Source organism: Brassica napus, chromosome C4 (assembly GCF_020379485.1).
Source record: "Brassica napus cultivar Da-Ae chromosome C4, Da-Ae, whole genome shotgun sequence".
In the NCBI taxonomy this organism is placed as follows: Eukaryota; Viridiplantae; Streptophyta; class Magnoliopsida; order Brassicales; family Brassicaceae; genus Brassica; species Brassica napus.
The window spans coordinates 28949152-29058477 of NC_063447.1; the positions used below are offsets into that span (position 1 = coordinate 28949152).

At 37.5% G+C, this 109326-nt stretch overlaps 8 protein-coding genes, 1 long non-coding RNA gene, 1 other non-coding gene and 1 pseudogene across 10 annotated transcripts; 7 read left to right on the top strand and 4 right to left on the bottom strand.

Annotated features, from left to right (window-relative positions):
- The first annotated feature begins 1759 nt into the window (after positions 1-1759).
- LOC125585208 lies at positions 1760-3025 on the top strand. Its single transcript, XR_007322141.1, has 2 exons — positions 1760-1918; positions 2057-3025. It is a non-coding gene; the product is annotated as an uncharacterized LOC125585208 (long non-coding RNA).
- An 8897-nt stretch (positions 3026-11922) lies between these two features.
- Positions 11923-20365, bottom strand: LOC106373381 (annotated as a pseudogene).
- A 502-nt stretch (positions 20366-20867) lies between these two features.
- Positions 20868-20997, top strand: LOC125586787. The gene has a single exon (XR_007323316.1). It is a non-coding gene; the product is annotated as a small nucleolar RNA snoR83 (small nucleolar RNA).
- A 15946-nt stretch (positions 20998-36943) lies between these two features.
- Positions 36944-38101, bottom strand: LOC125585970 (G-type lectin S-receptor-like serine/threonine-protein kinase SRK). The gene is made up of 5 exons (XM_048755714.1): positions 37970-38101; positions 37646-37856; positions 37328-37556; positions 37099-37243; positions 36944-37000 (listed from the first exon to the last, which is right to left on the bottom strand). The coding sequence occupies exons 1-5, from the start codon at positions 38099-38101 to the stop codon at positions 36944-36946; spliced, it is 774 nt and encodes a 257-aa protein (XP_048611671.1).
- A 1599-nt stretch (positions 38102-39700) lies between these two features.
- LOC125585971 lies at positions 39701-40912 on the top strand. Its single transcript, XM_048755715.1, has one exon. The coding sequence runs from the start codon at positions 39701-39703 to the stop codon at positions 40910-40912; it is 1212 nt and encodes a 403-aa protein (XP_048611672.1).
- Positions 40913-41411: 499 nt separating this feature from the next.
- LOC125585972 (S-locus-specific glycoprotein S6-like) lies at positions 41412-41870 on the bottom strand. The gene has a single exon (XM_048755716.1). It carries the CDS (start codon positions 41868-41870, stop codon positions 41412-41414), a length of 459 nt encoding a protein of 152 aa, XP_048611673.1.
- A 13701-nt stretch (positions 41871-55571) lies between these two features.
- On the top strand, positions 55572-57942 carry LOC106444974 (dnaJ protein ERDJ3B). The gene is made up of 10 exons (XM_048753854.1): positions 55572-55782; positions 55864-56012; positions 56092-56227; positions 56546-56660; positions 56858-56974; positions 57055-57141; positions 57219-57278; positions 57357-57434; positions 57510-57581; positions 57679-57942. The coding sequence occupies exons 1-10, from the start codon at positions 55712-55714 to the stop codon at positions 57835-57837; spliced, it is 1044 nt and encodes a 347-aa protein (XP_048609811.1). The 5' UTR covers positions 55572-55711; the 3' UTR covers positions 57838-57942.
- Positions 57943-74978: 17036 nt separating this feature from the next.
- On the top strand, positions 74979-76088 carry LOC106444976 (dnaJ protein ERDJ3B-like). The gene is made up of 4 exons (XM_048755718.1): positions 74979-75465; positions 75590-75666; positions 75743-75814; positions 75900-76088. Exons 1-4 carry the CDS (start codon positions 75384-75386, stop codon positions 76086-76088), a joined length of 420 nt encoding a protein of 139 aa, XP_048611675.1. The 5' UTR covers positions 74979-75383.
- Positions 76089-84396: 8308 nt separating this feature from the next.
- LOC106444975 (universal stress protein A-like protein) lies at positions 84397-85661 on the bottom strand. Its single transcript, XM_013886430.3, has 5 exons — positions 85645-85661; positions 85235-85413; positions 85032-85141; positions 84692-84810; positions 84397-84611 (listed from the first exon to the last, which is right to left on the bottom strand). Exons 2-5 carry the CDS (start codon positions 85404-85406, stop codon positions 84521-84523), a joined length of 492 nt encoding a protein of 163 aa, XP_013741884.2. The 5' UTR covers positions 85407-85413; positions 85645-85661; the 3' UTR covers positions 84397-84520.
- Positions 85662-94590: 8929 nt separating this feature from the next.
- On the top strand, positions 94591-95754 carry LOC106447737 (putative F-box protein At1g71320). The gene is made up of 2 exons (XM_048753856.1): positions 94591-94921; positions 95088-95754. Exons 1-2 carry the CDS (start codon positions 94591-94593, stop codon positions 95720-95722), a joined length of 966 nt encoding a protein of 321 aa, XP_048609813.1. The 3' UTR covers positions 95723-95754.
- A 1477-nt stretch (positions 95755-97231) lies between these two features.
- On the top strand, positions 97232-99194 carry LOC125585973. The gene is made up of 2 exons (XM_048755719.1): positions 97232-98036; positions 98296-99194. Exons 1-2 carry the CDS (start codon positions 97232-97234, stop codon positions 99192-99194), a joined length of 1704 nt encoding a protein of 567 aa, XP_048611676.1.
- The last annotated feature ends 10132 nt before the right edge of the window (positions 99195-109326 follow it).

Consider the following 109326-nt stretch of genomic DNA (forward strand, 5'->3'; position numbering starts at 1 on the left):
ATCAAAGCTCTTGCCGAGACGAATCAGTCAGTGCTAACCGTTTGTCAATCTGACCACTGACGCGCCCTCACGCACCGATACAGTGCGCGCCGATATGCTTTGGAACCCTAATCCGAACCCTAATCTGTTCTTGCAAGCGTTCCAGCTCGTGTTCATCCGATCAGCCCCAGCCCTAAGGCGTTCCTGATACTAGACAAACTCAGCCTCAGCTCCATCTGTTCTCAGCTTGCATCCCGGACAGCTACAACTCGCGTTCCCGATCAGACACGTTCTGTTCCAGCTCGCGTCTCAGCACGCGTCCATTCTAGCTCGTTCCAGCTCGCGTTCCAGCTTGTTCCAACTCGCGTCCGATCGTCCATCTCGAGGTTCTCTTGGTGGTCCGGTTCTACAATCTTCAAAACCCTAAAGGTAATTCGAAATCTGAAAACATGAATCGAATCTGGTTGTTTTGTAAAGATTGAAACCCTAAAATATAATCTCTAAAAAGATGAAAGTCATAGGATAATAGATCAATACCCTATGAGTAAATCGAAGCTCTATAAGTTCGATCCAAACCCTAAAATCGAGATTTGATCCATTGATCAATTAAAATCAGAAGATTGAAGGTTTTTGAATCTCAAAATTAAACTCCCTTGATCTAAGATCAAATCGAATTCCCAAAACCCTAATTTGAAAAATCGATTTTAATTGTTTGGAATTTGAAACTTTGTTTGATTGATTGATCACCTAGAACTATGATTATGATTGTTTAAACTTGAATCTTGAAATCTGAATTGATTGGCTTGTTTAAACTAAAACCCTAATGATCTAGTTTAGATTGTTTAAAATTGAAATCTGAAACTATAGGATTAGATTAAACTGTTCTAGACATAATCATACTTGTGGCCGTGTGGCCTTGTTGCATTCATACCTAAACCTAATCACATTGATTGATTGCAATTGCACTTAGAATCTCATGTTAGGATGGTATTGAAATTGAAATTGAAATCAAGTATGATTGTTCTTTGCTCGGCCGATTAGCTTGCTTGTGTTGAGTACATTGTATAAACTGATAGAATGCATCTATGCTAGGATTGCAATTACACAACAAACTATATGCATTGATCTTGAATTGAATCATTAGCCGTGCGGCTTGTTTTCCTGTTTTGGTCGTGTGGCTTCCTCATGGCCGTGTGGCTTCTTCTTGGCCGTGAGGCATAAACCTTAGCCATAAGGCTTGCTTGCTTGATTGATTCTATTGATTGTGAGTTAAGTCAGCTAGATTGATTGCATATTGAATCTGAAACCTTAAATCTCGAATTTGAATCCCTAAGGGTCTTGAAACCCTAAATCGCATGATATTGATCCAAATTGAGTTTAGGTTTGATTCTTGTTATTTTAACTGATCTAATTGATGTCTTGAAAGCTAAGGTGATAGATTATTTTGATTCTCATAAAATCTGAAACCCTAGCCACATTTTGTATTGCTAAGATGATAAAACTCTAATTGGATCAACATAGATTGTATGCATCATTGCTTGGCTGTGTGGCCTTTATTGCACCTTATTATCATAGCCGTGTGGCTTGCATACATGATGTGTTGTGATTTTGCATAGTTTTAGCTTTGTTATTTCATATATATTCATGCATTAACCTTAAATTTATTTGCATTTAGAGTCTATTGCATGTACATTTGCATCTTGTAGGTGTTGGATGAATTGTTTGGAGTTTTGGAGGTGATTAGAGCACAAAAGGAGCTTTCGAGGAATCTTGTACCGAACGTGTGAAAGACAAGCATGGATGAAGGTCTTAAAGATATCTTTTGAAACTTGTCTTTTGGGAAGACATGGTAAATTGAGTTAGCTTTACAATGGAGGTGGTTTCAAGTCGTTTGGAGCTGTATTGAGGGATTTATGATCAAAATACTACACACATATCAGTATGACATTCCTAGCGGCCACCCTAGCAACATCAACAATAGCCTTCGAATTTTAAGCCTTTAGACTCATTTTTATTCACTTAAAACCTATAAAACTCATTACTATTCATTATTCTTCTTATTTTTGGTATTCTAAAGGTGTGTGCAACATGGAGAAAGTGGAGAAAACTTTAATGAGTGAGTTTTATCTCTTTAAAGCTTGCAACATGGGGGATGGGTTGTCTATCATGAGTTTGGTGGCTCTTTTGGCCTAACTTTCTCTACCTTTTCTGAAGAGGCAAGACTACTTTGGCCATATGAAGGGGCAAAAGGTGTTCTATAATGGAAGAAAGTGGAGAATAACTTTTATGAGTGTGTTTTATGCTTTATGCTTTCACATGATGGATGTGTTGTCATCCTCCTTTACTTAGGCTATAAAAGAGACTGCAAGGGGAAGGAGGAAGACACAATACACAGAGTACAATACAACAAAGAGTAGAGAGTGAAAGTTTTATAGTTTCATATTTTGTATTTTGAGAGTTTGAGAGAAAACATTTGTTCTTGGAGTGTTCTTGAAGTTTATGTTATAAAGTCTTGTTTTCCTTTAGCCATTCTCTTCATCTAATTTCTGTTTCTTGTTTTCATATATCATATCATCTTGGTTATGCTTCTATCCATCATGGGATTAAGTGTAAACAAGATGATTAGTGAGTAATCACCCTTAGGATCAATGGGTTAGGTAGATTAATGGGTGATTAGGGAAGAGTTAAGGTGTTCTAATGGTTAAATGCTTAGATTTCTATGCTTACTAAGTATTCTTAATGCTAGATTAATTTTGGCCATTTTAATCTAGATTCTAAGTGTTTGTAGGGCATCGAAAGTGTTTGCATAATGCTTGAATGGACCTAGTAAAGCTCTAGCTTGAATAACCAAGGAATTGTTGTTAGGATTGCTAGATGGTTAGTAGACTAGAACTTAATGTATGTTTGAGTGAACAAAACGAACGGAAGTTGATGTTTAGTTCATAATTGCATAAGGGTTTCTACCACGGGAGTGGATTAATCTAAATTGAATGAAATCTAGACCTATAGAAAGTTAAGATTATTTGAAGTTAGACGCCTTGATTTAGAACTATCACCTTGAAATCAATTGCCTAAATACCCATTGGTTATTCTTTGTTATATTTGAATTAAAACTCAAGTTATTTCGCACTATTACTTGTTACAAACAAACATCATTTGATTGCACTTAGATTGAGATAAATGGCTTGCATTCTTAGTGCTTAGAATCACTAGAGATGGGATTGACATCTTAAGTACTACAACACTTAAGGATTAAACTTATCCTTTATCAATACATCATATCACCTTGATCACATATAGAATCCGAAAGCTAAGATCATATGCATCATATATCTATCTAGCCGTGTGCCCTCTTTGCTTGCATCATGACTGATGACCGTGTGGCCTTGATTGTATTGCATTAAACCCTCATATCCGTGTGACTTACTTACTGATGCATTGATCATTACTTGATTGCTTGCTTGGCCGCATCATACATCACCTAGGCCGTGTGGCCTCATTGCACATCACCCCTATAGCCGTGTGGCTTGTTTATTAGGAATGCATTAACTCGATTGTTTACTTGGTCACACGATTTATTTTCTTATAAAGATTGAGTGATATATGATTACAGATGTCGAAAATCAGCAATCTAGATTATGCTGCCCTAAATCTCTTTGGAGATAATTATTTACAATGGGCATTAGACACAGAGATTGTCCTGAAATCAAAGGGCGTCGATGAATGTATCATCGAGGACAATAATGCAAGTGAAAGTAATAGATACATGGCAATAATGATTACTCGCCAACCCTAAGCCAATGAGGCTACAAAAAAAAATCTAAAGAAAGCAACCACGTCCATCATGATAAACCATACGGTTGTAACCGTGATGGATGGAAAGGACATGGGCATAGCCAAACCACCTTATACGACCATGGACATAGGAATCACTATAACCGTGGTTGTGGACCCAGTTTTGGCCATGGTTAAGGGAGAGGAGGCTGTGGCAATTCTAAGCCACCACACTCGATCAAGTCAGTGTGCCATAAGATATGTAATGGGGAATCATTAGGCTAAAACATCTGATTGTCTAAAAAGAATAATGTTGATTTCGACTTCTGTGTTTGCTTTGCTTTATGTCTGTAATTTTCTTGAATTAAGAACTTATATTATAAGATGAATGAATGATTTTAGATATGACTAAGAAAACGCCAATATATAAGGCAATGTTGTGGGTATAGTCAGTCAGATAAGGGCCTGCAACCAGTAAAGAATGTCCTAAAGGGCTACGGCTAGGCTAAGTACATTGGCGCCTAAAGAGGCTAAGTACATTGGTGCCTAAAAAGAGCACGCAGGCTTGAAAGATCTAATGCTCTATATCCACCCAAAGAAGCCCATTGAGTTTATAAGATATAAGATAATGGTTTCCATATAGAAACAATGGGCAAACGAAACAAAGAGCGATCGAAACTATACATGCATTCTCTACTGATCTAGACTATGCAAAGATCAGTATGATAGAGGCAAAAGCCATGGTAACCAGATTGGTATACCCCACGAAATTATACACTATATGACATGACCGGATTAGCCATCCTAGTCTAAACTTGATGCAAAGATTGATATTGAGAAGGCACAAAGAGTTATCCCATAAGATCTCACGTTGTGAAACATGTACACAAAGGGAAACTCATTAGGCTTTATTGTCCTAAGCATCACGAAATTATAGTATATTCATGAGGGGGAGAGAGGATAAACCCGTGATACATGATCAATACTACAAATTCGTGAACCATGGTCTATGACCATAATATAAACGGCTTGGCCGTGCAGTCCATTACCTATAAGGATCAGACATCCATCCTAAAGCTTAGGGACATCATGGATTTACATGTATATAAAGTAAAAAATATATCAGGCCATATAAGTGAGCATAGATATTCCCATCTCAGCTTGAATACGGGTCATAAACCAGACATACACCATCTTAAGAGACTTTGAATAAACCACCACAGACATATGTGCCATCTAAGATGGAACCTCAGAAGAGGATTGGGAATATATGTTGGATAAGAGTATGACTTTCTCCCACGACTTCTAAGAGACCTTGAGGCAAATATGGGTGATCAGAAAGTGGCCAGGTACACGGATTGCATGATCAATCAATCCGACTATCCAACATTAAAAGGAGAAAGCTATAAGCTGGTAAAGAGTAAAGAATGATAAGAAACATAATGGTATCAACCATCATTGTCTTGGCAAAGATCCTCGGATTAGAATTATAGATGTCCAAAGAAAGAAAAGATTATACATAGCTAGCTAATCGAGATGCCAGACACTGACCCGAAAAAAAAAGGAAAAGAATGACTAAGTCATGACCAGCTTAGCACCAAACGAAATTTAATGTCCTAGAAAGAGACATAGTCAAGTTGCTACAGGGTCTATACAAGATAGACCAATGTGTTCCATAAGATAAGGAACCTCGGAAAGAAAATAAAAGGGTGCATAGAATACAAATCCGAGGTCATAAGGAAACCATACCAGACATTGAGATAAGGCTGCGCAACTGAACATCTAAGGTACCAAACCATGTAGCTTGGGACGCCAAGCTGCTAGGTAATAAAGGTCCTGGATAATAAGATCTTAAATAGATTAGATCATGTCTGGAACACAATGGAACCACACATATATATAAGTGTCGACACATGAGAGTTATATTTGTATAAAGATACATAAAGTAGTAGCACTTGAGTTTAAGGATATCAACGAGGATCATGAACCCACGAAAGAGTACTCATAAAGATTAAAGATTAGATTGAAAGATAAACGTGGGGTTCAAGCTATCTAAAGAAGAGATAGGCGTATTGGCCATACATATATTCAGAAACGCCATCTGATATAAACCAGTGAAATAAATGGGTCTTGTGAGGGAAAAGAAACCGTGAGAGATGGTACATGATCACAAGGTGTAAAGGTGTTCATGTTTTCCTACTAACAGCATTCGATTATAGCTTGTTACACAAGGATACTCATAGAGACCAAAGGAACACATTATAAGGAGATAAACTCCTATGTGGTGGATGCTGCTACATATTTTCGAAATTGATAAAGGTCTGGTCGCAAGAAAGAAATTAGATTGACATATAATGATGTAGTAAGCAGCATATGGATCACTGGATAAAGAACATCATTGTTCCTAAGCTGTTCATGGACTGAAACAAAGCAGCTGCATATATTATGTAAATGAGTTGTATAAGAACAATCCAATTCAGTCCATATACTTATAAAAGAAATTTGAATTCCTTGTGTTTACTTTATACTAAACCAGCCTAAAGAAATGTTAGTTGATTGATACAAATTATCTATCAAATCTATAACACTAGCATGGACCGACTAGATTGTAGTACGGGCTAGTGAAAAAGAAAGATCAGCCATCATGATCGCAGTCCATAAGCTCGTGTAGTCGAGGTCCATGACCTAATATGCGTGGTATGACCCACAGCAACAGAGGTCATGGGACGCCATCAATATAAGGATAGGACTACAATGAATAACGAATATGGCATTTCCTAAGGCAAGATAGATCGATGACCACATGTGAGATCAATGAGTGTATTTGGCCGAAGAGCCATAGCTTGATAGAGATTATAAAACTCATTACAGCAATGATTTTGGACACTCATGAGACAAATTATGAACATGTATAGAAGAAGTCCATGACTCAACATGAATCGATCAAATTAGAATATGGCTCATGATGATAATCAAAAAAGATCTATGGACAAAGACATTGGTACACATCTGTGTAGAAGATACACCAGAACATAGGTTTATGACCTGAGATTATAAGTTCATGGTACCATGCTCAGTATATATTGTCCATGAGTATGTTTAGCCTGTCCGACCAAATTAAGGGTAGTCGACAGCAAAGGTATATTTCTTGACCATGCACACACGATGTCAGAAGACATGAGAAAAGACCTGAGAGGTCACAGTGGTCAAATTACGGTTCAGTAATAACTTGACCGATTTGTTTACTTCCTACCTGCATGTTCAGGAAAGATCACGCATCAGATGCGTAGACAGGACCTCCACTGAGGTTCACATCAGGGGGAGTAATACGTGTTGTACTCTTTTTCCTTCATCATGATTTTGTCCCACTGGGTTTTCCTGATAAGGTTTTAATGAGGCAACATGAAGACTATTACAATCCTTGAATGGTTATGGCATCCAAGGGGGAGTGTTATAAATCAATCGGTGGATGTCCATAACCGGCCCGGTCCATAACCGGCCCAAACCTAGAGAGAGAGAGACGGCCCAAACCCTAGAGAGAGGCGGCCAGGACTTGGAGAGAGAGAGAGAGATTGACGGCCAAGGAGTTTCCATTAGTTTTCCTATTCCTTGTTGGTTTATGATTTGTAATCTTTCCATTTATGTATTTCCATTTATCTCTCATGTAACCCTTATATAAATGGATCTCTTATTCATTAATAAAACGTAGAAACATTTAGTTCTCAAACCTTCTATTTACAACAAATTCACATTATTTTTTATAATCAACCAAAATACCATGTAGGATTAGTTAAAAAAGTAATATTTTTTAAAAAAATATCAGAAAAAACAACATCGACGTTAACTCCGTCTATAAAACCCTAAACTCTAAAATTTTAAAATCTAAACCATAAACCCTAAACCCAAAGCTCTAAATCCTAAAATCTAAACCCAAAATCCTAAACCCTAAACTATAAATCATAAACCCTAAATTAAAACTCTAACCCTAAATCCTAAACCCTAAAAGAGCCCTAAACACTAATTTCTAAACCATATATCCTAAATCCTAAACTCTAAACTCTAAATCCTAAACCCAAAACTCTAAACCATAAACTCGAACCCTAATCAAGTGATGGGTTTAAGGTTTAGGATTTAAGGTTTATGATTTAGTGTTTAGGGTTTAGCATTGATGGTTTAGGATATATGGTTTAGAATTTAGGGTTTATGGTTTAACATTTAGGGTTTAAAGTTTAGGATTTCAGGTTTATGGTTTAGAGTTTTGGTTTTGGGTTTAGGATTTAGAGTTTTAAGTTTAGAGTTTAGGATTTGGGGTTTAAAATTTAGGGTTTAGGATTTAGACTTTAGATTTTTACAGTTTAGAGTTTTGCAGACGGCGTTAATGTTAGTATTGTTTTTTCAGATATATTTTATTAAATTTTATTACTTTTTTTAACTAATTTTATGTGGCACTTTAATTAGTTATAAATTGAAAAATGATGTGAATTTAACCATTCACTATAGGGGGTGAACCCAAGTATTGTTCTTTTCAAAATATACATGTAACATAATTCCTAATAAGGATGTAAACATAATATTTAAAGAGAACAAACTAAAAAGGAACAAGAGTAGCCATTTTTCTGTTCGCCCTAGGGAGAAACTCTCTCAAGCCTGCATCCCAAATCGCCTATGATGGATCTCCTCAGCTACAGCCACGCCGATCTTTCCTCTCCCTCTGAAGCAGCTCTGCTCCTTTCCATGACCATGATGGTGGCTAATCCCCCATCATGTCTCCGCCCCCCTCCAGATCCTCCACCATCGTCTAGTTTGAATGCCCTGCTTAATGCTCACTCTTTCCCGTCATCCCTCCGGAACCACCAGACCTGCCAAACGTTGCTCTCTTCCACGTCGCTGCTGTATACCTTCTCGCCTGCTCCTCTTCACGATCTGCTGCTCTGACGAGGATGAACTCAGATCTGTGAGTTCTGATGTCTTTGATTTTCATCTCCAAACACTCTCGACAAAGAACACTCAGTTTGAACACCAAGCTTCATCTTTAAACCTAGCCTAAATGGTCTTTTTTTATAGCTGTGCAGAATATGGATGTAGAAGTGAGTTATTTGGTCGAAGAAAGTATTGATTCCAAGCTAGTCTCTTTCCAGTACACAACAATTCAACGTCTTGAGGACTGGCTTCTGATTTCCAAAGTATCGGAAGTGACTGGTGTTGTCGATGTTCGATTCTTACACATGCACCTTCTCTATTATGATCGACCAGATCTGGTTATCGAGGACTTCCAAGAAATTGTTTCCTTCTCCTCTGCTCACTGGCTCCTCTACCTTGGCAACATATGCGTTACTGGCGCATCCCTTCCAAACGACCACTAAAGCTTTCTCACCGTCGACATCCTCCTTCTGTGGTCAATAACCCAATGCCGCCATCTCTATACAGCACCAACAGAGCCCATTAGCAGGTTGGCATCGATTTCTGTTATTGGCGTGTCTGGCCAGTTTATGATTCTCAAAGACAAGAAGGTACTATACCTCCAAATTCATCTAGTACTTTTCCGTTTGTGTTTTCATACCTCCGGTTCACCTAGCCGTCCCCCTAATGGGGTGTTCCTTGTGATATCTCCTCCATTGCTGCATTTCATGTTTACTGAGCTTCGAATAGTCAAGACGAGTATCTTTGTCTTTGGGGAAATGGCATTTTATGTCATGCCCGACGAGTTCTCTAGAATTGGAGTTCTTGACTCAACCGCTACACCGAACAGTTTGCTCCTCTTTGCTTTAGATATTCACCTAGTCTTTCCGGGAAGCCTCATCGGTGTTAGAGCTGATCTTACCCGTCTAACGGGCTGTTTAGCCAAATCCAGATCCTCTTCGGACAACTTTGCACTTTTCTAAACCTCATTTCGAGTTCTTCGGAGCTTCCGCTGCATGGATACAAGTGACGGCAATATTTGGATTTATTTACTTTGAGCAAGTCTCTCTGTTAACACCTCCATCTTTGAATTTATCGTTTCTTCTTTGTTCATTGTACCGTTGAGTATTCTCGTTGTAGTCGTCTTATCATTGAGCATGACTCAGGTTGTAGCCTCGTAGCCTTTGGGCCTCTTTTGTAATATAGTCCGTGTTACAAAAAAAAAGAACAAACTCAAAATGTTGACTAAGTAAACTTTGGAATATTTATTAGAGTTATTCTTGGGTTCACCAACCAATAGAATTTCATTATTTCAAATTCGATATCTTTTAGAAAAGGAAACAAAATATTGTCAAGTTATATTATGATGTTAAAATAAAAAGGTAAAAAAAAAATAGTAGTTACAGAAAAAAGAATTAAAAAACATATTTTTAACGTCTTCAGCAAAATACTAAACCCTAAATCCTAATCCCTAAACCCTAAATCCTAATCCCTAAACCCTAAATCCTAAACCCTAAACCCTTGGGTAAACCCTAAACCCTTGGACAAATCATAAACTCTAAATCAAAAACACTAAACACTAAAACCCTAAACCCTAAATCCTAAATCCTAAACCCTAAACCCTAAACCCTAAATCCTTGAGTGTTTTAGTGTTTAGTGTTTTTGATTTAGAGTTTAAGATTTATCCAAAGTTTTAGGGTTTACCCAAGGGTTTAGGGTTTAGTATTTAGGGTTTAAGGTTTAAGGATTAGGATTTAGGGTTTTGTATTTTGCTGGTTAAAAGATATTTTTTTTTGCAATTACTACTATTTTTTTTTCCTTTTTATTTTAAAAACATAATATAATTTGATAATATTTTGTTTCCTTTTATAAAAGTTCTCGAATTTGAAATAACACTATTTTATTGGTTGGCGAAGAGATTCACCCTAGGAGGTAAACACAAGAATTAGTCTATTTATTATTATACGTTAACTAACTAATTAGTCGTCCAGCTAGCACTGAACTTGTCTGATTCTATGATGGTGTATACAAGGGCTAGACTTGGTTCCTCGACTAAATTAGTGCTGATTCATAGTATTCTTGTGATCTTCGTATCTACAATAGATACCAGATATTTATATCCTGCAATCAATCTATGGTTAATGATTGAATAGCATTAGACTCGTATACTATGGTTTATTTGGTCTATAAAGAGACAAATCATTGTTTATTAATTTACTACGCACAAGTCCACACAATATCCACAAAACTACAAATAATCTATAGGAAAGTAACTTTTATAAAATTTTAATATAAAATTTCTTATATATATTATATATAAGAAGTTGCATAGATCAAAAGGATGTCCCTCTCAGGGGCGAAGCCAAAAAATTCTTATAACGGGTGCACAAACATTAAATAAAATATTTTAGATATATATTAAAAAATATTTTTAGAAATAAATGAAATAATCATATAAAAATAATATTTCATTTGATTTTGTAGAATTGTCTTCACTATTTTCATTGCAGAGGAATATATTTTAATACTTATCGTTGCAAGTGGTAAAGTTAAAATCAACTTAAAAAAACCTATAAACCAAAAATAAAGATTATTAAGTAATAAAAAAATTCATCATCGAAATAAATCTAACTAAAACTGAAAACAAAACATAATTCAAACGTGCAATCTACCAAAAACATGATTAATGAAACATAAATAAATTACAAACATGTAAAACCTGCAAACCATCAACTGTAGTCAAGAGTAAAGCCACTTCTGGGACTTTTACTACTGAATCAAAAACTTAGATGCTATCTAAATAATTACTAATCGTAAACATTGTTTAGAACAACTCAAAGCATTAACATAAAGATTATTAAATTAGTTATCAGTTTTGTATGGTAGACAAGAGAATAAAACTTTGTCAATTTGATTTGATGGTCTGCACTTGCATGTTTAAGAATAAAAGCTTAAGCAATTAAAATTTTTAAGTGAATTGTTAGAATTTTAACAAAAAAATTAGAGAATACAACTGGGCTTTAATGCTAATTTTAATTTTTGATGGGGTAAATTATTTTTAAAATTTTCATTTGGGTTAATGTAAATTTTAGTGGGTGCACTATCATGAATTACAGTGGGTGCACATTTAAAAATTCTTAACAATTACATTAATTTTTCAAAAAAATTATGGGTGCATGTGCACCCCTTCCCTACTGAGTGGCTTCGCCCCTGGTCCCCCTTACAATTTTATTAAATAAAATGGCAAAAAATAAACAATATAACCGAAAAGAAAGACTGCATCGGTAATGCAATGAATCAAATGAAATTGGTACAAAGAAACATAATGCATGCAAGGTCATCACCATATTAATGTGATCATCAGTATTTGGGAGTGGTGGGAGCAGACTTGTGACCAGTAAAGTAGAAAGGTCCGACGCTAAAGATCTTCAAGTTCTTGTCGGCATGGTAACGTTATCCGTACATAGACAATGGAACTCCGGTGAGACCCTTGTTGACATTGGTTGGGTTCTTGCAAGTCTCAACTGGAGATGTGTAGAGCTTGACACGACAGTGAAGTAGGTTCTTGATGATGTCGGTCAACGCCACGTGGAAGTATCCCTTAGAGTCAGTTGGATCGCTGTAGATCACAACATCCTTCTTCCCGTATGATCCTGGCTCAGAGCACACGATCTTTTCCTTGGCTCCTACATGAATTTAATTAACCGAGTTTTCAGATTATAAATATTTTTTGTAACTTTTTCCTAGATATTTAATTATGGAAGATTAGTATATATTTATACCTTGAATTGGGTAGGTTTCATAACCGTTTTTGCAAAGAATGATGCCATCAACAACTTTAAGAAATCTCTGGAACATATGGCTTGGTGGGTGGGGTGTAGGTTGGCTTTGGGACATATGGCTTGGTGGGTGGAGTGTAGGTTGGCTTCGGGACATATGGCTTGGTGGGTGGAGTGTATGTTGGCTTTGGGAAATATGGCTTGGTGGGTGGGGTGTAGGTTGGCTTTGGGACATATGGCTTGGTGGGTGGGGTGTAGGTTGGCTTCGGGACATATGGCTTGGTGGGTAGAGTGTAGACGGGAGGTGGGAGTCACTACAAGAAAACAGGGGGATTCTGATGGCCGAAATCGTCGGAAATTCGTCGGAATAGACCGATTCCGACGAATTTCCGACGAACCCGTCCGTCGGTATCGTTTCGTCGGAAAAAAAAAATTCGTCGGAATTTCGTCAGAACTTCCGACGACTTTCTGACGTATACCGAGAAACGTCATTCTGACGAACTTCCGACGATATTACGATGCGGATACACGAGACCAGAGTTCATCAGAAAAACTACGTACCGACGGAGAACGTTCCTCGGTTCATTCCGACGAACCCCGTTCGTCGGAATTTACCGATGGACAGTGGTCGTCGGAATCTACCGACGGCCGTTGTTCGTCGGTAAATTCCGACGAACGAGGTTCGTCGGTAAATTCCGACGGATATATGTCCGTCGGTATATTCCGACGACCACTGTCCGTCGGTATATACCCATTTTTTTTTCAAATTAATTTTGCATTTTTATATATTTTTTGATATTAATAAATTTAAAAAATCAGAAATTTAAAACTAATAATATTATAAAATTTAAATTCATAAACCGAAATAGGAAAAAAACATTCATAAAGTTTAAAATTCATACAAACCCAAATAAAAAAAAACATTCCGAAAGTTTTAAAAAGCCGAAATAAACTAAGATGAACTCCAAGACATCAAACGATCTAGCTTCTGCATAATCTCGGTGTTGAACTTCTTCTGGGATGCCAACTCAGCAAGGATAGTGGCATTCTCCGAACGGATAGTGGCATTCTCCGAAAGGATAGTGGTGTTCTGCTCCTCCAATGCCCCAATCCGTTCATCTTTGTCATGTAGCTCCTCGAGAATCATGGGATCGGCATACGGAGCTTGTGAAGAAGATGCCGGATACGAAGAAGCACGACGGGCCAACCCAACTAAACGGCCTCCTTTCCTTTTAGGAACCGCCTACAAAAATATTTAAAGTAAGTAAATAGGAACAAGTAAGTAATCGACATTATAAAAAATATATTAATAAAAAAAATTACCTTTTCAACCATCTCATTTATTTGCAATAGAGACAGGTTGGTTGAAGCTCCCGTGGAGTCGCCGTCATCAGAGAGAGGCTGAGATTGGGAAACTATTTCAGCTTCCACCAAATCAACTACACCTTTGATCACGGGGTCCTGAATTTGACCTGTCGTCTTGTTAGTGTGAGCCACCTTAATGAGTTGTAGACGATCAACGGGATTACCGTCATTTGCTTCGATCTAAAAAACCGCCATTATTAGCCAAGAAATATATAAAATATTTATTTAAAAAATATAAAGATAAATAATAATAAAAAACTTACAAGTTCATCCTCCTTAGTAGACATAGAGCAAGCGCCGAGGTTGTGCACATACATACCTTTCCCGCCACGATCGCTCTTCCGGTTCCTGGAGTTCCTAGAAGACGTCTCTGCAGTTTCTTCCTTCTCCCAATGAGCTATCAACTGCTCCCACACCGACCCGTTGATGAACCGTGGCTTCTTGTTCTTCTGCCAAACTGTCTTCCACGAGTTTATCTGCTTTGTGTAAGAGTCCATGGCCTTTTCGTTGAATTTCTTACGGACTGTTTCCGTAAGATCGGAGTGCCAGTTGAACTCTTGCTACAAAACAAACACAATTTAATAAGTAAATATATTTAAAAAAATGTTCAAACTTTAAAAAAATGAAGAGTTACTATACCGCGAACTGACGAAACCACAACTCTCGTTCGTCGGAAGGGATCACACTCCACTTTGGATATCCAAAACGGAGCATGGAGTACATCATCTGGTTGATGCTCCGGCTAATGCCATTTTTCGACTTGGTGAACCTTTAAAAAAAATACAAGTTAGCAAGTTAATTAAAGGAAAAAATATAACGGTACAAATAAAAAAAATACTAACCAAGTGCTATGGCCTCGTCGTGGGTTGGGTTGGAGAAACGGGAGATGCTTTCGACCTGGTTGTTGAACCAATAGATGAACCGGCATGACCCCCGGATCCTGTTGAGCAGCAGCGTGAGGGGCAGCGTGAGGGGCTGAGGGAGCTGGAGCGGAATATATGCGGGAACCGAGTCATGAGACGATCCCGATGCACGGGAACTGCTCACCGAACTACGTCGAAGACGGGCTGCGGGGCGGGCTTCATCCTCAGCCCTAAAAAAAAAAATTAACCCATCAAACATATTTTCAAATCATTTCTATTTTTAATGTTTTCATTTATATATTTACAAAAGGTTTTATAAACGTTTTAAAAAAAACTATTAAACCTTTTATATATATATATATATATATATATATGTATACAAAATTATAAAAAATTTATAAATATAGAAAAATGTTGTTAAAATTTATAAATGAAGAAAAATGTTGTTAAATATTTATATTTTAAAAAAAAAACGTTTTATTATACATAGTTTATTAGTGAAAACTTATATATATGTATACAAAATTATAAAAAATTTATAAATATAGAAAAATGTTGTTAAATATTTTTAAAAAATTGTAAAAACGTTTTATTATATATATTTCATTACTGGAAACTTGAAAAACGTTTTTAAAAATAAAAAAAACGTTTTTAAAAATCAAAAAACGTTTTTAAAAATCAAAAATCGTTTTTAAAAATCAAAAAATGTTCCAAAAAAAACTAAAACAACAATCCAAACAACAATCTTAACTTATATATCCTAAACTATCAATCAAACAACCTAAACTCCGAGATCTAACATCCAAAACCCTAAACAATTTAGATTAAAGAAGGTTTGGGATGATTCTTACATGATTTAGGGTTTGGGGGAGGAATCGCCGGTGTAGAGGGAGGAATCGACGGTGTAGAGAGAGGAATCGCCGGTGAATCGCCGGTGGAGAGAGGAATTTAGAGAGAGATGCGGAGATAACGAAGAAAGAAGAAGGAGGAGGGTTATTATATCAGACGATTCCGACGGACACGGGTTCGTCGGTATTCCGTCGGTATAATTAAAATATACCAAATGCCAATTCGCGAAAATTTTCAAGCGGTTTGGTTCTCCCGGGCAAATTGAAATTCCGACGGAATGTGTCCGTCAGTATTTTCCGACGGATACATTCCGTCGGTATATTCCGACGGATTTCCGACGACCTAGTGTTTAGGGTGTTGATTTCAAGTTTCTAAATGCAAAATCCAAATCTTTGATAATATATATAGTATTTGCATAAAGATTTAACAATAAAAATGTTTTATAACACGATTTTACACAACAACATTTTTTGTAGTGTAAGCTTATATAAATATGACTGTATAAGTATATAATGTTAAGATGAGATGTTATGAAAACAATGATATGCATACATAAATATTTTAATGAGTTGTTATATTTGAACGGTTGCGATCTAATACTATACTAAACACTTATTATGTGTTATTTTCATAGTTTTGGCATCTAAATTTATAGATTTTTCATACCTGATCAGCTTGCGAACCAAGAATGAAGGGATCATAATATTGAAGTTTCCGCCGCGAATGAACTGATGTAACACCAAACGCATCAATCTTCACTCCTCTATCTGGGGTGGTGTCATACCAATCACAATAGAATACTACACAACGCAATCCAACCATTCCAGGAAATTGGATTTCCAATATTTCTTTTATGTTGCCGTAGTAGACATCGTCACCAGAAGAAGATGAAACACCAGCATCATATGTTGTCTTAGAATGACCTTTCCTTGTGAATGCATATCCTCGCGTACAAAATTTAGGATATGATTTGACCACATAGTTTGGTCCCTGCACAAATTCGCGTATCCAATCATCGAACACAAGACCTCTGGCCAAACCATCATTCACCTATAAATTAAAAACATATATGATTGCAAAATTAATTAGTTTATATATATTAAATTTAAACTAATCATTTGCATAGGGTAATATGATATATGACTCACATAACTACGAAGCCACGCAGCAAATCCGTTATCTCTAAGTTGTCGAAGCTCATCTTCTGTTGCATGCCTGTGAGTCATACGCAACTCCGCCATATATACACTATATACAAAAATATTATCAATATGAAATAAAATTATTGAATATTAATCTAACAATAAATGAATAAATATTTTTACCTCTCATATTGTAGAACATCTTCACAGTTGGTGAGCAAATATGTTTGCAAATGAGCGTGCTCAGTGTCCGTAAGTCTCCGCTTCGTGAATTTTCCACTAAGTCGTCCTATTTCCTTGAACATGCTTGGGACAGTAACATGATATGTTGCTCTCTCCCCTCTATCATCATGCCGAGCAGGTCTTCGGTGTTTTGTATGCACTTCTGGTGGAAAATAATTTTCAGCAAAGATTGCAGTTTCTTCATTGATCACCTGTGCCACTATAGATCCTTCCACCCTGCTTTGATTTTTGACCATCTTCTTCAGATGATGCATATAACGCTCAAAAATATACATCCATCTGTACTGCACAGGACAACCAAGTTCCAATTCTCTTGCGAGATGAATAGCAAGATGTTCCATTACATCAAAGAATGATGGAGGAAATATCTTCTCAAGGTTGCACATGCTGACTGGTGCGTTTGTCTTCAAATTATTAATACCCTCTTCAGTCACTACTCTGCTGCATAAGTCGCGGAAGAAAACACTAATCCCTACATAGATAAAAGACATAATTTTCGTAAGTATTAAGTTTTTATAAGCATAATTGTTAAATATAAAAATAAATTAAATTGTAAAAATATAATATACCTGCAATTGCTTCATGAACATTACGTGGCAATAATGCTGAAAAAGCAAACGGAAGGAGGCGCTGCATAATTACATGACAATCATGACTCTTCAAGCCAGTAAACTTTCCTTCGCTTCTATCAACGCAGTTCCCCAAATTTGATGCATATCCGTCAGGAAATTTCACTTTATCTGTAATCCAATCAAAGAACTCTTCTTTTCTAGCACCATCTAGCCGATAAATGGGAAAAGGGGCCGTACCGTTCTCATCAACATGAAGTTCAGAACGATCACAAATATCGACTAAATCCAACCTTGACTTCAAATTATCCTTCGTTTTACCTTGGATGTTAAGGACTGTGTTCATCAGATTATCGAAGAAGTTCTTCTCAATATGCATGACATCTAAATTATGTCGCAATAGATGACTCTCCCAATATGGCAGATCCCAGAAAATACTCTTTTTGTGCCAGTTATGTAGCTCTCCAACCGCATTGACTCGAATGTTTTCATGTCCACCTACATCTGGCGTCCTTTCTGCATCAAAATACCTAAACTGCTTCAACAAATCTTTCCCACTAACTTCCTCAGGTGGACCATCAAACACCTGCTTGTTCTTCGTAAACGAAGTCTTACTCCTGCGGTATGGATGATCAGGTGGTAGAAATCTTCTGTGACAGTCAAACCAACACGTTTTCCTTCCGTTCTTTAGTTGGAAAGCATCTGTGTCATCTTGACAATATGGACATGATAGCTTCCCATGTGTTGTCCATCCAGATAACATACCATATGCTGGAAAGTCACTTATTGTCCACATAAGTACTGCCCGCATCTGAAAGTTTTCTTTGCGCGAAACATCGTATGTCTCAAAACCATGCGCCCATAGTTGTTGCAACTCATATATTAGTGGTTGAAGAAACACATCTAGTGATCTTTTAGGATGATCTGGCCCGGGGACGAGAATTGAGAGAAACAAAAACTCTCGTCGCATGCACAAGCTCGGCCGTAAGTTGTACGGTGTCACAATAACTGGCCATAGAGAATACTGCCTTCCATGCTTTCCAAATGGGCTGAAACCATCAGTAGATAATCCAAGATAAACATTTCTTCTCTCTTCCGCAAATTCTGGATATGTTGACTGGAAATGTTTCCAAGCCTTTGCATCTGAAGGATGTCTAATCTCACCATTTGTGGAATGCTCTGCATGCCATCTCATTGCTTTTGCTGTGCGCTCACACTGATACAACCTCTTCAATCTTTCCGTCAAAGGCAAATACCACATTCTTTTGAATGGGATCGGAACTCTTCCCCTCGTCTCCTGATAACGAGGTTTCCCACAAAATTTGCATACATTCCGTGTCTCATCCGCTCTCCAGTAGATCATGCAGTTGTCAATACATACATCTATCACTTCATACGGTAGTTGAAGACCTGCAACAAGTTTCTGAACCTCGTAGTATGAACCCGGTGCAAGGTTATCCTCAGGTAGAATACCTTTGACAAAATCAGTAATCGCATCCATACATTCTTCAGCCAAATTATAGTCTGTCTTAATACCCATTAATCTAGTTGCAGATGATAAGACTGAATGACCATCTCTACAATTTTGATACAAAGGTTGTTTTCCTGCATCCAACATGTCAAAAAATCTCCTAGACTCGGGGTTTGGTTCTTCCCCTCTATAATGATCATGTACCATCTGCTCAGTACCTACACCATAATCTATATCCGTTCTAGATTCTTCTAACCTAATATCAGGCTGAGGTTCACTAACAGGCTGAGGTTCGCTAGTACTACCATATTCATAACCAGTTTCCCCATGAAGGTACCAAACTTTATAATTACGTGAAAACCCTTTCATATACAAATGAGTCCAAACATCAAATTCTTTTATAACCTTATTATTATTGCAAGAAGAGCAGGGACATCTTAACATACCACTTTTTGCATCCGGTTGCTGTTGAACAAGCCTCATGAATTCTCCAATCCCTTGAACGTATTCTTCCGTAAGCAAATTGGTGTTCGGATCCAAATGAGGTTTATCCATCCACGAACGATAATAAACTTCTGAAGACATGATTTTCACGGAATTGTTATGACTAAAGAGAATGAAGAGAGAATGAAGTGTGAATGAGTTGAATGAGGAGGGGTTGTATTTATAGGAAATTGCTTACGGACCTCCGACGACTTTCCGACGGAATTCCGACGGATGTAAAGCAGTCCGTCGGAATTCCGTCGGTATTGTCCAATCTCAAACGGCTATACAACGGTCATATATATTTGTCGGCAACGGTCACATGGTTCGTCGGAATTCCGTCGGAAAATACCGACGGAATTCCGACGACTTTGCTGTTAATCGGAATGTCGTCGGAAATTCGTCGGAATATACCGACGAACTTCCGACGACTACAACGGTTACATTTTTTATCGGAATGTCGTCGAAAAGTCGTCGGAAAATTCCGACGAACCATATTTCGTCGGAATTCCGTCGGAAATGGCCGACGGAATTCCGACGACTTAATTTTTTTGGATTTGGTCGGAAATTTGTCAGTATTCCGTCACAAATGTCCGACGACCTTCTTGTCCGTCGGAACCTCCGTCGGAATTCGGTGTGTTTTCTTGTAGTGAGTGTAGGCTTTGGGATGTAAACCGGAGGGGGAAGCGTGGGTTTGTATCCCGGTGATTGGTGAACCGGAGGAGATGAGGGAGAGTAGTAAGCAGTGGCTATGGTGGCCAAAGAAAAGAGGAGGCAAATGGCCAAGGAGGTGCTTTTTATCGTCATTTCTGAGAGCGTGGCCTTTCTTTTACCTTACGCTAGTTCTTTTGTTTGTTTCTAGGTGGGATGAGGAAAATGATAACATCAAATGGGGGGTTTTATAAGAAAATGTTAACGAGTAATGAAGAATTTAAAATTGTTATCATTACAAGTGAAAAATAGAAAATCATGTTTTGGTATTCATATAAGTGTGATGCACGATCATAAACATGCTCCCCATACACACGGTCGCCCACCAAAGAGGTATACCAGCACTGAAAAGGACGTTAATTAAAACAAAAGGGGTAACCGGACGTTAATTTACTAAATACGAAGTTATTTATCCAAAGAATATGGGCCCATTCGATTTGAGGCCCAACTATGTCAACCCAAATATTGAAAACCTGAAACCCTAATGGTAAAGAGAATATATTTATATATTTGTCGTTGCCTCAGTTTCAATCTTAAGCAGTCAAGCTATATCGGCGACTCACTCGTTCATCGTGATTTGATAGTGATTAGATTTTTCCTAATTGAGTTAGATATTAGTCCCGGTGTTCTTCTTCTTTGCTTTCTCATATGATTTAGGAGCATCCTTACGGCTCATAGTTTGGTTTATGGTTTTTTATTGTTAGTTTTTGAAAATGATTAGAGATTGATGAGCCTTCATAATCCCAGCTAAGTTGATGATGTACTTATCTGATTCATGGGAGGCCTAAACCAATGTTGCAAGTTTCGCTGATAATACCTTCTTTTTCTTTAATTCCAGAAGGTGTTTTATTAGTAACTTCGCTTACATTTCTTTCTTCCCTTCCATCAATCTCAATTGTTTTAAATTCTGACTGTATGAAACTGTTTTGTACTCAGTATTTGATTTGGTTAAACTATTTAGTGTGATTTGTTTGTTTGTAACCTGATTACATGTCAATTTATATTTGTACAATAAACCATAGAGGAAGTTATTACGTTATGATTAGTAGTAGCCTTTGTTCTTGTAGTAATACAATGTAATACTGTCTCTAATTCTACTTGGAGGAGTTCTTGTATTTTATCAACCAATCTTCATCATGCGATTTTTCATTTGCATACTTCAGTTGTAGACTTGTGTAGTTGATGGCCATACATGATACATTTGTTCTAAATTAAGGGAATCCTTGATCGAAATGGATAAGGGGAACTATATCTAAAGTCTATGATATATATTTACTGGAACATGGGCCTGACGACACTAAATTTTGGTAATTAAGAACAAACTAGATTCATATTTTTTGTTTTACAATTTGTTAGAAATTTAATTTTTATAGTCGTGTTTTTAGTCATATTTATATATATTTTTATAATATTTTATTAAATGAATAATAATTTTTTTAAATAATTGTATTAAAATAGTTGGACCACACCTATATCAGTACATTATGTTCTTTTTTAATAAAATAGATATTTGTGTGTTTTAGTTATATTTATATTTTTATAATATTTTTTTTAAATGATTGATAAGAAATTTTAATAATTGTACTAAAATAGTTGACCACTCATATATCAATGTCATGTTGCTGTTTTAATAAAATACTAGATCTCGACTAGCCAGTGTTCAAAAACGCGTCCGCCTGGCCGATTCCGCGGCCGAGTAAACGTGATACGGTGGGTGAGCGTGGCGATTTGCAACGATTCGGTTGTATTATACGGAAAAATGATTTTCTTAGGTTTTAAGTTTGAAATCTGTTGTTTTAAGTTTGAAATCTGTTGTTTTAAGTACATCTAGTAACTTTACCGCATAAAACGAAGGAAAATGGTGAAAAACGATAGAAAAAAGCTTGAAAACGCCATGGAAGTGTTGCAGAAACTCGACCTACAGATTGAAGAAGAAGAGGGTAAAATCGTAATTTAATACTTATTAAAGAAAAACGAAAAAATATAGCAAAATACCAACACCTACTGTTCGAACCCAGGTTCCTTGGCCAAAGGTAGACGACCCAACCCATTAGGCCACGTTCTACAGTCTTTATTACACAACATATTTAATATATATACGCATCTATGGCTAAAATATCAGAAAAAAAATCCCCGAGTACTCCCCGATTTATTTCTGATTTTTGGATAACTCGCTAGGCTCTGGTTCGCCGCACGCGTAGCGCCTAGCGAGTTTCCGAACAAGTGATACGGTGAGTTTTTGTTTTCATTTATTTTTATATAAATATTTTGTTTTTAATTCTAAATTGATATATATTATAATATATATGTGTCTATCAATTTTTAATTTTTTCATGGAATAAATTGTTTAAATTTTCACATTTATTTGTATCTTCTTAGATTAGTAAAATATTGTTTTATTATCATATTCAAAGATATTGTAAGATTTCACAAATTTAGAAAGTTTTAAAAAAATTAAACTTTTCGCTTCATAGATTTATATTATCGAGTAAATAATTAAACATTTAGTTTTTGTCTAATTTTTAAAATAAACTATATAGTTTAAAATTTGTTTTTATTGGTTAAACGTTGTTAGAAAATATGATTTTTGTTAGTTAAAAAACAATCTTTATAATTTTAAAAGTGAACATCGACAAATATTTAACATATGGAAGTATACTATTACAACATTAAATTATATCTATTTAATTTATACTATCTATAAATCTAATGGGATCATCTATTGTTTAAAGGGAGAATTGCCAAGTGTGACTCAAAACTTGGAGTCAAACCCAAAGCAATACCCCAACTTGGGTCAAAGGCAAAAGTAACCTAAAAGGCTATTGAAATTACAACTATCCCCTTGTGACCAAACAAAAAAACGGAATTTTTTTTACGTTTCTACCCCTCGCAAGTCGTCTGTTTAGACGACTTGAAAATAAGTCATCCAGACGACTTAACTGAAAGTCGTCTGGACAGTTAGTCTTAAACATAATTTAAAAATTTTGTAAAAAATATTTTGATAAGTGAAAAATGGGAATTATTTAATTAACATATGTCTTAGGAGGTATAAATTAAGATATAACAAATTTCAATTGTTTTCAGCATAGATGAGTGAAAGTAGTGAGTCATGATATTCTTTAGTTTATGTTTCATCAACATATGTTGTAGTATTGTATGTGTTCTTAGGGTTAGATTTTGGAAAGCATTAAAACCGTTTTTGAAATTTTTTAAAATTACTTATGCGTGTTCATTTCTGTGTATAGTAAACACTATTTAAGTATAATTTGATTTTATAACGTGGTTAGTTAGTTAATCTAGTCATTTTAGTTTAGGGGTTCATTTTAGGGTCTAGGACGACTTAATATTTTGTCGTCTGAAAACAGACGACTAAATATTAAGTCGCCTGTTGTACATTATCAGCCAGAATAAGTCGTCTAAACCGGACCAAACCTTAAAGTTTACCAATGTACTTTTAAAGCTAACCGGATTATTTACCCAATATATAAGGTGATTTTTTTTTTTGTTTCATTTTTCGCGAAATTCAGAAACCCTAACAGTTCTCTCTCAAAACCCTAACAGTTCTCTCTCAAAGGCGATTTCGAATTCCCACGATTTCCGAACAAACCATCGTTCTCAACGTCGGCTATCTATCTCACTTCATTCTCACCGTTGTCGCCGCAGCTTCTTCTAACCCTAGCGCCGCCGATTCCTCTAAACCCTAGAGCCGCCGATTCCTCTAAACCCTAGCGCCGCCGCTTCCACTATTTCCGAACAAACCGTCGCCCTCGCCACCGTGGTCACCAACGTTCTCACCGCCGCTTCCTCTAAACACTAGCGCCGCCGCTTCTTCTGAACCCTAGCGCCGCCGCTTCTTCTCTGTAAACCTTAGCGCCGTTTCTCTGTAAACCCTAACGCCGGTAAGTCATCAATCTCGAGGAAAAGATGAACATAAAACGTTGTCTCTATCAATTTACTCATTCTCACCGTTTCACGTTTATTTTTTCAGATCTATAACCGCAATGACGAGTACTCCAACTCCTTCTGCGACTAATCAGGTCCGCTTTGTACTGGAAGACTTGTAAGTAATTTAAGTCGTCTGGAAAGTCTTCCAACTGGACGACTTAGTAGATGACTTAAATATAAGTCGTCCATTTGGAAGACTTTCCAGACGACTTAAATTTAAGTCGTCTGGAAAGTCGTCCAGTTGGACGACTTTCCAGACGACTTAATTATAAGTCGTCTACTTATATTGTTGTCTTTGATTATTTTGCAGACAAAAAGGATGGATATTCCAGAACTCCCCCGTAGGTTATACACATCAGGGGAAGAGCCAGAAGCCCACAATAGCATTTCGTATCATACGGATAACAGCAAGTTGCATACTGCTCTTAGGGAAGCTCTTACTGATGACGAATTTGAAGAGCTGAAGGAGTCGAGTTTGGGAGTTTTCATCAAGTTCAAGGAGCAGGGATTTGGTTGGGCTTCAAGGCTGGTTCACTACATGCTCAGTTTCAAGCTGGACATTAAGAAGAAGTATGAGATGTGGTCTCTCGTTGGTCCAGAACCTTTGAGGTTTTCACTGTTAGAGTTTGAAAACCTCACTGGTCTAAACTGTGAGTACATCGAGGACCTTGAGACACCAAAATGTGACGTTACCCAAGAGATGGTTTCTTTCTGGGGGATGCTGGGAGTTCATCTGGAAGCTGGGCCAACTACTGATCAGATAATAGCAGCACTGAAGAGATGCGGGGATTGGTCCAGGGAAGATCGCAAGCGGCTCGCGTACCTCTCCATCTTCACTGGATTCATTGAAGGGAGAAAGTTTTCAACCGCTACACGATCTACTCTGGCAAGGCTAGTGATGGATTTAGAACGGTTTGAGAATTATCCATGGGGGAGAGCCGCGTTTAAGGTGCTGATGGACTCTTTGTGGAACAAAGCAATTACTGGCTGTTACACCGTGGATGGGTTTATACAAGTTCTTCAGGTCTGGGCGTACACAGCTATGCCGGAATTGGGTGCTAGTATTGGTGGTCCCAGAGCAGACAGTCTGTCTCCACCGATACTGGCTTACGAGGGCAGCAGAGGCCGCAGATCAATGAAAGCTGCTATCTTGAGTCAGGTATTTACTTCAATCCAAAAGACTGCGCAGACGACTTATAATAAGTCGTCTGGAAGGTCGTCCAGCTGGACGACTTATCGGACGACTTAATTAAGTCGTCTGGAAAGTCTTCCAGCTGGACGACTTATTAGACGACTTATTATAAGTCGTCTGGAAGGTCTTCCAGCTGGACGACTTAGTAGACGACTTATAATTAAGTCGTCTATTTAGTATTTTTTTTCAAATATCTAACTCGATTCTTCTATTTACTGCAGACCCGCGTGATCAACTTTGTTGAGAAGGACATTAGTGAAATGTGGCCAAAATGGGACTCTGATGTTGAGGACCTGCCCGCGGAGAACATCATTAAAGTCATGTATGAGCGGAGACCGTGGAAGTGGACCATGGATTGCTGGGAAGTCACTGGTACTAAGGTCTATACAAAACCTAAGGTTGTGACTCCCTCGAAGAAAGCCAAAGAGATGGTTGTGTTGGAGGAGGAGGAAGACAATCCAAGACCTCGGAAGAAAGCTCGTAAAGAGGCTCCTAAAGTGGCTAGTGAAGAGGCTAGAGAAGAGGCTAGAGGGGTGACCAGAGAGGATTTGGAAATTATGTTCAAGGGCGTAACTGACTGCATGAAACAAGGGTTTAAGAAGTGCATCAGGGAGTTTAGGAAGTTGTCCGATAGATTGGAAGCTGTGGAGAAGAAGGTTGGTGTCACCAATCAGGCTACCCCTCCACCTCTAACCAATCAGGCTACCCCTCAAGATAAACAGCCTACCCCTCTTGACAAAGAAACCGGGGGTAGTAACAAACAGGCTACCCCTCATGCCAATGAAACCGTGGTTAGTAACCAGCCTCCTCCTCATCAAACCAAACAGCAGCCTCCTCCTCCTCAAAAGAAACAGCCTCCTCCTCCTCCTCAAAAGAAACAGCCTCCTCAAATCAAAGAGGTTAATATCAAATCCAGGGTTAACTAGTTGTCCAGACGACTGTAAAAGTTGTCTGGACGACTAGTTGACCCTGGACGACATAAAATTAAGTCTTCCGTGGTCAACTAGTCGTCCAGGGTCAACTAGTCGTCCAGACAACTTTTACAGTCGTCTGGACAACTAGTTAACCCTGGATTTGATACTAACCTCTTTGATACTAGTCGTCCAGACGATTTATATTTAAGTCGTCCAGGGTCAACTAGTCGTCCAGGGTTAACTTGTGTGCAACTTTTATTGCAGAGATGGTTGCCGGAGGATACAGCAACCGAGGCGAACTCGGTATATAAGATCTTGCCGGAGGATAAAGCAGATGGTGTCACCTCCAAAGATCAACAACTGAGCCTCGCTTCCACCGAGCCAAGCGATCCAGTTTCAGAACCGAGCCTGGTTGTATTGGACAAGCGTGCAAAGAGTAAACGAGCGAAGAAACCTGCTCCCACTGTGAGATCTCCTTTTACGGCAGAGAAAAAAAAAGATAAAGTGGCAGCCTATAATCCATTTCCGCCAGTAAACAAAGATAAGTTGAAGGAACTCGCTGATTGGTTGAAAACTGATCCGTAAGTGATTGCTTTACCCATAATAGCTTGATATAGTCGTCCAAAACTGATTGCTTTTTTTGTTTGCAGTCATTATTCAACTAAGACCGAGGACAAACCACGTACATCACCAACAAGGTGGTACCACAGCCTCCGGACAGCCAGAGGATGGCTGGAAGACTGCGTAAGTCTTCTGCACACGATTTAAGTCGTCTACAAAGTCGTCCAAGTAGACTACTTTCCAGACGACTTAAAGATAAATCGTCTGGAAAGTCGTCTACTTGGACGACCACGTAGACGAGTTATATTTAAGTCGTCTGGTAACTTCTAACTTGTTATATTTAATATGCAGCATATAGATGCTTGGATTAATGTGCTAAGGCAGAGGTATCAGGAGAACCCACAAGCTTTCAGGAGCGAGCGAATGTGCTTCCTTGATCACAACTTTTCCCAGTCTTGGAGAGAGCAGTATCAGCTCTTCAAAACATCGGAACCTGATCACAAAGGTTTAGGAAGAGTTCTACCTGGTGGGGCGTCGGATTTTTATGACGGATCAATACCTTCATTTTGCCAATCAAACAAGAAGTGGGGGGAGGACATTGATGATATCTATGCGCCAGTGAACTTGAACGACAAGCATTGGGTTGCTATTTGGATATCGATCCCTAAGAGGCACATAGTCGTCTGGGACAGCATACCTTCATCTAGTGTACCAGACGCATGAGATGCGATAATGGAGCCTTTTCTCCAGATGGTCCCTTATCTGCTTGTTGAGTGCGCAGCCACCGACGAAATACGGGTCAAATACGGGTTGGAGCCATACAAATATGACAGACCGCTGAAAGGTGTACCCACGGCCAACAATGGTGATTGTGGCGTGTACGCTGTAAAGTACATTGAATGTCATGCTCTTGGGGTCTCCTTTGACCCTAAAGACTTTGCTAGGTGCAACGCGAAGAAAATGAGGGATAATATGGCGGTGGATATATGGAAGGAGCTTGTTGATCAGCATTTGAAAGAAAATGTGGATGGTGATAAGTTCGTGGGCATGTATGATTAGATTTGTGTTTGTATTTGAACTTGTCTTTGTATTTGAACATGATTTTTTAACGAGCGAAGTATTTGTATTTCAACTTGTCTTTGTATAGATTTGTAAAAATATAAGTTGTCTGGAAGAAATAAGTCGTCTGGAAGGTTTTCCAACTGGACGACTTACAAATAAGTCGTCTTGAAGGTTTGGACGACTTATTATAAGTCGTCTGGAAGGTTTTCCAACTGGACGACTTACAAATAAGTCGTCTAGAAGGTTTGGACGACTTATTATAAGTAGGTAGTCTAAAAATAAAATACACTTGAAGGGATAGTAGAAGGTCGTCTAAAAATAAAATACACTGGACGACTTAGTAGAAGGTCGTCTAAAAATAAAATACACTGGACGACTAAAACTTTAGTCGTCTGGACGGGTAATCAAGACTGGACGACTTAAATTTAGGTCGTCTGGACAACTAGTCAACTGGTTGTGTACATTCTGGTTTCGTATGGCCAGTTTCCTTGCAGTTTGAGCATCTCCGTGCCCTGTGTTTCTTCCTGGGTTTGTGTCCTCTCATCCTAGATAGCTCCAACCAAGATTGCCATCTTGATTTCTTCGGTCTCCCCCGACCACGCTTTAGTTCTGGAGGAAAGCATTCTCGTTCCTCAATATGTTGTGACACGATAGGATATATATTCTCTGAGTATCCTGCATACAGATAATTCTTTGAGTACAGTGGACATACAAGTGTGGAGATATGCAAACCAGCATGTGTTCCAGCATCTATAGCATGAGAGCAAGGTATTTTCTCCACTCCATAGACACCACAATCACACTTTGCATGTTCCAAATCAACCACACAGTCCATTTTGCCACCTTTGACAAAGAAATGCCATCCATCAATTGGTTCGACCGTCATCGTATCCGCTATCTCTTCTCGAACAGCAAGCAAGTATTCAACACCCCGGCTATGTTCAGTTGTGAGACTCAAAGCATCTTGTCTCCTTTTCCAATACCATTTTCCTAACTCCTGCCTTATGAACTCCAGCAGGAACGTAATCGGAAATCCTCTTGCTCGCTTCAGTGCGGAATTAATAGATTCAGCAATGTTGCTTGTTTTTATGTTGAACCTGTTCCCCTTACAATAAACCCTTGACCATAGCCTGACGTCGGCTTTCTCCAAAAACGTTGCAAGTTCCGGGTTTGCACTCCGTATCTCAGCCATGTACCGGTCAAAATCGTAAACCGTGTGAGCATAAGCAGCCCCTTTCACCAAGTACATGAGATGTTTCCCTTTAAACTTTTTGACAATGTTATCTTGAAGGTGATAATAACATATTCCTCGGGTTGCCCAAGGAAACACCTTATCACACGCACTTTTAATGGCCTTGTGCCGGTCGGAGACTATCACCAGAGGCTTGTCATGAGATATACAACTAGCCAATTTTGTGAAAAACCATTCCCAAGAAGGTACATCTTCCTCATCCACGATCCCAAAAGCCAATGGGAATATCTGAAAATTGCCATCTTGTGCGGCTGCAACTAACATAGTTCCTCCATACTTTCCACTTAGGTGAGTTCCATCCACCACAATGACCCTTCTCTGATACTTAAAACCTTTGATAGAAGCTCCAAAAGAGAGAAATAGATACTTAAATCTTTTCATAGAATCAAGTTCTATCGCCGTGATAGAATCAGGATTTGCAATGGAGATTTGCTCGAGATATGATGCCAGACGCGAATACCCTTCTTCTGCTGATCCTCTCACCAATCTTTGTGCATATAACAGTGCTCTGTATGAAGTGGTGTAATCAAGCGCCATGCCAAACATGTTCCTCATTGCATCAGTGATATGCTGCGGAGTTATCCCATCAATGATTCCAACACGATCAATGAAAAGACTACCTACATACTTCGGAGGTAAGTCGTCTAAAGAGGTCACTTTTGCAATTGAAAATTAAAAGGGACGACTTAATTCTAAGTCGTCCGGCTTTGTTTGTTAAAAAAAAAACTTCAGACGACTTATATATAAGTCGTCTACGAGAAACGGGCTAGTTTTGCATTTGACCGAATCGTGTCAGATCTTTGACTATTTCTGGACGACTTATAATTCAGTCGTCTCTGGGAAAGTTAAAATTTCAATATTTTATGAAAACTGGACGACTTACGTGTAAGTCGTCCTAGGTTAGTTTTGTAATTGAAAAATAAAACTTCATAATTTAACTTTAACCAGACGACTTAATATAAAGTCGTCCCTCCAGAAGACTTAATTTAAAGTCGTCCGGGGAAAGCAAAGTCGTCCAGAATTTTTCCCAATTTTCTGGTCAAACCTTGCTTATCCCGGATGACCTTAAATTAAGTCGTTTAGCTGGACGACTTTCAGCTAAGTCGTCTGGAGAAAGTTAAATTTCAAGTTTTATTTTTCAATTACAAAACTAACCTAGGACGACTTACACGTAAGTCGTCCAGTTTTCATAAAATATTGAAATTTTAACTTTCCCAGAGACGACTGAATTATAAGTCGTCCAGAAATAGTCAAAGATCTGACACGATTCGGTCAAATGCAAAACTAGCCCGTTTCTCGTATACGACTTATATATAAGTCGTCTGGAGTGTTTTTTTTAACAAACAAAGCTGGACGACTTAATTTAAGTCGTCCGTTTGACCAGAAGACTCATCAGTAAGTCTTCTACATACAGATGACTTCTACGCGAACAGATCTTGAAAAAAAATTCAAATTCGTACCTTAAACTAGGTGAGATGACTTCGTTTGCACACAGGGTCTTCTCCAACCACCCAGAACCTCAAACGAAAGCAACCGTAAGTCAAAACGAAAGAAATATGGCTCTGTCAACCATAACCCATATTTTGAATCAAAAGCTTGAGTTTTTTGGATGAATATAGAGAGAAAGTGAAAAAAATGTTGTTTTTAGTTCATAACAATTGAAACAGAGAGAGTGTAAAGAGATTTACGTGCATTAAAGGGCATTAAAAGCTCCAAACAGTTCGTACAAGGTTGTTGCCACTATTCATTGCAGTGGCAATATTGTAAATACTTGAAGAAGATGAGGCTGAGACAGTAAAGAAGCCATTTTCGAAAAAAAAAAAAAATGTTAATGGCATTTTCGTAGATAAATTGCAGGTGTGGGGTTAAAATCTCAAAAAAAAAGAGTCAAAAGAAAAGGTTAGTTTTCTGTTTGACTCCAATTTTGAGTCACTTTTGCAAAAAGCCCTTGTTTAAATTCAATTATTGATAGCGTAATAAAAATTTCTGGTATGCCTAAAATCCCCTAGACTATATTTGCGAAGTGATTTTGCCATATGTCCTATCTACAATCATTTTTACAAAAAAATGATGACATGACTAACAAGTTTGATGACGTGGCTTACAGTTAATATAACATGGACAATCACATTTATTACTGACATATATTTTTGGTACACTTTATAGAATATAGCAATAACTAATACATTACATTTAATGTTGATTTATATTTTTGTTAAACTTCTTAAAATACGATAATAATTCATAAATCATCACTAAAATAAATATATTGACATATGCATTATAAATTTCGAAATACATTATTTAATTGTATTTTTTATAATTATACAATTTTTATTACTAATATTTTCAAAATTTTCTACATCTTTTTTAAAAATTAATAAATTGTTAATCGTAATTTCATTAGTTTCTTTTAGATATCTACAAATTTTATAAATATTGCTTAGTTATAATTTTTAATAACTATACAATTTTTATATGATTTTTAGTAATTTATACAATTTGATTTAATACATTTAACCAAAATAAATAGATAAAAAATTTATCTAAGATTCGAATTTTAAATATATTACATATATATTATTAAATGTAATTTAAAATAAAAAAAATTCTTAATTTTATGCTTAAATAATCAACTTTATATTAAATATTAGTCAAAAATAATAAAATATATAATATTAATAAATTGCATTTTAAATATAATTTAACTTTTAAAAAATTTATCACTGCACATGGTGCAGGAAAACACCTAGTTTAAATGATAAGATTATAGATTAAATGTAACATGACTAAGAATAGGTCCATTAGGTCCATTTTTAAAAAAATCACACATGAATCAAAGTTGTGACTTCTGTTTTAATATATAAGATACTAGATTTTGAACCGCGCTTGAAAACTGCAGATTTGTTTTTGAAATTAAATAATTTTTTTAAATAATTTTTTTATATAAAATATTGTGTAGATTTTTACATATCCAGAACCACAAACCAAATTATTCCAAACTGAAAAAACTGAAAACAAAATTTAACTGAATATTATAAATAACCGAGCAGATCATATATCTCTGAAACCGAAAAGTTGAAATCGAATAGAGAACTAAATGGGTACATGAATTTTTAAAATACAAATTATGTACTTACAAATATTAATTATATTTACTTTCTAAATAACCAAATATCTTAAAATACTATTTATAGACCAAATTATTCGAAAACCAAATTATTCGAATATTTTTTATTCAAAATATTAAAAGTTTTCGAATTATTCAATATTTTTTTATCCGAAAAACTTGAATTACCTGATATTTAAACTGAAAACTCCAAATTATCTAATATTTTTTTAATCTATAAATCCGTAATTACACACACAACCAGAATCCAATCGAAACTGAATTGGACCCAATTTTTCACATATTAGTTGGTTCCTAATTTTTGCTACTGAACCGAACCAAGAGCCAAAATAACCAACCTGAAACCAAACTAAACTTTGTAAATACATGAATGATTCCTAAATTCTAAAACCAAAACACCAAAACCAAAATACTCAACCCAAAACCGAATGATTAGGACTAATAGTGCATCTACTTTTAAATGGTGCAAAGATAGCATTATCATTTTACAAATTGTGTAACTTTTTAGTAGATAAATATTTGGTTTACATACGAATTACGATATAAGCAGTGTTTTTATATCCATTCCGGACCGGCAGTCGAAACCAATAAACTCCGTGACTGTATATAATCAAGATTGGTTTGTGTTCTTCATGTAGTACTCTATTCGAAGTTATACGAACTGATATGTTTCTACAAAATTCGGATTTAATAAAAACCTATTAATTCAAAATATGGTAAACCATAAAACCCACCATTAACATGTGAACTGACACCGATTGATCCATAAAAAACCCAGAAAAATCTTATGATATTTTTTTTAATTGATTAAACCTCTACTATACTTTATAATAGTACATAAAAATGAATAAATTATTTAATTTGTCATATTAAGTAAACTAATTGTATTAATGTTATGCATTTTAATTTATAGGTATTTAAACCATTAATAAGAATTAGAAAATAAAATATTGTATGCGGTATTTAAAACATTAATTTTTTGACATACAATATTTAAAATATTGATGAGCTAGATAATGTAATTATGTATGACATTCGAAAGTATATCCTTTTTGCCTTGTATCGTGTTTAATTTTCTTTTTTTTTTTCTTTAACCTGTTTTGTAAAGGTAATCTGAGAAAAAAGAAATGGGAAGTAATTAGTATTAAAAAAAAATCAATGTTGTTGTATGACTTTTTCACGTTGATTAGTAATAACTTATTACTTACGAGCAGTGATCGATTAAAAAGTAAAACCAAATGAATAGTGATCGATTTAATTTAGGTAAGGGTCCCACAATTATGTTGCTATAATAAAGGTTGATTATGATATTTAGTTTTATATACGAAAAGTTGGGTCAAACGAAAGGGTGCAGCAAAATTTGCATAAGTAGATTTTTTAAGAATTTTTCCTTTTTAGTAGTATAGATACTTAAAGGCCCGAATGATGCATTTTATTTACGATTATGATATAAATCATCCAACTTAGTGAAATCAACAAGTTTTCCTACTACATCCGCACGTAATGAAATAGACAGGAACTTGCCACCTTTGCAAATCAAAGTTGTTTGTAAACATGTACATTCTTCAGAAAAAGACCAAAATTATTATTTAAACCAAAATCAAACAACAATGTCGTGTAAAACATATTTATGTATATATGTAAAAGTACGATAGGGATTTGTTCATAGTATGTGACACCAAAGAAACACGTTAAACATATTTATGTATATATGTATCAGTAATAACATATATTACTAGATTTTGACCCGCGCTTTCAAAGCGCGGGTTTAGTTTCCATAAACCGAATTTTCTATAAACGGAATTTTTTTAGTAAATATCATATTTTCATATATTTGTGTTTTATTTTATATAACTTTTTTTATCTTTTTCTTTATCATGTTTCATTTTAAATGAAACATTTATGTTCACAAAATTAAACTTTATTTTTTTACGCATCAAAATTTGTATAACTTTAATAAATAAATTTTATTATCTTGTTTATTTATTTTTGTAAAGAGATTTTGTATAATTTAAACTGTTCACAAATTAGTATATTATTTTTAATAAATATATATATTTTCAATAAAAAATGCAACTATTTTATAAATGCTTAAATTATATTCAGAAAAGAATATACTAAAATAATTTTCTGCTTATTTTTTTTGGTTATTATACAGCTATATTAACAATAGTTGAATAATTAATTATTTTTGAACTTGGTATTAGTGCCCAAATAAAATATTTCACCGACCAAATAGGTGGTCAGGGACGGACACATCTATGTTTAAAGGAAAAAAAAACAGAAAAGGAAAAAAGACCAAATCTGTCGACGCTTCTTTTCCCATCCATGGCGATTGAAGGAAAAAAGAATAGAAAGGAACAAATCGACGCTTCATCCCCATCCATGGCGATTGAAGGTTCAGAAATCAATATCAATACCGGTAAAGACTGTAACGATGGCTTGAAGATCTTCAACGATGAGGGTAACAAATCTGATTTGGAAACAAAATCAAACCGTTGGTTGGAAACTCGTAAGATCCACCAAGGACTTCTCGTATTCCTGTCTCTTAAGGTTATTTTTTCAATCTTTTGTTCTTCAGATTATATAGATCGTTTTCGATGAAGATCTAAAGAAATATTTGGTAACTGTTTTGCATGTCAGATCCGAAGGCTTCATTTCTATTTCCGTTGTTTGATATTTGGGTTTCAATTTCGCCGAGTGATAATCAGATTTGTAGGAATGTCAAATAGTTGATATATTCCATCCCGTCCCGTACCGCAGCGGACTCGTCTTCGAGCGGATCATGGCGGGTCAGGTCCGCGCGGGCTGCGATCCTTAAAATGGCTGACCAAACCCGTAACGCAGAACATGTAGGCCTTTGCGGATCGGTCCGCGGGACATAGAATTACAAACGAAGATATGGCTCCTAAACGCTTCAATACATGATCCAGGACGCTTTATCAGTTACATGACGCATCAGTAAGTGAGTTTAGTCAAGGATTGAACCGGATAAGGCAATACACTTGTTAGTTGAAGATTTTAGTTGGATCAAAACACTAGTTTATTTACTTTTGTTAGACTCTAAACATTTTAAAAATAAATCATACTTTAGTTGCTGAATCCAAATATTATAACTCATAAGTTCATAACAAATTTTTTAGTTTTATGAATCCAAAATTAAATAAAACCAACACCATATCAAAGATGCTAATCCCAAAAATAAATAAAAAGAAAACACCAATCACACTTCTTGTTCCTCATCTTTATCACCAACGAGCGACAAAAAGATGGAGATTTCTCTTCTTCACCATCAACTTCATCTTCTGCGAATAAGAACAATAGAAGTGAGTTAAAGATATATTGAAACCTAAAACTCCAAAATGTATGATAATGTGAATAAATACATATAGGCAAAACTATAAAGAACCCATTACGGGAACTAGATCTTCTTCTTCGATGGAAAGTGAGTTTTCAAATTTCTTATGATGACTCGAACTCCACCGGTACAGATCGAAGGCACTTGGGACCCCGGAAGCATCATCGACCCTGAAACCACTATCACTGGAGCTACATAACGTCGAATCGCCTTCTCTCTCTCTCTCTCTCTCTCTCTCTCTCTCTCTCTCTCTCTCTCTCTCTCTCTCTCTCTCTCTCTCTCTCTCTCTCTCTCTGTTTTAGATGAAAGCATAAATGGGGACTTAGGTTTGCGGGTCTTCAAAATCCCGCATGTTAACATGTAGCCCATCCCGCTTTCGATCGTCCCGCTTTCGACCCGTCCCGTTTTGAACCCGTCCCGCTTTGAACCCGTCCCACGAGGTCCGCAATTTTGCGGGCTTACCAAATGGAGGCTCAATCCCGCTCCGCAGCAAGTTTTTACGGGCCAGGCCCGCGGTCCAGCTCCTTAATTGCCATCCCTAGGTATATGCTTAATTTTTGTTTACTTATGTATATGTGCTCCAATTTAAGACAGACATTGACAAAAAAAATACAGAAAGAAATTATTAGAGATATATTGGGCCGGAAGATATGTATCTTACGGACCAAGTCTGTGAAGTCCGTGAAACCCACGAAGACCCTCAAGACTAAAAGGAAAAACTTGAAGAACAAGTTAATCTCAAGATATTCTTAGCATATTTACATTAAGTGTTTAGGAAAGTTAGCATTATATATTTGCATATTGTATTCTCTTATCAAACAGAACACAATAATATATCTATTATATTCTACTTTACAGAAATAGACAACGCTGATCTACAAAATATAGAAATAAACTATTTTTTTTGGTAAAATGTTTTTAAACCAAATTAAAAACTTGTGGAAAAGAACAATGTGGAAAAATACAGAAATAAGAACAACACAATAGTCGTAAGCTAAGCAGGTTATTAAATGAAAGATGAAAAATAAATATAAAAGGATATACACCAAGTTCCAGCTACAATCAGCAGCAAAGATTTGTTATTTTCTTGGAGGTCCTCCAAATACAATCGTAAGTAATTGAGAATTCACCGAGCATCTATGTCTGAAACCGTGTAGGCGGCAACTGTATAGGAAGTAATGTGGAAGATTCTCCCTGCAAGTTTGAAGAGGAAGGAATCCCACTTTTGCCTTCATCAATTGGGTAAAAGTCAGGGCGTTTTGGCTTTTGAATCTCAATTGTTTCTTCTTGGAGTTGAGCCACGACCAGGGAGATTTTTGGTCTGTCCCTTGCAAAATATTGAGAACATAGGAGTCCCACTTCAATGCATCTCAACACTTGCCAAGACTCTACACAGTCTTGTCTAAATCTTCTCATCAATGATTTCACTCCAGTTTCCTTCATTATATTTGTTCCACGCCTTTTCAACAAAACAAAGAAAACACAATGGGTTGTTTCTGTTTCTTCCATTCTTCTATATCTCAAAGAAACAAAACACATCAATCCTAAAAATCTTACGTAGCCGAGAAGATAGCCAATGGAAGAGGAGAATGATCTGTTCCTTTTCCCGTTAACAATTTCAAGAACAATAACTCCAAAGCTAAAGACGTCAGACGCAGATGAGAATATGCCATCTAACAGGGATTCTGGCGATATGTAGCCACTGAATCATAAAGAATCAAAACCTATACTAAAAATATATATATACTATTTCAGAGATGAAAAATATAAAGTTTTGATTACATACTGCGTTCCAGCCGTATGCTGTGTGAAAACTTCCTTCTCGCTCCTTGCACACATTCTAGCCAACCCGAAATCGGATATCTTCGGAGTCATATCTCTGTGAAGTAAGATATTATCAGGTTTCAAGTCCCGGTGTAGAATCAGATTGTATCCCCCTTCTTCGATATATGCTAGGCCTTTAGCTACACCCTTGATAATATGAAATCTAGTTTGCCAATTTAGCTCACCACCACCTACCAAACCGGCCAGAATATATCATCAATCTTGTTTTGACATATATATATATGCATATGATTCCCAATCATATATTAAAACTGCTAACCAAATAAATGACGCTCCAAGCTGCCGTTCACTAGATACTCGTATATCAATAGCTTCTCTTCCTTGTAAACGCTCCAACCATACAGGCGGGCAATGTTAATGTGTCTAAGGCGTGAAATAGACCTCACCTCGGTACAGAACTCATCCAACCCTTGTTTCGAGATTTCTGAAAGTTTCTTGACAGCGATTTCTTCCCCGCTGGCTAACACTCCCTGGTCATACATACCATAAATTAAGCACTATGAAGACCCAAAGACGCAAAAGAACCCTACATGGTACACACCACTATAATGCAGGCATGCAGCAAAATGTGAAATGCTAGGACAATTTTATACACATACCCAAATCCACCGTGTCCGATCTCTTGAGAGAAGTTGTGTGTGGCATTCAGTATCATCGCAAAATCCATTGGGACAGATAGTTGATCCTCTATTGCGTCTTCTCTTTCCCTTGGCATCATTATTTCTTCAACAAAATTTAGAGAAGAAAACAAAAACAGTTATAAAGATGTACGTATGCAATTAAAACATATATGCATGCATGATCTTAATTTCTTTTGCTTAAATATATATATTTTTTTTAAGAAGGGAGTTATGCCGTCAGATTGGAATCATACGCAGCTCTGTTTGATACCCAAGGTACCTAATGCGACTCACATGAAGGATCTGCGACCAATAAGCCTATGTTCTGTGGCTTATAAGATCATTTCAAAGGTGTTGAGTAATAAACTTAAGGTGATTTTGCCGCGCATTGTCTCACCCACCCAGGGAGCATTTGTAGCTGGTCGCCTAATTTCAGATAATCTCCTCATTGCTCATGAAATGATCCATGGTCTCAAAACAAATCCAAACTGTAGAGAGGATTATATTGCTATAAAGACAGACATGTCTAAAGCTTATGACAGAGTGGAGTGGATATTTCTGGAGACTCTGTTTATGAAGATGGGGTTTGCCAGACTTTGGATAGACTGGGTGATGAGTTGTATCCGCTCAGTGTCATACACGGTGTTGATGAATGGAGAAGAATTTGGTCATATAACGCCGGAGAGGGGTATTAGACAAGGTGATCCTCTCTCCCCCTTTCTGTTCATCCTTTGCGCCGAAGCTTTGGTACATGTGATGAATCGAGCAGAGCAGCAAGGGCTTATAACGGGTATGAAATTGACAAGGAATTGCCCATCGGTTCAGCATCTTTTGTTTGCCGACGATAGCCTGTTCCTGTGCAGAGCTAGGCTGAGTGAGTGCACTGAGTTTCTACGGTGCTTGAAGTTGTATGAAGATTCATCTGGTCAGGTCATTAATTTTCAAAAATCAGCTGTTACCTTTGATGCTGCAGTAGACCCAGTTATGAAGAGGCTGATAGCTGAGCTACTTCACATTGATAATGAGGGCGGTGATGGGAAGTACTTAGGCCTTCCGGAGTGCTTCAGTGGCTCAAAGCAGAAGCTACTTGCGTTTATTGGTGAGAAACTAAACAAGAGATTACGAGGATGGTTTGCGAAAAAGCTTTCCCATGGCGGAAAGGAGGTTCTCCTCAAATCTATTGCTATGGCTCTTCCGGTTTATGCGATGTCATGCTTCAGGTTAACTACACACCATTGTCAAAAAATTATGAGTGCTATGGCTAGCTTTTGGTGGGATGAAGATGGAGAGAAGAGAAAGATTCATTGGATTGCGTGGAAGAAAATCTGTGTGCCAAAAGACAAAGGAGGACTGGGGTTTCGGGACATAGAGGACTTCAATCAGGCGCTGCTTGCTAAGCAAGCATGGAAATTGTATAATGAACCGAACAGCTTATTGGCGCGAGTCTATAAGGGCCGGTACTATGCATCCTCGACCATTCTTGAGTGCGGTAAAGGATATAGACCTCCTTATGCCTGGAGAAGTATAATTTTTGGCAGGGAATTACTGAGGAAGGGATTGATCAGATCCATAGGTGATGAAAGAGATACACGTGTGGACTGATAAGTGGATTTTGGATGAAGTTCCTCGAAGACCGGTGAACAAACAACCATGTTTTGATGTCAACCTGAGAGTTTCTGAGCTCATAGGTGAAGATGGGAAATGGAAAATGGAAAATGGAATTACTGCAGCAGCTCTTCCCACCAAATGAGGTGGATCGAATCAAACAGATTGGTGTTGGCAGAGTGAAAGACAGAGAGATATGGGCTTTCAACAAGTCAGGTGACTACACAGTTAAAAGTGGGTGCTGGCTCCTTACAAGCGTAACGTCAAACCGTGGAGACGATCACAGGGTAGAAGATCAGGCGGTAATTGAAATAAAGAAGCTTATTTGGAAGCTACCGACGATACCAAAGATTCGTATGTTTTGGTGGCGGGCGGTGTCTGGGGCTCTAGCTGTTGCAGAACGCCTTACAGCTCATGGTATGCATGTGGAACAAACATGTAAGTTGTGTAATCAAGATGTGGAGACAATACAACACGTTCTCTTCCACTGCAGTAAGGCACAAGAACTTTGGAGAGAGTTCCGTTTACCTCTGGATTATGTCTTTCAAGACGTTTCTTTGATTGAACTCTTTGGTAGCTGCTTGAAGTTCATGGAAGCGAGTACTTTTAATCAGGAACGGCGACAAGCAATCCCCTGGATCCTCTGGACGATATGGAAGAACAGAAACAGCTTGTTATATGCGGAGACACAAGAATCGCCATCCCTGTTTGTTCAGAGAACGCTAGAGGAAGCAGCTTTATGGAATATACTGAACAAGGCGGAGAGTAATGGAGGGCAGGTGCAGGCTGATATGGGCATGCCAAAGTACTGGTTTCCGCCAACACAAGGTATGATAAAATGCAACCTTCATGCTAGCTGGAGAAGTGATAAACAGTTCATAGGAGTAGCTTGGATCACACGAAATCATCGAGGAGATGTGTGTATGCATGCAAGAGACGCACTCGTACCTACCTCGGACAAACTGGCGGCTGAAATGGAGTGTCTATTGTGGGTACTTCGAAGCCTATGGGATCTGCGAATAGAAGAGGCCAGTATTGGAACTGAATCTCAAAAGCTGATAGATGCAATAAAAGCTCCTGCTCGCTGGCCAAGATATAGGTGCTTACTTCGACAGATAGAGACAATTTGCTTGGAGTTTACTGTTATCGAGTTTGAAGTAGAGTCACGGGAGTCTAATAAGGTGGCAAGAAAGATATCTACAAGTGTTCTCCGAGATGGACGGCTACGTTCGTACCTTGCCTTGGGAGGACCGGCGTGGCTTCATGATCTCATCCAGACTGAGGTTATTGGTGAACTTTGAAATCCTTCCCTTAGGATGAGTTAACCTTGGCCTTCATTGTCAGTGATGCTTATGTTTTTGATTTGTTTTCTTTAACCAGTTCTACTGGTCTGCCATGTTTGCAAACTTGAGCTAAGTTCTCATGTTCTTTGAGTTAAAAAAAAGAAGGGATATTTCTTTACTTACCAATTGATGCAGCGGTGGTAGCTCTTTCTCTTTCTCTCCCTCACTTCTTTTTCCTCTTGCAGTAGCAAAATAATGCTAACAAAAGAGCCAAAACCGAGATGCAAACACAAGTACCTACGATCAATCCTGTTTTGCTTTTCTTCTTCCCTGGAAAAAAAAAAAGAGTTATAAAAGCAATTGAAGTAAATAGATTCCAAAGAGTTGAGAAGTTAATTACCATGACCAGCCGCCGTTCGCACATAAAGGTCTTGACCCTCATCGGAATAACTGCGGATATCAACCAAGTCTCCGCTCCAGGTTATACAGTTCCGGTTACCAGTTTCTAGGCTTCTGCTTATAGAATACGCAGTACAACTGCAATCCCCAAGGCAAATGCCACCGCATTGTTCCTTTTGTTGATGGCCGGGTAAGATCTAGCATTGTAGGCGTCGGGAAAATTCATTTTCGGAAGAAGTGAGAAATGATCTCCATTGCAGGCCCCATGCTTTTTCCTCACACACTCTTCACTTATCACGTTTATGGCACTGTACTCAAAACCTGGGATACATTCACACACTGATGATGAAACGCCAGGGTGACAATAAGCGTTCGGAGTACATCGGCGATACAGATCGCACTCTTCAAGGAATGAGCTCCATTGCTGGTCCCATTTTTTTCTGCTCTGGTTCCAGGCGTAGTGTCTCAGTGATCCATCATGGTATAATTGTACTCTTGTGTAGGATATGTTTTCTGTAGTAGCAATTGAAAAATACGAGACCTGCTGCGCCTTCCATTGTAGGACCGCGAAAATCATGATTGAAAATTACGAAACTTAAGGTATATAAACGATAATATAAAGACTAAAAAAACGTTTAAAAAATCATAAGGAAATAGACGAAATTCACGGAGCCGAGATATGATCTCTTTCCTTAACTCAATAAATCTTCCGTAATGTGTGCGGTTTTTTATGCGATTTTTGAATCCCAGGATACAACCGTGATGAGACCGTTTCGCAACACTCGAAACAGAATCTACGAACTAACTACTACGATATACTCTCGAGACACTTACTTGAAAAAAAATCTAAAAAGTATTTTTTTTTTCTTTTCTAGTGAGAGAAAGCTTGGTTTATGTGTGTAGTGAGAGAGATGAATATAAGATGTGAGATCCAGAAATTAGATTCTTCCTCATGTCTGGAACATGCTTGACGTTGGTGAGAGTGACCTCCATGCCTGAAGTCATCTTCAGCACAACTTTTCCAATACCTTCGATCTTGGACTGGGAGACGTTTCCCATCTTCACTTGATTATCAGATTTACACTTCTGATAGGTACTGAACATCTCTTTGTCAATGCAGATGTGTGTAGTGGCACCTGTGTCGTACCACCATTCTTTTGGGTTCGCTTCAACTATGTTAGCTTCTGTGACCACAACACACAGATCAGCTTCAGTCAGGTTGGCTTGATTTTTCCCCATAGCCTTCCTGCGACACTCCGCGGATCTATGTCCTATCTTGCCACAGTAGTTATACTTCCCAGTGAATTTGTTGTTCGTGGAAGGTTGAACTTGTTTCTTGAAGCTCGTGGAGGCTTGTTGGACAAGCTTATTCGGCCCAGACTTTTGAAATGGCCTGGTAATCAGAATTGCCAGCGTCAAGGCCTTTTGCTTGTAAGCAAGATAGTTTTTGGAGTCTGCCCAACTAGGCGGAAGCTTCTCAATGAAGCAATTCACCGTGAAAGTTTCACATAGCTTCATTCCTTCTTCAGCGATCTCTTGAAAGATCAGTTGTAGCTCATGCACTTGATCCATGATAGGTCGAGAATCGACCATCACGAATTTGAGAAATTTTGACGTAGCAAATTTCCTAGAACTTACATTGAAGGATTTATATTTCTTTTCCAAAGCATCCCACAGATCTTTGGAACTTTTGACCTCACTGTAAACACTGAACAGTTGGTCTACCAAACGGTTTTGAATGTAGCCTTTGCATAAGAAGTCACCATGCCTCCATGCTTCAAGGCTAGCAAGCACCCTTGGATCAGTATTGTCCGCAGGTAGCACCGGTTTGACCTCAGTAAGATACTTGGCCAGATTCAGAGTGGTCAGAAAGAAGTGCATCCTCTGCTGCCACTGCTTGAAGTTTGTTCCATCAAACTTATCGGGCTGAAGTCCGTTAATGTTGCTAGGCACAGACGGAACTTGTGTAAGCAGTGCTCCAAGTGGTTGACCATTCCCGGGTTGGGTTGTCATCTCATTGGTTGGACTGCTGTTTGCCCCAATGACATTAGTGTTGTTATCATCACTAGTCATCGTAGAATCTGTTTACAAAACACAAACCGCAGTAAGTATTGAGAACTCAATTCAAATGAGCGACTAAAACTATTAAATCTTAATAAACGTTCTCAGAAATCGCGTAAAGCGTTCTTAAACGTTAATAGCCATTCTCAGAAATCACCTATAAGGCGTTTTTAAACGCTATTTTTTTTTTCAAAGGATCGTTTTTTTTATCAAGAAAAACGAGATCGCGAACCTGTCAAAGACTGTCGCGTAAATCGTTTCTTAATACGAGTCGTCTTATAAGATCAAAATGTTCTGAAGAATAGCTAAATAGCGTTCTTAGAACTGTTTCAGATCAATTTAAAACGTTTTGTAAAATCGTTTTATAATTTAAAAAAAAAAAAAAAATCTAAAGCCCAAAATCATCAATTTGCTCAGCCATTGGGCTTGCAAAATATGCCCAAAAATCTCCATAAACTTTCACATTAATTCAAAAATTTTACCCAGCCCATAGGGCTTATAAAATTCTATTCACACTATAAAATTAATTATCCAGTCCATTGGGCTTGTAACTAATTGGTCCAACATTCCATGTTAATCTAAACAAGGGAGGGGCTCCTATGAACTTGGTTCCGTTCCAAGGACCGCTGCTGTAGATAGGCAAGGCTTTAAGCCAAGTAGAAAGAACCGGATATTGTGCATTTTTGAATCTTACTCATAATCTCCTGGTTGTGGATCATCAACCGCTCTCCAGGAAGCCAGATACTTGTTTCGGAAATGCCATACTAGTTTCATCTCAGGAAGTATGGTATCAGTCGGTTCCTCGAAACTCTACCTAAAAAAATCTTCAGGATTGTCGTTGTTGGGATCTTTGAGAACGAACTTCCCGTTGTCCAAGAGTTGAGCAACTGTTGTTGAAGAACTCTTTCTTCTTTCATTTCTAGTCAAGGACCACACAGCATTAGACTTGTCCCGGATAACCAACTTCCCATCATAGACTTCTAAGTTCCCGTCAGAACTGAGTAAAGGTTCTTCTCTATTACCTACCCAAACATAAGTTCTTTCGGGTACATTTTTGTACCAAATTCCTAAAAACCAGCCTTCAGTTGCTGCAAATCTAAAGAACCCAGCCTCAAATGTTTCTCTAGCAGATACAAGTGTGCCGCCGCCCTTAACTGAAACCCATCTGTCTCTACTCCTTAATATGTCCCCGGAATTACCGAATTGAAACAAGAAGATTGAAAGTAGAGATACTGACAGAATGTGGCTGAATGACATCTTCTTCTCGATCCAGTTTCAATGGGATTAAAAGAGAACCAAGGTTTCTGACTGCATGCAAAAGATAGACCGGAGAAAAGATCTTACTAAAACATTAATTAATTGATATTTGTACCACTTCTCCCTTCGCACCAAAGCTACTACCATCCATGACATGTAGATTTGATGAGATCTTTATGAAAAAACAGAGTCAAGTAGTTTGATCTTCATTGCTTTGTTTTGTATTAACCTTGTGAGTGAAAGAGTTTTTTTTTTCAGAAGCTTAACACATCATTTTTCATTACCTTACAAACACACACTACTACAAACTTATATGAGACATCTACTTTCTTCTCTGACTATTTCAACTGCTCCCACTAACACATTTTAGTTCTAGCTTAAGGCCATGCTTATAATGGCTAAGTACAACAACTTCTTAGACACTCAACAACTTTTCTAAACCAAACTACAAGCCATTATAGTTACCTTGGTTCTTCTAGTTTGGTTTGATTACAAAAATGACATTAATCAACACTCCCACTTGTCATTTTGTTAATCAAACCAAGTTGATGACAAAACTTTTCGAACATCTTTCCTCCTAGAGCTTTTGTGAATATGTCCTGCCATTTGTTCCTCGCCTTTGCAGTACTGAAGTTAAATATCTCCATTCTTCTCATACTCTCTCACCACATGATATTTTATCTGAATATGCTTGGTTCTTCTATGTTGGACAGGGTTTATTCCAATGGCTATGGCTGATTGACTGTCGCAATAGATAGGAACTCCCACTTGATCATTGAACATTAAGTATTCAAGCAATCTCTTCAGCCATACCGATTGATTTGCTGCAGCACACAGAGCCATGTACTCAGCCTCAGCTGTTGATTGAGCAATAGTATCTTGTTTGCTAGTTTGCCCAGAGAAGATTGCAGAACCGAGACTGAAACAATAACCTGTAGTTGATTTAATTCTTCTTTGCATCCTCCCCAATCACTGTCTGAGTATCCAATCAGTCTTGGTTCTTTAATTGCAGTAAAATGCAAACCCATATCACTTGTCCCTTTGATATATCTGAGAACTCTTTTTGCTTCCTTGAGATGTTTGCTTCTAGGTTCCTTCAAGTATCTTGACAACTAAGATGCAGAGAACATGAGGTCTGGTCGAGTGGCCGTTAGATACAACAGGCCTCCCACTAGACTTCTATAGATCTTAGGATCAGTGAACTCCTCTCCATCTTCTTGACTGTCGCTGTGGGGTACCAGTGGTGTTTCCATGGTCTTGCAGTCCTTCATGTTGAATTTTTCAAGCAGTTTTTTTGCATAGCACTCTTGAGAGAGTGATATTCCCTCTTCATCTTGTACAACCTCCATACCAAGAAAGTAGTTTAGCAAACCCAAATCAGACATCTCAAACTCATTCTTCATCGCTGTCTTGAATTCTTCAATCATGCGATCATCATCACCAGTGACAATGAGATCATCAACATAGATGCACACTATCAGAATCTTTCCATTGACCTTCTTAGTATACAGCGCATGGTCGTTTTCACTCCTCCTGAAGTTTTCTTTCAAGAAGAACTCATCTATTCTGCTGTACCAAGCTCTAGGGGCCTGTTTAAGACCATAGAGAGCTTTATACAAGCGCAAAACATGATCTTCTTTCCCTTCTTCTTCAAAGCCAAGTGGTTGCTCAGCATATATTTCTTCTTCTAGATGACCATTTAAGAAAGCTGATTTAACATCAAGTTGAAACAATTTCCATCTCTTTTGAGCTGCAACAGCAAGAAGCAATCTGATGGTTTCATGTCTTGAAACAGGAGCAAACGTCTCCAAGTAGTCAACACCGTATTGTTGTAAAAATCCCTTGGCCGCCAACCTTGCTTTGTGTTTTATCACCTCTCCTTTTGCATCAGTTTTCAACCTGTATATCCACTTCACTCCAACAATGTTTTTGTTCAGAGGACTTTTGACGAGTTCCCAAGTTTGATTCTTTTCAATCATCTGTATCTCTTCCTTCATTGCTTCTCTCCATTCTTTGTGATTCACAGCTTCATCAAACAGCGGGGTTCTTCAAAACTTGAGTAACAACCTTCACTCACTGCAGAATACTCAGTGTCAGCATATGAAGCAGATAGTAGAAGATCATCCATTGCCCTAGCCTTTCTGTTTGGTGGACTTGAGCTTGGACTGTCTAGTACTCTGTTTAGTCGATTTGATCTTTCCTCTTAGTTGACAGATACTTGATTTGGTGAAGAAGGCTGAGTGTTTCTTCTTTCTCCAGGTTCATAATCACTTGGTTCTGGTTCATCGGTTCTTGTACCTTCTTTGATGACTTCGAGTTCAGAAGAAACACTGAGATGTTTAATAACTTCCTTCTTCTCCCAGTCCCATCTGCTTCTTTCTTGAAAAATAACATCTCTGGAAATGTCAACTTTGTTTTCTTCTAGCAAGTACACTCTGTATCCTTTTGTTTGAGAACTGTAACCGACAAATATCGCCTTCTTTGACTTGTCATCCCATTTTCTTCGTTTCTCATCTGGGATGTATACATAACAGACACTTCCGAAAACTCTCATGTGGTTTACTGAAGGCTTTATTCCATTCCAGGCTTCTAGAGGAGTTATACTTCTGATAGCTCTTGTTGTAGTTCGATTCTGAACATATGCCGCAGTGTGGACAGCTTCGGCCCAAAACTTCAGTGGCAAGTTTTAGAATTTTATCATTGCTCTCGCCATCTCCACCAAGGTTCTATTTCTTCTTTCTGAAACTCCATTTTGTTGCGGAGAATATGTTGCAGTCAATTGCCTTTCTATCCCATTCTCTTCCAAAAAGTTTGTAAACTCTCTAGATAGATACTCTGTTCCACGATCAGTTCTAAGCTTCTTGATTCTGCAACTAGCTTGATTTTCTACCAGATTTTTAAACTTCTTGAAGGTTTGAAACACCTCTGACTTTGCTTTCAAGAATTAAACCCATACCATTATTGTAGCATCATCAATGAAAGTGAGAATGTACCTGCTGCCGCTTAGAGATGCATTCTGCATTGGACCGCAAACGTCACTATGGATTAGTTCAAGTCTTTCCTTTGATCTTGTTTCTGAAACCTTTGGAAAGGAGTCACGACAGTGCTTGCTCAGAATGCAACTCTCACACCCTTCTTGACTAGTGTTGAACTTTGGTAAGCCTCTCACCATCTCTTTTGTTTGCATGATCTTCAGGTTTGTAAAGCATGTATGCCCAAGTCTATTATGCCATAACTCAGCAATATCTTCATTTGCAACCATTGCTGTCTCTTCTTTGGTAGACCATTTGATGTGGAAGCTTTTGTTCACCATTGGAATTTCTCCTATCTTTCTTCCAACTTGATCATGAATAATGCACTTACTTCCTTTAAAGGTAACTTGATACCCATTTGTAATCATTTGAGGGATACTAAGGAGACTTTTTCCGAGATTGGGAACAAGAAGCACATCTCTTATGATTATCTTGCCTTTCTTGGTCATCACCTTAATATCTCCTTTTCTTTTTGATATCATCACAGCTCCATTTCCAACTCGTATTGGAACATTTATGTTTGTGTTGAGCCTGACAAAAATCTTCTCATTTGGTGTCATGTGATTTGTACACCCACTGTCAATAAGCCATCTCTTTTCTTCTGTTGTTTCTTGTTCTTCTTGTCTTGCTGTAAACAAGTGATTCTCAATTTCTTCTTCATTGTGGTTGTCTTTGTGACACCACTTCTTCTCTTCTTCAATTTCTTTCTTGTTCTTCTTGGTTCCTTGAACCATTGCCTTGGCTTCTTTGTCCTTAGTGTTTCTTCCTGCTGCACCCTCTTGGCCTACAACTTCCACTTTGTTCAGAGTGGCTCCATAGATCGCAAGGAGCTCTGATACCATGATGAGATCTTTATGAAAAAACAGAGTCAAGTAGTTTGATCTTCATTGCTCTGTTTTGCATTAACCTTGCGAGTGAGTTCTTTTTTTTCAGAAGCTTAACACATCATTTTTCATTACCTTACAAACACACACACTACTACAAACTTATATGAGACATCTACTTTCTTCTCTGACTATTTCAACTGCTCCCACTAACACATTTTAGTTCTAGCTTAAGGCCATGCTTACACAGAAAAAGTACAACAACATCTTAAACACTCAACAACTTTTCTAAACCAAACTACAAGCCATTATAGTTACCTTGGTTCTTCTGGTTTGGTTTGTTTACAAAAATGACAATACGAAGTTAGTTACACATTCTCAACGCAACTATAGAATTACCCTTTGATTTTTGTTGGCAACTTTAATGAAGGTATACCAATCATATACATGTACGTGTGAACAGTACCAGAATATATACAAAAACACACACACACACACACACACACACACACTTTCTTATTACAACAGTTTCTAGAGATCAAAGACATTTTAACTACCTCATCTTCACAATCGTCTAACTCTGTAAAGCTCTAAACATAGTAAGAAGAGATTGATGATGTCCAAGTAGAGAGAAACCGCTGCCCAAATATACTCATCATATGTGTATTAACCGTTTGAGCAGATTGTTTGTATCATAGACTATGTACCCGAAGAATATTACCGATGCCAAGAAACCATAAATCATCACCGCTGTCCTCCCTAACGGGAAAAAAACCTGCACAACATTAATCAAAAACACAGTTATGCAATCAAGGCTACCACATTTCATATATAGGTTAAAACTATAATTATCTCTCTCTCTCTCTCTGTAATGACTACAGTGAACTCGAGTTTCTAACTTGTTAGCCTAAAAAGATTAATGGTACCAAAACTACGACATTCAATAGGCTAATGCGCGAGGTGCGAGTTTCTTACTTGTAGCTGAAAACGCGAGACTTCTACATTTCACTAGCTAAGCCCAAAACTCTAACTCTCGTCTCTCGGTAACGAGTTTGGAACAAGTAGCGTTACTTGTATCATGGCAAAGGCAACGAGCACGATGAGAGCACCAAACAAGAATGGTCCAAGGAAGTTGAAGTCGTATCCTCTCTTAGCAGCCCAGAAGGTGTACACGGTGAGCGAAACACACAGCACCACTATTGTAATTGAACACACTCAAGATCCAATATATAAAGACTCACTTTATTAATAGCTTTAGAACTAGCTCAAACTAAAGCTCTCTTGACTCACAAGTTATGCCACAAGATTATCATCTCCTTATATAACACATATAAACTCATAAACTCATTAGGAAACATATCTTATGGATAACCATCAATATTCCTAAACTCATTAGGATAACTCTTATCTAACTTGATCTTCAAGCTAAGTCAACATTCTCCCCCTTAAGCTTGAAGTCACCATCCTTCACACTTTGAACTCCAATGAGATCTCTCATCTCCTTAAACTTAATCTTCCCAAGTGCTTTTGTTAAGATATCAGCCTTTTGGACTCTCTCTGCGACATACTCCACGTCCACCAAACCGTCTTCAACGCATTCTCTGATGAAATGAAACCTTGTGTGAATGTGCTTGCTCCTCCCATGAAATACCGGATTCTTGGACAGAGCAATTTCCGATTTATTGTCAATACGAATTACTGCTTTCTGAGTTCCCTAACTCGTGATTTATTCAAGAAGTTCTTGAAGCCACAATGCTTGTTTTGCTGTTTCAGTTGCCGCCATGAACTCTGCCGCACAAGAAGATAATGCAACAATCTCTTGTTTTTGTGAACACCAAGTAACCAGACATTCATTGAGATAGAAGATATGTCCAGTAGTAGACCTTCCATCATCAGGATCCACATTGTAACTGCTGTCACTATAGCCTATGAGCCCTTTCTTGTTACCGGCTTTGAAGTGTAGCCCAAGGCAGCACGTCCCACGTAGATACCGCAGTATCTGCTTCAAAGCAGCTCCATGTGATGTCTTCGGATCGTGCACCGGCTTAGAACCCCAACTGATTGAGCAAGATCAGGTCTTGTGTGTATAAGATATCGAAGACAGCCAATATTGCGTCTAAACTCTTTCTCGTTGACTCCTTCTTCTTCAATCGCCTTTGACAGCTTAAGTCCTGGATCCATCGGTATCTGAACAACATTACAGTCGCCCATTCCTGCTTCCTCCAAGATTTTAGTCGCATATCTCTCTTGTTTCAACGTTATACCTTCTATTGATTGTATCACTTCGATTCCAAGATAGTAAGTGAGCTTTCCCAAGTCACTCATCTCAAATTTAGAGGCCATCTCCCTCTTGAAGTCTTGAATCACGTCTAAGCCAGTGCTTGTAACAAGCAAGTCATCCACTTACACTGCAACCAACAGTTGATAACTCTTCGTTGATTTTCTGAACGGAGAAGGCTCTTTAGCACACTTGATGAAACCTAACTCCTTGAGGATTGTCTTTAATTTAATATTCCAAGCTCTTGGTGCCTGTCAAAGACCATAAAGAGCCTTGTGTAGTCGATAAACCTTGTTCTCACTTCCTTTTATCTTGAATCCTTCGGGTTGAGAAACATACACTTCTTCCAACAGATCTCCATGAAGAAATGCGGTTTTTACATCTAGGTGATGCAGCTCCCAGCCATTTGATGCTGCTAGAGCCAAGATAACTCGAACAGTTTCTATTCTAGCCACAGGTGCAAAAACTTCCTCGAAGTCTATACCATGACGTTGCACATAACCCTTTGCCACAAGCCTAGCTTTATATTTATTTATAGTCCCGTCTGCATTGCGTTTAATCATAAAAACCCACTTCAATCCTATTGCTTTGCAGCCATCAGGGAGATCAACGAGAGTCCACGTTTTATTTTTCTTTATAGACTTAATCTCATCTTCGCAAGCTTCTTGCCAAAATCTCTCATTCTTGGCTTCATTCCAATCCCACGGTTCCTCATTGACAAGAAGAAGTATACGTTCTGTCTCGAGTTCTTCTAACATCAGAACATAATCGTCTAGGTAACTTGGTCTCTTTGTTTCCCTATTTGATCTTCTCGGTATAGACTATTCGCCTGAAGCAGAGCCATCTTCATCACTCTGTATCTCATCTTCTTCTTCCTTGACAACATGATCTTCTGTACCATCTTCATCAGTTGTAATCACCTCATTCTCACCACCGTAGCTTGGGAATGTAATCACACTTTGCTCTCTGATTATTTTCTTTCCTTTATCATTCCAATCCCAACTCTTATGTTCATCAAAAAACAACATCCCTGCTAACAACCACTTTGCGAACGTTTAGATCGTACAGACGATATGCTTTTGTTACTGGCTCAACACCTAGATGCACCAACGCTCGAGAGCGATCATCTAGCTTTCTCAGATGTGGTGCTTCTGATTTTGCGTAACAGACGCAGCCAAACACTCGTAGGTGGTTCACGTTTGGCTTCTTCTTCTTAAAACTCTCGTATGGGGTTTGTATATTCAAATTCCTTGTTGCTACTCTGTTGATCACATAGGTTGAGTGTCTAACTGCCTCTCCCCATAACCAGTTTGGCACGTCCATGTGCTTCATAATGCTTCTGGTCATCTCCATCAGTGTCCTGTTACGCCTCTCTACGACTCCATTCTACTGCGGGGAATAAGGCGCCGTTAAGTGTCTCTATATCCCTTGAGTTTCACAGAAGGCTTGAAACTCATGAGATGTGAACTCTCCACCTCGATTTGTTCGTAGTGTTTTGATCGTTGCTCCAGTTTCTTGTTCAACAAGACTCTTGAATTTTTTGAATTTCTCAAACGCTTCACTCTTCTCTTGCAACAAGATAGTCCACATGCACCTGGAGTGATCATCAATCAACAAAAATACATATCTCTTCTTCGCCATAGTTGGAGGTGATATGGGTCCACAGAGGTCACCATGGATGAGCTCAAGAACGTTTGAGGCGCGATAAGTAGTTGCCTTTGGAAAGACTCTCCGCGTTTGTTTCCCTAAGAGACACGAGGAGCAAGTTTCTTTCTCTACTGAAATCTTAGGTATACCTGTAACGATGTCTTTACTTATCATAGTCTTCATCGTGTCTATGTTCACATGTCCGAGTCTAGCGTGCCATATGAATGAATCACCGAGCTTTGACAGTTGCAGACACCTATTGTTTTCCACATCCATTGCTACCTTGTAGAGTCGATTCTTAGACCTGAATGACTTCACAAGTAGGTTACCTTCCCGATCAGATAGAGTGAGATAATCATCTCTCATTCTGACATCGCATCCAGACTCTGTTTCTTGACCCAAACTGATGATATTACTTCTTAAGTCCGGAATGAAGTAGACATCCGATAGTATTTTCTTCTTGCCCCCCTTGCTAAGAAAGACAATCGATCCTTTTCCTCTTATATCTATCCTTGAATCATCACCAAACCTAACCTTTCCTGTAACCTTCTCGTCAAGAGACGCAAAGTATTCATAGTTCCCAGATTTTCTTTGAATCCGCAGATTTCTCTGAGAACGACAAGAAGAAGCGTGGTGTCTGTGATAAGAAGCAGCCAAACCCTAGAGTGAGTTATGATTCAGATTTTCTTTGAATCCGCTGATTTCTGTTTGCGTAACAACCAATTCTTACTTGATTCAGCAGGCGTTTAGCGTTAGGTCGAATAGACGAGCTCACTCCTCTTGCCTACAAATGGGTTGTAAGATATGTGAAACTATTTGGGTCCTATGGACGGGTAAGAATGTGCTCTCCACCATGTTTCTGGGAATCATATGATAGGTCCTATGGACGGGTAAGAATGTGCTCTCCACCATGTTTCTGGGAATCATATGACTGTTCAATTGGATCCTTCACCGCCGCCGTTTCCTCATGGTATACAACTGTCTACACCACTGTGGCTGTGATGGATGCGTCCTTCGTCAGATACAAGGTTTTGATGGCATGGAGTCATAGAGACGAACCTTATGGTCTCTGCTAACAATAGAGCGTTGATGGTGGTAGACAACACAATGTGGACAAGGAAAAATAGCGACAACCTAACAAAGTAGTTTGTACACAGAAAATCATTACTATGGTGAATGCCTTATTATGATTTGTACATACTTTGTATAAGCGTTGTCCATGTGGACGTACTGTATGAATTGTCATGTGGATGAAATTCAGTAGAAATATCTTGTACATAGTAATTTTTCACATTTGATAGAAATACTACACTTTCAGAAAAAGCATTAAAAAGCATTCTTATAATGCTTTTTCATGCTATGATCCCACTTAAAAGTAGAATCTTTTAATCTTTCAAAGAGGAAATGGATTTGTGTTCAATATATGTTGGCAATATGAGGTTTACATTATTTATTTATTACATGTTCCTCATTTATGTTTTGTATTTTTACGAAAGAATGTTTGGTTATATTGTTTTTGCCATCAGTGAAACTTGCTTGAAATTGGTAAACTATTTACCTTGTAAATCCCTCATATTTTTTATGATCAGTATCTGTAAAAGCTTGTAAAAGCTTTAGTCCTCAATTGATTATTTAGTTTTCCTATGTGACTATGGTTTGGTGTATGGTAGGTGGACAAAGGCATGTAGTCCAGAAGAAGTCTAACAGCATTTCCAATCTTGTGTACACATGGATATTATGTAGAAAAACCGCATCAGTGTACACATGGACATGCCTACGGTGAACACGCTTGTTAAGTTTTTGATAAACTTCATGTACACAACTAAAGATCGATGATGTACACGTAGATAAATACTAATAACATATATGAATGTAGGTTGCACAAAAAAAAACATACATGAATAGAATAATGTCCATGAATGTTTGTGTTTGTGCATGTTTATATGGAAGAATTCTATATAGATGTGTACATTGTTTCGTTGTTATCCACATGTACATTGGTCTAAGGATGTCCACGTGTGCGCTCCAATACTGTCCAAGACGTTAACTCAAGTTCAACTAGAAACATGACAAGTAAACCGATCACCATTTCAAATTCTAAGAGACGAAATATGATCATCGTCACCATAACCAATAAGTAATAGAACAAGAAGCACTTAAGATTCACTTAAACTCACTAAAACAATTGTTGTACATATACAGAGCAACGAGAGCTCATAAAATATTGAACCTCGCAAGGAAAAGTTCTTATGGATATACAGACATTTGCAGCAAAGAGAGACAATATAGAGAAGCGTATAAATATTTGATGGAATCTGATTGATTAACTAAACCGGTGGAGTACCGGAAACGCCAAAGCTCGACCATGTCCAAGAGCTGAATCTAGCAAGTCCAAACCAAAATGCTCAGGCAGACGGTGATGAACCAAACTTTCTCCTACCTAACTTCCATATATCTCCGACAAGTTTCATCGCCGCTTCATCAGCAAGTAATGTAGAAGAGTGAAGGATCACGACTTAAGAAGTTTTATTCACTGAGTCTGCTTTTTAAGATATTTCAACTATGGGCCACTTTGATTCAAGCGGTGGCTCTAATTACTCTGAATCGCAGACAATGACGGAGTGATGGTGAGAAAGAAGAACATGAATTTTATGTGAGAGAGAGAGCGAGAGAGAATGTAATGAATTAACGAAACACATCGATTCAGGATCTACAAAAATAAATCCAATGGCTGTGAACTTTGTAGATATAAGTCAAATCATAGTTTGTCTAACTGAATTCAACCATTGGATTAAAAAAAAAAATCAAAGGCTGTGGTGAAAGCACGGCAAAAGCATAGTTTACGTTGCTTTTACTTAGTTAATAATGAGTAGTGTAATGGGTAGTTAAAGCTGAGGACAAAACAGAAATTTTACATATGAGCTTTTTCACTTTTTACGGAGGAAAGTGTGCTAGGAGCACAAACTGACCCATGTTGTAATTAATAACTTGGAAAGTGTCTTCGAATGTAAATGTTTCATTAAAAAATATATCTCTACCAATGACGCCGTACTGATAAAAAGTCAAGGAAAAAAGAAAGAAGAATCAGCGATCTTGCGATGTTGTATCCACGTGGCTTATATTGATTGGTAATACTTGTCAGAGACTTCGTTCTGATTGGTTAAGCCTTGCAATTTACACGTAAACCCGACCACTTACTTTTTTTTTTCTTTTTTGAATCTTTCCGCGAAAAGGGATTCGACGTTCCTTGGGTTCTTGTTAAATCTCAGGTTGGAGCAACCCTAGTAGTAACGATTCTCTCTGCGGATCTCCAGCTTCCATGGCGATTCGGTGGTCAGAGCTATGTATCGTACTGTTCGCACTCTCTTACGCCATCTGCGTCATTGCAGGGTAATAATCACTTTCTCTCGACTTATGAATCCCTTTTTATATAATGTTATAACGTTGTGTATGCGTGCGTTTTCATATCAGGAAGAGCTACTACGATGTGTTGCAAGTTCCTAAAGGCGCGTCTGACGAGCAGATCAAGAGAGCTTATCGCAAACTCGCTTTGAAGTATCATCCCGATAAGAATCAAGGCAACGAGGAAGCTACTCGCAAGTTCGCTGACATCAATAACGGTCCGTATTTTTTTTTTTCCTGAAATTGACACTTTTGATCGTTTTGAAGTTGACTGTGTGTTGATATTGTTGTAAACAGCTTATGAAGTGCTATCGGATGAGGAGAAGAGGGAGATTTATAACAAGTATGGTGAAGAAGGGCTTAAACAGCATGCTGCTAGTGGTGGACGTGGAGGTGGAGGTGGGGGCATGAATATGCAGGACATCTTTAGCCAGTGAGTTCCCTTTTTTTTTCTTTTAGAGAAACTAATTATGGAATAAAGAAACGGAGTGTTGTTTATGTATGGATAGTGGATACTGATGAATCTGGTCATGTTAAAGGTCTTTACTGTAGTGCCAATAGTTCCTAAATGGTTACTCTTTAGGTTCCAACTAGTGCTAAGAATGGGTTTTGGATGACATTTTCCTGAGAGTTTTTTATCCTTTTCTTGATTTTTATTTAAAGGGTATTTATTTGTAGTGCGAAAAAGTTCCTAAATTTCGTTTAATATAATGCTATTGGTGGGTGCTGATATTATTATTGCGCATGTCAGGTTTTTTGGTGGTGGTGGTTCGAGGGAGGAAGAAGAGAAGGTGGTCAAGGGTGATGACGTGATTGTGGAACTTGAGGCCACTCTTGAAGATTTGTACATGGGAGGCTCTATCAAGGTTTGTTAAGCGCCCCCCCCCCCCCCCCCCCTTCAGGATGTCGTCATCATCACTTGGTCTTGCTTTGATTCATTTATGCTTGGCCATGATAAGCTAGTGAACATATTTAAGTTTTGGAGTATAGAGTAGCTCGGTTCTGAGACAAATTGCACATGAAAATGACTAGCCTTAACATATGGTTTCTTAAACTATCAAAGGTATGGAGGGAGAAGAATGTAATAAAACCAGCTCCTGGAAAGAGAAAGTGCAACTGCAGGAATGAGGTTTATCACAGACAAGTTGGTCCTGGAATGTTCCAACAGATGACAGAGCAGGTAATAAAGGCATTTTCTCTCACAAAATCATCCTCTTGAGTCCAGTATCAAACACCCCAACCTGTTTCCTCTCGTTCCAGGTCTGTGACAAATGCCCAAATGTCAAATACGAACGCGAAGGATACTTTGTCACAGTTGACATCGAGAAAGGCATGAAAGATGGAGAAGTAAGATCTCCACACCCTTATTTTTGTAAACCTTTGATACTGTGAGCTTATCAATCTCTCTCTCTCTCTCCTTTCAGGAAGTGTCTTTCTACGAAGATGGTGAACCCATTCTCGACGGTGACCCTGGTGACCTTAAGGTTAGTCCTCTTCCCTAAGTTTCATTTATCTTCATGATCAGAGGATTTTAACCGTTATATTATTCTACATTTTGGCAGTTCCGAATTAAAACTGCACCACATGCCCGTTTCCGGAGAGATGGCAACGATCTACACATGACCGTCAACATTACACTGGTACATTTAATATTCCACGAACTGTATCTCTACTTATCAATTTATTGATTCTGCTTAAAAATAAACACCTTTCAGGTTGAGGCGCTAGTTGGTTTTGAGAAATCATTCAAACACTTGGATGATCACGAAGTTGACATCGGTTCCAAGGTAAACTAACGTTTTCTCTCTCTACACCACAAACAAAAAAACTCAGAAACTGGTTATCTTATGAAGTGAATATGATGTGTGTGTGTGTGTGGAATAGGGAATTACAAAGCCAAAGGAAGTGAAGAAGTTCAAAGGAGAAGGGATGCCACTTCACTACAGCACAAAGAAAGGCAACCTCTTTGTCACTTTTGAGGTTTTGTTTCCTTCTTCACTCACTGACGATCAGAAGAAGAAGATCAAACAAGTCTTGGCTTAGTACTCCTCTCTCTCTTTAGAAATTTGTTGTTTACATAGAACTTGTAATGATCCTTAATATTTGTAACATTACTAGGTTTGTTTTAATATAGAAAGATTGATCGAATTGTCTTTTATGTATCAAATTCTTTCATGATTTCACTAAAATATGATTTACAAGTGTTTTTTGCATACACTGTTAAAGTCTTTCTTTCAAAATTTTGAGAAGACAGCCATTGCCTCACCCCACCAGTCGCATACAAAATTTAGTTTACATACTTTATCTTATCTGAATTTCATATAGCCAAATCTTTAATCTTCTCATACTTAAATCCACCGTTATGTTCAAAAATCAGGTTAACTTGAGACCTTAGTGAAAATAAAAAGGGTAAACGAGCTATTTCTCCACGAGAACTATCGTATAGCACCAAATATCTCTCAAACTATCGTCTTTGGCCCAGATGGTCTTGAGGGGAAATAACAATCCCCAATACGGAACACGCGGGTTCGACACGCTGGCCAGGCAATTGGGGTATCTAATTCCCCATAGTACCAAATGGTCCGCCTCGCGCCGAGGGGTTGGCCCCTGGGGGTGGAAGTCCCTCCACGTTAAACAAAAAAAAAAAAAAAAAAAAAAAAAAAAACTATCGTCTCATTCTATATATCCCCGAATTGAAAGTTTAAGATCTATTTATCCATAAATTTGATTTCTTTGGTTTATTATCAATTCCTGGTTTATGAGCTAAACCAAACCAAAAATAAACCTATTTTACAAAAATAGCCATACCACCTGTTTTATATGACCTCTAATAATTTTATCATACAATTTTTTTAATAAAAAAAACAGATATATATCCCATCGACATCTTATTCTCTTCTTCTTCCTCCATTAACGCTTCAATCAAGTTTTGGTCTGTGACAAATTCTTTTCTTTCTTCATCAATGGCTGCTATTAGTAGCTTACACATACGGGCATCTGATTATCACTCTTGTTTTACTCGAATCTCTCTGATTCTAACGCGAATCGATTTCGATCCAGAAGAGACGCGAATCTAAATCTATTATTCTCGGCTCGCTTCTTGTGACAGGTTCATAAGCTGTCATCACTTTATCGGTTCACCCTATTTAAATTTCAATCTTTTCATTTCCGGTTTAATAAACTTTTGGGGTTTTTGTCCCACTAGTTCTTGTCTTTTGTAGAGTCATCAAATGAGTCGTATTTGACCGTTTGTGATCACCTTTATGTACTGGCTGACCAGAACTTGCAGAATAATCAGAAAATCATTTCATCATTATCTTCTTCTTATCTCTCAAGCTAGCTGCTTTATCACTGAGATTTGAGTCTTCAAGGTGATCATTCTATTCAGATCACTTTCTAGTCCTGATTTCTCCTATCTTAAGTTCTTGGTGAACTCTAGATTGGGTTTTGGTTACTCTGTTCTAACCCTCCTGTTACATTGGTATCAGATTCGCTCGATCCTCGACCACCATGGTAGAAACGCGTCTTCAGGAGAGATCTCTGACTGAATAGGTCGACGAGATGCGATCCCTCCACACCAACCTCGCCGCTGAAGTGAAAGCCAACAACGAATCCATCAACACTCGTTTCGACAGACTCGAGGCAATGATGTTCAACTTTTTCTCACCCCATCAAGCCGCGGGTAAAGCCCCAATGGATCCTGGCCCCTCCCACACCAAACAACTTCACCCCATTCCAACCACCAGACCCACCCCAAACAACTTCACCCCATTCCAACCACCAGACCCACCAGATCTACCCGACAGATACGCCACCAACCGTACCACACCTCACAATAACGCCTTATCATCTCGTCTTTCGAAGATTCGGTTCCCATCATTCGATGGCTCCCTTATCCGAGACTGGATCTCTAAGTGCGAACAGTTCTTTGATATCAACGGTACACCGCCGGAGCTAAAGGTCCGATTGGCAGCTCTGCATCTCAAAGGCAAAGCAAACCAGTGGCACCACAACTTCATGAGCACTCACTTTGGTATGTTCCCTTCATGGACTGAGTACGTTTTAGCTATCGCTGGTTGCTTTAGTGAGCTATACAACGACCCCTTAGCCGAGATAGTGGCTCTGAAGCTGGGTTCAGATTCGGTAGTTGAGTTCCTAGACAAGTTCGAAACTGCTCGAATGCGAATTACTCTTCATGAGGCCCACACCATTAGCATCTTCCTCGCAAACTTGAACACTCATCTGTCACTCCACACTAGACAGTTTGAGTTTACAACGATTGCAGGAGCTGCAAAGATCGCCTCGCTTCACGAGTCTCCCTCACCCACACACCCTCCAAACAACCCAAAGCTCCCTTCAATCCTAACCAGAAACACTTCCAACCCTACCACAAAAACACCACAAACCCTCCCCTTCTCCCCACCCCAACCACACAAAAAACCACCCCTAAAGTACCCACCTTTCCCACAAACATAGAGAAACAACCTCGGAAGTTCAGTTACCAGGAGATGCAAGCTAGGAGAGCAAAAGGGCTATGTATATTTTGTGATGAAGTATACACACCGGGACACAGCTCCAAACACAAACGCTCTCAGATCTATGTCATGGAGTGTGATGACGACGATTTAAGCTTCTCTGAGTCAGATGATGAACCAGATGATCAGCTCACAGCTGTAGCTACAATCAAAGAAGAGAGCACACCGGTGATCTCCGTTAACGCACTCAACAGTTCATCAACGTTCAACTGCATGTGAGTCATAGGTCAATATGGAAAGCGAAGCTATACATACTGATTGATAATGGCAGTACTCACAACTTCCTGGATATCAACGTCGCTAACGAGATGGGTTGCTTACTGGAAAAAATTAAACCCTTGGCTGTCACAGCTGCAGGGGCAGTACTATGCTGGCACATTACAAATGCAGTAACTTCTCCTGGAAGTTTCAAGGGTACTCTTATTCTTACGAGATCAGTACACTACCATTTGATTGCTGCGACTTGGTACTGGGCGTACAATGGCTTTCAACGTTGGGCCCTATTCTTTGGGACTTCCTCAACCCGAGAATGGAGTTCACACTCAATGGTCAACAGAATGTGCTGCGTGGAATCACCAAAGACGGTTGCAAAGTCATCAAAGGGGGCACGTTGGACAAGCTGTTGTCGAAGCAACCTCAAATAACCTTGCTTCAGGTGAGAGACATAACAGAGGAACAAGCTGACAACTTGGACCCCTGCTCCTTATTGTCTCACATCACTGCATGTGATAACAAATGGTCGATGATCCGGCTCTACAGGAGCTCCTACGCGACTTCTCAATCATCTTTGAAGAACCTACGGAGCTTCCCCCTTCCAGAGGCGACTTTGATCATCAAATCCCCTTGGAATCAGGAGCTAATCCAGTTAACTTGAGACCCTACCACTACTCAACACTCCAGAAAGATGTCATTGACAAGATGATCCGTGATATGTTAAGCCAAGGCATCATTCAATGTAGCTCAAGCCCTTACGCCTCTCCAGTGGTCCTCGTCAAAAAGAAAGACGACACATGGAGACTCTGTTTGGATTTCCATGGACTAAACAAACAGGCCATCAAAGAAAAGTACCCTATCCCACTATTGAGGACTTGCTTGATGAGCTTGGAGGCGCTAAGTACTTTTCCAAGTTGGATCTTCGAGCAGGATTCCACCAGCTTCGCATGTCACCTGATGACATCTACAAGACAGCGTTCAAGACACACTCAGGTCCTTACGAAAAACCTAGTAATGCCCTTCGGTCTCACCAACGCTCCTTGCACGTTTCAAAGCCTAATGGACCGTATATTCGAAGGCGTTCTGCGAAAGTTCCTTCTCGTCTTCTTTGACGACATTTTGATCTACAACTCCTGTTGGGAAGATCATCTTCAACACCTCCGTGAGGTCTTTCAGATTCTTCAACGAGAGCAGCTGTACCCCAAACCCTCAAAATGTACCTTTGGCGCTACTGTCATCGAATATCTTGGACATTTTATATCCGGAGAAGGCGTGAGTACGGATCCAAGCAAGATCAAGACAATAGTGCAGTGGCCGATACCAACTAAGCATAAGCAACTCAGAAGCTTCCTTGGCTTAGCAAGCTACTACCGTAGATTTATCAAAGACTACAGCGTAGTGGCACGACCACTAACAAACCGCCTGAAGAAGGATGGCTTCACTTGGAACACTAAAGCAAGCACATCTTTTCAGGAGCTTAAAACTGCGTTATCAACCTCACCGGTCTTAGCGCTACCAAATTTTGAGAAGCAGTTTACAGTGGAAACGGATGCTTCAAACACCGGTATTGGAGCCGTGTTGATGCAAGATAACCACCCCATATGCTACATCAGCAGAGCTCTGGGTCCTCGACATCAGTCCCTCTCTGTCTACGAAAAAGAATTGCTTGCCGTGGTCCATGCGGTGCAAACGTGGCACGCCTACCTTGCTCAAAGGCCTTTCATCATCAAAACAGACCAGAAAAGCCTGAAATATCTGATGGAACAGAAGATAACTACACCGTTTCAGCATATGTGGTTATCAAAACTCATGGGGTACACGTTCGAAATACAATACAAGCAAGGTAAAGAGAATGTCGCAGCAGACGCGTTATCAAGAGTCACAGGTTCTCAGCTCCTCCACATCACGCTATCTCAGCCCCATCACAGTTTCAACGACTCCCTCAGACTATTGTGGAGCACTGACCCTACCTTGAGCAAGATTATCTATGAGTTGAAGACCAATAAAGACTCACGCCCGGCCTTCTATTTTGCAAATGATGAACTGCGACGCAAGAGAAAACTTGTTGTGGGTAACAACGCTGAGGTAAAGCTTCACATACTGTGATGGCTTCATGATTCGGCTCTTGGGGGGAATTCTGGCAGAGATGCTACCTTGCAGCGTATTAAGTCGCTATTCTATTGGCCAAGGATGAATGTGGAGATACAACACTACGTAAGAAACTGCGCAGTGTGCCAGAAGAACAAGAACGACTTAGCGGCTAAGCCAGGTCTCCTACAAGCACTACCTGTTCTTGACGGTGTGTGGGAGTCCATTAGCATGGATTTCATCGAAGGTATTCCTCCATCGAGTGGTAAACACTGCATTCTGGTTGTCGTCGACAGGGTCAGCAAGAATGCCCATTTCTTGGCGCTGTCACATCCATACATAGCTCTTGAGGTTTCTCAGGTATATCTGGATAACATCTTCAAACTCCATGGCATGCCGAGAGATATTGTCAGTGACAGAGATCCTACGTCCCTTAGCGACGTGTGGAAAGAGTTGTTTCGAGTGCAGGGGTGGATCTTAAACATTCCACCGCATACCACCCTCAGACAGATGGTCAAACCGAGGCCATTAACAAGACACTCGAGACATACCTTCGTTGTATGACAGCAGAGACGCCTCAGTCCTGGTCAAAATGGCTTCCTCTTGCTGAATGGTGGTACAATACCACTTACCACTCCTCAATCAAGTGTACTCCTTACGAGATCATCTACGGCCAGGTCCCACCAACACACCTCCCGTACCTGCCTGGAGAGAGCTCATCTGCAGTTATTGATCTCAGTATGCAGAAACGCGAGGAGATCATCAACATGCTGAAATTTCACCTGTTGCGGGATCGGAATTGCATGAAGCAATCATCGGATTCTCACAGATCTCACAGAGAACTCAAGGTGGGGGATCACGCTTATCTGAAGCTCCAACCTTACCGTCAACACTCTCTCAAGAACCAAAACGTGCCACACAAGCTTTCACCCCGCTTCTATGGTCCATTCCGCTTTCTCGAAAAGGTTGGCTCAATAGCTTACAAGCTCGATCTACCTGCTGGTACCACCATTCACGATACCTTTCATGTCAGCCAGCTCAAGCTCTGCCCTAACCCTCCGACAGATACTCCTACGTTGCCTCAATACTATCAGGATCTGGGTAACGCAAAGGAACCTGAATGCATCCTGGAAAAGAAGATGGTAAAGCACCGCAACGCAGCAGTCACCAAAGTCCTTGTGCAGTGGAAAGGGTTAAGCTCAGATCAAGCTACTTGGGAGTTCTATCAAGACTTCATCTCCAAGTTCCCAAACTTTGATCCTTGAGGGCAAGGATGCTCTGAAACGGGGAGTAGTGTGACAGGTTCACAAGCTGTCATCACCTTATCGGTTCACCCTATTTAAATTTCAATATTTTCATTTCCGGTTTAATAAACTTTTGGGGTTTTATCCCACTCGTTCTTGTCTTTTGTAGAGTCATCAAATGAGTCGTATGTGACCGTTGTGATCCCCTTTATGTACTGACTGACCACAGCTTGCAGAATAATAAGAAAATTACTTCATCATTATCTTCTTCTTATATCTATAGCTAAAGCTCTCAAGCTAGCTGCTTTATCACTGAGATCTGAGTCTTCAAGGTGATCATTATGTTCGGATCACTTTCTAGTCCGGATTTCTTCATCTTAAGTTCTTGGTGAACTCTAGATTGGGTTTTGGTTACTTTGTTCTAACCCTCCTGTTACACTTCCGTTGACAAGCTTTTTTGTTCTACTGCTGTGTCCTTTCGAGGCGAAAGAGAGAGTGAGCAGAATGTTAAATTTATTTACTCAAAAATACTTTTTTACAACATGCGTAGCAAGTGATTTTGTACTTTAAAATATATAACTTTGCTAAAAGAAAACAGAGGACATCTCTGCTAAACAACTGCAGAGCTTCTTCTCAGCGTCTCGAACTAAACCAGGCCACCATGGCCTTATCAAATCGATAACCCCCATGTCCAGTGAGTGACGAAAGGGATTTGCTTTACTTGTGAGAACAGTTTCTGGAGATTGTAATTATACATTAAAGATTATTGCTCTGTTCTTGTGGTTGAAGGATTGAAATGCTTTGACATTCAAACAAAAGTTTTCAAAAGAAAAAGAAGAAGTTTGTCGGATCTGGGTTTTTGGGCTAATACATTTATCTGGTTTGGGTTATTAACTTTTGGTTTAAGAAATTCTACGTAGGCCATAACTGGACACTCAATCTAGGAATGTATAAATGAAAATGGAATCAATGGAATAATGATGATTTCAGGAATTAAAGGAATGATATATGTATTTGTTTTTCAATTATATTCAAATTATTACATTACATCCATTTCTTATATTTCTCTTTTCTTTTTATCATAAATGATTTTTAACGTGATTTTTTTCTTTTTTCATTCATCCCACATGAATGTGTGGAATCAATTTTTTTGTGTTTTTTCCACTTAACTAGTAAATTTTTTTTTGGAATGCCTATGAATGACTAATTCCACATGATTCCATTCATTAAAAAAATATTCCAGTTACAACCGTAGATTCTTTTTCCTACTTGCTCGGAAAGCAAGATCACGACAACCCAAAAACAATTTTTCAAAATTCAATTTAGTAATGCATTTGTGAAAATGTTAGATTTGTAAAAGTATAATTTGTTCATAGAATTTGTTTACATACGCAATATCTGTAACAATAAGTTATTCATGTGGTTTGCGTTTGATCTGTTTAACAAATAAATAAAACATGTTTGGATGCCAAATGTTATTGTAATTATTTGGTTGATTTGTAATTATTTGGTTGCATGATAAGTTAAAATAAAGGATTATCGCCCAATCGCTTGCTGTAATCTGCTTTACAAGGTCATCTCCAAAGTTCTAGCCAATAGGCTAAAGATCATTTTTCCGGATGCGGTAGAAGCAAACCAGTGTGCATTCATAACAGATCGTCTACTTTTAGAAAACGTCCTACTCGCCTCTGAGCTGGTCAGTGGATACCACAGGAGCACGAACAAGGAAAATTGTGCTATCAAGTTTGACATATCTAAGGCGTTTGACACGGTCAAGTGGTCTTTCATTACTTCCGTGCTCCAAGCAATGGGAATGCCTCTTCAGTTTGTCCACTGGATGAGGTTATGCATCTCCACAGCCGCATTTTCTATCAATGTGAATGGAAGTTTGGAGGGTTTTTTTCAGAGTGCCAGGGGTATCCGTCAAGGCTGTTCTCTCTCGCCTTACTTGTATGTCATCCTTAATAATGTCTTATCAAAAATGCTCAACAAAGCTGCAGATGCAGGTGAATTTGGTTATCATCAGCAGTGTCAGGATGTCAAACTCACTCACTTGTGCTTTGCGGACGACATACTTGTCTTCACCAACGGCACATCGGACTCGCTCTTGGGTATTCTGCGTGTAATGCGTCGGTTTGCATCAGTTTCTGGGTTACACATAAATGTAGCTAAGTCGTCCATCTATGTTACAGGAAGAAACATCTCTGCTCTCCTTACTACTGCGGCTACTATGGGTATCAGTGTCGGTACCTTACCCATCCGGTACCTAGGAATGCCGTTAACAACGAAGACACTTTCCAGCCATGACTATGAACCGCTTATAGAAAAGATTCGTGGAAAGATGCTGTGTTGGTCCAACAGATTTCTATCCTTTGCAGGAAGACTACAACTGATCCGGTAGGTCATTACAAGCATGGTTAACTTCTGGAGCTCGGCTTTTATCCTACCAGCCAAGTGTTATGACACCATCGAAAGCATGTGCAGCGCGTTTCTTTGGTCGGGCTCACCTACACAAACTCACAAAGCTAAGGTCAGTTGGGAGGATCTCTGTTTGCCTAAGGATGAAGGTGGTCTGGGTGTGAGGAAGTTCAAGGACACAGCTAGAGCCTTTGCTCTAAAACTCATTTGGAGACTTTTCACAAAACCAGCTTCTCTATGGGTAAGTTGGGTTACACATTACTTACTCAGGTATAATTCCTTTTGGGATGTGAGGGGAGAACAAAATGGATCTTGGATATGGAGGAAGCTCCTGAAACTAAGAGATTTGGCCTATGAGTTTGTTAGAATTGATATCAGGGATGGTAGGACTACTCACTTCTGGTTTGACAATTGGCTTGGAATTGGGAAATTGATTAATATTACAGGAGCGGTTGGCGCCACATATCTGGGTATATCACGCCATGCCAAAGTCAGTGATGCAGCGATGGGCAATACGTGGAACATTCGAGGACGTAGGAGTCGGCGGTACCGGGAGCTTTATGACCAGATCTTAGCTGCGGCTCCTCCCTCCCCTGGTACAGGTAGCGATATTATATTATGGAAGCATGGGGTTGATGATTACAGGACCACGTATTCAGCAGCCAGGACTTGGGATCAACTACGAGAGAGGAGAAGTAACGTTGACTGGTGTAAAGTGGTATGGTTCGCACAGGGGGTTCCTAGATTCTCCTTCATAACATGGCTGTCAATAAGGAACAGGTTATCAACGGGAGATCGTATGCGAACATGGGGTATTATTCAGGTTTGTGGCTTTTGTGGAGAGAGAAATGAAACAAGAGATCACCTGTTCTTCGCCTGTCCATACTCTTACACGATATGGGAGTCTCTGGCTAGACCACTTGTTGGACGGAACATCAACCCAGATTGGGAATGGACTGTCAATCGGCTACGTACTATGGGAGGAAAAAGCCTCGACTCAATCCTCGCAAGGATGCTTTTCCAAACAACCGTGTATTACATCTGGAAGGAAAGAAATTCAAGGCGTCACCAGCAACGAGGGATCCAGCCTGATCAATTAAGAAGATTCATAGACAAGGCGGTTCGTAACCGCATCTGCTCTTTGCGATACACTCATGGCCACAAATTGGAAGGGTTGCTAAGAAGATGGTTTCAAGTTACTCTTTAGTATTCGATTTGTTTCTCGTATGCACCTTAGTCATTTAACAACTTTTAATCGTTTGTAAAATTTCAAATTGTTGATCAATAAATTTCAAATTTCATCAAAAAAAAAATAAAAAAATAAAGCTCGTGTAATGCATATATGTAACTAATGTTATGTCATGTCCCTTCCTACATCTCAATTGTTTAATCCGAAAATATATATCGACATGCGTAGTAGTAATTGACCTTTTATCGTATTATTAATTAAAGAAACAAACAAAATAATAATAATAATAAGAGAATAAGATGAGATGGCTATAGAAAGTAGGGCAAATCTCCAAAATAGCACTTTTCTAAGTTTATATCACAAAAATAGCACTCAAAAACTAAAATGACCAAAATAGCACATTTCTAAGTTTATCCTTTGAAAATTTTAATTTTTTTATTTTTCAAAATTTGAAATCTTATCCCCAAAACCCCATTTCTCAACTCTAAACCCTAAACCCTAAACTCTAAACCCTAAACCCTAAACTCTAAACCCTAAAATCTAAACCCTAAACCCTAAACTCTAAACCCTAAACCCTAAACCCTAAATCCTAAACCCCACCCTTTAACTCTAAACCCTAAGTTTATGACTTTTGATAAAACATTAAGTGCTATTTTTGTGACTTTTGACCTTGAGTGCTAGTTTGGGAATATAAACTTGATTTGGTGCTATTTTTGTCTTTTTCTCGTAAAATAAAAACACTAAACTTATAAACAAATGCAAACTAAACAATTTCAATATATACGTCATTTTTTTCTGCCGAGTATTTAGTCAGATTAAGCAACTTTTACTATCACAATTTTATACATATGAAAAGAGCATTAATTAAATATCATAAGAATATAGTCTGCAATAGACGAAAGAAATTCATATGAGTTCTTTTACTTGATGATCGTTTTCTTGTGAATGTTTCAACCATCGCTTGGTTAACTCAGTTCGCTTGGTCAATGAAATGAATCTCTATGGATTCAAAAAAGTTGTTTATGTTCAAGGTGCACCAGCAGTGCAGTTTTATGTCTAATGTGTTCTATCACCGAGGATCAGAAGAAGATACCAGTGAAATTAATTATAAAATGTATAGTTTAAATAACAAAGTTCTATTTAAAAAACAAAGTTCTACGTAAATTCCAGTAACATGGAGATACCGCTAATAAGAAGATAATCGCTAGTGCTGTGATATGGATGGGTGACCAGCTCAAGATATATCACGAGCCTCAGGTTGTTGTGATTATATCCAGCGACAAAGACTTTGTACCAGCTATCCTGGAGATTAAACATAGGGGATTTGAAGTGGTTCTTGTGGTAATCCTAGCTATAAGGTAAGGAAGTTAAGAAGACCATTTGGGAATTTTAGTTACTAATTTGTTATTGGAACTTTGTTTTAGGAATTATGAGTTTTATTAAGTTCATCCCATGTGGGTATATCAGTGTCGAACTATCAGTAATCAGTTGCTTTGATAACATCTTTCATTGAGCATTCATTTTACATTAAGGTTTAGCCTAATGAGTTATGTATTGTGCAACCTAAGCTAAAATGAAAATTTAACTTGAAAGATACTTAAGTTCTGGTTGCGTGGCCCAAGTTTAGAGTTAGAGTGTATTGGGTTCCTTCTAGATGGAGGAAACCCATTGGGTTTGGTTGGTGATAACCAAATTTGGAAGTTGGGCCATTGGTATTAGTCCATGAGATTAGTATTGGACCTTGGAGGTTCTTAGGGTTAGTGAGACACATATATATAGTCTTTTGACCTAATTTTTATCTAAAGACTTACAAGAATCAAAAAGACAAAAGAGAGAAAAGAGGGAAGGAGGCAGAATTTCGTCTGGGTTTTTCAAGGCAGATTTGGAGGGTCAAACGGATCCTGATCGGGCTGATATTTTGTGAGAAGCTTCTTCAGTCAGTGGGTTAAAAGTTCACCGAAGGGATTTGGATTTCAACGGTTGGATCTTCTCTTGTCTGGGTTTTAGTGAAGCTGGTCGTCACAGTTCTTCAGCAGTGCCGTCTTGAGTGTTTGGTATATCCGACGGTGAGATCTTCTCTGATTGAGTTGAAATTTGGCAGCGGTGTTGTTGACTGGTTTATCTTGGATTTGTATGGTGGGATTAGTCTCTGGTTGCCGGAATCCTTGTGAGCTGAGGTCGTTTGGTTGCTGCTGGTTTTGAAGCTTTGTGTTGCTCTCTTGTTGTTGTTGTTCTTGTGTTGGAGGTAGCTCTTTGTAGCTTGAGTCTCTGTTCTGTTCAGGTTGTTGAACAGGGAGGACGTGGTTGTACTCACATACATTTATATAGTGGATTGTTGAGTGGACTACGGTCCCGTGGTTTTTCTTTCTCACATCGAGGAGGTTTTCCACGTAAAAAGTGCTTGTCTCATTTAGTTATTGCTTATACTATATCCTGCTATCGTCGAAGTATTTTACTCACAGGTTCACACAAGGTCAGGGGAACACGACCGTTACATTCCGCTGCACCTCGTGCCCGCTTTCCCCAACAGAGTGGTATCAGAGCTACTGGTTTTAGAGCTTTGGGTTTGATAACTTCGGGTTATTGTTGCTTGTGAGAATGATGGAAAATACGAGCAGGATGATAAGCTTGAATGGTGCTAACTATCATCTATGGAAGGGCAAGATGGAGGATTTGCTCTAACAAATTTCATGTTCCAGTCTTCGAGGAGAAGAAACATGAGAAGAAGACGGATGAAGAGTGGTAGCTGCTGCATCGCAAAGTGTGTGGGTTGATAAGGCAGTGGGTAGATGATAATGTGTTGCATCATATTGAGACTGAGACGGAGGCTCGTTCTTTGTGGAAGAATCTGGAGCAGTTGTATGCTAGGAAGACCGGAAACAACAAGATGTACATGATCAAGAAGTTGATTGAGCTAAGGTATCAGGAGGAAACTCCGATGACGGATCACTTGAATGCGTTTCAGGGATTGCTCAACAAGCTGTCTGATATGGGCATCAAGTTTGCTGATGAGATTCATGGTCTGTGGCTTCTCGGTACTTTACCGGATTCTTGGGAGGTTTTCAGGATGTCTCTTTGTAACTCCGCGTCGGAAGGTGTCATTTCGATGGATTCAGTGAAGAACAGTGTTCTTAATGAGGAAGCAAGAAGACAGTCGAATGCTAGCAGTTCGCGTTCAGATGTCTTTGTTACTGAGTCAAGGGGGAGGACTTCGAGTAGAGATCCCAAGAGGGACAAGAACAGGAGCAGGAGCAAATCTAATAAATTTGCTAATATGGAGTGCTATTTCTGTCACAAGAAAGGGCACATGAAGAAGGATTGCTGGAAGTTGAAAAATAAGCAGCAAGGTAATCAAGAAGAAAAGGTGGATCGGGTGACTGTCACCGAAGATCAGTTTCTCATTCTTCTTGAGGGTGATGCCATTAATGTCGCATGCCAAGACACCAGTTGGGTGATTGATAGTGGAGCTACTACTCATGCAACATCACAGCGGGATTTGTTTGCTGGCATTGGCTACAGGTAATTATGGTTCCGTGAAGATGGGAAATGATGCGATGGCTCTGGTTGCTGGCATTGGCGAGATATGCTTGGAGACTAGTTTGGGGACTAGGTTGGTGCTTAAGGATGTTAAGCATGTTCCTGATATTAGGATGAATCTGATATCGACGGGAAGATTTGATGATGAGGGTTATTTTAGTTTCCACGGTGGTGGTAAATGGAAGCTCCCTCGCGGTTCTTTGATTGTGGCTCGAGGTGAGAAGTCTTCATCCTTCTATTGGATGCAAGCTAAGGTCTCCAAAGACGCTGTTAATGCGGTGGAGAATGATGGTGTCATGGAGTTATGGCATAGGAGACTCGGTCACATGAGTGAGAAGGGAATGTTTGTGTTGTCTAAGAATGAGGTGATTCCAAGAATCTCTGGTTTGCACCTGCAGAAGTGTTCGCATTGCTTTGCGGGAAAACAACACAGGGTGTCTTTCAAGTCTTCTGCGCCTTCTAGGAAACCCGAGGTACTGGATTTGGTACATTCAGATGTGTGTGGTCCAATGAGGACAAGATCTCTTGGCGGCGCGTCATATTTTGTGACTTTCATTGATGATCATTCAAGGAAGTTGTGGGTATTTCCTATGAGGACGAAGGATCAGGTGTTGGGATATTTCAACATTTTGTGGCATTGGTTGAGAGACAAACGGGGAAGAAGCTGAAGTGTATCCGCAGTGATAATGGTGGAGAGTATTCTGGACCATTTGATGCTTATTGCAAAGAGCATGGAATAAGGCATCAGTTCACGCCACCTAAGACTCCACAGTTGAATGGGTTGGCTGAAAGGATGAACAGGACGATTGTCGAGAGAATGAGATGTTTGATCTCACAGTCAGGCTTATCGATGACTTTCTGGGGAGAAGCTTTGAACACGGTGGTTCATGTGCTGAATTTGTCACCGAGTGCTCCACTGGATGGTGATATTCCAGAGAAGGTTTGGACTGGTAAGGATGTTTCTTACAGTCACTTGAGAATCTTTGGGTGTAAGGCATTTGTTCTTATTCCCAAGGATGAGAGATCGAAGCTTGAGATGAAGTCACGGCAGTGTGTGTTCATCGGTTATGGTCAGGATGAGTTCGGGTACAGATTTTATGATCCCGTTGAAAGGAAGTTAGTAAGGAGAAGAGATGTTGTGTTCATGGAAGATCAAACGATTAAGGACATTGACAAGTCCAAAATTCCAGCTCAGGTTTCTGAGAGTTTGATTGATTTAGAGGCTACTCCTTCTACATCGGTCCACGGTGAGGTTGAGGTTGAGGTTCAGGATGATACACCCAGTGCAGATGCTCCCGCACATGAATATGGCAGTGGTGATCATGGTGACGATCATGGTGAGACACCAGCTGCTGAGAACCAACCTACTGTTGTTAGAAGATCCAAAAGAGGTCTTAAACCGTCGACAAGGTATGATCCTAGTGAGTATGTTTTACTTACTGATGGGGGAGAGCCGGAAAGCTATGATGAAGCTTTGGAGGATGAACACAAGGATATGTGGTTTGGAGCCATGGATGAGGAGATGGATTCTTTTGAGTAGAACCATACTTTTGAGTTGGTGGAATTGCCTAAGGGCAAGAAGGCTCTCCTTAATAAGTGGGTGTACAGAATTAAGCATGAGGATGACAATTTGCCACCTCGACACAAGGCTAGATTGGTTGTGAAAGGCTACAACCAAAAGAAGGGAATTGATTATGATGAAATCTTTTCTCCTGTTGTGAAGATGTCATCCATTCGGGTTGTACTTGGATTGGCAGCGAGCCTTGATCTAGAGGTTGAGCAAATGGATGTGAAGACTGCTTTCCTTCATGGTGATTTGGAGGAAGAGATCTACATGGAACAACCGGAAGGCTATGTGAAAAAGGGCAAAGAAAATTTGGTTTGCCGCTTGAAGAAGAGCCTTTATGGATTGAAGCAAGCACCAAGGCAGTGGTACATGAAGTTCAAGTCTGTTATGGGGGAGCATGGTTATGCTGAGACTGATTCAGACCATTGTGTATTTGTGAAGGTGTTTGGTGAGGATGATTTTATCATCTTGTTGTTGTAAGTCGATGATATGTTGATTGTGGGCAGGAACATGAACATAATTAAGGAGCTGAAAGAGCAGCTCAGTGAGTCCTTTGCCATGAAAGACATGGGTCCAACGAAACAGATTCTCGGTATGAGATTTGTTCAAGACAGAGGTCAGAAGCTGATTCACTTGTCTCAGGAGAAGTACATTGAAAAAGTACTTAAGCGGTTTCACATGGACAAGTCTAAAGTGTTGAGTACTCCTTTTGCTCCACACTTAAGACTGAGCAGTCAACAAAGTCCGAAGACATATGCGGAGAAAGAAGATATGGAGAAGGTTCCATATGCTTCGGCAGTGGGTAGTTTGATGTATGCCATGGTCTATACAAGACCGGATTTAGCTTACGCCGTTGAAGTTGTCAGCAGGTTTATCTCCAATCCAGGAAGAGAACATTGGAATGTTGTGAAGTGGATTTTGAGATATCTCAGAGGGACTTCTGATCTGAAGATTACATTTGGGGGTAAAAAGCCTTTACTGGTCAGTTTCACTGATTCTGACATGTCTGGAGATGTTGATTCTAGCAAGTCTACTTCGGGTTACTTGGTAACATTTGCGGGTGGAGCTGTGGCATGGCAGTCAAGGCTGCAAAAGTGCGTTGCACTATCTACCACTGAGGCAGAGTTCATTGCTGCAACTGAAGCTTGTAAAGAGTTGTTGTGGATGAAGAACTTCTGTGAAGAGATCGGTTTCAAGCAAGAAAAGTATGTGTTTCTTTGTGATAGTCAAAGCGCCATCTGTGTCGGGAAGAAATCTACATTTCATTCGAAATCAAAACACATTCAGAGGAGGTATCATTGGATACGAGATGTGGTTGCTTCTAAGGAAGTGGAACTTGAGAAAGTTCATACGGATGATAATGGAGCTGATATGATGACAAAGTCTTTGCCGAGGGGGAAGCTTGAAGTATGCCGAAGGATAGCTGGAATGGCTGTTTCCTCCACCTAGTCGGAGGGGGAGTTTGTTGGGTTCCTTCTAGATGGAGGAAACCCATTGGGTTTGGTTGGTGATAACCAAACTTAGAAGTTGGGCCATTGGTATTAGTCCATGAGATTAGTATATGGCCTTGGAGGTTCTTAGGGTTAGTGAGACACATATATATAGTCTCTTGACCTAATTTTTATGTAGAGACTTACAAGAATCAAAAAGACAAAAGAGAGAAAAGAGGGAAGGAGGCAGAGTTTCGTCTGGGTTTGTCAAGGCAGATTTGGAGGGTCAAGCGGATCCTGATCGGGCTGATATTTTGCGGGAAGCTTCTTCAGTCATTGGGTTAAAGGTTCAACGAAGGGATTTGGATTTCAACGATTGGATCTTCTGTTGTCTGGGTTTTAGTGAAGCTGGTCGTCATAGTTCTTCAACAGTACTGTCTTGAGTGTTTGGTAAATCCGACGGTGAGATCTTCTCTGATTGAGCTGAAATTTTCCAGAGGTGTTTTTGACTGGTTTATCTTGGATTTGTACGATGGGATTAGTCTCTGGTTGCCGGAATCCTTGTGAGCTGAGGTCGTTTGGTTGCTGCTAGTTTTGAAGCTTTGTGTTGCTCTCTTGTTGTTGTTGTTCTTCTTGTGTTGGAGGTAGCTCTTTGTAGCTTGAGTCCCTGTTCTATTCAGGTTGTTGAACAGGGAGGACGTGGTTGTACTCACATACATTTATATAGTGGATTGTTGAGTGGACTACGGTCCCGTGGTTTTTCTTTCTCACATCGAAGAGGTTTTCCGCGTAAAAAGTGCTTGTCTCATTTAGTTATTGCTTATACTATATCCTGCTATCGTCGAAGTATTTTCCTCACAGGTTCACACAAGATCAGGGGAACATGACCGTTACATTCCGCTGCGCCTCGTGCCCGCTTTCCCTAACAGAGTGCTCTTATATTTTAGTGGCTACTTTTTTTTGTCTTCAGGAACTGATAGCGAATACTGTTCTTAAAAAAGTTTCAGGTCTGACAGAATAACTGCAAGCTTTTATAAAGCTCTTTGTTGCTATATTTTGGACTCTGCCTACATGTTCTTCCTCTGAATATTTAACTGAAGGCTCTTTTAGGTAACATGATTCTCCCTAATACCAAGGGAGTTGAGGGGGTTAAAATCTTAGTGGACGGTAGTCTAAGATCTGTCACGGACAAGGACAGCTATTACAAGATTGACCAGGTATATTTAAATGTCTTGTTCCAAGTTGTAAGCCTGGTACATTGGTTGTTACCCAACTACTCATAGTGAATGTTTCAAGGCTTCTATAACGTAGAGTAATGGGTTTGGCTAGAAGGCTGGAGTCTTATAAAGCAAACATTATTTCTTTTATATGAAACTCGTTTTGAAGTATCATCCTGATAAGAATCAAGGAAACGATGAAGCTACTCGCAAGTTCGCTGAGATCAATAAGGGTTCGTATTTTTGAAATTGACACTTTGATCGTTTTGAAATTGACTGCGTTTGATGTTAAAACAACTGTTTCATTTATCTTCATGATCAGAGGATTAACCGTTATATTATTGTACATTTTGGCAGTTCCGAATCAAAGCTGCACCACATGCCCGTTTCGGAGAGATGGCAACGATTTACACATGACCATCAACATTACACTGGTACTCTAAATATTCCACCAACATCTTCTGTATCTCTACTTAATAAACCGACATCTTATCTGTTTACATCTTTCAGGTTGAGGCGCTAGTTGGTTTTGAGAAATCATTTAAACACTTGGATGATCACGGAGTTGACATCGGTTCCAAGGTGACACTAATTACGTTCTTTCTACACCACAGAAAAAAACTCGAAATTGATCATCTGATGAAGTGATATGGTGTGTGTGGAATAGGGAATTACAAATCCCAAGGAAGTGAAGAAGTTCAAAGGAGAAGGGATGCCACTCCACTACAGCACAAAGAAAGGCAACCTTGTCACTTTTGAGGTTATGTTTCCTTCGTCACTACAAGAAAACACGCCGAATTCCGACGGAGATTCCGACGGACCTCAATGTCGTCGGACGTTTGTGACGGATTACTGACCAATTTCCGACGAAAACCAAAAATTTGAAGTCGTCGAAATTCCGTCGGCCATTTCCAACGGAATTCCGACGAAACATGGGTCGTCGGAATATACCGACGAACCATGTGACCGTTGCCGACAAAATATATATGACCGTTGTATAGCCGTTTGAGATTAGAAAATACCGACGGAATTCCGACGGACTTCTTTACATCCGTCGGAATTTCGTCGGAAAGTCGTCGGAGGGCCGTAAGCAATTTCCTATAAATACAGCCCCTCCTCATTCAACTCATTCACACTTCATTCTCTCTTCATTCTCTTTAGTCATAACAATTCCGTGAAAATCATGTCTTCAGAAGTTTATTATCGTTCGTGGATGGATAAACCTCATTTGGATCCGAACACCAATTTGCTTACGGAAGAATACGTTCAAGGGATTGGAGAATTCATGAGGCTTGTTCAACAGCAACCGGATGCAAAAAGTGGTATGTTAAGATGTCCCTGCTCTACTTGCAATAATAATAAGGTTATAAAAGAATTTGATGTTTGGACTCATTTGTATATGAAAGGGTTTTCACGTAATTATAAAGTTTGGTACCTTCATGGGGAAACTGGTTATGAATATGGTAGTACTAGCGAACCTCAGCCTGTTAGTGAACTTCAGCCTGATATTAGGTTAGAGGAATCTAGAACGGATATAGATTATGGTGTAGGTACTGAGCAGATGGTACATGATCATTATAGAGGGGAAGAACCAAATCCCGAATCTAGGAGATTTTTTGACATGTTGGATGCTGGAAAACAATCTTTGTATCAAAATTGTAGAGATGGTCATTCAGTCTTATCATCTGCAACTAGATTAATGGGTATTAAGACAGACTATAATTTGGCTGAAGAATGTATGGATGCGATTACTGATTTTGTCAAAGGTATTCTACCTGAGGATAACCTTGCACCGGGTTCATACTACGAGGTTCAGAAACTTGTTGCCGGTCTTCAACTACCGTACGAAGTGATAGATGTATGTATTGACAACTGCATGATCTACTGGAGAGCGGATGAGACACGGAATGTATGCAAATTTTGTGGGAAACCTCGTTATCAGGAGACGAGGGGAAGAGTTCCGATCCCATTCAAAAGAATGTGGTATTTGCCTTTGACGGAAAGATTGAAGAGGTTGTATCAGTGTGAGCGCACAGCAAAAGCAATGAGATGGCATGCAGAGCATTCCACAAATGGTGAGATTAGACATCCTTCAGATGCGAAGGCTTGGAAACATTTCTAGTCAACATATCCAGAATTTGCGGAAGAGAGAAGAAATTTTTATCTTGGATTATCTACTGATGGTTTCAGCCCATTTGGAAAGCATGGAAGACAGTATTCTCTATGGCCAGTTATTGTGACACCGTACAACTTACGGCCGAGCTTGTGCATGCGACGAGAGTTTTTGTTTCTCTCAATTCTCGTCCCCGGGCCAGATCATGCTAAAAGATCACTAGATGTGTTTCTCCAACCACTGATATATGAGTTGCAACAACTATGGGCGCATGGTTTTGAGGCATACGATGTTTCGTGCAAAGAAAACTTTCAGATGCGGGCAGTACTTATGTGGACAATAAGTGACTTTCCAGCATATGGTATGTTATCTGGATGGACAACACATGGGAGGCTATCATGTCCATATTGTCAAGATGACACAGATGCTTTTCAACTAAAGAACGGAAGGAAAACGTGTTGGTTTGACTGTCACAGACGATTTCTACCACCTGATCATCCATACCGCAGGAGTAAGACTTCGTTTACGAGAACAAGCAGGTGTTTGATGGTCCACCTGAGGAAGTTAGTAGGAAAGATTTGTTGAAGCAGTTTAGGAATTTTGATGCAGAAAGGACGCCAGATGTAGGTGGACATGAAAACATTCGAGTCAGTGCGGTTGGGGAGCTACATAACTGGCACAAAAAGAGTATTTTCTGGGATCTGCCATATTGGGAGAGTCATCTATTGCGGCATAATTTAGATGTCATGCATATTGAGAAGAACTTCTTCGACAATCTGATGAACACAGTCCTTAACATCCAAGGTAAAACGAAGGATAATTTGAAGTCAAGGTTGGATTTAGTCGATATCTGTGATCGTTCTGAACTTCACGTTGATGAGAACGGTACGGCCCCTTTTCCCATTTATCGGCTGGATGGTGCTAGAAAAGAAGAGTTCTTTGATTGGATTACAGATAAAGTGAAATTTCCTGACGGATATGCATCAAATTTGGGGAACTGCGTTGATAGAAGCGAAGGAAAGTTTACTGGCTTGAAGAGTCATGATTGTCATGTAATTATGCAGCGCCTCCTTCCGTTTGCTTTTTCAGCATTATTGCCACGTAATGTTCATGAAGCAATTGCAGGTATCTTATATTTTTACAATTTAATTTATTTTTATATTTAACAATTATGCTTATAAAAACTTAATACTTACGAAAATTATGTCTTTTATCTATGTAGGGATTAGTGTTTTCTTCCGCGACTTATGCAGCAGAGTAGTGACTGAAGAGGGTATTAATAATTTGAAGACAAACGCACCAGTCAGCATGTGCAACCTTGAGAAGATATTTCCTCCATCATTCTTTGATGTAATGGAACATCTTGCTATTCATCTCGCAAGAGAATTAGAACTTGGTGGTCATGTGCAATACAGATGGATGTATATTTTTGAGCGTTATATGCATCATCTGAAGAAGATGGTCAAAAATCAAAGCAGGGTGGAAGGATCTATAGTGGCACAGGTGATCAATGAAGAAACTGCAATCTTTGCTGAAAAATATTTTCCACCAGAAGTGCATACAAAACACCGAAGACCTGCTCGGCATGATGATAGAGGGGAGAGAGCAACATATCATGTTACTGTCCCAAGCATGTTCAAGAAAATAGGACGACTTAGTGGAAATTTCACGAAGCGGAGACTTACGGACACTGAGCACGCTCATTTGCAAACATATTTTCTCACCAACTGTGAAGATGTTCTACAATATGAGAGGTAAAAATATTTATTCATTTATTGTTAGATTAATATTCAATAAATTTATTTCATATTGATAATATTTTTGTATATAGTGTATATATGGCGGAGTTGCGTATGACTCACAGACATGCAACAGAAGATGAGCTTCGACAACTTAGAGATAACGGATTTCCTGCGTGGCTTCGTAGTTATGTGAGTCATATATCATATTACCCTATGCAAATGATTAGTTTAAATTTAATATAAACTAATTAACTTTTCAATCATATATGTTTTTAATTTATAGGTGAATGATGGTTTGGCCAGATGTCTTGTGTTCGATGATTGGATACGCGAATTTGTGCAGGAACCAAACTATGTGGTCAAATCATATCCTAAATTTTGTACGCGAGGATATGCATTCACAAGGAAAGGTCATTCTAAGACAACATATGATGCTGGTGTTTCATCTTCTTCCGGTGACGATGTCTACTACGGCAACATAAAAGAAATATTGGAAATCCAATTTCCTGGAATGGTTGGATTGCGTTGTGTAGTATTCTATTGTGATTGGTATGACACCACCCCAGATAGAGGAGTGAAGATTGATGTGTTTGGTGTTACATCAGTTCATTCGCGGCGGAAACTTCAATATTATGATCCCTTCATTCTTGGTTCGCAAGCTGATCAGGTATGTCAATCTATTCATAATATTTTACCAATATAATTAATTAATGTTATATATTTTACTAATACTTGTATAATTGATATGTATAGGTGTGCTACATAAGTTACCCTCGGGTGACGTACAGAGACGATCCATGGGTTACTGTAACGCAAATCAACCCAAGAGGACGAGTGGATGGAACTTCTGATGATGATGAACCATTGCAACCAGAGTCTACCAGCAACGCCCAGGCAGTTGAAGATTTGGAAAATGTTCAACTTGTTGAGAATTTGACTGTGTTTGGACATGATGTTGTTGTACATTCGGAGCCAGAAGCCGAGGTTGGGGAGTTTGATGAAGATTCAGAAATTCTGATTAGTTTTTTTTTTTTATTGGTCCGTCGGAAATCCCTCCCAATATACCGACGACATAGCGACGACCAAGGGTTTCGTTGAAGTTTGTAAAGGTCATCGGTAATTCGTCGGTATATACCGATGACATTCCGACGAACTAGACAGGTTCGTCGGAATTTCGTCGGTATATTCCGACGAATTACCGACGACATGTGTTTCTAAAAAATTTCAATCATAAAAATCTATAAATTTACATGCCAAAACTATGAAAATAACACATAATAAGTGTTTAGTATAGTTTTAGATCGCAACCGTTCAAATATAACAACTCATTAAAATATTTATGTATGCATATCATTGTTTTCATAACATCTCATCTTAACACTCATATACTTATACAATCATATTCATATAATCTTACATTACAAAAAATGTTGTTGTGTAAAATTGTGTTATAAAAACATTTTTATTGTTAAATCTTTATGCAAATACTATATATCTTATCAAAGATATGGATTTTGCATTTAGAAACTTGTAATCAACACCCTAAACACTAAGTCGTCAGAATTCCGTCAGAATGTACTGACGGACACATTCCGTCGGAAATCCAATTTGCCCGGGAGAACCAAACCGCGTGAAAATTTTCGCGAATCGCCATTTGGTATATTTTAATTATACCGACGGAATACTGACGAACCCGTGTCCGTCGGAATCTTCAGATATAATAACCATTCTTCTTCCTTCTTCGTTATTTCTGCCTCTCTCTCAAAACGAACTCTCTTCGGCGATTTCTCCATCTCTCCGGCGATTCCGGCCCTTCTCCACCTCTCTTCACCGGCGAATCCTCTTCTCACCCTCATATCTCTTCCCCAAACCCCAAATCATGTAAGAATCATCGCAAACCTTCTTTTATATCAATTGTTTAGGGTTTTGGAAGTTAGATCTCGGATTTTAGGTTGTTTGATTGAAAATTTTAGGATTGAATGGATAGTTTAGGATATATAAGTTAGGATTGTTGTTTGGATTGTTGTTTTAGTTTTTCAGATATAATAACCATTCTTCTTCCTTCTTCGTTATTTCTGTCTCTCTCTCAAAACGAACTCTCTCCGGCGATTTCTCCATCTCTCCGGCGATTCCGGCCCTTCTCCACCTCTCTTCACCGGCGAATCCTCTTCTCACCCTCATATTTCTTCCCCAAACCCCAAATCATGTAAGAATCATCGCAAACCTTCTTTTATATCAATTGTTTAGGGTTTTGGAAGTTAGATCTCGGATTTTAGGTTGTTTGATTGAAAATTTTAGGATTGAATGGATAGTTTAGGATATATAAGTTAGGATTGTTGTTTGGATTGTTGTTTTAGTTTTTTTTGGAATTTTTTTTTGTTAAAATTCAAAACGTTTTAATATTTTTAAAACGTTTTTTGATTTTTAAAAACGTTTTTCAAGTTTCCAGTAATGAAATATATATAATAAAACGTTTTTAAATTTTTTTAAAAATATTTAACAACATTTTTCTATATTTATAATTTTTTATAATTTTGTATACATATATATATATATAAATCATGTATAATAAAAATTTAAAAATTTTTTATAATTTTTTATAAGTTTCCACTAATAAACTATGTATAATAAAACGTTTTAAAAAAAATTTATAAATATTTAACAACATTTTTCTACATTTATAAATTTTTTATAATTGTGTATACATATATATATATATATATATAAATCATGTATAATAGAAAATTTTAATTTTTTATTATTTTTTATAAGTTTCTAGTAATAAACTATGTATAATAAAAGGTTTAATAGTTTTTTTAAAACGTTTATAAAACCTTTTGTAAATATATAAATGAAAACATTAAAAATAGAAATGATTTGAAAATATTTTGATGTATTAATTTTTTTTTAGGTCCGAGGATGAACCCCGCCCCGCAGCCCGTCTTCGACGTAGTTCGGTGAGCAGTTCCCGTGCATCGGGATCGTCTCATGAACAAAACTCGGTTCCCGCATATATTCCCGCTCCAGCTCCCGCTGCCCCTCGCGCTGCTGCTCAACAGGATCCGGGGGTCATGCCAGTTCAACTATTGGTTCAACAACCAGGTCGAGAGCATCTCCCGGTTCTCCAACCCAACCCACGACGAGGACATATCACTTGGTTAGTATTTTTTTTTATTTGTACCATTATGTTTTTTTCCTTTAATTAACTTGCTAACTTGTATTTTTTTTAAAGGTTCACCAAGTCGAAAAATGGCATTAGCCGGAGCATCAACCAGATGATGTACTCCATGCTCCGTTTTGAATATCCAAAGTGGAGTGTAATCCCTTCCGACGAACGAGAGTTGTGGTTTCGTCAGTTTGCGGTATAGTAACTCTTCATTTTTTTAAAGTTTTTACATTTTTTAAATATATTTACTTATTAAATTATGTTTGTTTTGTAGCAAGAGTTCAACTGGCACTCCGATCTTACGGAAACAGTCCGTAAGAAATTCAACGAAAAGGCTATGGACTCTTATACGAAGCAGATAAACGCGTGGAAGACAGTTTGGCAGAAGAACAAGAGGCCACGGTTCATCAACGGGACGGTGTGGGAGCAGTTGATAGCTCATTGGGAGAAGGAAGAAACTGCAGAGACGTCTTCTAGGAACTCCAAGAACCGGAAGAGCGATCGTGGCAGGAAAGGTATGTATGTGCACAACCTCGGCGCTTTCTCTATGTCTACTAAGGAGGATGAACTTGTAAGTTTTTAATTATTATTTATCTTTATATTTTTTAAATAAATATTTTATATATTCCTTGGCTAATAATGGCGGTTTTTTTAGATCAAAGCAAATGACAGTAATCCCGTTGATCGTCTCCAACTCATTAAGGTGGCTCACACTAACAAGACGACTGGTCAAATTCAGGACCCCGTGATCAAAGGTGTCGTTGATTTGGTGGAAGCTGAAATAGTATCTCAATCTCAGCCTCTCTCTGATGACGGCGATTCTATTCAACCAACTTGTCTCTATTGCAAATAAATGAGATGGTTGAAAAGGTAATTTTTTTTATTAATATATATTTTTTATAATGTCGATTACTAACTTGTCCCTATTTACTAACTTTAAATATTTTTGTAGGCGGTTCCTAAAAGGAAAGGAGGCCGTTTAGTTGGGTTGGCCTGCCGTGCTTCTTCGTATCCGGCATCTTCTTCGCAAGCTCCGTATGCCGATCCCATGATTCTCGAGGAGCTACATGACAAAGATGAACGGATTGGGGCATTGGAGGAGCAGAACACCACTATCCTTTCTGAGAATGCCACTATCCGTTCGGAGAATGCCACTATCCTTGCTTAGTTGGCATCCCCGAAGAAGTTCAACACCGAGATAATGCAGAAGCTAGATCGTTTGATGTCTTCGAGTTCATCTTAGTTTTTTCGGCTTTTTAAAACTTTCTGAATGTTTTTTTTCTATTTCGGTTTGTATGAATTTTAAACTTTCTGAATGTTTTTTTTCTATTTCGGTTTGTATGAATTTAAATTCTATAATATTATTAGTTTTATTCTGATTTTTTTAATTTATTAATTAATTTTTAATATAAAAAATATATAAAAATGCAAAATTAATTCGTTTTTAAAATTGGTATATTCCGACGAACTCTGGGCGTCGGAATATACCGACGGACAACGGTTCCTCGGAATATACCGACGAACCAACATCCGTCGGAATTTACCGACGAACCAATATCCGTCGGAATATACCGACGAACCAATATCCGTCGGTATATTCCGACGAACCAATGTCCGTCGGTATATACCGAGGAATCCACTCCGTCGGAATTGTCCGTCTGACGAAATTCCGACGAATTTTTTTTTTCCGACAAAACGATACCGACGGACAGGTTCGTCATAAATTCGTCGGAATCGGTCTATTCCGACGAATTTCTGACGATTTCGGCCATCAGAATCCCCATGTTTTCTTGTAGTGCGTCTCTCACTGAGGATCAGAAAAAGAAGATCAAAGAAGTCTTGGCTTAGTACTCCTCTCTTTAGAAATTTGTTGTTTAAATATAACTTGTAATGATTTTGATCATTGTCTTTTTATGTATTAAATTCTTTCATGATTTCACTAAAATATGACTTATTTACACGAGGTTTTCTTTGCATACATTGTTGAAGTCTTTCTTTCAAAATTTCGAGAAGACACCCGTTGCCTTAGACAAAATTTAGTTCACATACTTCATCTTAACTAAATTTCATATATCGAAATCTTCGATCTTCTCATACGTTAAATCCACCGTTGTGTTCAGGTCAGGTTAACTTGAGACCTTAGTGAAAATAAAAACGTAAAAGTAATTCATATATATAATATACATTATTGCATAAGAAGATTGATTCAACCGTTACATCAATTGCTTTCAAACGATACACAATCATAAGACTTATCACTTTTGAGCTCAATTATTTTGAGGCATATTCTTCTTCACGATAATCACAGGACACTTCACTCGTTTGGCGCAATACTCGCTCACACTGCCTAGCAAAGCTCTATCAACGAAACATATACAACATCATATCAATAACCATTATAAAACGTAAGTATTAAACAAGATTAATTAAGGTCTTACCTTTTGAAGAAGCCATAGTCATGTGTGCCCATAACTAACATATCAGCCTTAAGGTTCTGAACTGCGTTACATATAACTTCCTTGGCATCTCCTCTTCCAACTTTTCTCTCTATATTAATCTGCGCATTACTTAACAATAAGCTTTAGTTATTTTTTTCATTTTTTTTCGTTAAATCTTTGGAAATAATAGATCGCTAACTAATCTAATAATTAATATGTGGGGTTCGTATTGAATACATATATTATTTTATTTTTTTTATAAATTCCATTGTTTTCACTTCTTAGTAATTTGTCAAATCTCTTTAACAAAGTGATCCAAAATTTGTTGGACTAAGCTTACATCGGACTCAAAATCTTGGTAGACGTTTCGAGATCGAGCCATGACTGATTCCACTAGCTCATTTTCGTATTTCTTCAAGGCTGCAACCGGATCTCCGGTCACTATAAACCCTAGAAAGTTGACCAAACAAAGTTCCATAAGCTGAAAGAATTATATCAAGGTTTACTCAATCAAATGATATATTGTGTAATAACGAGACTAACCTGCGGCATCAATGGAAGAATAAACGGGAAGAGGGGGCTTGACGTAAAGGAGGATAAGAGTATTATTGGAACCATATGGAAAAAGATTGTCAAGACTCCATGAAAGAGCTTCCATGCTCTCTTCGCTCTCGTCCACTGCTACAACGATCTTTCTCTCCTTTGTTTCTTCCATTTATTTACTATAAAAAATCTTTTGTTTGCTTAAAGTATTAGAGAAGAAATATCTAATGAAGAAGGTTTGATGGAAGAAGAGACTGCGGTTTTGGCTCTATTTATACAAGTAGCTCGGCAAACCCAAAACCCACTTGACTTCTGGTTTTGGAGTTAAGTGTGTTAGTTAGATATATTTTGGGTAACTTGTAACTAGTTAGTTATATATGCAAAAGACACCTTCTCGTGACTAAACTTACAGCTGAAAAGTTTTGTGTTATGTAAAGATAAGATATAAACCCACGTTTGATTCCTAACCAATCAAAGAAGATATTGTAGATGTGAAAAAGAATATTGTAACTGTGAATATAACTACGCTATTTGACTCTTTTCTCATACTATATTGAAGTGTTATGTGATATTTGTATAGAGATAAAATCATATATATATATATATATATGCTAGATTGTGAACTCAAAATTCTTGAACTTTCTAGAAAAAGAAGAAGATAAAAGTAATCTATATAAAATGGTTGGACCTTTCATTTTGTTCATATATATGAGTACAGGTTCTTGAAGTTACACTAATTGACTCATCATAATTTTCAGATCTGAATTATCCACCATAAACGTATAAAAACTGAAGTGTATTATTGAAGCAAATAAAACCTAAAAACATAATTGGTCCCCTTGTGAAAATATCATGACCCTAAAATGAAGATAAGATGTATACAGATAGCTATCTTCCAACTAAAAAGTTGACACCTTTGATGATCTTTATGCGTTTGCGCTTTAATGCTCTTGGTGGACCCAAGGGTTAGGCCAACGTTATCGGCGTCCCAGCAGACCGTCCTTAGGCGAAACGGGCCGAAAAATAAATCAAAAATAAGAGAATAGAAGAGAGACGTGGGTTAATTAAGAAGTGTCCAACCTCGTCCTTAAGGAGCACGTGGCACGGTTTGATTGGAAAACCGAAAGGGGTAGAGGAAACACGAAGGTCGGTTTCGAATAATCTTTGTCTCGATTCCTTTCTCTCTATTTCGACGGCGATTTTGACGCGACGACGGCGATTTTCGACGCGACGACACCGATCAGTCGTTTAATCGAAGACTTCTCCGCCAAATCGAATATTGATGAGGTATGTGCTCTTCTATGTCCTCTGTTTTGCGATTTAAAAGTCTATCTATATGTGGGTTTGATTGGTATTTGTTGTGACGATTTCGTTGCATGCATCGTGTTTGTAGGGGAAAGACGAGTTTCAGTGGGGAAATCATTCTCGGCGTCTCCCTATTCTCTCTCTCTCGACGGCGATCCAATCGAAACCAGGTTTGTGTTTCTTCTATCTCCGTCTCGGTTTTTTTTTTTTTGTGCGATATAGAGCTTAGTATTGATGAGTTGATCTATCTCCGTCTGGGTTTGTTTTTTTTTTTGTGACGATGTTTCCTGATTGTGATGGTTTGTAATTGTGATGGTGTGTAATTTTTTTTTCTCATTGTATGGTTGGTTTTAATGCTAAATTTCTCATATGTGAATTCTTTTGATTGAGTAAACAAAATTGTTTATGCGTTTATGCTAATTGTTCATAATTCTCTCATAGTTTTGATTGACTAAATCTGTTCATATACATGTGAAATGCATTAGGAGCTTGTTATACTTGCGCAAAAGTAAACTGATATTTTTTTTTTGTTGTGACGATGCTTCCTGATTGTGATGGTTTGTAATTGTGATGGTTTGTAATTTTTTTTCTCATTGTATGGTTGGTTTTAATGCCTTATTTCTCATTTGTGAATTCTTTTGATTGAGTAAACAGAATTGTTCATGCGTTTATGCTAATTGTTCATAATTTTTCTCATATTTTTGATTGACTAAATCTGTTCATATACATGTGAAATGCAAAAGAGCTTGTTATACTTGCGTAAAAGTAAACTGACATTTAATAACTTGTTACTAGCTTTGTGGTTCGATGTGTTGCTTGTCAGATTTTATGGTTCGGTCATTACTGAAAGTAGTTTATGGTTCGGTCGTTACTTCTTATTAGAGTGTTTGGTTGTAACTCATTACTTCTTATTAGCGTTAATGGTCTTGTCTACTTTACTTCTCTGTAGTTTATGTGTTGCTTGTTAGAGTTTATAGTTGTAACTCATTACTTCTTAGCGTTAATGGTCTTGTCTACTTATTACTTCTCTGTAGTTTCACCTATTATATATCTCCACCATCTTCATTGTATCATATATCTCCACCATCTTCTTTCTCTCTTGTTTGCGCAATCCCCTCCTCTCCGGTTTCTCTTCGGTTTCTCTTCTCTTTCCCTGTTCTAATAGCTATGGATTCAAGGAATCCATATAGTCAGTCATCTAGTTATATGGGCCTTCTTAACAGTCAAAACTTTCCTTATGAAAGTTTCCCTCAGTTCAGTTCACAACAAACCGACACTGGAACTCAACCTGAAGACACACCTGTGGACCGTAAGGAGAGAAGTCTGCTGCTAAAGCTAAAAGGAATAATGGTCAAGGGAAGTCTATTGCTGAGTATTCGACCATTTGGGAAATGAAGAAGGAGGATCACATGATGAAGGAGAAGCTGTCTAAGCTGGCCATACTAGACACTCTCCTAGCCAAAAAAGACCCACTGACTGAAGCTGAAGAAGTTGTCAAGAATAAGCTACTCGCTGAGTATTTCTGAGCAATAAAACTATGTCTTTCTATGTTTCTACTTTATAAACTATGTCTTTTAAATGTTGTCAGAAGGACTACAAATCTCGGTAATACAATGGGTCGTCGAGCAGAAGTTCCGGATAGACAAGACCATCAACAATTAAAAGAAGATTTGGTTGAAAATATATGGACTAAATTTGGACATCTCCCAAATAACTGCAATATTTAAGTTTCTATGAATTCAATAAAATGTTTGTTTACTTTTTTTATCATTTTTGTAATTTTTTTTTTCACCTTTGTAATTTTCTCATGTTTTCAAGTTTAATGTTATATGTTTTATTTTAAATTTATCTTTTATATGTTATTACTAATTAAAATAAATAATTAATTTGCTAAGATACACCAAAAAGTCCTACCAATAATCATGTTATTTTGGATTGTCCCTAACTTTTGTCCTTAACATCAAAATAAGATTAAACTAATCTAAGGACCTAAAAACTAGGAACACCAATAATGTTGCCCTTAAACCCGTAATATGACCATGTCGCCAGTTTAATGGGCCTTTAACAGGCCACGATTTTACATTTCCAATCAAAATAATGATTAGTGGGCTTAAATTGGATATGATCTTGTTTGTGATGAAGTTGGTGTCAATTGTGTTGTTGATTCAAATACAAACCCCGAAGAAGTAGAGAGAGTCTGCAAAGTGATTGATGAGTTGTTTGCGTCTCATGGAAGCTGTTATTGAAGAAATGAACGTAGTTTTATCGAATGATCTGATCTATTATCAACTCCTAATGAAGCAAATGTTAATCATTCAATTAAATTATCTTATTGCGACTAAATTTTAAATATATGTTAGAAATTTAGAAATTTGCAACAAACTATATCCGATGTGTCAAGCTCCTACTGTGCCCAAGTAGAGATGGCAATTATGGATCTTGACCGCGGGTCTGGCCCGTAAAGAACTGTCGCGGTACGGTATTGGGACGAGGTTTTCTAGGCCCACAAATTTGCGGGCCTCGCGGGACGGGTCTTTGCGGGACTGGGTCTTTTGCGGGATGGGCTGAAACGGGTCATGCGGGATTACATGGACCCGCATTTTTTTTCTTCATTTCTTATTTTACCTGAAACAAATGAGAAAAAGAGTGAGAAGAAAGCGATTTTTGTGACTTTTCCCCTAGAAAACATAAGGAGTTCCGACGATGATGCATGATTCGAGCTCCGGCGATGATGATTCGAGCTCCGGTGATGACGACTCTAGCTCCAGCGATGACGATTCGAGCTCTGGTGGTGTTTTGATTTGGTTTTCTCTTTTTATTACACACAACTATGAATTGCTTTATTACAATGTGATATTTCTTGTTTAAGTTGATTGGTTTTGTTTTCAGTACTGTGAAGTGGTGTTTTTCTTAAATTAAATTTGGTTACAATGGTGTTGTTTAGGAGAAAAGTTAGTTGTATATCACGTCACTTGTATAATTTGGCAAAGTGATTCAGGATTTTTTTTGCAATCCAAACAATTAAAAAGAGAGATGGTTTGATGAAGACATACAATTGAGCCAAATTATTACAAAGACAACAACTCAATCAGACTCAAACTCAACAAAAGCTTATGCTGATAACAAAAGAAGGCTTTTAACTCAAGAACGCAAGCACAAACGGAGTTTTGAGGCATTGATGTTGATAATGCTTTAGTGAAGCTTAATGAGCTCTCTTCAACTCTCTTACACAACTCTTCAACTTGAACATTCATGAAAGAAACTGTAGTAGGCGATTTGATAAAGAGGCGTCCCGCGGAAAGGCCCGCGAAGGCTTATATATTCTGCAGTACGGGTTTGGGCCGGCATTTTGAAGACCGCAGCCCGCGCGGGACAGGCCCGCTGTAACCCGCTCGACTACTAACCCGCCGCGGTACGGGACAGAACGGGATGGGTAAACCTGTTTGACATCTCTATGCCCAAGAGAGCTCCTATTGTGCAAATCTATAATCTTATTGTTTAGGTTTCTTATTCGAGATTATTAATATACTAGATGATAACCCGCGCACATGCGCGGGGTGAGTTCTTATAATAATGTTTGTTCATTAATTGGCTTTAACATTTTGCAACACTACAGTCTTTATCGATTGTAAAATGTTGGTAAATACAAATGTTGGTATCTTAAATGTATCATCGTTGTTGAAGAGTTAATGTATTACAACTCATTTTAATTATTTTTAAGACTTCATATGTATAAAAAGAAATTAAGTTTTGCGGCTGACACAAATCACCAAAACCAAATAAGCAACATCGATTGTATAATCACGAAAGAGGATTAGGTTTTCTGCTCTCGATTTGTTTACTATTGACTCTCCATAAGTGATTTCATTTTCTACATCTGTAAAGTTGTGCTTTTGTTCTCGTCTCTGTTTTATTGATATGAATTTAGTTTCTTTTTAAGTTCATCTATTAATTTGGTGAATTACATAAGTATCAATTTAAAAAGATAGACATTGGTAAACATTAGTTCCACTCCATATACGTATATAAGAATTAAAATTTTGAAAAAAATCACCAGCAAACTCTATTAATAGGTTAGTGTTCAAATCTAATAAATTAAGCTATTATAAAATATAAGTGCATATGTCTAGTATATATCCGTCAGTTCGGTCTAAATCATCTAATTCTATAACAACAAAATAAATTACTTATTTGATTAGCCTATTCTTTTGAAATTTAGTTACTTAAAATATAAAAATAAAAATAGATATAATACTTTACCATTCTAGTATATGTAAATTATGTATAAACTACGAACTGTTTGATTTATTAATTGATAAACCAGAAAACTTATAATAAATCGTTCAAATCTTTCATTCTTACAATCATAATAGATAGATAGGGTATTAGGGAGAAACAAATATTAGAAGAATGATCAAATTTCTTATTCTTTAAACAAACTCAAAAGGAGGTGATTAAAATCTTGTCATGATATTTCATTAAAAAAAATTTAAGAATAAAAATCAAGACTAAATTATTTAATTTGAATGAAATAATATATATAGTGCTTCCAATATTAAAAATCACTTCTATTTGAAGAAGTATGTTTTTGGGATTGTGAGAATCAAATAATATATTAGAAACCACCTATTTACAAAATAATTTGTATGCATAAAAGTATATACATTAGAGTAAGCACGTAAATCAAAACTAATATTTTTTGTTAATTTACAATCACATTTTTGGTAAATAAATCAAAACAATCATTTTATTTACTTTATATGGAATAAATTATACTTTAGTGATATTGACATAGACACATAGTATATTTTAATATAGATATTTATTATTGACACTTCATACTCATATTATTTTCAATAGAAATTTCAAAATTAAAATATTAAGATCTCAATAATTTTTCACTGAAATTTTTGAAATTTACATATTTATATAGCAATATATGAAGTCTAATTTATATAGTATACAATTTATTTCAAATGATATTATTAATATATATATATATATATATGAATATCTATTAATGAGACTTCATATTCATATGATTTACTAAAGATGGATATTTTATCCGATACCCAAACACGTATCTGAATCTGATCCGAAAATTTGAACCAAAGTAGGAAAATACTAGAACGGTTATTGAATTTAGAGAGATTGTATATCTGAACCCAAACGGGTAATATCCAAACCCTAACGGATAATATCTGAACCTAAATGGATATGCAAAGATAACCAAACATAAGTATACTTAACCATATATTTCTATTTTACTTCTCTCATTTTATTCAAAATATTTATATTAATGATGCACATTGCTCAAAAATAGATAATATACATATAATTATGGATAAAGTCATTTTCTATTCACTTAAAATACATATCAAGCTCTTGTTTTTTGCATTAACAAAAGTTGTAATCTAAAATTTCAAAAAAACAACTAAATTAGTGTCTTTCTAATTTAAAGTTTTATCTTCAAACCTATTAATAGTTTAATTTTTTAAAAATTACAAAACCAGTTAAGTTAAAAGTATATTTTAAATATAAAAAATTTAAACAATAAATAATTTATTTATTTTTCTTCAGAATTTAAATATCTGAACCCGAACATAAAATACTCAAACCCGGTCCAAAGTATAGAAATACTCGAATGGTTTCTATACCTTTATAATGAAATATCCAAAAATCCTATATACCTGATACGGACCCGAACAGGTATCCGAACGCCTACCCCTAGGATATATGATCATTTCTATCTTGTTTGAACAAAACAAAAATTAAACCATTGATCACAAAATTTTCAATGTGGAACTTTTACCTTTTTTAGCAATTTATAGTCGTTTTTAAAAATTCAAAATATAACATATAACAAAAAAACTCTAATTTTTTTATTATATGCTTAATGTAATTATTTAATTTCTTTTAATAATATAAAAAAGAGAGAATATACAAAAATTGTTATCAAATATGTATTATTCATAATCATTAATTATCATATATATGATAATCATATTAGGTAATTTCGTACCTTCTATTTAAGGAAAGAAGAAAATATTCTTTTGTACACTATTAATTAATCTGATAGTTAGTTTAATAAAAAAAATAGTATATGTTTATATAGACCAACTTATTTTTCTAAGAATTCTAAGAACCATCCTCGTGATGACACGTGGCTACAAAAACATGTTGTAATGTTTCAGGATTAATATATAGGGGATATTGATCAGTTTTATACGTTTTATTTTGTTATAAATTTCTATTGCATACAATAAATTTTTAAAATTTATTTAGCTATACTATAGAAAGGATATTTGTTTAGAATAATGTATATTTCTATGTTGCGTTTAAGGATATATGTTAACATCTAGTATTTTGTTCGATTTTATAAGTAAATACATTGTTCTGTTAAATAATAAATCTCTATTATTTTAGTAATTTTATACATAGTAGTACATATCATAATATTTTACTAAATTTTATCTATATATGATATTTTTTCATGTTATGTTATTAAGTTTTCTGATTTTTTTTTATTAAATTAAAATTTCAAAAATATTATATTACTTTTGATTTTTTTAAGCAAAGTTTATTTTTCATATTTCATTTCAAAAAATTATACTTTAGCATATGTGATTTTATCTTTTGTAAAATTTTGAATATTATTATTTTGTTTTTTAGAATATTTATTTTAAAAATTATTGGTCAAAAGAAATTTGGAAAATTACCAACTATTTTTGAGTTTGGAAGATTATATGACTTCTGAGATTTTTGTTACTAAATTAATTGATATTTTATAAAAAAATATTTGTATTTTGGTACGTTTGTATTAACAACACCTAGTATGAACAGCAAATATACAGACTGATGCTAACATAAAATATAACAGATTACTTTTGTGACTTGTATACAAAAAAAGAAGGAAGAGAACCAATAAAATTTATATAATTAAAAGATATCAACTATATATATATAGATAGAGGCTAACATAAAACATTACAGATTATTTCACTGACTTATATATGCAAAAAAGGAAGAGAATATCCATAGTGACAATTATAAATTTTTCAATAAAAACAATTATAATTAAAAGATATCAACTATATAGATATAATAGAAGCTAGCACAAAATATTACAGATTAGTAACAACTATAATTAGAAGATATCAATTATATAGATAGAGTTAAACATAAAATGTTACAGATTATTTCACAGAATTGTATATGCAAAAAGGAAGGAAAGAATCATGTAACAACTGTAGTTTAAAGATATCAACTTATACATAGATAATAACAATTATAAATAAATTTTTTTCAAAAAAAAAATTATAAATAAAAGATAGCAAACATGTAGGAAAATATATATATAAGAGAGAGAGAGATCAAAATAATTTAAACGCATAAAAAAACCAAAACTTGTCTGTCTTTGTTTCTTTAATCTTAACGCATAAAAATAATTTATAAACTTTACTTGTCTTCTCAATGGGAGAGCCGAACACAACTACTCCGGGAACTTTGACGACCGACACACTAATTCCTATTCCTCCTTACCTCTCACATCTGAAGAGGCATTTATCTGTCACCAATGGACCTCGCAGGCAAAAGATAAAAGAAAACTTGGCGAATTGTAAACAGCATGGAAGGCCTGTTGAAGTTTATTACAGGAAGCTCACCAAAATCATGGACACTTACTATAGGCCGTTGCATGTTTGTAGGTGTGGGAACTGTGAATGTGATTTGGCTTCTTTACAAGAGAAAGAACGTGAAGATGATATCGTTCACCAATTCTTGTATGGACTGGATGAGCACAAGTTTCAGACAATGCGCTCTCAAAAGTAGCATCTCGGATCCCTCTACCAAGTTTGGAAGAAGCGTACAACATAATACGACAAGAGGAAGATCTTCAGAGCAACTCACGCAACCAAGAGGAAAGACAAAGACCTCGCATCGTCCAAGTTGTAACAGATCATGTATCAGAAGACTGGCTTCTCGAGCTTCTCGAGCGTCTTCCCGAGAAGTCCCTCTCTAGATTCAAATCCGTGTCGAAACAATGGAAAACAATGATGGAGTCCAGCTATCTCGCCAAGAAACGTCTTGCTAGGTCAAATACGAAAGTCTTTGTTCTTAGAGTTGAAATGTCTACTGATCGTTATTCAAGAACCATATATTTGGAGAATATTTCAAAAAACCATCACGACCACAGCAAAATCATTATTCATACTTACAAGTTTCCACATCCATATCCAACCAGTGATGTTGGTTGGATAATGGGGTACTGCAACGGTTTGGTCTGCATCTACAACTTCGGATACATTTATCTGATTAACCCGGCAACGAGAAAACTCCGGATTCTTTCTCCTGAGCTTTTGCGAGAGTATACAGGCTTGTCAGGTATGTACGAACCACTTCTAGTTATAACTTTGCTAATAGATTTAAACAACCTTGATTGATTAGTTTTTACATAATTAAAATACATTTAAAATTTATTAATTGCAAAAGGTAGATGGAAATAAACTTTAAGTATATTTTATTTTCGAAAATGCTTGCTTTTTCTTAGGTTGGGCGGGTACGTTGCCAGTTAGTGTGGGATTTGGAAGAGACATAGTTACAGGAGCATACAAAGTAATCTTGATGTATTTATTTGCTGAAGGTGATAATATTGTCAAGACCGAAGTCCTTAACCTCCAAAGTGGTGAACGACAGCACATTTGTTTTCCTCTTACTTACGATGAACTTGGCAATGATAAATTATCAGTCTTTGCAAATGAATCACTTTTTTGGCTGAAAGAGTTTGATTATAGGCTTCCGAGTTTATCCGCCAAACTCGGAGCCATAGATCTTCACACTGAAAAATTTCGTGATGTGTTATTACCGCGTTGGTATTCTAGATACTGTGAAAGTGTGTACACAATATGGAGCCTAAGAGATCGTTTATGCATATCTGATGTGCTACAGTATCCGACTGTGGAAGTCCGGTGTTTGCAGCAAGAAGATCCGAGTGTGAAGTGGGAAAAGATCCTTATAACTGACACGTCAAGTTTGGATTGTTTAGACACAAACTATTGGAAGCTTGGTCTTGCAGCTTATAATCTTAATAGAGGAAATGAGCCACCTAACAATTTTTTGGAGCATGTCAGTGATGAACACCGTCGAACAGTTTTGTGTACGGAGAACTTTGTTTTTTCGGTCTAGTTTCATGGTGCATGCTTCAAGCGTAGACAAGAACAAACAAAATATGTTTCTCTTTTCTCTTTCTTTAATTAATAACTAGTTTAAGATCCGCGCAGCTACGCAGGATAAATGTTATATATAAAAATAATTTTTATATATTGTTTATTTGTATTCATTTACGGATTATGTATATAATTAAATAAAAGTAAGCATATAAATCAAAACAATACATCTTGTTTAGTTACGATACTTTTTTGGTAAATAAATCAAAACAATCATTTTATTTATTTTATATGGTATATAACTAAATTTCAATGACATGGATATAAATATATAGTATATTTTAATATAAATATTTATTATTGAGAATTTATATCTCATACGATAAACACAAAATTTCTAATGTGCGATTTTTTTTACAAATTTCAAAATTTAAATATTAAGGTTTCAATACAAGTTTAGAAATTATCATATTTAAGTATTTTTCTATGTTATATAGTTCAATTTTAAACTATATTAATATATAATATGAATGTCTAGTAAATGAGACTTCATATTCATACGATTTATGATCATTTGTATTTTTTTTATTACCAAAAAGAGTTAAACCATTGATCACAAAATTTTAGTGTGAGACATTTAACATTTTTATTAATTTATAGTCGTATTAAAAATTCAAAATATAATATATAAGAAAAAAATATTTTTTTTATTATATGGTTAATGTAGTTGTTTAAAATCTTTTAATAATATAAAATTAAACAAAAAAGAACTAAGATACAAAAATTGTAATCAAATATTTATTATTCATAATCATTAATTGTCATATATACGTTAATCATATTAGGTAATTCCGTAGCTTTTATCTAAGGAAAGTGCGAGAATATTCTTTTGTACACTATTTATAAATTTAATAGTTAGTTTAATAAAAATTATAATATAAGTTAAGATAGACCAACTTATTTCTCTAAGAATTCTGAATTTCATTTTCATGGTGACACGTGGCTACAAAAGAATGTTGTAATATTTCTCAATTAATATATAATGGATTGTTTTTACTTGTTTATGTTTTTTTTACTTGTGTTCCTTCTCATCGACTAAAAACTTTTAGGGGAGGGAAGAGGTTATTGGAACCAAAATTTATGTGGAATTTGACAATTCTAAAAGTTGATAGGTTTTTAAAATCCAAGTAATTACAAATAATGTATGATTTTTATCAAATATTTTGTATTCATTCCCATCAGTTGTTAAGTTTTCCACTTCAATTTTAATTTTCTCACGTAAAATATTCTAAGAAATCTGTTTGGGAATTATGCTCGTGAAGTCTGCCGAGAAGTCTGCTATCAAATCTGGTACATAGTCTTTAAATCTGAAAAACTTGCATATCTAAAAATGTTTAAAATGATTTCAACAAAAAAAAATAAAATAAAATAAAGCTTGAATAAGAATAAAACAGTTACAATATCTTACTTTTTAGAAAGAAAGATAAACCAAGAAAAATAAAATTTTAAACTAAAATAATAATATTTTATGGCGGTCAAAACCGATATGAGCAAAACTTACGACAGACTTGAGTGGTCTTTCATCAGGGCAGTTCTGGGCAGATTTGGATTTGCAACTCATTGGACGGATCTCATCATGGCATGCATCTCATCTGTGTCGTACTCCTTCCTTATCAATGATGCAGTTTGTGGCAATGTTGTTCCCATGCGAGGGATCCGGCAAGGCGGCCCGCTTTCCCCGTACATATTTATTTTTTGCGGGAAAGTTCTATCGGGTCTTTGTAAGAGAGCACAGGCTAGAAGCAATCTCACGGGACTGAGAGCGGGAAGATTGGGGCCTCGTATCATCCATTTGCTCTTCGCGGACGATACTATGTTCTTCTTAAAAACTGATCAGGCCAGCATTGCTTCTTTATCCGATATCATTCGACAGTATGAGGCCTCTTCGGGACAAATGATTAGTGCCAGCAAATCCTCCATCTCTTTCTCGGCGAAAACACCGCAGGAGACACGATCGCATGTTCTCAACTATCTCGGTATCTCTAGAGAAGGAGGGGTGGGAAAATATCTCGGACTACCCGAACACTTTGGTCGAAGAAAGAAAGACCTGTTCACTAGTATAGTTGATCAGATTAGGCAAAAAGCGAGGAGTTGGCCTTCTAGACGCCTATCTAGCACATGCAAGCTAACAATGCTGAAATCAGTCTTATCGGCTATCCCATCATACGCAATGACCTGCTTTCTGCTGCCTATGAGCCTATGCAAGCGAAATCAATCAGCACTCACTCGGTTCTGGTGGGACGCGGTTGAGAACACCAAGAAGATGTGTTGGGGTCTCTTGGGACAAAATAACCAAACCAAAAGCTAAAGGAGGGTTAGGGATAAGAGACATCCAGTGTTTCAATACTGCATTGCTAGCTAAGAAAGCTTGGAGAATAGTCACTCGCCCTGAATCACTTCTAGCTCGGGTCTTTTGAGGTCGCTACTGCCACAGAACCTCCTTCCTTCGCATCACCCCAGCAGCAGGCTCATCTCACAGATGGAAAGGCATTCTGGCAGGCAGAGATCTCTTACTCACAAATCTTGGCTCAGTGATTGGTAACGGCGAGGAGACTAGGGTCTGGCGAGATGCTTGGATAAGTACAACCTCACCTATTACTCCATATGGTCCGGTCAATGAATGTGCTCATAATCTGATGGTGGCGGACTTATTATGTAGAGAGTCAAAGGAATGGAATATATGGAAGATTGAGAGCGTTCTACCTCATCTCCTTCCTGATATTCTTCTTCTCAAACCAAGTATCACGGGTGGACGAGACTCCTATGCCTGGTTGGCTTCAAAGTCTGTTGACTATAGTACTAAATCAGGATACTTCGTGGCTACCTCTCTTCTTAACTCTCCCGTGGGGATCGACTCCCAGCTATCCTTGGCCTCCTTGGGTTCGACTACGTTGGATTGGCAAAAGCATGTGTGGTCTGGAGCTTTTGCACCAAAATTGAAGGTGTTTATGTGGAAAATCCTACAAGGGGCCCTCCCAATAGGCAAGAATCTCAGGAAGCGTGGCATGTTACTCAATACTATGTGTGGTAGATGTGGAGAACTTGAAACTGTGGATCATCTCTTCTTACACTGCCCTTTTGCGAAGGATGTATGGGCCTTTTCTCTGCTAAAACAGAGTGTCATTGTCCATGAGTTCCTTTCTTTCAAAGAGGCGCTGATCTCCCTTCATGGAGCTATCTTCCTCCCTCCACTAGGAGTCTCCATTGATCTCTTTCCTTGGATTTGTTGGGGAATTTGGCTAGCTAGGAATAAACTTGTGTTTGAAAACAGAGTATCATCCCCCTCCGATGTGTTTAACCAATCCATCAGTTACGCTAGGGAATGGCAACATGCTCAACCAAGCCAAGGCCACCACCACACGTCTATCAATCGCCAGGAGCAACAGAGGACGAGTCACGATACTATTTTCGTTTTCTCTGACGCAGCTTAGAAGCAGGGATCGCCAATGGCAGGATGCGGATGGTCCTTTCAATCTACCTAAGGATGCATTCTGCTTAAAGGCTCTTGCACTCATCTCAACGTCAAATCTTCGCTACAAGCGGAAGCACTGGCCGTCCGGGAATCCATCCTCAACGCCAAGTCTCTCGGTTACTCAAACATCTGCCTTAAGTCAGACTGTCAAGGGCTGCTTGCAGCTATCAACTTGAAGTTCCCTCCGGCTGAGCTCTTCGGAATCATCCGGGACATGGAGACTCTATCTATTTCGTTTACTGCATGCATTCCTTTATGTTTGTTACTCGTTCCTCTAATTCCTTGGCTGATTCATTAGCCAAGAGTGCTCTCTGTAATGGACTTGTCCAAAACTAGCCTTCCACTTTAATACGAAGTTGTGTTCAAAAAAAAAAACTAAAATAATAATAAAATAATCACATTAAGTTAAATCTATAAATTTATTTAGATTTAGCACACAAAAAACACAAAAATTAATTGGTGAAAAATAAAATCTTACCAATTTCGGCAGTTTGCATAGCCGATTTTCCATAAGACTTCTCTATAAGATTTCTAGAGAAATATGCTATTGAAATCCGAAGTCCGGATGACTCATAACTGAAAAACATGCATATCAAAAACGTTAAAATGGCTTCAAAATAGAGAAAAATTTTAAAATTAAAACTTGTTATGCTTAAATAATAAATAAAATAATCATAGTAGGCTGAATCTATAGTTTTTTAATCGAACATATAAAACACAAAAATACATATCCAAAATTTATAGATTTACATTTTAAGGAGTGAAAGATAAAAATCATGAAAGAAAAACCAGCAAAAACAAAATAAAGTAGTGAGAAAGACATGAGGTAAAAAGATGATAAATTGATATAAAGTTTGGTGTCTTCAAGTTCAAAGAGATTAGAGAGAAGTTGGAGAGTTTTAGGGTGAGAAACATTACAAATTTGTTGCAGCCATTTGAGAGGAAGAGAGATAATGTGTAAATTATTTTTATATAAGGAGACACAAATTCGAGTTAGGTTAAATATTTTTGGTTCAGAATTCTTGGGAAGTCTTCTAACATAAAATGCACTAGAAGACTTATGTTGAGTTTCAAAAAAAAAAGACTTCTATTTGGAAGTAGAAGTCTTCTAAAGCCTAAATTTACTATTCGTTTCAGAAGACTTCTCGAAAAATCTGCTAATGAAAACTGAATTCCGACTCTGATCTGAAAAACCTGCATAGTTAAGCTGGATTCAAAACATAGAAAAAATTCAAAATAAAACTTTTTATGCTTAGAGAGAGGTTGGAGAGTCTTAGAGTGAGAAACATTACATTTTTGTTGTAGCCATTTGAGAGGAAGAGAGAAAATGTGTAATTCTTCTTTTTATAAGAAGACAAAAATTTCATTTAGGTTAAATATTTTCGGTTCGGAAGACTTGTTGTGAAGTCTTCTAACATAAAATGTATTAGAAAACATCTCAAGAAGTATTATAAACCCTAAATATATTATTTGTCATGGGGAAGTCTTCTAATGCATCATATGTTGAAGTCTTCTTGACCCTAAAATGAAATAAATAATTAAATAGCAACAAACACTTCGTTAAATATAAGATCAATTTATAAAGTGTTTTATATACAAAACTAAACACATATATGTCAAAATTAATTTTCTTTTAAAAGATTTAAGATTCTATAATCTAACCCTTAAATACAAACAATACTATAACATATGTTTCTTTTTTGCTAAAATTACTGCAACATATGTTACTAAATCCTAAACTAAGGACAATTATGACTTACAACCTATATTCATTTATCTATATTGAAAACAATTCAATTTTAATATATCTAAATTTACATCATTTAGAAATATATAATAACATAATTTCAATTTATTTTCCATCAAAATGTTTTTTTATAAATTTTATAAAATATTTTAAAATTTAAATACATGAGAAAACTCTCATAGAAAATTCCACTGACCTGAGAAGACTCTACAGGGTTATAACCATAAAAATGATACATGTTTTCTGTTTGGTAATAAAGAAATGACTCTAATTTTACTATTTTTTGGGTTATTTTTGCATTTAATTGAATTCAGGATGCAGTTTTGCATTTAAAATCAAGTTTTAGGTCTTTTGGCAAATCCCTTTATAGTATTTGATTTGTTATTGTTTATCTTGGAACAGTTTTAAATAAGTTACTGCTAAGTTTGATGTAAAAAAAATGTTCTGGCCAAGAAGTGTATAGTCAAAATTTTAAAAAGTATTACGATAAACACAGTTTGTATAAATGGAGAAAATACGGTACGTAAAACAGCTAAACATAATTTATGTGTTCTTTTGATGATCATGATGATCTAAAACCTTACAAGATTTAGTGTTCCTATGGGGTTTTCTCTTTGGCAAAGAGTTTTTAGCGTTGCAATATTGCATCTTTGTGTAAAGTGAAGAAGAGAGTGGATAGATCATTCCAAGCAATGTAATCACCACTTATGAAGGTCATGCATCCGTTGATAAAAAAAAAGAAGGTCATTCATCCTAGTTCAGTCATCTTGTCTAAACAAGGCAGCTTTAGATCCAACGTCCACTTAGACCTGATCTCTACACTCCCTCCTCAGCTTCATCAGATTTTTGATTACAACAACCATCAACATCAAGAGATGTCTTTTTTTTTTGAAACGACCGAATATTACGAATATCGTCCCAAGTCGAAAGTTGGAAAAAATCTTAAACAATACTCCATAAGGAAAATAGTACAAATTCATTTATTACTAATTAATTTTAGGTTAGTAATCATCAAACTGAACACCGAGTACCTGAACAAGAAAGAAAAAAATTGATCACATGAATGAAGATGATGATCATGTGATTAAGATGAGTCTCACTCTGCTTAATTAATGTAGCTGGTTTCGGCAAAGATCATGCCCTTCTTCAAGATGTTGTTCCAGTTATCATTAGTTAAGAAAAATATTAGTTAATTGCATGATGAAATAGCTAGCAAGCAATTTAAATTTTTCTAATTGCCAACAACTACAAAAATAACTGTCTTTTACTTTTGCAATCCTGAATGGATCATAGTAGATGTAAGAATTTCTTTAGTTTACAGTACCCATTTGATCTAGGATCGAAACATTAAGCTTGTTTAGTAAATGTATCACATAGTAGCTGGGTTACTGAATTTTGTATTCCTTCTGTATGTAGATAAGTACTAAACTGATATCCGACCTCAAAGTTAGACGTACAAGAATTCGGGGGCAATGCTATGTTCTAGCTAGGGCGTGAGGTTTTTTTTTTCTATAGAGATGATGCATTATGAGAAAATTACTGAAGATTGATTGCATGACTTCTGAATTACTATTTTTATTAGGGCAATTAATTTCTGATTAATGGCCCTTTTAAGTTTTAACAGAGAGTCAGAATATTTATGTGAAAAAATAAATTCAATTTTGTTACATATATTGTATGTATGGACTGAGCCTGCTAGATAATATTTTGACCCAGATTTAGTAACTCGTAACCATTGCAGCATAAAATAGCATGAGATGTTAATGATACCAATCGATATTAGGTTAACATATATGTTCTCATCCTAGTTTTTTAGCACTAAAAAAAACACGGAACATTCCGACAATAGAGAAATTCGTCGGAACTTTCTAACGAATTTCTGACCGAATACCGACGAAATACATTTTTTCTTTTTGGTATTCCGTCGGAAATATCCGATGAAACTCCGACAAAATAAAAGTTGTCGGAAAATTTCGACGCAATTCCGACCAAAATCTGAGGAAAATAAATATCATTTACGCGACATTTCTAAATGTTTTGAACATTTTACCGACGAAATTCCGATGACATTATTAAACCATTACGATTCCGACGGAATACCGACGAATCTTTTGACCTTTAAATATTTCCGACGGTTTGCTATTTTCCTGTCGGAATTCTGTCGGTTATGTCGGTAACTTTCTTTTATAAATATGTGCTCTTCCTCATTCACAGTTCACTCTCTCTTCTTCACTCTTTACTACAAATCCAAAAAAAAATTATGTTTTCTGGAAATTATTATCGTTCGTGGATGGATAAACCTCATTTGGATCCAAACACCAAGTTGCTTACGGAAGAATACGCAGAAGGTGTTGGAGAATTCATGAGGCTTGTTCACCAACAACCGGAAGCAAATACCGGTATGTTAAGATGTCCCTGCTCTTTCTGCAATAATAATCGGATATTAAAGGAATGGGATGTTCGAACTCATTTATATATGAGAGGGTTGACACAGAATTATAAGGTTTGGTGTCTTCATGGGGAAAATGGTTATGAATATGGTAGTACTAGTGAACCTCAGCATGTTGAGAGCATCTTCGTGTGCTCCATCCGTATGAGCCTGGTACCATGCCGGTTGAGCTCCTTGTTCTCCAACCCGGCCGAGAGCATCTCCGTGTGCTCCATCCGTATCCACAAGGATACACAACTTGGTAAAGTTTTCTCTTTTTAAATTTTTAGTATAATTTTTTTTATTTTTTAATTTTATTTCTAACAAAATCTTTGTTTTTTGTAAGGTTCAACAAGTCGAAGAATGACATTAGCAGGTGCATTAACCAGATGGTGTATTCCATGCTCCGCAAGGGATATCCGACCTACAGTGTGATACCTAACGATGAGCGCCATTTGTGGTTCCGTAACTTTGCGGTAATTTCTAAATATTAATATTTTTTGGGTTTTAATTTTTAATATATATTATCTTACTTCATTTTTTGGCAGCAACATTTCAATTGGGAGTCAGGCCACACGGAAACTGTCCGTCAAGCCTTCCACGAAAAGACGGCAGACACTTATACGAAGCAGATATATGAGTAGAAGGAGCTATGGCTCAACGGGAAGACACCAAAATACATCAACCCAACGGTTTGGCTAGAGTTGCAGGAGCATTGGGTGGACCAGGAGACTATAGACAAATCAATCAAAAACTCAGCCAACCGCAACAACGATCGTGGCGGGAAAGGTATTTATGTCCACAACATCGGTGCTTGCAGTATGTCTTCTAAGGAAGATGAACTTGTAAGTTCTATATATATATATATATATATATATATATATATATATATATAATTATATTATATATATGTATTGATTAATATTGTATTTAAGTTGAAGCAAATGCGTGTAATCTCGTTGATCATCTCGATGTCATGAAAGAGGCGTACACTAACAAGACGACGGGGAAAATTCAGAATCTCGTCATCAAAGATCATAAACTTTGTACAAACCCAAAAAAGAAGCATTACTTGCTTCTCAGCCTATCTCAGATGACGATTCCTCTGCAGCATCCACGAACATAACCCGAGTTCGAATACACCAAATCGTGTAACAGGTAAATTTTTTTTAACCATTGCATTACTATATTAACTTTATTATTAATATATATATATATTTTTTTTATATAGGCAATTCCAAAGAAGAAAGGTCGTTTGGTTGGTTTGGCTCGGCGTGCCTCTTCTTGTCCTTCCTCTTCACAAGCTCCGTTTGCTCCTCCTGATCCTACGATTATAGAGCAGCTGCAGAACAAGGATGATCGGATGGTGGCGCTGGAGACGCAGAACGCCACAATTCTTGCTGAATTAGCGGGTCAAAAAAAAACAAACGAGGAGATAATGGAAAAGATGAAGCGTTTGTTTCGTAATGATTTTTAGTTTCTTTTTGTATTTTAAAAACTTTTAAATGTTGTTTTTAATTATGTAAAACTTTTTTCAATAATATTTATTATTATAAATTTTGTTATTTAAATCTTTATTTTACAAAATAAATATTTTATAAAATAAAATTTTATAAAAATAAATAAATAAACAAAATCGACATAACATATTTCGTCGAAAATTTGTCGGACAATTCCGTCCGAACAGTGGTCAGACATTACCGGCGGAAAGCGTTCTCGGAAATATCCGATAGATATAATTTGTCGGAAATGTTTTTCCAATGATCACTGCGGTCGGAAATGTGACCGACAAATTTTCGATGAAGTATATCCCGACAAAAATAATCGTCGGTTGTCCATCGGAAATATAGCCATCGGTTTCGCTCGGATTTTCGTCGGAACTTATCACGAATTTTCAACGAACTTTTTTTTTCCGACGAAATCATTCCGACGACGTGTTTCGTCGAATATAGCCGTCGGAATTCGCTTGTTTTCTTATAGTGTATGGTTTGTATATTTTTCATCTACCATTGGAAGATGACTGAGCATCAATACGAGATGGCTAAGACGATAGTTTTCTGGGACACGGAAGAGTGAAAGATACCTGAAGGTCTCGAGGTGGTGATGTTTCGAAGAACATCAAGAGCATATGGGTTATAGAGGTAGGGTCTCAATCATGGCTACTGGTGAAGCCAAGGATGACATTTGCTCCCACAGAATCTCGCTCAATCACTTTCCCGCAGGTGCCTTACTTGTCAAACACTCTAAACACAATTTCTATTTTACCTATATTTATTTTTACGGGTTTTCTTTTATAGGAGAAAGAGATGCGAGACTTAAACAGGTTATAGGATAGCAGACTATTTGATGAAAATCCTGTCCCATGTAATTTGTTACTGATCGTGAAAGACATCCCAGTAGACGTGGGCCTAGCCATGAATTCAAGAAAGTTGAGTCTTCTCGTAGCAATTCCTGCTGAATACCCATTACGAATGCTAAGCTCAGTATGGCTTTGGTCAAGTCTATCAGATGGAGGAAACCCTTAGAAAAAAACTTTCTTAAAACAATTTGGATGCCTATGCTAACTATATATGAACTCAAAAAATATTGAAAGCTTATAAGACGGCTCTGCTTGTAGGTTAACTATCTGTCATGGTAAAATATAGTCATTTTTTCTTCGTTTGCAGCGGCTAAGACTGACGTCTTCTGAGACATATATGATTGTCCCATCCATGTTGGTCTCAGTCCTGAAACCATTTATCAAAATATACCATCATCTCTTAAAGATAAGGGTTATATATCTCGGTTAGGTGTCAATCAGTGCTTATGGTATCAGGAGGAGTTTGGCTTAGCCGGAATCACGCCTATTCACATACCCACTGGAGTCTCTAGTGCGAGACTTAGGATTATATATGGTGAAGATTTTTAACTGGGCACTAGACAATCCTGGTTCGAATCTGATGTTAAGCGGACAAGACTTATCAAAAAACTCGGCTTACGTGGAAGCTCTCCTGTTTGTTAGAAGGCAAAACTACAAAGTTCTTTTAGCCACCAGCCTCAAGACTCATCAGGGCACATACTTAATATGGTAAGTACAGAATGGCATTGGACTAGCCTATCATCTTGAGGAAAGCTTATCACCCAAAGCGAAAGAAAGATCAAGGCCCTTAAGGATTCTGTAGAACACTTAAGTGATGTTTGTTTGGTTGCCGCAACTTTCTGCGCCTGAGTCTGCGTCTGAGTCATCGTCTGTTCGTTTTGGTGTTGTTCGTTTTTAAGACGCAGGCTCAGACTCAGACGCAGCTTGTTGTTCGTTTCGAAGACGCATAACATTGACACAGACGCTGGACGCAGCCGCAGGAAATTGATTTAGTGATGTTCGTTTGGCAGACGATGCGGCTATTTCATTTAGTTTATATTTTAATTTTATAAATTTATAAAATTATATTTTAAATAAATAAAGAGTAATTTAAATTTGTAAAATTGTATTTTAAATAAAGAAAATGTAGTTTAAATATATTTACATCCATCAAAATATTATATTTAATTGGTGATAAAATTTTAGTCAAATATACAAATTTAAATACATTTTTTATCATAAATTATAAGCTAAATTAGAAGAAAAAAAAAATATATATATATATATATCAAAATATTTATCACAAAACAAAAGCTAAATAATACATCGTCTTAAATAAATAAAACAAATATTTCAATATAATATAGAAATGATAATCAAAGTTATAAGCAAAGAAATAACAAGTCACTAACTAAAACATTTAATACGGTAACCATATTCATCTGTGATGTTCTTACGCAAAGCTTCCATCGCTCTATCACCGGTTAGCTCATATAAAATGGGTTTGTAACTAAGAGAGGAACCTTACGAGAGAGTGAGAGACTTGGGAGAGCTTGAGACGCACATACACAACTAATAAAAAAAACAAATACTCAAACGATTAAGAACAGAGATGATTTAGAACATAGAAAATGTGCAAAAAGTATTCTATATTGTACCTTCAACAACAAAGTATGTCTCCTTTGTAGCTTTCTTTTCCACTTAACTCAGTATCAAGTAGCAACCTCTTCAACTTCAGATTCTATACGCAAAAAGGTTTGATCACTTGTTCAGATTAAAAACAGAGATGATTTAGAACAGAGAAAATGTGGAAAAATTAATGACTTACAGACAATGACCATTCAATATGCTAACAAAAGGTTTGATCACTAGTTCTTGAGAGTGTGAGCTTGAGACGAGAGAGCCTGCAAACAAGCACACAAAGCAACATACAAAACGATTTAAGTCAAGGAGAGAAAGACAAAGAACAACAAGCTACAAGCAACAACAAGCTACAAACAACAACATGAGCTTTGAACAATAGCAAGCTACGAGCAACAATTAGCAACATCTCATTTATGACTTATATACAAGCAACAACAAGCTACAAGCGGATTATCAATGTTTATGTTCTACCACAGATTATCAAAGTTCGAGCAGATGATCAATGTTTATGTTCTCCCACAGATTTTTCGGACACATGATTGTCTGAACGTAACATAGATTTGATTTACCAAATACATTACGTATAGACTCTTGAAGCTACAGAAACTCATATATTTTACAAAAAATGCTGTGTTTAGATACGCAAGATTGGAGTTTAACTGGTCTCATTGAGGCATTTCTGAATCTCTTAATTGCTTATTTGCTTCTAAACATGTACGTTACATTGAAACCAAAGTCATATGAAGACAAACAAAAGAAGCGAGTGGATGCAATAAATATCTAAACCTTGTAATTTTCAATAAAGAGATCAGTGTCGTTATCAATAACAGTAATCACATTTCAACTTACTTTCCAGCCACAATCTCAAGAAGCTAAGAGTGAGAGCTATAAGAACAGACCATCAGAGACCAAACAAAAGAGATCTCAAAACAAAAGATCTAAGACCGAAAATTAATCACATACCGTCTTGAGTAATGAGGGGATAATCCAAGGCACTAAACTCAATGAACCAGTTCCAAGAGCGACCAAGCTTCAGCAAGATCGACACAACGTGGAGGGTAGCAGCCATTTTAGAAGCCCCACTTTCAGAGAGACGATCAATTTTCCCCAACACATCAACATTCCCAAAGGCACTCACTTCAGGAACGGTTTTCAAGCGGGATAGAAGAGATGAGCTTCGAGATCGAAAGATCGAGAGAGAGCTGGGTTCGAGAGAGAGCTGATTTCGGGCTGGGTTCGAGAGAGAGCTGGGTTCGAGAGAGAGAGAGAGAGAGAGAGAGAGAGAGATATCGGTTCGAGCTGGGTTTGAGATAGAGAGAGAGAGAGAGAGAGAGAGAGAGAGCTGGGTTCGAGATCGAGAGAGAGAGAGAGATGGAGAATAGAAAGGCTTGCGTCTATGGGAGTTGAAGGCTGCGTCTGCGTCTATTAGGTTAGGTATTTTTGGTAATTGGTGAATTAGGTTAAGGGAAAAACGGTAAATAGGTTTAGTGGACGCGAAATTTAAGTCGCGGCCGCTGATTTTTTCGGCGTCTAACGCTGGACGCTGCGTTTGGCCGCAGATGCTGGTACCTGCGTCGATGAAACAAACAAACTTTAATTAAAAACTTAGCCGCAGACGCCGTACCTGCGTCGATGAAACGAACATCACTTTAATCATGACATTATAGTTTTTATTTAGTGAGCTAGATGACAAAATCATAGATACTATATGATCAATTTTAATTTCAGATTTGGTTCTTTTATTTCTTTTATTTATAACGATTTATGAATGTTATTTGATTTATCCATATCCAACCATTAATGTTGATGACTATCTTGGTCGGATAATGGGGGTACTGCAACGGTTTAGTATGCATCTACGCGAAAAATCAAGATTCTTTCTCCTGAGGTCTTGCAAGAGAATACAGGCCGGTCAAGTACTGAACACTTCTATT

Excerpts from the sequence above, each read along its gene's own strand:
- LOC106444974 (XM_048753854.1), top strand. The coding sequence starts at position 55,712 with ATGGCGATTCGGTGGTCAGAGCTATGTATCGTACTGTTCGCACTCTCT. Across the intron at positions 56,661-56,857 it reads ACATGGGAGGCTCTATCAAG|GTATGGAGGGAGAAGAATGT; the intron begins GTTTGTTAAGCG and ends AAACTATCAAAG. Across the intron at positions 57,582-57,678 it reads AAGTTGACATCGGTTCCAAG|GGAATTACAAAGCCAAAGGA; the intron begins GTAAACTAACGT and ends TGTGTGGAATAG.
- LOC125585973 (XM_048755719.1), top strand. The coding sequence starts at position 97,232 with ATGGCGGTCAAAACCGATATGAGCAAAACTTACGACAGACTTGAGTGG. Across the intron at positions 98,037-98,295 it reads CACCAAGAAGATGTGTTGGG|TGATTGGTAACGGCGAGGAG; the intron begins GTCTCTTGGGAC and ends ATCTTGGCTCAG.
- LOC106447737 (XM_048753856.1), top strand. The coding sequence starts at position 94,591 with ATGATGGAGTCCAGCTATCTCGCCAAGAAACGTCTTGCTAGGTCAAAT. Across the intron at positions 94,922-95,087 it reads AGAGTATACAGGCTTGTCAG|GTTGGGCGGGTACGTTGCCA; the intron begins GTATGTACGAAC and ends GCTTTTTCTTAG.
- LOC106444976 (XM_048755718.1), top strand. The coding sequence starts at position 75,384 with ATGAAACTCGTTTTGAAGTATCATCCTGATAAGAATCAAGGAAACGAT. Across the intron at positions 75,466-75,589 it reads GTTCGCTGAGATCAATAAGG|TTCCGAATCAAAGCTGCACC; the intron begins GTTCGTATTTTT and ends ACATTTTGGCAG. Across the intron at positions 75,667-75,742 it reads TGACCATCAACATTACACTG|GTTGAGGCGCTAGTTGGTTT; the intron begins GTACTCTAAATA and ends TACATCTTTCAG.
- LOC125585970 (XM_048755714.1), bottom strand. The coding sequence starts at position 38,101 with ATGCCAAGGGAAAGAGAAGACGCAATAGAGGATCAACTATCTGTCCCA. Across the intron at positions 37,857-37,969 it reads TTGGGTATGTGTATAAAATT|GGAGTGTTAGCCAGCGGGGA; the intron begins GTCCTAGCATTT and ends ATGTATGACCAG. Across the intron at positions 37,244-37,327 it reads CAGCATACGGCTGGAACGCA|TGGCTACATATCGCCAGAAT; the intron begins GTATGTAATCAA and ends TTTATGATTCAG.
- LOC106444975 (XM_013886430.3), bottom strand. The coding sequence starts at position 85,406 with ATGGAAGAAACAAAGGAGAGAAAGATCGTTGTAGCAGTGGACGAGAGC. Across the intron at positions 84,811-85,031 it reads ACCAAGATTTTGAGTCCGAT|ATTAATATAGAGAGAAAAGT; the intron begins GTAAGCTTAGTC and ends AGTAATGCGCAG. Across the intron at positions 84,612-84,691 it reads GACTATGGCTTCTTCAAAAG|AGCTTTGCTAGGCAGTGTGA; the intron begins GTAAGACCTTAA and ends TTTCGTTGATAG.
- LOC125585971 (XM_048755715.1), top strand. The coding sequence starts at position 39,701 with ATGGGAAATGGAAAATGGAAAATGGAATTACTGCAGCAGCTCTTCCCA.
- LOC125585972 (XM_048755716.1), bottom strand. The coding sequence starts at position 41,870 with ATGATTTTCGCGGTCCTACAATGGAAGGCGCAGCAGGTCTCGTATTTT.